Genomic DNA, 120686 nt, shown 5'->3' on the forward strand with positions numbered 1-120686 from the left:
GTTTTCCTGCCAAAGGTAGCACCGGTAAAACGGCAGCATGACCTCAGACACCTGTCCCCCCTGTTTGTTTTTGTCTCTGTGTTCTTGGGTGGGTGTTCTGGAACATAATTTCATTGTATGTCTTGACGTATAATGACAATAAAATCTTCTTGAAATCAATGCATGTAAAATCCAAATATTAAAGACTAAACTGTAGTTCAGAAGGTAGAGCAGGTCACTTACTAATTGCAAGGTTGGTGGTTCAATCCCCAGCTGCGCTGGTCTGCATGCCACAGTATCCTTGGGCAAGATACTGAACCCCAAGTTGCTCTCCGATGTGTTCATTGGAGTGTGAATGTTAGGAAGCACTTGGGCATAGAAAAAAAAAAGTGCTTGTGTGAATGAGGTGAGCAATATATGAGAACCAGTTCATTTACCATTAAAATATAAAGGAAATAGTGGAATGAAAATTACATTTACTTAAAAAAAAAAAAAAATAGCTTCTGCATACTGACACATGAAAGCTAAAAAAAGCCCATAACATGGGAACTTGTTTCCACCACTGAAAAAATGTCCTTCCGTGAGTCAACCACAAGCGAAAGTTTCAGGTTATCACCTCAAATTCTTGACTTAATAACTCAAACCTCTGAGAGAATAACTCAGAGCTGAGAAAATAAATTGAAATTTTGACATTTCAATTTTAATTTATGGATGGCCAAAAGAAAAAGGAAAAAAAAGCTTCCTCATCATGTAGATTTATTTAAATGTGGCTCTCAAATGGAGAATGGTTGGCAGTGTAATTAGTAACACCTGCGCTGCCATGAAACTACTCCACTGATTTCTAACAGGCTACACATGGTGGTGTAGCAGCTGCCTGCTCGGTGTGGCAATAAAAGCTGGTTTGGGAGGCAGCACTGCAGTGTGCCAGTGTGGCCAGGATAGACAAAGTAACGGCTGAGCTTGTGTTGGTTAGTAGGTGTAGTTTGCTAGCAGCCAGGCTAGCTTTAGACACTGCCATCACATCAGTGGCTATGGCGTTGTGTTTTTCTTTTAGGTAAGTTGCTTTCCACAGCAGTTTGTGTTGCTGCTGGAGCAACTTTCTTGCATGAGACCTAAATCTCTTTGTCTTACAGAGTGGCTTTACTCCTGTCTCTGTGGACAACTTCAACCTGTGATATTCCTCGTGGTAAGCTTTAAATGTCTGCTCCCTATAAGAGCAGCTCTTACAAAAGCCATCTCAAAACACTTTGTTTAATCATACAGGAGTTCTTTATACGGAGTGTCGTGAGCGTTACTTCATGATAGCTGCTGGTCTCTCCTTTGCTGGGAATGAACCTCGTTTTGAGGCTGTTGGTGAGTCTTGAACTGCCTGGCTGGAACTCCTTGCTGGGTATGTAATGCAGGTGCATGTTAACTCTCAACTACTGTGATTGTCACCCCAGATAGTACAGGTGTGCACGCCATCACTGAGCAGTATGCAGCAGAGTGTGGCTACGCCATCAGTTTTTTCCCCCTCCTTGGCCGCCTGGAGCTCAGAGCCTCTTACTTCAGCTGTCACACTGATAACACAGTATGTCCCTATGCCATTTAACCATGCAGACTGAATTGCTATGCATAAAGTATGGTCTCTTTATGTGTGGAAACCTGGTGTTCCTGTACACTTACACAGGATGATAATGTGTTCACGTTCAACTTCAACCTGATTGTGACACATGAAGGAAAGCAGACTGCCTATGCACTGAACAAGACCTGCACTCTGTCACTCCCCTGGTCTCCCAGAGAGGTGACCTGTGAGGTCAACTACATGGAAGTAAGCTTGGATGCATGCTGTTGGGGTTATCCAAGGAACTGTTTGAGATCCTGACTGCTCCTGATTTTTCTGCAGGTGTCTGTGAGGAGTGAAGCGGCATGTCCGTCTGAGAATGACACAGATTCTGCTTTTAAACCCGTATGTTCCAACTTGAATGCTACTAAACTCAATTTCTTGTATAAGCTGAAATGAGACTCTGGTAGATCTCCCATTTACATTATTGCTACTTTCAGTCCCTTTACTCAGACTGGCAAGTGATGTTTCAAAGAGCGGACGAGCAGTTTCAGCCCATGAACCTCTCTGAAGCTCGGAAGCTGGGCTATGTGTTCGCACTCACAGATGGAAGGCTTGTGTTTCGTACACCATATGAGAAACTCCATTCTCTTAGCACTGAGGTAAAGGAAAGAAACTGCAAGAACAGTAAAGGTTAATCTGGTCCTGGTCTTCCTAAAACTGCCTTTTTTTTTTTTTTTTTTTTTTTTTTTTTTTTTATTTAAACTTTCCAGGTGAACGATGTTCCAGTAGAGGTGGTCCATGCAGTCCTGTTCTCCAGACAAAGCTGGGTTGTTGTAGTGGTTGACCTGTTGGCTGCTTGCTCCATGCGTTAGTATCAATCTCTTCCTTTTTTATCTGAATATTCACAAGAAAATGACAATGGTCTGTCCACAGATGATGGGTTATATTATGGTGGCTATATGACGTGGGAGACTCCTGAGCCGCTCCACTGCCTGGTGTCTCCCTTAAGTGAAACGGCGGTCAGTATTGGAGTCGACGGCGAACTTGTGGAGCAGGCAGTTGCAGAGAAAAGGGGCTACACTGTGGAGAAGTATAACACCACGGTGCACATTGGCATCCCTTACAATGCTGAAGGAGGCCACAGGAAGGTGAGAAGGCATCAGCATGCCACTAAGATGAATACTTGGAATGAGCAAGTCTCCAAATCACAGGAGTAATATCAGGTGGTCATCTGCTGCAGCAGGTTGGGGGGGGGGCAAAATCTGTTGTATACTAGATGAATCAGTGATGTAGCTGCGCAGTCCACAGCACAAAACCCTCAATCTCTTGCAGAGCTTCGTGTCTCAAGACCTCTATGAATACTACATCTTTAATCTCTACTTGGAGCAAATTTCAGTCGATGAGGCTAAGATTGCAGCCAGGCTTCGTTTTCACAGGACTCTAGTCACACCCTTGCAGCCCCATCCTGTTTTCACTTTAAACGGTAAGTGTATTGATCCTGATGCATTATATCAAATTGATAACATGGTCTAATGAGCTGCTGTTTCAGAAACTGTTCCTGAGGAGCGTGTGTTCACCATCTATCTCGGAGATGTCCCTGAAGATGTTCAGTTAGTTTCTGTCCAGCTGAATGGACAAGATGTTGCGCTGCCACTTACAAATGCAAGCACCCACAACATCACTGAAGTTCTTCACCCCAACACCACCCATGGCTACACTCTGAAGGTGCTCTTCTCTGACCCTGCTGTTAAACAGAAGGTAGTCTCTTTGGGGTTTTTGTCCAGTGGCATCTCCATCTCATGCTAGTTCATTAAAATCAGAAATGTTCCCTCTTAGTTCTCCAGAAAAGATGTGGCAATACAGCACATGCTGGACATCAACTACACACTGGCTGTTATGCCTGGAAATGAGCCTTATCACTATCAAACATCAGTCATGGCACTAACTCCTGTCTGTAAGTCTTGACCCTCTGTTTAGTTAATCCTGCTCAAGCATGAAGTGGCCTTTAACAATCCTGTATCCAACAGCCCCTCCAGCCTTTGATGCTGTCTGCTCAGAGTCTGGGATACGCTTCAAGCTGGCCTACCGTCCTTTTGACTACGTGTGGCAGATCACCATTGGCTCTGATGTGCTAACATCAGAACTGGCAGAGCGGCGTGGCTACATCATGAGTAACAACAGCAACACTTTGATACTTGATGTGCCGCTCTACACTCAAGGGTATCAGTACCAGGTAGATGAGGGGAAATTACTTTGGCATCATTGGTTTGTCCTTAACAAGCTTGTGTTAAACGCAGAGTTTTGTTTGGCAGGACGTCACTTTGACGGGATTCTCTGGAACTTTTGAGATCCTTGTGAGGGATCATGACACGTCGCAGGTCCAGGCCTCCACTGTGAAGACCTGTCTGTTCTATCCTCCTGAATTCATCAGTAAGCACATCCAGTCTTTATCATAATGGGCTGACAGTCTTTTTAGTGGACACACATGCTTGAAGCAATTTGTCTCTGCAGTGTGTTCGACTGATGGGAGGGTGACTGTGGTGGCTAACTTGTCTCTGGTGGTTCCAAGTGGTGGGAGCCCAGCAGAAGCCAGCCTGATAGACAAATCCTGCGGGCCCAAAGATGCAGATGGCACCAGGGCCCTATTTTCTTTTCCTGTCAATGGCTGTGGGGCTATAATCACGGTAGTGCAAACAATACTATCCTTTTGCTACATTTGTACCCTCTATCTAAATGCTTGTGGCCTTCCTCTTCTCTCCCCCCTCTAGCTGGGCAAGGAGTACGTGACCTATAACAATGAGATTGTCTTCAACCCTGTGAGAAATCCAGGAGATATGAGGAGCAGGTACACATCCTCAGCCCCAACTGTTTGTAGTAGACAAAGAGTAAAAACCCAAAGACTGTAGACATGTACATGTTTTTTCCAGGGTCACACTGCAGTGTACATATGCAGTTGCTGGATTACGCGCTCTCTTCTCGGTGTACAAGTTTGAGTCTGACACAGTTGGTGTTGGTCGTGTCTTCCGTTCTGATCGCATCACTGAAGGTGAGTGGTTCAACAGCTCAACTGCATCAGTGGAAATATTGACTCAGTGACACTCTGGTCTTGCTCTAGGTCGTGCAGGGGAGTCCACTAGAGTGTCCACCAGGCATCCCACGAGACTGCCCCCAGCGCGGCCTCGTTACCAGCCTTATGCTCAGTACATCAAAGTATCCAGTTTCCTAAAGAATCTCTCCAACAAAGGTCTGTACTTGTTTAAACCAGGTAGCATCTGCCAGCAATGAAAGTGTCTAAACTGTAATTGTTCTCTTCACAGGACTGAAGGACTCATCACAAGTTAATGTCAATGCTGTCATTTAAAGGATTGTGACTTCAATGATTTTTAAAATAAAGATCACTAAATTCTCACACTTGTCAATGGCCACTTGAAATTAAGCATGTGATCCATCCTTGCTGACAAAAATGGTATGCCACAGAAGCTGGAGCTCAGTTTTTTTTTTTTTTTTTTTTTTTTTTTTTTTTTTTTTTTCTCTCCCCTCTTCAACATGAAGAGCTTTATTTGAAAGTCAAGTCATGCAAGTGCTTTTACCAAACAGTTCAATAGGGTTTGTTTTGAATCTTGTACAAGATTCAGAACAAGTTCTACTGTAATTCCAGTATCATGGGGATTTTATGGAGTTTTAGTATGATTGTAGGAAAATGGCCTCATTCTCAAAGCTCTGCTACTACACTAACACACATCCTTACCACACTTCATTCTATGTACTCTTAAAATAAAGATTATTCAAATCAGGAGCCGGTCACCACATTCCTGGCTCTAAGTGCTACCTCAATAATCTGACACTGCCAGTTATGGCAAAGATGCTCAAAATGGAGACTATTATCTTAAGGTCACATCAGCACCTCAGCTTTTCCAAAAACTTCAGTGGAAAGGGGCTCTGAAGCCAGTTAGGATGCCAACAAACCAGTGTTGGAAATGCAAATTCTGGATTTTATGATCCACTCAAGTGACACAAATTAAGTTCTGTTAGTTTCAGCCTCAGTAAATGGGCATTTGTCAGGGCCAGATTTGCAAAATGTTTATAAATACAGCTGCCACTTAACAGTATCTGCAAAATTTTTTTTTTTTTTTTTTTTTTTTCTGCCACTGGGAAGGGGGTTAAAAAAAATCTGGTTTTCTTGAGTTATTTCCTCAGAAGTTTAAGTGGGGTTTCTTAACACTAACTCTTGATTTATGGATGGTAAATGGACTAGTTTTTACATAGTGCTTTTTCTACTCTGAGCACTCAAAGTGCTTATACAATATATTCATTTGCCCATTGATGCAAACACATTCTGTAGCTAAGTGCTTACTATCATTCGCACACATTCATACTGACAGTTACAGGATCAGTATCTTTCCCAAGGCATGCAGCAAGGAATCAAACAGCTGTGATTTGTAGGTGACCTGCTCTTTCTCCTGAGCCAGAGCCACCCCATGGCAAGAAGAAAAAATTCACTGGTGAAAACAAGCTTCCACACGCATCAGTGCTCCTTCCTCTGCTGGCAAACAAGTTTTTTGGCTGTCATGTATACTACAGGTCCTGCTATTTTTTTTTTTTTTTTTTTTGGCTTTATGGATTCATGAAGAAATCCACACTTTGCATGTATACCATTCATTTTGTTTCTGTTGCACTTATTGTGCAGATAAGAGTGATCTGTGTCTTTTGTCCTGTCTCCCTCCCCTCACCCCCAACCAGCTGTGGCAGATGGCTGCCCCTCCCTGAGCCTGGTTCTCCTGGAGGTTTCTTCCTGTTTAAAGGGAGTTTTTTTTTTCCTTCCTACTGTCGTTTGCTCACAGAGAGCTGTCTGATTGTTGGTTTTCTCTCTATCCTGGTAGAGTCTTTACCTTATAATACAAAGCTCCTTGAGGTGATTGTTGTGATTTGGAGCGATATGAAAAAATCTGAATTGAATTGATCAGGGAGGGGATGGAAGCAAAGAACCATACAGTCTACTAGTAAAGAGTTGCATTTTCATTATATTAGTGTGAAAAATGCTGTGCTGGTCCTCCACCGTCCACCCTTACTGCAGTCTTGTGGTTGAACTTCAACTTGTGATGATCCATTGAGGATTTATATAAAATCCAAAAAGAGAAATATAAGATCCAAATATATGCACAAATAATTGAAGGTGTATATTTCAGTGAACTTTAAAGTGGGACTATCCCATTTTGAAGTTGCACGCACACACACACACATGAGGGCCACACATTAAGATTAAGCCATTTATTAACTTAAAGAAAATTTGCAACTTTATCAGTAGCACCTAAAGCAGACATCACCAATAGGCGGACCTCGAGCCAGACCGAAATGATGTCTCAAGCGGACCCGAACCTAATACCAAAACAGAAATGACCACTTAATTAAAATCTTGTCGAGCGCTTTCTTTTACAGTCCTTACGGTAGTAGTGAAGGGTCCAAGGAAACCCACTGACCAATTGCATGCGAGTTTAACTATACCACGTGATACCACCAAGCTGGTTCCTGCCGGCTGGTAAACTTTGTAACAAACAGGGTTATTATAGTTAACGAAAACGAACTAAATAATGAAAACTGAAACTGGAAAAAGATAAAGATAAAATAACCTTTGTTTTCGTAATTTTCTTTAAAAACCCTTGTGGATTAATATGAAATTATTTTTTTTCGCTCTAATAGTTTAAGCTGGGAGCGCCATCGGGTAACTGTGTGCGTGCGTGTGCGTGCTCACCGCATCGGTCCGCAAAGTAACAGCAGCGGTCTGATCCTTAAACGTAACCTGACGTGCGCCTCCGGAGAAATCGATCTACATGTCGGGTCCACACAGCCAACAAGGTTGTGATTAACCTGTTCAGTCCTTGTGCGTTTCTGGCTACTTTTTGCTGCAGTGTTTGAATTTATCAGTGAGAGAATAACAATCAGGAATAATAATCAAAGCATCAGTATAAGGACTCACAAATGTCAGCAAATTCCTGGAGGGAGACTGATGAAACTATCGGAATGGATGTGAGGAAATGAAGAAAGTGGAAAAACAGGAACAAATATGTTTGCAGCCAAAAAACTGAGCACAAAGAGCGAAGACCAAAAAAGTCCCAGCTGGCACAGCACATATAAAACACCAGCACGCGACCGCAAAGTAATTAACGCACATAATCCACCTACACAAGCAGAAATGGTCGGCCACTTAAGTAGGTTGTGTACAGAGGCCGCAAAGGTAGCTCTCCGAGCAGCTCCAAAACAGAAGCAGCTTCATGTGGTGAGAACATCAGGATGCAGCTGGATTTGAGCTTTGATTCCTTCAAAGAGTTCAGTTTGTTTTTGTCCAACATTCGCTGTGTTCTGATGTTTTACACCATGTGTTCTGCACTGACGCTGAAGTTTGTTGGAGAGTTTATTCAGTTTTGCAGTTCATGCTTTTCTTTATGTTTCTCCTTGTTGATGTTCATGTGTTTCCTTAATGTTACACACATTAAACACGTAGTGCTGCTATTTTGTGAACAGTTGGTTGTCGAATGCAATTTTTTCAATGGCGTCTTTTGTCGAGTTATTATTACACAATAGTCACTCTTGCACCTGACAAAGTATGAAAAAATAAAACTGACGAAAACTAAACTAAAACTAAGCATGAAACCAAAAAATGCTCTGAACACTAACAAAAAGTTTATATATATATATATATATATATATATATATATATATATATTGTAACGTTGTAAACACACTTCCACAGTCGGCGATGTTCACAACAAAGGTCGTCTTTATTTGCAGAAAAACGGCTGCTGTAGGCCACAGCCACGCCAACCACAACTACAACAACGGAACAGCAACACACACACACACAGGCAAGCTCTCGTCTTTTCTCTCTCTCCATGCTGCCTTCACGAACCTCCCGAACAGTCCGAAATCCCACAACATCAACACGCTCTCTAACTAAGAGAATCGCTACAATATATATTAGGGGTGGGACTTTAACGCGTTAATTTCGATTAATTAATTATGGGGAAATTAACGCGTTAAAAATTTTAACGCATTTTAATCGCACTTTGCACCCTGGAACGTTTCTCAGTGCGCGAGTTCCCGGCATACAGATTATATCGACGCACAATGTCCAAATTAGGGGCCGCATCCTGCGAAGGACCCGGCCCACGTCTTTCGTAGCCCACGAACACCACAAAGGCCGGAAGTGAGCGGCTAGCCTTCATATCACCTACCGTCACCTCTGCGTAGCTCATGTCGCCTAGCAACCGTGAGTGCGAAGCACAGCTGTGTAAAAGCAGCTGTTAAATGGAGAACGAACTTTTTCTCCTTTTTGTGGTTTAATTTTAAGTCTTTAATTCAAAATAAGCTGTTAAAACAAGCATAACACATTTCAACATCAAGGAATGCAGCTGAGAGAATGATTAATTTCCAACTATAACAAGTGAGACATTAATGTTGAATAAAACTATCCAGTTATGATGCTTAACTTTAATTTCAGGAGTTTGCTTATCACAGGAGCACTTCCACCCTTCATTGGTCTGTGTAGTAGACTGGTGGGAAAATAAACAACATTTTGAAGTTTAAGCTTATGTATATTGATTCATTCATCAACTAAACTTAAATTAATATTTCTCATGTCAAATATTGAAATGCGATTAAAATGCAATTAATTTCGATTAATTAATTACAAAGCTTGTAATTAATTCGATTAATTTTTTTAATCGAGTCCCACCCCTAATATATATATATATATATATATATATATATATATATATATATATATATATATATATATATATATATATATATATAGTTGGACTTCCGGACCTTGGCCTTATGAAATTTTGTCTGACTGGACCTCTTTAAATTTTATTTGAATACCCCTGACCTAAAGTGTACTGAAAACCTCATGTTACCTAGTTCCAGAAGCCATAAATACTTGTGTGTTGGCAGTGTCATGTCTTCACTGACCAACCAGAGGCTCTCAGGAGTTACACTCACAGGTGCAACCTATTAGTAATTAAGTAATCTTTAAATCAGTTGCAGCTGATGTAAACAATAAAAAGCTGCTGAGCACACACAGCACTGCTGATGTGGTCTGGTTATTTCAACTAAGTGATTTGCTTGAGCTTGTGTTGGTTAGTAGGTGTAGTTTGCTAGCAGTCAGGCTAGCTTTAGACACTGCCAACATCTCAGTGGCTATGGTGTTCAAGTTTAGCCTTAGGTAAGCTGCCTCAGTGGTGCCTTTAAAAAAGTATGATGTTAATCTCCAGTTAAATGTTCTTACATGTGCTGTTGTGTTGCAGTGTAGCCTTCCTCCTGTTCCTGTGCTCAGCTGCAAGATGTGATCTCATTACGGATGGTAAAATAGATGTCCCTTTTTTTTTAATGACTAAAAGCTACTGATGAACCATGTTTAAAACTTGTTTTTGTTCATGCAGGAGTTCATATGGAGTGTCGTGAGCGTTACTTCATGATAGCTGTTGATCTCTCCTTGACTGGAAAGGAACCTGGTTTTGAGGCTGTGGGTGAGTCCTCATGTAAAGCATCACTTCTACCTTGTGGAGCATTTTCTTGAGCCTGTTTCATGTGATAACTGCCCAGTACCAAGCACTGTAGTGTTCTTTTTGTAAAGATGCAACAGGAGTGTATGCCATCACTGAGCAGTATGCTGCAAAGTGTGGCTATGCTGTCAGTGTTCTCCCTTTCCTGGGCCACACGGAGCTCAGAGCTTCTTATTTCAGCTGCCACACTGACAACAAAGTAGGTGCAAACAGCCAAATCAGCGTTTCCATCTGTCGTCTAAAGAGAGAAGCCTCTGACACCTTTCCTCTCCTGGCTATTTCAGGATGATGTGTTCTTCTTCAATTTCAACTTGATTGCTACATATAAAGGAAAGAAGGCCATCTATGGATTGAACAAGACCTGCACTTCATCTCTGCAGTGGTCTCACAGAGAGGTTACCTGTGAGACCAACTACATGGAAGTAAGCTTGGATTTTTATATCTTTAATCCTGAAATAGATCTGGGTTTTTAATTGACTTTTCTCTTCAGGTGTCTGTGAGGAGTGACATTACCTGTCCTTTTGGGACAAATGGAGACAACGGGAATGCAGTCTCAACTGTACGTTTTACACTCAAAGGAATTTTTCACTTGAAGTAAATTGTCCTAAGAGTCTGAGTTTCCTTCCAGGCACAGAACTCCAGCACCTCAGACTGGCAGGTGACGTTTCAAAGACCAGAGGAGCAGGTGCCGTCCATGAACCTCTCTCAAGCACAGAAGCAGGGCTATGCATTTGACTTGCGACATGGACGACTCTTATTTCGAACGCCATATGGACAGCCTGACTCGCTGAGTGCTGAGGTAAACTGCTTCAGAATATCTGTATGAGACACATTAATGCAAAGCAGGGTTTAAGCTGCATCTCTCTGCAGGTGGAGAATGTTCCAGTAGAGGCAGTCCATGCAACTGTGTTCTCCAGACAAAACTGGATTGTCCTCATGGTTGACTTGTTGGCTGCTTGCTCCATGTGTCAGTATCAGTCTTTGTTCCTTTTATAGACTTGTTCACTTACGAACAGGAGGCCTTATAATCTTGGTCCTCTATTTAACAGATGAAGGATATTTTGATGATGGTGGCTATATGATGTGGAAGACTCCAGAGGTGCTGTACCCCAGTATTGGTGGCACGCAGATCAGGATTGGGCTCAACGGGGATCTTCTGGAGCAGCTAATTGCGCAGAAGAAGGGCTACATTGTGGAGAAGCACAAAGGCACGGTCCACATCGGCATCCCTTATAAGGCTGACGGAGGATACAGGAAGGTCAGAAGATTCATACTTATATCATTGTATATTCACACCAGCCTCAGGAGTCTAAACTCAGCTGCAGATGAACAGAGCACATGAACTCAAACTTGTTTGCAGAGTGTTAGAACTAGCTTTTGGATTGCTCCTGTAGCTAGTTATATTAGGTTGGATGAAACACAAGGATGGGTTGCCCAGAACTTAATATCTTAATTATGGTTGGAGAGCACAACACAGATAAATTTGTTGCAATCATGTGCAATGAACTTGTGTTCTTGCTCCCTTTTTGAAATGGTTGCTTTGTAGATGGGACCTGGTCTGTGACAACTCAGTTGCTGCCTTCAAAGCAGCTTGGCATCAAGATGCCACAACAATAAGTAACAGTTTGACTGAAAGGGGTTAGGCAATTTCATGCCATCTTTTTGTTCAGTTCAATTTTATTTATATAGTGCCAAGGTGCTTTATATTGTAACGACTCTACAATACAATGAAAATTACTTAACTGGGATTGCCAAATCAAATCTGTTGCCATCTACATACACAACTCAGATTCTGAAATTACTCAACACATGGTGACATAGTTGCTGCAGGACACAAAGTTAACTGCAAAATGACTCAGGCACTTGGCAACTTTTATTAGGAATACAACCCCCTACTGCAGAGCTGAGTTGTGCTCATTGGTTCAGACTGCCTCAGATTGTTTTTGCAGTCATAGTTGGACCATGACTGTTTGGAGAGGGGTTGCCTCCCTCCAGGTGGCATCCTCAACCTCTGCATGATCACTTTGAGTGGCTTTGATTGTTGCAACGACTGGCAATCAATTTGTGGCCATGTGATGAGTTGAATCTAGTATTACATCCTTAATGAAACCCTCACATTAATCAGACTAGCAACATGTCTGCTAATAAAGACTGAATTCATACAAACTGTGTTTCAGAGCTTTGTTAACGGCAGCCTCTACGAGTTTTACATCTTCAACCTCTACGTGGAGCAGATCTTGCTGGATCACGATTATGTGGAGACCATGCTCCAGTTTCGCAGGACTCTGGTTACTCCCCTGCTGCCCTGCACAATTTTCACCAATAACCAGACAGTCATTGAAGAACAAATGTTCACCATCTATCTCGGAGATGTCCCTGAAGATGTTCAGTTAGTTTCTGTCCAGCTGAATGGACAAGATGTTGCACTTGCATTTATAAGTGCAAGCACCCACAACATCACAGAAGTTCTTCACCCCAACACCACCCATGGCTACACTCTGAAGGTGCTCTTCTCTGACCCTGCTGTTAAACAGAAGGTAGGTGTTTTAAATGTATTAAAAATCAACATGTTTGCTTCAATCCTGCTGGTCTTAGATCTTGTAATTCTTTTTCTTTCCCCCAGTTCTTTGTAGAAGATGCAGTTCTTCAATTTAAGCTGGATCTTAACTACACACTGACTGTACTGCCTGAAAATGAGCCTTATTACCACCTGGCATCCATTGTAGCAGTGTTTACAGATGTCTGTAAGTTATGTGACATGTACTCAGTATTGATGACAACTTTGAGAAGACTCATTAACTATCCTGTATCCAACAGCCCCTCCAGCCTTTGATGCCGTCTGCTCAAAGTCTGGGATACGCTTCAAGCTGGCCTACCGTCCTTTTGATTACGTGTGGCAGATCACCATTGGCTCTGATGTGCTAACATCAGAACTGGCAGAGCGGCGTGGCTACATCATGAGTAACAACAGCAACACTTTGATACTTGATGTGCCGCTCTACACTCAAGGGTATCAGTACCAGGTAGATGAGGGGAAATTACTTTGGCATCATTGGTTTGTCCTCAACAAGCTTGTGTTAAACGCAGAGTTTTGTGTTTGGCAGGACGTCACTTTGACGGGATTCTCTGGAACTTTTGAGATCCTTGTGAGGGATCGTGACACATCAGAAGTGCAGGCCTCCACTGTGAAGACCTGTCTGTTCTATCCTCCTGAATTCATCAGTAAGCGCATCTCATCTTTCATGATGGGCAGACAGTCTTTAGTTGACACACACGCTTAAAACCATCTCTCTGCAGTGTGTTCGACCGATGGGAGGGTGACTGTGGTGGCTAACTTGCCTCTGGTGGTCCCAAGTGGTGGGGGGCCATTAAGAACCAGCCTGATAGACAAATCCTGCGGGCCCAAAGATGCAGATGGCACCAGGGCCCTGTTTTCTTTTCCTGTCAATGGCTGTGGCTTCATGTTTGAGGTAATGGTTCAGTTCATACATTAGTACGATCTTCCCTGTGCTATGTTACCTCACTTTTTTTTTTGTTTTTTTTTGTTTTTTTTTCCTCCCCCTCCTCCAGCTTGGGAATGACAGTGTAACCTATAAAAATGAGATTCTCTACAAGAATTACCAGAACACGATAGACTTGGTGTCATATGATCTTACTGAGAGGTATGCATCTCCAAACATTACTATATAGTGTGTGGATTCCCCCCCCAATATTGAACTTGTCCTTGTCTCCCAGGGTCATTGTGCAGTGCACATATCCTCTATCTGGTCTCCATCAGCTCTTCACAATGTACAAATTTGTGTCTGACACAGTTGGTGTTGGTAAAATCATCCGCACAGTGCAGCCCACAGCAGGTATAGTAAATTATCTGCCTATTGGATGTTATGGCTTTTTAAATTTATATTAAGTCATAACTTCTTTGTCTAGGTCTGCAACCTGTCACCAGCAAGCCCGCTGCAGCACTTCAAAGCAGACCTACTATGGCAAGACAAATAAGAAAACCTATTGCATTTGTGCCCGGTGTCCGTCCATCAGCTCGCTACTTCAGGGTGTCTAAGGTTCATAATCTTGCACGTGGCAAAGTATGACCATGCCTTTCTTTTTGTGGTGGCATCTCTGCAGGAGCTGAAAGATCTGCAATAAAATATTTTAAATGGGACAAACTGTATTTGTGTTGTGTGGCCTTAAGAAAATTACTGTGTACAGGAAAATAAATTATGCACAGATTATTGCACTATAATTGAACATTTAATCACATGCCAGCAACTGAGTTAATTTAGGCATGGCAGAGATGTCCTGCTGAGGTTCAAACTGAGCATTTGGTGATTTAAGTGACTTTTAAAGGTGGTGTGGTTGAGCTGATCTATAATTTTCACACACAACCATCTCTAGGGTTTAGAGCAGGGAGCCTCAAATCCAGGCCTTGAGGTCTGGTGTCCTGTAGGTTTAAGTTGTCCCTGATCCAACATGAGTCAAATATAGAAGTCTTTAGCAGGACTCTGAAGAATTTGACTGCATACTGAGGTAATTCAGCCATTTGATTCAGGTGTGTTGGATCAGGGACACATCTCAAACCTGAACACCAGACCTCAAGGCCTGGATTTGAGGATCCCTGGTTTAGAGACGGATCCAAAAGGGGACATGCCACCTTTATCAGACTGCTTCAAGCTGATGGGAAGGCAACAGTAACTCAACCACTTGTTGCAACTGAGGTATGCAGATGAGCATCTCTACCTTGAAGCAATGGGCTAAAGCAGAAAACCACACTGGGTGCCACTCCAGTCACCTAACAGGATACAACACACACAAGCTCGCCATATTGGATGACAGAAGATTGGGAGGGAAAAACATTGTCTGGCCTGAGTCTCAATTTCTGCTGTAACATTCAGATGGTAGGGTCCGAATTTAGCACAAACATGAAAGCATGGATCCATGCTGCATTGCTTCAGTAGTTCAGGTGGCAGCTGGTGGTGTAATGGTGAAGAGGAAAAATTTCTTGGTGCATTTTCAGTACCAATGTATTTTTAAACCCCACAGCCTGCCTGAGTATTGTTGCTGACCATGTCATCCCATTATGACCAGTGTACCCATCTTGTGATGGCTGCTTCCAGCAGGATAATGCATCATGTCTCTCAGCTCAAATCTCAAACTGGTTTCTTGAACATGACAATGAGTTCACTGCACCGTGTTGAACCTGTGCCACAAAGATTTAAAGAAGCTCTGATCTTGGTACTAGCAAGTTGTACCTAATTAAATGGCACGTGAGTGTATATTGAAAGGATTTGAGACCATTTTTTTGGAGCTTTTAGACCTAAGTGGACATTAGCCTGAATAACTGAGGTAAGGTATGCACTGTGGGGTGTCTTACACCATTTGAATGGAAAAGATGTGAATTTAAAGATTTCGACATTTTTTTTCTTCTGCGACTTAAAAAAAAAAAGTAAAAATAAGAACATTGCTGGAAGTAAACATGATGAGCGACATATTATGCAAACACTGCGTTTCACGAGTCAGCCAGCAGGTGTCGCTATTATCTCACCTCAGCAGCAGCTGGACCGTGATGGGTCAGATTTTTTTTCTTCTTCAAACACGTCCACGCGTTTAGATGTTACTTTAAACTCTGGAGCTACAAAGCTGAGCGACCATGAACAGCGAACAACATTTATTGGTGAGTTTTCTGTGGCGTTAGCTCGGTATTAGACCACACCTGCAGGGCTGTGGAGGTGATTTAATCATCTGTCCACGTCTCTCCTCCATCAGGGGCTCAGGAAGACGGTCCTGCCCCCGCTGTCCAACAGGACCCTGCACCACCCCTCCTTCCTGCCCCTGTACAAGGCCGCAGCTCTTCCACAGCGCAATCAAGAAAACGTTCAAACAGGTGAGTCACTTCTACCTAAACCTGGGTCACAGGAGAGCTTCATCCAGCTGTGCAACCTCTGTGAGGACTCGCTTTCTCCACAGCTCACCCCATCACCCCAGCAGACATCTTCTACACTGACCCCACCGTGGGCTGTGGGAGGAGGATCCCTAATATGCTCGGTGGGTTAAAGGTGAGTGAGAGACAACTCCATAAACAAAACTCGCTGCTCTCTCTTTCATGCTTATTCATTTTCTGAGGATTAGGGTCCTGGATGGTAAAATAAATGGGTTATATGGGTTTCTAGGAAACATTTACAAGAAACTGAGCCCCACACAAAACCACAGCTTCAGTATAACTACATGTTTGCCAGAGTTGATCATCTGGCCTTCTCTATAAGATAGTTTTAAATAATACTCTTAGTTAATGCTGTTGGGCTTTTGTGAACTACATTCTGGTGTTACCACACAGTGAATGTGTTAATCTAAAGTGCTGCTTCAGTCTGTGGGTGTACTGAGCAGAGAAGGGTGGAGGTGTAGAGTACAAGTTATCAAAGTTTTAATAACTGAGAGCAAATTTACACCACACAGGAAAATGCACTTATCAAACACTCGTGTGTCTCTGTTCAGATGATGACTGTATTTAATAATTTCTTCATTTCTCTCGGTCACTTTTTGTGCTGGTTTATGGTGACCTGACCGTCACAGTCGTTGACAGTCCGAGAAAGCTTGTAATGTTGTGCAAAAGTCTTGAGCCACCCGTCATTCTGTTATATTTTGCTGGGAAAATTGGGAAATAGGTTCAATTCAATTATATTTTATTTAAACCTCTGGCGCAACCTTTATTCTTCAGCACAGTCTGAACTCTCTGAGGCAGCTTCTCATTTCTTTAAACAGTCTTCATGAATAGTTCTCCAGGCTTCTTGAAGGACATTCAAAGCTCTTCTTTGGATGTTGGCTGCCTTTTGTTCTGTTCTCTGTCAGGATGATCCCACACTGCTTCAATAATGTTGAGGTCCAGGCTCTGGGGAGGCCGATCCATGACTGATGGTGTTCCACTGTGTGTTTTTCTCTCTAGTATGTTTTTACTGCACTGGCAGTGTGTTTGGGATCATTGTTATGAAGTATAAAATGAAGATGCTTTCCAGATGGTATTGCATGGTGGCTCAAAATCTTATGGTGCTTTTCTATGTTCATAATTCCATCAATTTTGACAAGCTGTCCAACAGCACTGGCTGAAATGCAGCCCCAAACCATGACAGAGGCTCCACCGTGTTTTGCAGATGGCTGCAGACTCTCACTGCTGTACCTCTCTCGCCTGACCACCTCCTCCCTACCGACTGATGACCATTTGAGTTTCAAATTTAGATTCATCACTCCATCAGACATGTTGCCACTGATTTTCAGTACAGGTCTTGTGTAATGTGGCATACCTCAGCTTTTCCTTCCTGTTTCCCTTCCTTAAGAATGGCTTCTTGACAGCCACCCTTTCACTGAGACCCTTTCTGATGAGGCTTCACTGAACAGTAGATGGATCAGCTGAAGGGCCAGATGCATCTCTCAGGTCCTGTGTCAGGTCCTGTGACAAGATTAGTTTTTTTGTTTTTTGCCTTGAGGACATGACTTCAGCTACTGTGTGTCTGCTATAGACAGTTTTTTAGGCCTGACACTTCTTTTATCCTCAACTTATCCAGTTTCCTCATGTCTTTTAAGGTCATCTCTGCACCCCATGCATTTTGATCTTTGCCATTTTTCATAGATTCAACTAAAGAAATGGGGACAAATGATTTGTTTTAGCAACAGGCTGCTAATAACAAATTGTCTAAAATGAGTTCTTTGCTAAGTTGTCTGTTAAGTGTAGACACAACACTGGTTCATCTGTTGAGTTAGATGTTTTTTTTTTTTTTTTTTATGTCTGAGTGATTCATAGGTCAGTGTTAAGTGGCTTAACAAACAAAAACGTTCCTCTGAAATGGTCAGGTACAAGGACTGAAAATGAACGAAAATGCAGCCAAAGGAAAAACTTTGAAAGATCCTCAGAAAGCCTGGAGAACTACTGCTCAGGAACACTGACAAATGACGAGAAAGTGTGGCTCCTTGGAAGCAAAATATGATGAAATGAGGGCTGGCTCAAGACTTTTGCATAGTACTATACCTTCCTGTGATGCTATATATGCACAAAATGTAGCAGCTGTGTATTGTTCTCCTGTGAGACTCTTTGAGAACCTTGGGTGTAGACGGTAGAGCTTATGGAGGGCCTCAGACAGCTGAAGACTTTAATAAGATTGTCTCAGTCCTGTTAGACAGAGCTAAAGCCCTGAACCAAGGAGATAGGAGGAAACTGAGTCAAGGGCCAAGGAGGAGACAGTGTGCTTTCAGTTATGGCATGGGACCAGCAGCACTATATGGACAAAAGTACTGGGCCTCCTACAAATTACACCAAAAGCACCTGCTTCATGCCATGAAGCTCCCAGCACAGTTTTTATGCTGATGTTAATGCCAGAAGAGGTCTGGAGCTCTGCAGTTATTGAGTCAGCAGAGCACTGGCGACTTTTAAATGCCATGCACCTCAGCACTTCGCGATCCCGCTGTGTAACTTTACATGGTCTACAACCTGGTGGCTGACTTACTGTGGCTCCAAAATGCTTCCACTTTGCATAATACCACTCACAGGTGACTGTGGAATACCTAGGAGGGAAGAAATTTCATAAACTGACTTGTTACAACGGTGGCATCCTGTTACACTACCACACTCAAATTCAGTGAGCTCTGTAGAATGACCCATTCTTTCCCAGGTTTGTAAAGACAGACTGTGTGGCTAGATTGCTTGACTTTATACACCTGAATTCAAAGATTAAGAGGTCTTGCCCAATACCTTTGTCCATGTAGTGTATATGTTTGTAGAAGGAAAAAAAAAACCATCCTGCAGATTCAGACAGTGCAGAAGAGCAGTTTACTCTGGATTACTGAATCAATAAAGGTTTAATGTTGTTAAAGCTGCACACAGCAGTGCTTTCTTTCATCATCTGTAATTATTTCTGTCAGGTATTTCATTGCCTCCAGCTCAACACTCCACCACCCATCATGTCCGCCTGCCTGGCCCCACCAAACCGTCCGGACCCATTCAGATCAGGACCGTACCCCACCAGAGACCTGGGTGGCCCCACGTGGAGAATGCAAACCATTCACCCTCAGGTGCAGCCAAGGTGGGTTGTCCTCCAGCTTACCCAGGAGGAGGACCAGGCCATCACTAACCTGCTGAAACTGCACCACCAAATGGATGATTGCCCCAAAACCAGCCCATTCCTCAGTCATCCCAGCGCTCAGGAGGGGTACAAGCCTGCTCGTGGTGCGCCGAGGGAGGGAAGGGCTTGGTCAGAGGCAGAGCTTGAAGCAGCTGACACTCTCCTGAGTCAATTTAAAATGAAGGACGCTGACTTATTGAAGGCCCCAAATCAAAATAAACCAGCAAAAACTCCTCCTGGTCCTCTGCTGTGCCACAGCACACAAGCACACCAGGAACCTGAACCTCTGCCAGAATTAGGAACTAGTGACCAAAACAGCACCAGCTTAAACTGCACAGGAAAGAATGGAGATGCTTGGTCTGTGGAGGACAGGAGTGCAGTCCTTGAGAAGGACTTTCCATTGAAGATGTCCCCAGAGATCCAGGAAAAAGCGAGTGTCTTTGGAGAATTTTGGAAAGGGAAGGAACAGACGCTCTCAGATTTGGAGGGAGACGCCGTTCACGTGCTCCTGAGTCTCATAGATGTGGATATCATACAGTGATTGTGCTTAACGTTCCTGTTCTCGGTTGTTATGGTTAAGCATTTTGTTTTAGCACAGGTTTCTCTAAAAAAAAGGGAAAAAACACTTTTTTATTGTAGTTTGTAATGTTCAATAACAATGTTCAGCCTGTTACTGAGAAACAAACAGCCAGCTAAAAAGACAAAGGTTTTATTAAAAGATGTCCCAAAGGAGAATCCCATTCTCATAATTTACAACATATTGTACATTTGCAGTGTTTCCACGAGTAAGAGCCCATCTTCTGATGCCCTGCAGGGGGAGCTACAGCACTACTCCATGGTGGCTGCTGACAAGCTAAACAAGCCAGTCAAAAGCATAAAGATCATAAAGTTCGAGCACAATTTTCATGTGTTAAAAGCATAAAAGCCGAACTTCTGTTTTGTGTACTTCTGTTTTTAATTTAAAGGCACTTCCTGATTTTATCTGCACAGGTTTGTTTTCGTGATATCTCAAAGCGTCAACACTGCTGAGTCTTTCAGTTGCGTTTGGGTTTTTCTTTTTTGACTCCTTGTATTCGGACTTCCAGCCACCTGAGTGAGACGCATAGCACGAAAAAACAAGGTATAATTTGTGTAGTGACAGCTAAAAGATACTTCCAGCCAACTCCCGGTTCCTGTCTGAGCAGACTGACATTTATACAACTGTTCGAGTGATGGCGTGAATGATTGGCATGCGAGTTTGGCACAGCAGCCTGTGAGGAGGCGTTGATGTGGAGCTGCACGCTTACATGAAGAGGTGGAGCCTTCTAGTAAAGGAAAAATAATCTGTTGTCAAGCAGGCATGTATACTTCATGCAGAGAGCTGCTGGAATGGGCGCAGACACACACACGCACTCTGCAGGCACGTTCGCTGTTTCGTGGTCACCCTTCTGCTTTTACCTTTCATTTCCTGTTTTCTAGAAACTGGCAGCTCAGGCAAGAGTCCTTGAATATCTTTTGCAAATCTTTGCGTTCTCGTCTCAAAAGTGTCCTTTTAAAAGTTATTTACTGTAAACATCTTCGGCCCTACTGAAGGGTGCGGGTCTTGCTGTTTGCAACAAAGGCCGCTGCCTGCATGACCCTGTAGCGCTCCCGGAGGTTTCGCCGCCTCACGTGTTCGTTGGTGATCTCTATGACGTTCATTACGGGGAACCAGCCCTTCTGACCATCTGACAGGCGGGTTCCTTCATACCAGCCTAGAAGGGGAAGACAAAAAAAAAAGGAGAAATGGGGGGAGGGGGGAGGGGGCAAACAAGGGAAGGGGGAGATTGGAGGTTTTGCTTCGTTCATGCAAAAAAAGTCAAAGCAAATAAACTGCTAAAGTGGAGGGTCAGAGGATGGAGGCAGTTATGAGGGTTGAGGCATATAAACAAGCAGAGTCGAGGGAGGTGGCACAAAGTCATGTCAGTACATGGAAACCTGTGTGCAACACACTGCTAATGCCCAGTTTCAGATTCAGTGGTTTGTTTTCTAAGACAGAATAAACTTGCCCAGCAGGATGTTCTTACCCTCATTGGTTTTCCGGATGATGTTGATGATCTCAGTGGGCTCCAGGTTAAGTTCGTCTGCTTGCTGGGCGATGTACTGCTCCACACACTGCACCTGAGGACAGTCTGACATCCACGCACAATATAACTGTAAGAATGTCTTGATGTTAAGCACGCATTATCGCTGTATGTTCATTTTGTATATGTGCGTGTCCTCACCCCAGTCCTCATAAATCACTTCTGTATCATCTCTGTCTGGGTTGGCGGGGTTGGGGAAAGCTGCCATCCACCTGTGCATGTCTGACCTATTGATGGAAACAGCCACGGCTTAGTGTCATATTAGTGATTCCTGTCATTCCTGATCTAATTTTCACCTGCTTTCAAGGTGTCAGAGGAGAGGAGGTCAAAATTCCAGCAACACTGGAAGTAAACAGAACAACTAGACCAACCTGTTTGAGGATCAACATGATCTGCAGTTTTCTAAATCTACGTTGCATGTTGGCAGTCATGACACAGCCAGAAAAAGGAGAACGTTCTCTGAAAACTTTCTAAAAAATGTTATTTAAGTTAGTTTAAGTTAAATAAATCATTTTTAAGATGACCCAGCGCAGGATAGCAGGGCAGATGGAGTCTGTCTCAGCTAACTTTGGTCAAGAGCTCAGTCAGCTCACCAGTTACCCAAACCAGCGTGTTTTTGGACTGTGGGAGGAAGCTGGAGTACCCAGAGAGAACTCAAACAGTTACAAGGAGAACGAACGCAAACGCCACACAGAAAGGTCCCGGCTGACCCGCAGATTCAAACCAGGCTAACAGAGGAGACAGTGCTAACCACTGCACCGGCTCTGCATAGAGTGATAATCACCAAATTGACATTTTGGCCTGATGGCATTAGAGGAAAACTCACAAGGTAACCAAAACGCACCAACAACATATCCTCAAACTGCTGCAGCTTTAACAGGCTACCTTTTTTTTTTTTTTTTAAATCACTTAAGAGAAATGTTTTGCATCTCTGGCCTCAATAACCACCTGGAAACTATTCTGATTGCTCTCATATAACGCTGTGGGGATATTTTATAACCTGCAAAAATATCTCAAAACATCCTCAGAATGTTTCAGTCACAGCATCGTGTTGCATTAAACATTTTACCAGGAAAAAAACCTGAAATGAGAAACGTCTTCCTTCTTTTTTTAAACATTTAATTAGAGATTTTTTGAAAACATCATGGCAATCTTGTGGGAAGGTTTTTGTTTTTCTTTGTACTTGCAAAGCCTTTATTTTGAGAGCCAGAACAGCTGCCTCCCAGATAACTTTTTCCAGAAGTGGTGAGGCAGGCCGGCAGGAACTGGTGCTTTTTGGATCTAGTAGTTGCTAAAATAATGATTTTTCATTTCCTTCTCAAGTTGGCTTTAAATAGCTCTGATCAACATGCAGTCTAACTACAATTTTTCCTTTTGGGCCAAATTAAATGTTTCTTTTTTGCAAGAGTCACATACACAGAATAAATGACTCGAATTGGACTCTGAGTTGATGATTAGCTTTCCCCTTGCTTTCATTTAACACACGCACATCATCCAGCACTACTCACTGAGAAGGAGCTTTAATGAGCCGCTCCAACATGCGTCCCTGGTGGTTCTCCAGCAGCGTGAGGCTGAAGCAGTGCTCGTAGGGGCCTCCGCTGCTCCCGCTTTCTTCTGCCGGCTGCACTTGCACCAGAGAGCGATGAGCGTGGTCCAGCACCACAAAACGCTCCGCGCTGTTTGAGACAGCATAGACAAAAGCTAATTACAAGAAAAGTATGAGACCTGAAGCAGGTTTAGCAGGAAGCAGGTATATCACATGCAGTGTATCTCACAGTATGTGTGTACTGAAGTGGATTTCTTTTAAAGTCTGTTACCCCTGGAACCACGCCCCCTTACATTTGAGTTTGGAGTTATTTAATGAGTGATGACACACATTTAAAGGGTCAATCATTCTTTTGTGGTCAGTGATTCTTTTTCCTGTACTATGACAGCTTGTCTATAAGAGACTAAGTGCAGTGTAGTTGTTGGCACAGTGGCAGAATGACATCTTAATTAAGCAGCAAAAGGACCATAAGTGGCTCATTTTGCTGATGTGTACAGTGTTTGCAGCTGGGTACATTCTGCAGAAATGTGACGATAATCAAGATCTCAGAATTTAACAGAATGAATCAACAACTCATCAGTGAAAAGTCAACAAATTAGTGTCAGTTTTTTGCTAGCTTGTCTTTTGTTTGTTTCTGGCCTAACCCCTTCTTGGCAGTGATGACGAGCAGGTCGTTGAAAAGGAAGAAGTAGACGGGATTGAACTTTGCCCTCATGTTGAAGAGAGTTCCTCCTCTGGACATTTCCTGGAGCTCTCCCTTCTTCTCCAGAAATCGAGTCTGGGAGATGATCGGGATGGCCTGAAGAGGACATGAAATTTACCTCTCGTGAAAATACAAGAAATCACGTAACAGGAATATAAAATAAACACTGAGTTTGTTTTGTTTTTTTACCTTGAGTTTATCAAACTCCAGTGTTTTAGAGATATGAATCAGCTCCTCCATCTGTTTCATCTTCCCCACCTCTGTGTTACACTCGTCAATGATCTGAAACCAAATTATGAAATCAGTCAGGAGACCCCTTTTCTTTTCACACTTAGAAAAAAATATATCCAAAATACCTCCAAACAGTCCTTGTATAAAACTGGGTGTGTCTCACTGGGAGTATCAGGTTCATTCCTCTGCGTCTTTGAATAAACCTAATCTGCCTTCAGTGGCACCTGTGACTCACTGAGCTGATTCATTAGGAAATCCTTCATTCAGACAATAGCTGACATCAAATTTCCAGAAGCATACGGAGCACTTTGGACTCTCATAATCTGCATTTGAGGGCAGAAAGGCATCTGAAAAATGAGGCATGTTTACCTTGGAAACAGAGGTCAAAGCCTTTGAGGCTGTCTGCTCCTCTTTCGTCCCCTCTTTTGTCCTCTTCAGGATGTTCTGAAACAACAAACAACTTTCTGTTTCTGCAGCACACAAGCAGCAGCAGCAGCAGGATAGATTTTTCCATCAAAATGCAAACACGGTTGTGAAAGGTGAGGCGAGGTGTGTCTGCGTGTTTGCTTATAGGTCAAAGGGCAGTGAAGACTTGAGCGAGGAAGATTAAGCTGGAATGAGGGAATTCCACACCCGAACACCGTGATGAACTCAGACTCTTGCCTTTCAATGACTATCACGAGATCAGCTGTGCACGATGTACTGTGGCATTTTGTTTGGCATGCAAAGGCTGCCAATCATCTATAACCACCAACTACTTACTGAGCTTTTTCCTCTCAGAAGAGCAGAAGCAGAGAAGCGAATAATTAATGGTTCACTCAGTGACCTACACATACACTCACCGGCCACTTGACTGGTTTGGGATTTACTAGTATAGGGTTGGACCCCCTTTTGCCTTCAGAGCTGCCTTAATTCCTCATGGCACATATTCAACAAGGTGCTGGAAACATATCCATCGTGAGACTCTCCCGTTCCACCACATTTCAAAATAGCTCTGTTTAATTGAGATCTGGTGACTGTGGAGCCTGAACTATTGTCTGCTATCATGTTATTTTGAATGTGAGCCCATGCAGACGGCAGCCTCAGTATTCTGCTTCTGTAAGCACATCTGCCTTAAGGTCCAGTGTGTTGTGTCTTCAGAGATGCTCTACTGCATACAGTACCTTAGTTGATACGAGTGGTTATTTGAGTTACTGTTGCCAACAAGGCAACAACAAGGCATTTTCACCCAGAGAGCTGCTCCTCACTGGACGTTCTCTCTTTTTCAGGCCATCCTCTGTTAACCTTAGAGGTGGTTGTGTGGGAAAATCCCAGCAGATCAGCAGTTTCTGAAATGCTCAGCCCAGGCTGTGCAGCACCAGCAACCACGCCACATTCAAAGTCACTTAAATCGCCTTTCTTCCCTATTCTGATGCTCAGTTTGAATTTCAGCAGGTTGTCTTGACTGTGTCTACATGCCTAAATGCATTGAGTTGCTTCCCTGTGATTGGTTGAATAGATATTTGCATTAAAAAGCAATTGAACAAGTGTACCTAATAAAGTGCATGCTGATACACAGAGAGTGCAAACTGCAGCTCACCTCAATGAGCATTTTGATGCGTGTTATTCGCTGGAAGGGCAGCAATAAGAAGGAAACAAAGGGCAGTCGCTGGCAATGATGCGACTCTTGGAGGCGAGTGATGACTGCATTGAACTGAGTGTTGTTCTTCCTGTAAATAAACCAGAAATCTAATGAAAAGGTAACACGTTTGTGCAAGCTGACTTACTGGGACCCGGCCAGCCTGCATTCCTTACAGTCTTTTCTCATCTTTGGTAAGTAAATCCACAGAGTGTGAATATGATTCAAGAGGAATGACTTTGGTGTCTTACATAAGCTCAGAGAAGATTTTCTCCTGGTAGATCTGGTTGCGGACGTAGTCGATGTAGGCAGGGAAGTTGTGCTGGGCGTGATAGTGGATAATGTCACAAATGTCAGCGAAGACCAGGTCCTTAAATATGCGGTCCTCCAAATCTTTCAAGAACCTGTGGAGTCAGATAACAAATTTTCAGAACTTGCAGAAAACTGTGTGCAAGCCCGTTGAACCATAAAGAATGAGTAAGCTTTCCATTCCTGTTTCACTTTCATCTTCAACAAGTAACCTTGTGGCACTTCATAAATCACCTTTCAATTTCCCTTTTTCCTTTATCTCCCTTCATCCTTCGTTTTGCAGCTTCTCACCTCTCGCTGACCTCGCGGATCCTCAGGATGTTGGAGAAGAGGGTCTTCCTGTCTCTGATGATCATTGTCTCTTCCAGCTCCCGACTCTCCATGAAGTGTTCGGTGAGCACACGAAGGGATCGAAGATAAGAGGCCTCTGATGTCAGGACCTCAAACATACTCTGCCAGGAGGAAGGTAAACAATGCTGCACATTAAAGGGACTCGAGGTGATACAAAAAGCAGGATAGCTGCAGTTTTCCTGCTTGTAACACATGCATGATTTTTCACCCTTTCAGGCAGGTTTTTTTTCCCCCTCTGGGAAGAAATATTATTGGTTCATAAAAAAAGAAATCCAATGCAACAGACTGAATTGTGTTTTTTAAGACTTGGAATGTTTTGACCAACAAGTGCTTAAAATCTGCTCCATAAGCTCACCATAACATGAATACAAGCTGTTGTCAGACATTTACATCCACTCATCGTGGGTAATAATGTCATGGTAATTTGGGGTTTTTAATGATTTACTTGAGCTGTTCTTTTTCCAGGGTGGAATGATTGTACAGCATAAATCCTTAATGACTTCAAAAGAAAAAAAAAAAGCAAGAATCAGGTGCATAAGTTTGAATTTATTCTGGATTTTCTCTAATCCACACAGGGTCAACAGCATACATATAGGCTCAAATATTTGAAAACACTCAGTTAAATCTTTCTATCAGTGGTGCTCAAGGTTGTACAGTGTCTTTTGACTTGCAAGGCCAAAGCCTATTAACTTCCTGTCAGTGACTGCAACAGAAAGGATTTATGTGACAGAACTCTGACCGACCAATACTCAGAACAATGGGAAAGTCCAAGGAAGTTAGTGAAGCTCTACAAAGGAGAACTGTAGATTTACACAAGTTGGGAAAGTCTCTTAAAGCTAACTGCAGATTCCAAGATCATCAGTTCAAACAATTATACAAATGTGCAAATTGGAAGAAGACCCAAACAGTCACCCTCAGATGAGAGGAAACTGGTTCAGGAACAACCCGGGAACCACCAAGGCTCAGACCTGCCATGAACTGGAAACTGCTGGAACACCATCACTATGGACTGAGAGCTGACCACATGGACAAGCCAAATGCCTTCTGGGGAAAAGTTTTACAGTCAGATGAGACAAAGACTGAGCTATCTGGCCACATTGACAAGAGGTATGTTTGGAGGAGTAAAGGTGAACACTGTACCAACTGTCAAACATGGTGGTGGTAACATCATGCTGTGAGGCTGTTCTGCTGCCGTTGGCACTGGTGCATTGCACAAAGTGGATGGAATAATGAAGTAGGAGGCCTACCTCTAAATTCTTCAACTTCCCCTCAAACATCAAGTTTCAACAGGTAGATGATTGAAACTTTCTAACAGCACAATGATCCCAAACATGCCTCAAAACTGGTTCTGGAATGGATAAAGAAGGCTAACATTAAGCTTTGGCCTTCTCAAAGCCCTAATCTCGACCCTATTGAAAATTTGTGGATTATGCTTAAAAGTCGGGTCTGTGCCAGGAAACCGACCAGTTTAAACAAACCGTATAAAGGACACAACGTGCCACAGAAGCTTGTCGATGGCTACCTTAACCTTCTGGTCAAGATGCAACTTTCTCAGGGATATTTAATCAAACATTAGTCGGGCCGTATGTATATATTTGAGCCTGTATGTATACTGTTGACCCTGTATGGATTAAAGGAAAAAATTCTAACTTGTGCACCCAGTTCTTGTTTTTTAAAATCATTAAGGATATATGCTGTACAATCATTCCACTCCGGAAAAAGAACAGTTCAAAGAAAGAAGTTCATTAAAAGCTCCAATTTACCACATTGATGTGATATTGATGAAGGTATCGATTTAAATGATTTTTTGTTTTGTAAAGTAATGTCTATTTGAATAAAATTGTGCATGTAAATATAACACATTTTATCTCAAATGTAGCTCAATAAAATCCAACAATGACTGAGTTTATTTATAAAGTCTCAATTCCTTTGATGCACTTTCTCTCTGAGACGGGGTGTGATTCAGGTTCCCGGTAACAATCAAACAGGAACATCGGGCTACATGACAAAAAATAAAAAATGCTTTTGCTGCTGCTAAGAACAAACAAGCACTTCCTGTACTTTAAAGGTTATTTACCTTTAAAACCTCTGTCTGGTACTAAAAGTTTATAACTGTAACTGTAAAAGCTTTTTTGAACTCTGTACAGGGTGAATCAATATAAGACAACAGCAGTGAGTTACACAGTGTGGCTGAATGGACTCTAATTTATGTAAAAGCATTGCATTATTACTTTAAGATGCATTTTAAAACTTGATCCTGCATCTCCAATTTCTCCTTTAGCCTTTATTGATTTCTCTTTATGGAACCTCTCTGCCATACATTAGCCTCTCCTCTCTTTATCTTTCTTACCTCCTGGTACTTGCACTCCGCGGGGCTCAGTTTTTCCAGCACTCCACTGTCCCGCACATTTGGAAGTTCCTGCCACAGAGTGTTCTGACTCGGTGAGGGCACAGGGCTGCCCCTCGGGCCTCCGCTGCCAGTTCCGTTTCCGGTCCCAGCTCCAGAGCGGCGGCCGGGGTGGTCCATGGCATAGTCCGCACTAGTTTTGCTGATGTTACGGCAAACTGTCTGGCGGCGGATCTCCTTTGTGATGACAGAAGCTCGGTACGTCTGGTAGAGAGGTTCTGAGACAGAGAAACAAGTCAAACATGTTCCCAACAGCTCCAGCACGTAACCAGTCACAAACATGAATCACGCTGCTTCCAAGTGGAGAAATTACCTCTATAATCAGTTTGTGGCATTCTCCACGATTTACTGATTTGACTTTTTGGTGATGTTTTAAGGCTTTCCTTTTCTTGTAGCTTGAATCTTACTGGTACTTTAAAGTCATGTTTTAGTTTGAACATAAGGGTTGTTGAGGTCACCCTTTACTGAAGAGTTTCCCAGCAGCGTGACTGCTTTTTGAATAAAATGCACCACAAAGTAAAGCCTCAAAGTTTTTTGGAATTGCATCTGTTTTACTGAAATACATTGGAGTGATAAATGTGAAAAATGACTTTGTTTAATCAGTAATTTGTTTAGAAAATAAGACTGGTAACAGTGGCTATACATACTCTACCAGATTAGGTAGTATGAAATTAGGATACAACATGCCATACCATCTGTATGGAGCAGATGAAAACAGTGATACCATCAGATTCTATCACTGCTACTACGACACAAATCTGTATCCAAAGAAATTGGAGCCTGTACAAAATCTAAATAAAACCAATAAATGAATCAAACACTGAAGCTTGAATTTGATGCCAGCAATATAGTTCAGTAAAAGCTGGGAGACCAGTGGCAACGTTTCCAATTTGTTTGGTTTTTTTGCCTCAGACAGGATTTCAGATGCTCAGCTGTTCATCTGGACTCTTTTTTTCAGTGGATGAAAAACTGCAGGCACTTCAGTTTAGCGCCTGGACTCATTTTCAGCCACCCTTCAGTATGTGGAGAATGTGGTTTGGCATCGTCTCGATGAATTAAGCAAGACTTTACCTGGAACAGGTGTCGTGTGGGTGGCGGCATATGTTGCTCCAAAACCTGCATTTATTGTTCAGTATTGATGGTGCCTTCACAAACGTGACGCACACCGTGAATTCCGGCTGTGCACGAAAACAGTCAAGCAGTGACACAATCAAGAACAACCGGACTTTCCAATATTTCCAGTGTTTCTGATTTTAACTTTACTGTCTGCAACTATCACACAAAACTATGTCAAAAAAACTTAGTTTTTTTTTTTTTTTAAACGTTTTTTTGATGCATAAATAAACACCACGCTATTTTGCTTCCAGTCCAGCAACTCATCCAGCAAACCTCATGGCTATGATGGGGGAAAAACCCCATTTAGAGCAGCCACACACACCCGGAGGTGCAACCTGACCAATCAAGCAAGGGAAGTGATGGTGGTGACGTTTCTGACTTTAGCCTGTGGCGATAACACTGTGTGGATTGTGATCAGTTGGCAGTGTCTTGTACATCTAGTGTAGTTTTAATCAGAAGTTTAATCACTTAAGATTGTGATGAAAGTCTCTGTGCATCATGTATCTATTTGCATTGTTACTAAACCACAATAATACAAAGAACCTAGTTTAACCTCTTCAATTAAAAATTAATAGAAAATAAAGATAAAAGAAATATGTTAGGGGGTATTGTATGTTAATCTAGAAGTTTTGAAATTTTAAAAAACAAAGTAAAAAATGAAAATTTTGGACTTTGGCCTGATTTTCACACAGATTGTCATAAATGTGCAAGTGGCCTGTATCAGGTGCACTACATTCAATATCCCCAAATTCTTTGCAGTTTTTACCTTGAGACACTTTACTGTAAACTTGTTCGAGTTTTAGTCTTGAATATGTTGCATTTGTATGTTGAAAAGATTTGCAAAGTATTCTTTTTATGTACACTATACACAGCATCTCAGCCTTTTTGGAACCAAGGTTATAGTTGATAGATGTGGGTCTGTTATGGTTCGTTTGTTACTAGTGTCAGCCTTACCATCCAGCAGACGGGACTCCCAACTGAGCCCAAACCCCCTCCTGAGAGAATTGCTCCTGACAGGGGACATCAAACAGGAGAAAAGGGTCAAAAAATTCAGAATGGCCGTTAACGATCTGTCAATACTCTCAAAAATATATAGGCTTGCTCAGAGAATAATGCAGGCGAAATTCTTTATTTTTCTTATTGTCAACAAATACCATATAAAGACCAATGTTGTTAGTCCATCAATAAATGCTGTCTGCCTCACTTTTTCATTTTTGATTTGTGTTTTTAAGCAAGTTTTACTCAAACAGGAGGGAGAAGTGCCTCTTTTAGGAAACATTTTCCCGAAGATGCTTCATATATTTGTGTGTCACTTTGCTGACAATTAAAAAGAAAATATTGCCATGCATATCTATTTAAAAATGGAAGGGTAAAAACGGTGACTCACTTTTCTTCTCCTATGTCTTCTTTCTCATCCTCATTCTCTCCATTCTCCTCTCCTATTAAATGAAGACACGGCTGCTTTCAGTTAAACAGACAATACACATGCGGATCATTCACAGCTCATCTCAGGCAGAGACAATACCTTTTTTCAGTGTGAGGAATTGCACCGACGCACTGCTGTGCCTCCTGTGTTTGGCCTTTGGTGGTGGTGGTGCGGGTCTGTGAGGTGGGGTGAGTTGTGGGGGTGGAGTGTTAGCCCGTTGGGGACTCAGCCTGGTGCCAGTGGAGCCGCTGGGGGACGAGGGCTGCAAGAAACGACCCTCATCCATTGCGGGCAGGACCAGGGGAACGCCGCCCCAGGCCAGTGGCGTGAGGCTGCGACTGTCCTTGCTAAAAGGTTTCCTCTCCGGGATAGGAGGCGGACCGTCTTCTGGGCTCGATATAGGTTCTGCGCCATTCAGAAATTCGGATGTGGGATCTGACAGGCTGCTGGTCTGTCTGGTCCGACAGGCCGGTTTGCGCACTCTGATCACAGGAATATCCTGCTCCTTACACTCGACTCTTTTTTCAGGAGTGAGGCAAATTATTGGAAGCGTGGCCTCATAAATATTCTCGTCCTCATTTTGGACAGTTCCTTGGTGGATTTGTGGTGATTGAGTACGTTTTGGGGGAATGGGGGGAGACTCAGAGAGAGTGACAGCAAGCGAGGTGAGAACAGCATGAGGACCCGGGTCCGAACGCCTCCTTTGGCCGTCCGCAATCACAGCATTCAACGTCTCGTGGAACTTTGCTTTTTCTTGTTTCGGTACCTCAACTTCCTCAATCGCAAAAGTCTCCTCTGTGTCCCCTGCGTCGCCGTCCACTTCATCTCCACACTCTGCTTCACCAACTTCCCACTCCACCTCATCCTCCGCCCTCTGCTCCACCCCATCAGAGTCATCGTCCTCTCCACCTCCATCCTCCTGCCCAACATCTTCCACGTTCACAGCAACCCATATTAGTTTCATGCCAGGCCGCTGGAGGTGGCAGATGCAGCTGCAGCTCGGGGCGCAGCAGGGACTGGCAGGGCTGTCTTGACTGTGCTCCACCTCCACTTCATCTCGTCCAGTGAGCTCAGCTTCCACCTCCTTTCCATCAGGCTCTGGATAAAAGAAAAAAAAAAGAAACACACATGAGCTGTTTGTTGTTGAAATGTTTAAAAAAGGGGAAGAAAGTAAAATCACTATGAACTTCTCTAATATTTTGAGTTTCTTCCCTATTTTGCTATAAAAAAAACCACTGAATTAATGGGTGTGAGTGGCTGTTTGCTGTCCACTTCATGTATCTTCAGAAAGAAAGACACACTTTCATTAAGAGCTTTGTGTCCCCATCTGCGTTTCTCATAAATGCTCCACATGGCATGTGGAGACTGTCGAGTCAGCAGTTCATCACCGTGCAAATACAGCAGGCATCTTCAAATATTCCAGGAAACTTTGGAGGCTGGCAGGGGAAAAAGCAATACTGACAAAAGGAAATGGAGGAGATGGAGGAAAGAGAGCGGTGAACTGGAGAGATGGTTAGCAAGTAAGCATCTAAAAAAAATGCTAGGAAATAAAGGAGAGGAAAACCTTTTGTAAACAGCATCTTCCAGTTAAGCCATTAAGGACACTGATAAACTTGCTGGTGATGTTAGTGGTGGCACTGTGGGACTCCTTTCAGTCACTGAGAGTGAGGGGAGTTGATATTTGTCAGTTTTGAGTGGACTTTCCCAACAACTGTCACATGTACTGACACAGATACCGATTCAGCTTAATGCACTGCGCCATGAAGTTGAGAAAAGTTTCACTTGGGACCCAGCAGTCATCGCTCTAATTCGCCGAATGTCATTGACTTCCTGTGATTTCCGATCACCACGTCGCTTCTAGTCACTTCCGGAGTGGTGCCCTTTTACTGTTATTACAGCAAACATGGATCTTTAAGGTAGTAATGTTTTACTGAAAGGCAATTCTTGTTATATTCTAATGACCAATCAATAGTTACATTAAATTACATTTTCAGAAAGAATTTGCCTTTTTTTTTTCTTCATTTCTGCAATAACAAATCTAATCTCCCTGAAAAAAAAGATAAACCATTTAAATAGAGCTTGTAGCCCTCTTGGGGGAAAAAAAAAGATGTTCTTTTAAAAATTTCTGATATTTTCTGTTTAAATGACTGATTTATTTATACTTTACACTTGCAGGCGCAGTGGTTTTCAAACTGTGGGGGAGCTGTGGTGGTGCACGGACAACGAGCGGAAAAAAATAAGAAATAAATGTGGAATGCAACTAAGCTGAATAAACAAAGATGCATTTGTTGATGTTATCGCACCACTCTCACCCGCTCCACTCCACAGGATCGCTGAGGCTCACTCCCCTTAGCCTCAGGCTCATTCAACCACGTTACCATAAAGAATACGTCAGGATATCAGTCCAACTTTTTACTCTTCTTTAACTTAACCTCATTTTTATTTTTTATGATCTTTGTTTGTTTTTAATCACAGTTGCATATGTGAATGTTTTGCACTCTCACAGTATAAGGCCCTCACTATGAGTCTGAGACACTTTTAATTATGTTGTTTGTTTATTGTAGACTGTTCTATTTTTATTCGTGATCCTGCTGCTGTAACATGATAATTTATCTTGTGGGATCAATAAAGTATCTATCTATCTACCTTTATTTAACTAAAATCAAATGAAGTCCCTGTGTTTTATTATTAATATTGATAATAAAAAATAAAATTTGTGGTATTTGGGGCATGAACTTTTTCTTTCTTTCTTCAAAAGTGGGGGCATGCCAGAAAACGTTTGACACCCCCTTTTCTAACAGGAATATTTCCTTTTACAGCTGACAGCATGCACTGGCTGTATTCACTCTGAAACTGAAGTCATGCTAAAATCCTCTCTGTTTGGACAAGGAAGCAAAACAAGGGAAGTGATAGTATGTGCACGTGGGAATGGAAAATTCAAACCTCACATCAGTACCAGCGCAACTTCATTTCTTTGGGTTTCTCTTCAGTTGATTCTCACCTGATGCAGCAGAGAAAGCGTGAGCCGCAGATTCAAACTGAAAGCAATACTTTAACCATTTTAAAGAGACGCCACTAGGTGTGTATTCTACTTTCCAAACTGCAAATGAACACAGCACACCTAACTTGTTCTCAGGAGTGTGCTCGCGCCGCGCGCGTGCGCACACACACACACACGCACGCACGCACGCACAAAATCAGCTGACTGATCTCTTTTACGGTTACTGGAACAGACCATCCAAGCACAACCACACCTAAGTGTCTGAGAGCTCGCTGAATACGCTGCACATTTAACTTTCACACCAAACAACACAGACACGTGCTAATATGCCACACACACTTTTTGCATCAAATATCAAAAGTCTAATGATTTATGAGCTACACTCCTGTTAAACTGGCCCTAATTACGCTTACTCTGCAGGCTGTGTGTGAGGCTACGAGTGAACACAAAGACTAAAACTCACCTGCATGACAATTTATGGCGTCATTTGATCTTTGCCCGACTGCATAAAAGTTGCAACAGAATATTGCAATTGGAGGTAGAAGTTTAAACATGTTCCATTTTCAAGAAATTGTGTGACACGTGTGGTGGGTGGGTGGGTGGGGGGGGGGGGGGGGGGGGCAGGAGCCTATGCCAGCTGTCAAGCTGTTGAGAGGCGGGGTACACACTGGACAAGTCACATTAATCTTTTAACTACACATTAACCAGTTAACCTAACCCCACTAACTGCATGTCTTTGGGCTGTGGGACGTAAGCTGGAGTACCTGGAGAGAACCCACTCAGACACGGGGAGAACATGCAACTAAATTCAATGCAATTAAAATAAAAGAATAAAATCAAGACCAAGGCATTTGTACCATTCTGTATAAAGGCATAGGTTTTAGACCCACTGTACCTGATCGGCCTCCTTCCACACTGCTGCCGTCTCCCTCCTCTCCTCCCACAAGGGGCTTCTGTTTCCTCAGGAGGCGGCTCTTCTTTACTGGTAGTGGCGGCGCCTGCCCTGCCTCTTTCTGAAGATGAAGATTCACTCGGGGTTTGGGCTTTGTCGTAGGCGCCCTCTTTGGCCGTTTACCTGGCTTGATTTCTGCAGTACCATTGGCGGCTGGTTCCGCCTTTTCATTGGACTCCTGTTTGCTGAACTTGTTCACAATCCTCTTGACCTTCCCTCCAGAGCGTCTAATGTTGCTGCCCCTCTCTCCCAGAGGAGGGGAGCCGGGTTGTGGTTTTGGAGGGATCTCCGGTTTTGGCTTGGCCTCAGGTTTGATGGGTAAAGTGGACATCGGCGGTTCTTGGACGGACATGGTGGCAGGACGGGGGGGGGGGCTCTCTTATGGTATGCTTCCAATCAGGCTTTGGTGAATGTTAACATGACCTTGTCAGTGTCGCCTGATGAGTAAAAAGAAAGGAAAATGTCAAGCAGCTGTAGCTAAAATAAATGTTTACAACAAGGATATCAGTATTATGATTACGACTGATTACGACTTTGAGCTCTTAGGTAGAAAACCCCCTCTGAACTCTGCACTGTAAGGAGCACACTCGTTTCTAGTTTCTAGTAGTTAGCTGCACCTAAAGAAATAGCCTGTATTTTACAAAGTTCATTCACTGTTTTAATGCCCTCAGAACAGCAAGAGCTACTATTACTATTCTTGCTATAAATACTAGAAATTCCATGTAGGCAATGCTCCTGATTCCTAAATGCGTTTCTTCTTTTGTGTACTGTACATGTGTCACACGCTGGCATCTACAATATCATCATGTGATCATGTTACACCAGTTCAGTCTGATTAATAATTAGCCAGTGATTCAATAATATTTATAAATAACCACTTCACCCTCTTCACTGTAATAACTTTACACACAGCTGTGTGCAGAGAATGACTGGCACATCCCTCGACAGTTCAGTGCCCACCCAAGGAGAGTGTGAAATAAAACTCTTTATTTTTTCACCACAAATTTCATCATCACTTGTGTATTACTCAACTTAAAACACACAAAAAAATGTTAATTAGGGATTCAATGACTACGTTACAGTTCTGTAAGCACTGCTCTCGCACACACTGACGTCACACCTGCAGTAAATCTGCACTGATCTGATCCTTTACAAGAGAAACTCTCAGACGTTTCCAGACTCAGAGCACTCCAGTCATTCAAATGAACCGATCAAACCAAAGCTTTAAAAAAAAAAAAAGTGTCTATAAAAAGAAATATGATGACAGCAAAGTGATAGTCTTTCCATTCTGGCTGACCAAATGTCCACGCTGCAGATTTCTCTCACCATATGTTTTTTTTTTTTGTTTTTTTTTTTAAATGTGTGTGTGTGTGTGTGTGTGTGTGTGTGTGTGTGTGTGTGTGTGTGTGTGTGTGTGTGTGAGTGCGACAGCTGATGCAATAGCAAACCAAACCAGGCTTAGTCATGTACTGAGTCATGCAGAAAAGAGAGCAGAGATTAAGAAAACTGTTATTTCTGCACTGCTTTGTGCGTCGCTTTGCTGAATAAATTGAGCACGGAACTGCAAGCATTCAGATTTGCTGGGCAGCTGTAACCTTATCATCACTACACTTTTGATTAACTGATTAATGTTTCGAGCATTCAAAAATAATGTCAAGTCCATGTCAGCTGGTGGTGCTGTCAGCTGGTCCAGACTGAAATATCTAATTAAAGAGACTGAATCTTGTCTTATCTTTTTTTTTTTTTTTAAATCTCTCTCTCACAAGTACTCAAATTTTATGGAAGAGCAGCCCTAATCTTCAGAGTGCTCCTTTTTGAGGTATTCCTGTGATAATCTGCAGCTTTGTGACAGCTTAGAGGCTGATTATTTTAAGTATGACTCATGGTTATTATAATTTTGTACACTCATCAGCCACTTTGTTAGCTACACCTGTTCAATTGCTCGTTAATGCAAATAGCCAATCACATGGCAGCAGCTCAGTGCATTTAGGCATGTAGACATGGTCACAATGACCTGCTGAAGTCCAAACTGAGCATCAGAATGGGGAAGAAAGGTGATGTGCGTGGTTGTTGGTCTGGGTATTTCAGAAACTGCTGATCTACTTTTTCCACACAACCATCTCTGGGGTTTACAGAGGCTGGTCTGAAAAAGAGAAAATATCCAGTGAGCTGCAGTTCTCTGGGTGAAAATACCTTGGTGATGTCAGAGGTCAGAGGAGAATGGCCAAACTGCTTTGAGCTGATAGGAAGGCAGCAGGGACTCAAATAACAATTACAACCAAGGTATGCAGAAGTGCATCTCTGAGTGCAACCTTGAAGCAGGCTCACCAAAATTGGACAACAGAAGATTGGAAAATGTTCCCTGGTCTGATGAGTCTCAATTTCTGCTGTGACATTCAGATGGTAGGGTCAGAATTTGATGTAAACAACACGAGGGCATGGCTACATCCTGCCTTTCATGAACAGTTCAGGCTGGTGGTGGTGGTGTGAGGGAGTGGGGGATATGTCTTTGGCACACTTTGGGCCCTTTAGTACCAACTGGGCATCATTAAAAACCTCACAGCCTGCCTGCTGACCATGTCCATCTCTTAATGACCACAGTGTACGCATCTTCTGATGGCTGCTTCCAGCAGGATAAAGCACCATGTCACAAAGCTCAGATCAGTCTTGAACAGGACAGTGAGTTCTCTGCACTCAAATGGCCTCCACAGTCAGCAGATCTCAGTCCAATAGAGCACCTCTGGGATGTGATGAAACAAGAAATTCTCATCCTGGATGTGCAGCTGGCAAATCTGCAGAAACTGTCTGATGCCATCATGTCAATATGCATGAAAATCTCAGAGCAATGTTTCCAGCACCTTGTTGACTCTGTGCCATGAAGAATTAAGACAGCTTTGAATGCAAAATGGGGGTCCAATTTGGTACTACCAAGGTGTACCTAATAAAGTGGCCGGTGAATGAATTTTCAAATCAGTTTTTCGTTTCAGTTTGGTTCAGTCTCAGTTAGTTTCTAGAGAGGATTTGCTTGTCTCAGTTTAGTTTTTATGGTTTAAAATGTTCAGTTTTCATGAGTTTCACTGTTAGCTTTAATATTTTTATTATTATAATATGCATGGTATTTGTCGAGCGCAAGATTTTTATTGTAATACCTGTTTTAAGAACAGATTATAACCTTGGTGTCACTAAATTTAAAAGCTGTTGTGCCAGAGCCAAACCACATTTTAAAGATATTCAGCATCCTAGTGGTGCCTCATGCTTGACAGCTAAGCAGACAAAAGTCAATGAATTGTTACTTAAAGGGTGCATCAGCTAGTCAGACAGGTTTGTGAGGCACGTAAACCATGCACAGCTTTAAAGAGACAGACAGGTGGAGAGTTTCACATTTCAATCGCAGAGCACCCAGCGCTCCTTTCCTTATTTGTCCTCTTTCACCTTATTCAGTTGAGTTTTTTAGTAGTTTGCAGCTCTTGGATATATTTTGAGGCGTGATTCAGGATAAGAAACTCTGAGCCATCAGGGAACAGCAGCACAGCTGCAGCAGCGTGCACGCGCGCGTGTGGGTGTAAAAGCAGGTCTTTCTGCATCTCGGCCTGGGCCCTCTGGTTATTATCACTCCACACAAGAGTCACGTATAACATTGGAACAGGAGGGTGTGTTTGCTCACAAAGGACTTGTGTAGGCATGAAAATAAATGTATCCGATTAAATGACACTTTAAGATCAGATTCCAGACATCGCTTTCTTTCAAGCAGCCACCAGCAGATTTCACCTCTTTGTGTCCCTTTGCTCTGTTGACCTGTTTAGTTCAATAGCTGCATGGTCCGGTCTGCTGGACCCGACACATGCTCAGGCTGGGTCAGTGGGTCAGTCATTCATTTCACTGAGTGTATTTATCCTGAAACTCCAATACATATCAGATATGTGTCATCCACTAAATCAATCCAGCTTGAGAACAATCCTTAAGTGCTTAGAGATGATGTCCATTAACACTATGTTCTGTGTGTGTGTGTGTGTGTGTGTGCGTGTGACTATATTATGCCATCTGCTCCAGAGCCTAATGGGTTGAGTGTGTCTATAAATTGGGTATGGGGGCTTTAAGAGAGCTTCTCTGGCTGAGCAGCATCAACCAGTGTAATACATGTGGTGTGGATGGAAGCTCCACGCTGGCCAGGAAGAGGAGACAGGAAAAGGTGTGCCAGAAGGGAAAACATACACACACAAACAGGGTGGGGGTCCATGGATAAGGAAAGATACAGAGTTGGTGATATGAGGAGTGCACACATCCGTCGTATTAATAGGATGTATAAAAATACCCACAATAAGAGCTGCCAGATGTGGTTGATTCAACAAAAAAGCGTGATTTTACTGTGAAAAACAACGCAATTATCTTCTTTAGTAAATACAAAATAATCACTACTTGCAGACTTATCAGTCTCTAATATTTTCTAAAATCAGTTAACTGAGTATAAAAATCTGAAAAAAAAAAAACACTGAACACTGAGTGGTTATTTTCAACCGGGTTTAAATTTTTAAACTGGGTTTAAAATAACCACTGTTGAGTTTAACAGTGTCACTTTATCCCAGTTTCACAAGCTATTCCCACAGTAGGAACAGGTGCTCGCGGAATCCACCAAAGTGCGCCTGTTAAAGTGCCAAATATAAACTAAATCTCCATTAAGAACTATAATTACACAGACAGAAACTCACCAGAGTTAATGAATCCATGTCCGTATGTTTTTCCTCAGTCATTCGGCTCTAGTGCCCGCAATCCAACATACTCTGCTCGGGTTTGGTGGGTAAACAGAAAGCTTTGGAGTAAAACTGCTCCGCAGCTCAGCTACATCAGTGTACTTTAAACTGAGCTCGCGTCCAGGAAGAAGTAAATAGGCAGTCAGGCAGGCTGCGGAGAACAAATATCCAGTAAAAACAAAACCGGTTCAGTTCATTGTTGACAGGCTTTCTGAGAGAGCACCCATCACCCCTCTGTTGTTGTCTCGCCTTTGTTACCAGCGGCATATGAGAAGTGAGGACGGGAGGAAGGAGAGCAGCTGCCCCCCTGAGACTGTCGCCGCACAGCCACCCGCAAAATACGGCTGCAGCTTCCGGTACTGGATTCAAAAATAAAACCAGGGTTTAAAATGTACGGGGAAAATGGCCAGAAAATCAGCGTCTCCTGCTCAGCTGTGTGACACATGATGTGGCCAGTAGTGACTTCACCTAGGATATATATATATATATATATATATTCGTGACATTGCCAGCACAAGGGTTGCGTTTATCCTTTAATAATAACAATTTCACACAAAATACCATTACCATAAGTTATAAATCAATATGTTTTACTCTTGTACTAGTTGTTGTCTGACAAACTCTTATTGTGAAAATATATTCTGGGTGTTTATTGGAAGCTTTGCGCAGCTTTGGTATTCCAAATCAATTATTAAGGCACTAAAGGCACTCTGATAAACTCTCCACAAAATCTTTTATTGTTCATTTACTTATTTATGTTGGCGGCACTGAAGGAGGTGCACCTGTACTTGTGTTTTCTTTCTTTTTTGTCTCCTACCTCCACCTAGCGCCTCATTTTGGAACCGATTTTGTCCGTTAGGTCCAGGTAAATCCAGGTAACTCTAGCTGCTGCTGTTTTGAAAAGCTGAACATTTTTCATTAAGCACTTAACAAAACTTTTTTACTTTTTTTTAACTAATAATTTGAATTTGGCATTAAAATTTGTTGACTCAATATCCTATATCATAATTTTGACATGGTATCTCTAAAAATATACTTTTTGCCCAGCAGCAGAGTTGACTTAAATATAATGTTTTACTTGTACATAATTTTAACTACAGTCAGACATCAACTCATCATGAACATGAATGTCGATGTAATTTGGGGTTTTTAATGATTTATTTGAACTGTTCTTTTTCCAGGGTGGAATGATTGTACAGCATACATCTTTAATGACTTGAAAAAACAACAAGTTGGAATTTATTTAGGATTTTCTCTAATCCAAACAGAGTCAAAAGTATACATATAGGCTCAAATATATGCATATACTGACTTAAGTCTTTCAGTAAATGTTGCTGATGGTTCTTCTCTTTGCCAGCATAAAAAGGATTTGTGGGACAGCACTCATTGGACTGACCAATACTCAGAACTATGGGAAAGTCCAAGGAACTCAGTGAAGATCTGAGAAGGAGAATTGCAGATGACACAAGTTGTGAAGGTCTCTTGGAGCTATTTCTAAACAATTGCAGATTCCAAGACCATCAGTTCAAACAATTGTACATAAGTTCACGTTATTTGGATGTGTCAGCACTTTGCCATGGTCTGGAAGAAGACCCAAACAGTCACCATCAGATGAGAGGATAGTGGTTAGGATGTTCAGGAACAACCTGGGAACCACCAAGGCTCAATCCTGCCATGAAATGGAAACTGCTGGAACACCAGTGCCACTGTCCACAGTGAAGCTAGTTTTATCTTGCTGTGGACTGAGAGGGTGCTGACCCAGAAAGAAGCCCCTGCTCCAAAATCGACACCTTCAAGCTCAACTGAAATCTGCAGCTGCCCACATGGACAAACCAAATGAGACAGATGAGACAGAGACTGAGCTATTTGGCCGCAATGACAAAAGATATATTTAGAGAAGTAAAGGTGAAACTTTCAAACCTAAGAACACTGTACCAGCTTTCAATCATGGTGGTGGTAGCATCATGCTGTGTTTTGCTGCCAGTGGTACTGGTACGTTGCACAAAGTGGATTGAATAATAAAGAAGAAGGACTACCTCCAAATTCTTCATCTTCACCTTAAATTAACAGTTAGAGGATTGAAACTTGGACACAATTGGGTGTTCCAACAGCCAAACACACATCAAAACTGGTTTTGGAATGGGCAAAGCAGACTAACATTAAGCCTCTGGAATGGCCTTCTCAAAGACTCGACCTCAACCCTACTGAAAATGAGTGGACTATTCTTAAAATCCAGGTGTGTGCCAGGAAACTGACCAACTTAAATGAACTCTACCAATTCTGCCAAGATGAATGATCAAATATCCAGCCAGAAATATGCCAGAAACTTGTTGATGGATACTAAAAGCGTCTGGTGGAGGTGCAACTTATTTAGGGACATTTAACAAAATATCAGTGAGGAAGCCTGTATGTATTATTAGTATTATATATGATTAGAAAAAAACCCCAAATACATTCACACTTGTTTTAAAGTCATTAAAGATGCATGCTGTACTATTATTCTACCCTGGGAAAAGAACAGTTAAAAAAAAATAATTAAAAGCACCAAATTACCATGACATTCACGCCCATTATGAGTGTATGTGAACTTTTGACTACAACTGGATCTAGCAATCATGTTTTGAACTCAAACTCTGACCTTCTAGTTCATAATGTTAAATTATCTCATAAACAAGTAACTTACTAGTCTTTAATTCTGACTTCCAGCCATAAAAAGTGAATTTTATTTTATTTAGACATTAAATAAGCATCTTCTATCATTTTACACTCCAGGTCATACATTTTTAGGCTGCGTACGACTTCAGGAGAAGTATGATGCACTGACTCCTGAAAAGCATGCGAGCCATTATGAATGAGAAGTAGTGCCGGTCAGTTTGATGGACGTGAGACCCTGCAATGGCTAATAACATTAAAACAATTATTTGAATGATTGATAACAATCAGAAAATCATATATAAATATTGTGCAGCTGAATGTCACAGACGTGTGAGAAGGGCGACACTAATATCACACAGATCTATTTCACTCGGATGCTCCTGCCGCGCAAAGATACTGCGGCATTTCCTTTATACTGGTTGAGTCGCATTGCTCGGTTGGTATCGCTCCGCCGGCAGAGGAAATGCTCCTAGACCAATCACATCTGTGTTTACACCATCACCTGTCAAACACACACCCTCTGCTACATTTTCTCTTTAAAAGGTAGGATTACATTAATTATTTTACCTTCATTTTATCCACATGTGAACGCAGCGGGGAGAGTTTGAGTATAGTCACGGTAGCGAAAGAGTCGGTTCACCTACAAGCAAGAGAAGCAGCCGTGGATAGCAAGGTTAGCGCCCCGACAGCTAGCGAGCTGGAGCTGGTTATCCGTCCGCCTGGCTTGTTTTTTTAGCCGATTATCAGAAAGTCCTTGCGCCTAATCATGTCTGGCCGAGGTCGGCGCTCAGCGAACCTGGCTTGCTAATATTTGAGACCTTTAGCTTGCATTCGCCGACGTTAGTTAGCTAGGACCAGCCGTGCAGCACGTCCTCAAGCTAGCAAGAAACGCATCAGTCGTCTGGAGAGAGAGGTTCGTTAGCTAGCACCGTGCACGGCTGGCTTTCTTATGTCGCTGCTGGGACTGATAGAGATAATGAACAAGGTGCTCCTATTTCCCCCCTTTCAAGTTTTCTCGCCTAATGTTAAACTAACATCGTGTGACCCACAGTGGGAACCTGTTTAACCCCCACAGCACTCTGCGGGCTGAGCAGCACCGACACCGCCACATCCCGCTTTTAAAGTGCTCACTGTGGTTAAACCACCTGTGTAATAGCACAAAATGTGCTTGAAATTAAATGATCTCAGACGGTTGCATTACTGTGTAACTGCATTAATTATTGCTGCTTTATTAATGTGTAAAGAGGTATTTAGTGTGAAGCTAATGTCAGCTGCTCCCTTGATTGTCTCTCGGGTAGTTTGAACTGTAACAGTGCTGCATATCATAATTTATAAGCTCTGCATGGAATTTTTTTTTGTGTGTATAGTCTGAAATGCAGTGAAGTGGGATTCTGAAGTATTTTAAGACACTTCCCCGTAAGACTCCCTCTTATTTCCCCTTAAGTAGCTCTAATATTAAATCGTATTCATTTAATAGTAACACAGTGTATATGCTCTTTCAGCTTGTTCCTGAAACACTGCACATATCTCATCCTGCCATATATGCTATGTTGATTTCTACTGAAATTTAAAACAAAGTAAAGCAACCTTCGACAGCACTGAATGAGTTCCTCTGTCTGACTGGCTGCTTGCTGATGGACTAAACTGTTAAACCCACTTTCAAGAGACACTCCAGCTTTGCTTACAGGGCAAAAAAGTAATGGGGCATCATTTTTTTTTTTTTTTTTTTTGTTTGTCACGTGCAGTGTTTTGAAGCATGTGCTGTCAAGTTCCCTCAGATGTTGAATGTGTAAAATCTCAGAGGGAGGATTGTTAAGAGAGATGGGGAGAAGAGAGGGAGGGGAAATGATGAGAGCGAATCAGTTCGAGACAGTATAAGGTGCAGTGCAGTGTGGGTGTTTACTATGTTTACCCAGCCTCCGTGCTGTAGAGCTGTTTGATTTACGTTGTTCACTTTTACACTTTATTTTTTTCCTCTTTGTGTGCACCCAGGAGCTGAAACACACACTCACACTGAAGCGTCTACGGTAGCTGCTAACTGGACGGACTCTCTGGCAATTGACCTTTTGCAGGTAAGCCTGGGCTCTCTTTCTACAGTGCAGGCATACAAACAACTGCTTCTGCTTTGTCTTTAGAGGCTTCAGCTGCTGTGTCAGTTGCAGTGCAGGTATACTTAAGAGTGTGGTTCAATAGAGAGCCTTTCAGCAGAGAAGGCTGTGCTGCAGGATTTCATAGATGTTAGATAATAATACAATGTCGCTGTTGTGCTCACCAAGAATCTTCACATGGCAAGGGGCTAAATTTACATGACTGTTTATGAATGGGGGGGGACAACTAAGCTTTTGAAGCAAAAATATTATGAAGAAAGTCCCCTAATCACAGACAGCTCAAACATTATTTGGAACATGGTTAAAAAAATTTTAAAAATGGGGGGAAAAAACTCCACAAAAGTTGTAAAAATGTACTTCCTCAGCTGCTAATTAGACTCATAAATGTGTGCTTTTAGCATTCAGTGATTTATTTTATTTTATTGCTCTGTAGCCATAAATAAAAACTGTTACCCCCTTAATCACAAGACTTTATCAGTGTTCCCAAAATACACAGTTAGAGGGCTTGATGCCTGCTCCCACCCCCCCACCCCCCACCCCCCACACCAAAGACCACATAAAGAACTTTATGGTAGCAATGAAAATTTATTAAATGATGTGTTTCTCCTCAATAAAACTTTACTTTATATTACAAGAGAAATGATTAAAGTATGCTGGGGGTTTTTTTTTCAGTTATTACTGATTCAAACCACATTCCTTTTATATGTAAGTATTTATACTTTAAACTGTATAAAGTGTCTAAATATCTCCTTTCCTTGAGTTTCTGGACATCGCAGCAGCAAGGCGGTTCTGTCAACTTCTCATACAGTCAGAGTGTAACTTTAGCCTGCCCTGGGTATAAATACTGTGTAATATATTCTACCTTTGGTGTATCAATACCCCTTTTTGTTTGTTTATTGTTAATTTATTCTTTTTCCATTACAAAAGTGTCAGTTTTCTTTATTTTACTGTCTTGTATGTACTGTGACAGCAGAGGATGCTGAAATCAAGCATGAGTATTGGCTCTGCCACCCAATGCTTAAAACCTTTGTTTACGAGGGGCAGCCAATCAGAAGAAATATGGCTTATGGGTAGGGTAGCCTTAAAGTGAGAGGAGCTAAAATGACTTGCATACAGTCATTGCAACCATATTTTAAACTACAAATTGTGGAAAGCTACTCCAGTAGAGTCCAAGAATGGAGACAAAATTTTTCTTTTTCATAGAAAAAAATAAATTTTAGAGCATGATTAGATTTACATGGAACAAAATTTAGTTTCAGGAACAGGCAAAGTAATCATTTAGAGACGGCTTTTGATTGGCTCATAACAAAATTTGTGCGGCACAGGCTGCGATTGTGTAACAAAATCTGACAGTGGAAAACATGAAAAGGTAAGAAGATCACAGTTTTACATGTTTAACCTCACTGAACGTGTGTGTGTGTACTTGTATCACTTGAATTTGTCATCTGCATCGGCACCTCTTTGCTGTGCACTCTGTGTGTGTCACACGGAGAGGGAGAGGCTGCAGCTCGACCATAAAGACCGACCATAACAGCGTTGTTATTGTTGTTATCAGCCTTTTTATTTATGCGCTACTAAATAAATCTATTTTTAGCCACAAAAGTGCATGAAACTCTCAAACCACGAGCGTAGATGCTCGAGGTTCTGTGGGTTATGTTTTTGGATTCACGATCCCTAAGGGGATCGTGGATCTTTTTTGATGTAACCTGAGCAGATCTGAGCTGTGATAGTCCATCACGAGGAATGTCAGCAGCAGTTGTCTTGGACAGCTCTGAGCGTTTGACTTGTGATAAACCCTGTCCCCGAGGCTTTGTGGCACTGTGTGTTTGTCTGATGCTTGTTAAGTGTTAATTGGAGCGTCTCAGGTGCAGCGTGCAGCATCGGTGCAGTGTGGCAATGCCACAGAGGCAATGTGGTTCTTCAGGGCCTTTTCTAAGCAGTCCTAGAGAGCACAGGGAGGGAAACAATGTAAAGGCAATTGGATCATACAGTTATAATGCCACATCAGTCTGCAATTTCATGAACATGCAGCAGCACATGATTTATTGTTATTAAAAAAAGAACTCAATTATTTCCACATTTCTGTTTTAGTGGAATAGTGGAATAAGTCTTGAACCATGAGCTCAGTGGCAGTGTTGACCCCGGAAAGCTTTGCAGAGCATCGCAGTGGCCTCAAGGACCAGGAGATTACAGGTAACAACCTGCTTCTTTCTGCTTATTTTTACATTTGTTCGTAAGGTTTTCTCCTCACTCATCCCTGCTAGTCAGCAAATTAGTAGTTTAATGTATTTAGATTATGTGATTCATGCATTATGTGTTTTTGACACAGATTTAATTTTGTGTTGCAGTTTTGTGTCTTTGTTGTTAACAGTCCTCCCCTACACATGCTGTTTTCTTACTCTGTCCTTACCATTTTTATCTTTGTCTCTCCGGGCCAGGCTGCGTCCCAGAGGATGAGGCCTACATCCCTACCTATCTTGAGGCCTTCCCTCCGCTGCCGGAGAAGGGGACACCAGGGGAGAAGGCTGGGGAGCCGCCTTCGGCGTGGGGGAGCAAGATCAGGCCCATCAAAGCCTCTGTCATCACCCAGGTCAGGAGGCCACTCGTATTGATTAAACCAGCTCTTTTAGTGATTATGACTGTAACTGAATTCAGCCTCAGGCCTTTTACCTGCAGTAGAACAGGTCAATAAAAAAAATACATGTTCTGGGAAAACAAGGGGGAAAAAAACACTTTCAACTCCTCTGTGCCCAGGTGTTCCACGTGCCCCTGGAGGAGCGTCGTTACAAGGACAACAGCCAGTTTGGGGAGGGTGAAGAGGCCAAAGTGTGCTTGGACATCATGCAGCGAACGGGAGCGCACATTGAGCTGTCTCTGGCCAAAGACCAGGGTCTGTCCATCATGGTCACCGGCAAAGTGGACTCTGTGATGAAGGCTCGCAAAGAAATCGTAGCTCGATTACAGACACAGGTAAATGCACTCTTACTTTTTTTATTTATTACATTTTGAGAATTTTGAGAATAATGGGATTATATCTTGACTAGGTCTTCTTGAGTAATCTTAAATATTGTTTTAGAAAAATAAGGTTAAAGGGGACCTATTATGCATTTTAAGTTTTGTTTTATATATACAGTATTGTCATAAGTTTCAAATGATGATGTCAGAGTATATAGAAGTAATCCACGTAAGCAACAACTCTAAATGCTCTAGCTGATCTTTGTACTACTGGATCTCTGTGATGTCAAGGAGAGAGGATATGCTTAATATGGTCATCTCAGGCACACAGCTTTGGCTGTGAGCACAGAGGCTCCACCCACCTGCTGTTGAAGCCTCCTGTTTGCGAGGGGCAACCAATCAGAAGAATGTCGGTGTCTCAGTAACATCTTGTTTCAGGCAGAGGATGAACCAAGGGCCTGCACTGAGCCCCAGCATGAGATAAATAAGGGTTATTTTTAACTGTAACTCATGAAGCTGGAGCATAAAAATGCCTCTTTAAACAGGATGATAGCAATAGTGCAGCAGTTTGGCAATGAGCAAATTTGTTTCTAAATGCGCTAAATTGTAGAATAAAATGACAATAGATTAATGCAGGATGTTGCACGATGTCTCCTATTTCACTGGCAGTCTGTTAGTGTTTAACCAGGTTTCTGAACAGAAATCACTGTGAGGCAGAAACATCAGAACAATGTAACCGGTGGCTGAAAAATGTTTTTGTTTCACAGTGCTTATTCTTGAAATGCGCTCCAAAAATACAAATGGAAGGCAGACATACCAGCCGAGGCTCGAATAATCCTATCAGGCTTGTCTAGGACAAAAAGTTGAGCTGGAAAATGACCATCAGCTCCCAGGGGTGGCCTTTGTGGGCCTCAGCAGCAAACATGCTGATTTCCACTTCAGTTGGTGCACTGAGGTTCACCGCTTTAGCTGAGCTGCAGTTTTATTGGTTGGGAAAAGTGCAGGAAAAAAAAAACCCTACTTTGTCCTCTTTGCAAGGTCACATGCTTTTTTTTTTTTAACCTATTTTAATCATATTAAATTATTTTATTTCATTCTCTTGCTTTCCTTGGCAAACTATAAATATGAAAAATTATGTCTTGCTGTTTATGTTTCTACATGTGCAGAAAGCGCCAACATCATCCAAATGAAAATTTCTTTGGATGTGGCTGCACTCATGTATAAGAGAGCATTTCAAGCAACATAATGTGTCCTCATTAACTTATTTCCATTGTGAAATCGTACAAATTTAACTCACTTTCTGCCACAACTTTCTCCTGCTTCCCCAGGCGTCGGCGACAGTCACCATCCCCAAGGAGCACCATCGTTTTGTCATTGGAAAGAACGGCGAGAAGCTGCAGGAGCTGGAGCTGAAGACTGCCACCAAGATTGCTATTCCACGCCCGGACGACCTCAGCGCCAACATTCGCATCACTGGCACCAAGGAGGGTATTGAGAAGGCTCGCCATGAGATCCTTCTGATCTCTGCTGAGCAGGTCAGCAGGGGTGGGGTGGGGGTCACTTATTTTTATCAGACCTTTGGGAGACTTCTATTTTGTTGCTGCTATACGTGGTACTATAAAGTAGTATCAAGACCTAAAGTATGTCTTTCAATCGTGTTGAACCATCATCATGGCGTCACTGTTTTATTGACTCTCCTGTATGCTATGGCTGTCATCCTCTTACTCACCAGGACAAGCGTGCAGTGGAGCGTCTGTCTCTGGAGAAAGCCTTCCACCCCTTCATCGCCGGAGCCCACAACAGGCTGGTGCAGGAGCTGAGCCAGGACACAGGAGCCCGGATCAGCATCCCACCGTCCAGCCTGCCCAAGGACGAGATCGTCATCACTGGCGAGAAGGAGGCGGTTGCACTGGCTGTCAGCCGCATCCGAGCCATCTACGAAGACAAGGCGAGTTTGTTTCCAGAGTTTATGCGTCGCTCACTCTGCAAAAACTTGTTAAACAACTTTGCAAGACATCTAAAGAACTTTGGCATTTGATTTAAAAAGTGAAGGGTGAAAAGTCGTGTCATAGAAAAAGATGCAGGTTTTTATATTTGAATTGCTATTTTTATAGTTTATTGTCTCCTGGGAATACCAATCTGTGTACATGGAGTGGACATTGTGAGTCTGTGTGATCACAACCATTTGACTACCAATAAGGTGTCAATCAAAGATGTGTTTGCATTTTTCAGGTAACAGCCTAGGTGCTGTCTCTGCTGAACTTAAGCCTGATTTTAGCCGTAAGGGTTAACAAAACATCAACAATTTCCTCTTTTTCACTTACCTCCATAATTTTCCTCATAGCTGCTTTGATCCTTTGCTCATACCGAGGCTGCTGGCTTGTGACTGGCTCTGAGCTCTGGATAGCTTTGGCCAGTTTGGCTTTGTTAGCTTGTTTAAAATGTGCACGTTCAGCTGGGTGAGGGTGGTTTAAGTGTCTGATTTAGGTTTGTTGTTCCTAATGTGATCTAAGTTTCGTCATTCCACGTTCCCTCTAACAGGAATGACTACTCAGCCGTGGTGACACTAACTGTCTGCGCGCACAAGCCAAGTGTGTCAAGCGTACACAAGAAAAGCTGAGATCCAAACAAAGAACAGAAAATATTATAAAAATTGGATCGAGGACTTAATAAAAGCAGGTCTCGTGTTTGTTGTTTTCGTGTATGATTAAATTTTTTTAATTTGGTGTATTCAGTTGTTTTGTTTGTGCCAGTTTTTAGTCTGGGCTTAGATTTGTGTTGGCATATTAGACGTACTGGTACAACTGTTTCCCAGAATGACTTGCCGTGGGAAACCAGTGTGGGGTTCAGGTTAGGGTTTTCTGGGAGGACACACGTCACTGCGTGCAGTTCAGTGCGTTTGTTTTGTTTCACCACAGTCTCGTTTTACTTGTTCACTCTATCACATGGACGTTAAACCTAATTAAGTGTGTTTCCATATTTAAGGAAGTTATTCTCTTGACTTTAAAGAAGCTCTGTGAGAGGGACGGGTGAAGCAGAGGATCTGTGTGTTTGTACCAGATGAGCTCCGATGACAGGCAAGCCGGAGATAATGCTGACAGAAAATTGGATTTCACCAGAGAACAACAGGATGAGAATGCTAATGTCATTTAGTTCATATGTATGATTGGCAAAAACAAATGTACTTTCTCTGCTGCCTTCCCACTTTCATCTGTCAGTCACCCTCCTGCCTCCCGGATTTTGTCTGGTCTTTCTGTTACTTGATTTTTCCCTCTTTTCTTGCCTATCTCCTTCCTGCTTCCCTTATTTCATTCCTCTTTCCATCTCCTCTTGTGTTCCCATCCATCCCTCACTGAGCTTCTCAATTTACGCACATCCTCCTGCCGCCCCTCGTCTCGCTGCCATTGCCTTTCCTACACCGCTCATCACTTATAATAATGTCCGTGTCCTCACAGAAGCGGAAGACCACGACTATCTCTGTGGAGGTGAAGAAGTCCCAGCATAAGTACATCATAGGTCCAAAGGGCAACACCCTGCAGGAGATCCTGGAGGCCACGGGGGTGTCAGTGGAGATGCCGCCTCTAGACTCCAGCTCAGAAACCATCATCCTTAGAGGGGAGCCCGACAAACTGGGACCAGCACTCACGCAGGTCTACGCCAAGGTGAGAAGGAGAAGGAGAAAGGAGAGAGAAAAGTGTAATAAAGGATTGGGGTGGGGAATTTGCGTAATGTAATTTGCTTTTGTTGGCAAAGTTATGGCAGAAATGTAGCGAATAAAAAATATTTAAGGTCCCTCATGAAGTTGCATTTCCAGCGTACATTGCAGAGGTACCAAGACAGCCCACATTTCCTTTTTTTGAGACTTTATTTTTAGATCTGTTAGATTTTTAATATTTCAGAGCAGCAACATTAATAATCCTCTGCAAGCACATCACATCTGCATCGTTTTCAGTGAAAGGCATGGGGAAAGCTGGACAATGATTGATCTATATGTAATTTATCAGTATTAGTAGCAAACATGGTCGTGATTGATTTGTTGGCCAATCCAGAAGCCGTATAGCAACACCAATGTTCATTTTGAGTTGTGTATCAGGTAAACGGGTGATTATAAATCCAGTCTTTAGTCTTCCTTTAAGCTTTGGTTTTAGGCTCCGCCATCTCAGGCTAAATGCTCCTTTAGGTTCACCCGTTAATCACTGACTTTATCTGCTGTTTGGTGCTGTGCAGGCAGTTTATCAATACCTTTATCAGAACTGTTTGTCCCTTAGAAACAGCTGCAGCAAAGTGAGGGCTCAAAAACTAAAATTCTGAGCCAAAGAGTGAAAGAGCTCTGTAGCGCTGAGGAGTGTCTCTACACGCAGCCATCTTTAAAAGAGCACTGTTTCTTTAATTTCAGCTCTATATTTTTATTCTGGTACTCCATTAGCGTAGCTTTGCTCTGCACGATTCTGCCCTCTGTGCAGCCCCTCAGCTCATCCTCAGTCTGAAACAAGCCACTTTCACTCCTGTGACCATATAAAGAAATCTGTGCTGAACTGAAGTCAGCTCGGCAGGAGCACTGCAAAAGAGTAGCTGGAGACTGAGCGGGTAGAGTAGACTGAAGCCTGAGCTTTGGCTCATGGGGGTTACATGCATGTACACTGACCTCATTTAAAACACTCAGCAGGCAGGAAAAAAGGAAAAGCATAATGTTCCCTTTATGATAAACTGCTAATAAGGTATTGTTGAGATGAGATTTCTGTGACTTGTTAATGCAAACCTGGTTTTAATGTTTTGTGCCTGTTCAGGCTAAGAGTGTCATGGTGGTGGAGGTGACTGCTCCTGCCTGGCTACACCGCTTCATCATTGGCAAGAAAGGACAGAACATCGGGCGGATCACACAGCAGCTACCACGGGTAAGGAAAGGGGAACAAAGATGGCGTGGAGTGATCTGAGGTAAAAGCCCAACATAACACACCAGTCTCACATCCTGCTGCTGTAATGTGACAAAATGCTTTGTGGGGGAAAAGGCTGTCTAACAGCAGCAGCTGTTGGGAGGCTGCATCTTGTAAAATAGGACCAATAAAGCAAAATATATTGTGGAAAACACAGACAGCAAAAAGTGACTTCGGGGGAACACTTTAAGTTGATAGATTGAGATGAATCGTGGCATCGAAGACTCAACACAGAACGAAGCTCCTTAACTGGGTTGCCTTTATTCCTGTGTGTAGGTTCACATAGAGTTTACAGACGGCGAGGAGCGCATCAGTCTCGAAGGGCCGACAGAGGAGGTGGAGCAGGCTCAGGCCCAGATACAAGAGATCATCAAGGACCTGGTCAGTGCAGACACACACACACACACGCTGACACAAGAAACCTGCAACAGACAGGGTGTAAATAAAAAGCCATGGGCCGCAGAAGAAGGTTATTGTACTCTGTCATTGAAAAAGATGTTGCTGTGTTTGTCCGGCCCTGAGGGGCTGATTCTTTGTGAATTACAAAATCACATGACGCTTTGGAAGAGCTGCTGTCTGCTGTTAGGTTGCACTAATAGACCTGAAGAGATGAAAGAGATTCAGATTTGATTGGTTCGGTATTGTTCCACATTTCCAAACTGAAATCTCCTTTTCTTTTCCTGTGTCCAGCTGGTGAGGATGGACTACACTGAAATCAACATAGATCAGCGTTTCCACAGACACCTCATCGGAAAGAACGGAGCCAACAGTGAGTAGATCTTTGTCCCTGACCTCGAAAGAAAACTGTAATAAATCTGTCAAACTCCAAGGTGGAGCCTTTGTGGCACCTCATCTGTTTCTCTCCCTTTGTTTCCAATCCGTTCTGCCAAACTAACAAAGAACGTGCCGTAATAATGTCTTCTGAAGTTTGTCATTTTTGCTGCTTTTTGTTTAGACAGTTAAAATGTTCCCTGGGTTTCAATACTTAATGGCAAGCATCAAATTCAGAGCTCCAAGAAAAACTTGCCACGTTTTAAACAGTTGAACCTGATAAGTTGGTGACTTCAGTTATCACGTGGCCGTCGCTGATCTCAGTCACGTACCGTGGACTTCCCGTAGTGATCGTGTTTCGTGTCGTAAAGCAGGGAACTGCGTGGTGAGTCACGAGGCGAGTTAGTGAACATTCCATCAGTGAAACTAGTCTGAGGACAGATGTCAGCCACTTATCTAGATCGGTGTTCTCTAACAGTTTTAGGAGCAAAAACTGATGCATATATGAAAGATGGAGGTTATACAGTACTATGGAAAAAATCTTGAGCCACCCTTCATTTTTTCATATTTTGCTCAGAAAATGGGAAATAGGTGTAGTTTGTACAATTCTAACCAGCTTGAAAGTCAATATTTGATATGACCACCTTTATTCTTCAGTACAGCCTGACCTCTTAGGCAGCTTTTTTTCATTTCTTTAAATAGTTCTCCAGGCTTCTTGAGGGACATTCAAAGCTCTTCTTTGGATGTTGGCTGCCTTTTGTTCTGTTCTCTGTTAAGATGATCCCACAATGCTTTAATAATGTTGAGGTCCGGGCTCTGAGGAGGCCAATTTTTGAGAGGATTTGCCTAAATCTGTTTGGGAATCACCTTTTTGGTGTAAAAAAAAATACTGTTTTATTCCTGTCAAACTGTTGTATTTGGTATTTTTCATAGATTAGACTAAAGAAATGGGAACAAAAGATGTGTTTTTGTGACAGGTTGCTAGTAACAAAGCGCCTAAAAATACAATTTAAAATTGGTTCTTTGCTAAGTTGTCTTGTATGTGGTTCATCCTTTGTGTTAGGTGACTTTTTATGCTTGAATGATTCATAGGTCAGAGTTAAACAAACATTCCTCTGAAAATGGTCAGGTACACAGACTGGACTGAAAATGAGTGAAAAAGCAGCCAATGTCCAAAGAAAATCCCTTCAGAAAGCCTGAAGAACTATTGCTCAAGAGCACATTAATAAATTACAAGAAAGTCTGGCTCCTTGGAAGCAAAATAAAAATAAATGAGGCTGCTAAAAGAAGTCAGATTATATTGAAATCTGTGAGAAAACAACCCTGCTTTTCACTTGATTTCTGGCCTTGGTAAACACTTACTTGATGAGTTTATGGTCCATCTTATTCTTTGGGCTCTGGAGCCTATCCTTTCTATCACAGAGTGAGAGGCAGGGTTCACGTCATGGTGCAGCCTAATACATAGGGACAGTCAATCATTCACACCTACAGCCAACTTAGAATCACCAGTTAATCTCAGGGATGTCTTTGGATTGCGGGAAGAAGCCAGAGAACCCACACAGACGTGGGGAGAACATGCAAACATCACACAGAAAGGCCCCCGACTAGATCTGAACCCAGCACCTTCTTACAGTCCTGCTAACCTCTGCACCACCGTGCTGGCATTATCATGATTGTTTTGTAAATCATGATCCCTATTAGAGTATAATGGGCTGTAAAGCAGGGTATACTTTAGGGTGTGCTACCACGTGAGTGTGCACTGTCCTTCTCAGCCAGCTCCACCGCTCACATCCAGTGTCAGAACACCCAGATGGTGACAGCAAAATGCTAAACTGAGCTCAGTACGTGATGTTGTTTTTCTCTACAGTCTATAGTAGGACTTCAACAATTCATCGAACAACTCGATTATAAAAAATCTTCAACACAAATTTTTTTTTTGCTTTGATGCTTCATTTAATCCACGACTCTGTGGCACTCAGGTGTCACCATGTAACTGTGCGCGCTTCACCCACATTTGCGACTAAAAATAGGCCTGCAGTGCAAACGTATTTAGGAGCATGCATATGAACAAAAACATTAAGCCTGTGTGGCCCCCAGTTTTTCTACAAAAAGACAGAGCCACTGACCTGCAGCTGTTAGGTTGGATACTGAATTATTATTAACATTAATTATGAACATGTGCACCATCAGAACGTCCGCTTTCTGCAGCAGGAAATGCTGCATCGAAGCACAGGAAAAACCCCACTTCTAAAGGCTTTCAGACACACATTCATTCACTAGCACGCTTAAATACGCAGACAGAGACAAACACACACACACAGAAGCACGCACACTAAATCTACCTCATCCAGGAGTTACAGCACTGTCAGAACTCATTTCTTATTTCCTCTTAATGTAAGAAAGCCTTCTGAGAGGACAGAGTAAAGAATGTTTTTATGTCTCAGTTTAAGTTGTATGTATACTTTGTCATATTTGACTTGCAATTACTTAATTATTTTTGCATTTAAGAATTTTTTTTTTTAAATATTTTAATCTGGCACATAGATAAGATGAAAGGGTTTAGGTTTTTTTGACAGTTAAACTATTAAAAACGGCGATTAATCGACAGAATACTCGATTGCTAAAATAATCGATAGCTGCAGCTCTAGTCTAGAGTAAACCTTCCTCAGATTTTCACTGTTCTTTCATTCTTGCGCTTTTCCCTGTATTCCTACAGTAAATCGGATCAAGGAGCAGTACAAGGTGTCGGTTCGAATTGCTCAGGACTCTGAGCGAAGTGGCCTGGTCCGGATCGAGGGTGATCCTAAAGGAGTGCAGCTGGCACGCAGAGAGCTGATGGAGATGGTCCAGAGGATGGTGAGAAGAGGCTCAAAGCTTAGGCTTATTTGTTTGATAGTGCTGGGTGCTATAAAGGGCTTTCTTTCTTTCTTTATGACATTTTTGTCATCTTCAGGAAAACGAGCGCACCAAAGATCTGATCGTGGAGCAGAAGTTTCATCGGACAATCATCGGACAAAAAGGAGAAAAAATCAAAGAAGTTCGAGACAAGTTTCCCGAGGTGGATGTCCTCTGTGATCCGGCGCTTTATCTCACCCTGTCATCATTGTTAAGTAATTTGTTTTGACTCAGCTGTAATTTAATTTGATGATTATCATCTCGCTGGCTTCTAGGTCATTATCAATTTCCCCGACCCGTCGCAGAAGAGCGACATTGTCCAGCTGAGAGGTCCGAAAAATGAGGTGGAGAAATGTGCCAAGTTTCTCCAGAAAATCATTGCCGACCTGGTATGACCCTCCACTTCCTGTCTCTGCCTCTCTTCCTGTCCCTGTCTCGCTACACTCCACTTCACAGAAGCTCTCTTTCTCTCGCAGATTGAAAATAGCTTCTCGCTCTCCGTTCCCATCTTCAAGCAGTTTCACAAGAACATAATTGGCAAGGGAGGCGCCAACATCAAGAAGGTGAGATTTTTATTTAATTTTTTTACGGGTTCTTTCCAAATCTGACTCTTAAAACTGTTAGATCAGAGTGTAACATTATATTTGAGACAAAAAATTAACAGATGCTCGTACCACCAGATCCGTGAAGAGACCAACACCAAGATTGACCTGCCAACGGAGAACAGCAACTCAGAGATGATCGTCATCACAGGCAAGAAGAACAACTGCGAGGCCGCCAGAGATCGTATCCTCGCCATCCAGAGAGAGCTGGTGAGACACTGAACTCATCAGAGGCTTTTCCTTTTTGTTGGTGTTTGCAGAGTTGTGGAGAAGAAACAGTTTTTTTTTTTTTTTATTTATTTTCTTTTGTTTCCTAGATGAATTACTTATTAAATCCATGAATTAGATTCATATTCATAGAGGGATAATTGGATTCTGAAATCTGAAAATACACTCTGTATTAGGAAGCCTTCAATCGGTCTTTCAAAAGTATTGACAAAGACACATTTGGCTATTTAACAAAGATTTTTGCAGCTTGGCTGAAACTGCTAGCACACAGTGTATGAGGAATGGTGCACTTTGTGAAGGAAGATTTATAAACTCTGCAAAAACTCTAAAATTGCTCACAAGTTTTCAAGTTTCTTAAAAAACTTTAAAAGCAAAAAAAGTTGAAGATCTCCAGTAAGCAGGTCTTATCCAGGAATACATCCTGACAGAAACTTTAGCTTTTTACCAATATTTTATTTGTTTCTTGCAGAGTTCCTCAACAGGAGGTGACTGTTAGTCGACAGTTTCAGGAACCACATATGCAGAGATGAATGATTACAGATGGTTCTGAGAAAAAATCCTATTTCATATTTGGTTGGAGATTTTTCTTGTATCACTTTCTCTCTTGTTTTCTGTCATCTCCCCACTGCCACATAAAGGTAGAAAATGCTCAAAAGTAATAACAAAAAGAAGGTAAAGTGACATGAGTTGACCTCAGATTCAGATTTCTTTGTTAAAAAAATGCTTTAAGGCTCCACTGAGCTTTAAAGCTCATAATAATAAATCTGATTCCAGTATAACTGAAGTACAGCCCGTCTTTGAATTCTGAGGTGGATTTAAGAAGAATTTATCCCTTATTTAGGATGTAAATATGTATTGCACTCTAAAATATTTGTCTTCATCCTCAGTTTTTAACCTGCATCAAAATCTCAGCCGGTCCCTTTACATTCCTCCAGGCCAACATTAAAGAGGCAGAGGTCACCATCCCAGCCAAGCTGCACAACTCTCTGATCGGCTCAAAGGGCTGCCTCGTGCGCTCCATCATGGAAGACTGTGGCGGCGTCCACATCCACTTCCCCTCTGCGGGCTCCGGCTCCGACAAGGTCACGATCAGAGGGCCCGCCGGTGAGGTGGAGAAGGCCAAGAGACAGCTGCTGCAGCTGGCCGAAGAGAAGGTGAGCGGGGAAAGCAAAGTTTGAAGAAAGACCGAAGGAACTGAAGAAGTGAGCTGTTAAAAGGTTAAACACTTACATCCTCTTCCCCATTTGCAGCAAGTAAACAACTTCACCGCCGAGCTGCAGGCCAAACCAGAGTACCACAAGTTTTTAATCGGACGGGGTGGAGCCAATATTCGCCGTGTACGGGACAAGACAGGCGCACGCATCATCTTCCCGTCACCCGACGACACAGAGCAGGAGCTGATCACCATCGTAGGGAAAGAGGAAGCCGTGCGTCAGGCCCAGAAGGAGCTGGAAAGTCTGGTCAAAAATCTGGTAACTACGGGATTTGTATTATAAAACATTACCATTTAATTTATTTCTTGTTGATTGATTTTTCAAATCAACACTCCTGCTGTCTACCTTTCCAGGACGATGTGGTGGAGGACAGCATGGTGGTGGATGTTCGCCACCACCGCCACTTTGTGTGTAGGAGAGGCCAGGTGCTGCGGGAGCTGGCTGAGGAGTACGGCGGCGTGGCTGTGAGCTTCCCTCGGACTGGAGCGAATAGCCAGCGGGTTATTCTGAAGGGAGCAAAGGACTGTGTGGAGGCCGCAAAGAAACGCATCCAGGAGATCATCGAGGACTTGGTGAGAGATGGAAAACTATGTTTGCCTTTGTAGAAAAGTGACCTCTGGCAAGAGAACAAAGGTCTCCATCTGCACTCAGGTCAAAGCTAATTTAAAGTATAAGAATCTAATTATGTGAAAGTCACAGAAATGCTGCAAATTTCCTACTTTAGACAAGAACTTGAGTCAGAAAAGGGCATTGATGTTATTTCAAGGACACTGTAATAAGCTCATTATTTATAATGGGAAACAAACCAGCTTGTGCAGTGCTCACCTTTTGTGTTTTCTTCTTTCTTCCTTGTCTCTCTTGAGCAGGAGTCCCAGGTGACTGTGGAGGTGGCCATCCCCCAGCGCTACCATCGCGCCATCATGGGCCCCAAAGGCTGCCGCATCCAGCACATCACCAGGGAGCACGAGGTGCTAATCAAGTTCCCTGAGAGAGAGGACAGCACTGCAGGTTAGAAACACCACACGATGTGCTCCTGCAGCTGCTGTTGTTCAGATGTTGCCACTGGAGAGGGTTTTGTATTGCAAGTCAGCCAAGCAGCAAATCCTTCTCAAGTTTCTTCACTATAAACCACTCGAGCAGATTAATATTTGATATTTGATTTATTGACTGGTTGATATATTGGCCGATATTAGCTATTTGATTCGAGAAGAGTCGGGCAAAGTAATCCACGACTTCTTGTGACAGTAAAACAAGATTATTTTTAAACTGCATTGTTTTATCTTAGTAGAGGCTCATAAATGACTGCACATAACATAATGTTAGGGAAATCTGTGTTTTGTGTCTGAAAGAATCAAATTGGGCATTATTGGTTTTTTAAACCGCCAAATATCGATATTGGTATCAGTATTGTTTGTAGAAATCCTAAATCGGTCGGGCTCTGCTACAAAAATGATTGTATTCATGTCAGATTAAACTTCAATCCCTGTTTTTTCCTGTGGTAAACTTGCAGCTCAGGAGGCTTCACCACAGGAGAATGGTGAGGTCAGTCCAGAGGCGGAGTTTGTCCCCCGCAAGTGCGACATCATCACCATCTCTGGGCGGACAGAGAAGTGTGAACTGGCTAAAGCGGCCCTGCTGGTAGGCGCCATCTTAATTCAGTTGAGACATGATGCTGTCTAATATTTATTAATACTTCTGAACACATGCTCTCTGCACTCTTCATCACTGTTCTCATTTCTTACTGTGACTGCCTCCTCCTCCTCCTTCAGGCGTTGGTGCCCATAACAGAGGATGTCGAGGTGTCTTATGAGCTGCATCGCTACATCATTGGTCAGAAGGGCAGTGGAATCAGGAAGATGATGGAGGAGTACGAGGTTAGCTGGCACCGTGTTGTTCTCTGGTGCCATCTGTTGGCCAAGGGACTTTTTTTTTTTTTCTATGCCTGTGTTCCAAAAAGTCTTCAGCCTGAGGGCAAAAAAAAAAAAAAGGGAAATAATCTGAAGTTTAGGGTTTTATATGCATAGGTGAACATCTGGGTGCCGCAGCCTGAGAAGCAGTTGGATGTGATCAAGGTGACGGGGTTGGCAGCCAACGTGGAGCGAGCCAAACAGGGTCTGCTGGAGAGGGTGAAAGAACTCCAAGCTGAGCAGGAGGACAGGGTACAAACACACACACTGTGTCTTGTGTATCATCCTGTTATTGTTACAATTCAGCTTTTTACACAAACTTTGTGTCTTTTAATTTGCTTGTCGTGATGGAAGTGACAGAATTTCAGTGTATCATCCTCGACCATTTTATTGTCCATGCGGAAAAGGAAAAACTCTAATTCTCTTTAACAGGGAAATATGGAAACACCAGCAAAGTTTGATTCTTAAAGTACACCTGATCATGTTTCTGCTGATTTCCTGATGGTAGTGAAACAGTAGCATGTATAATATTTCTTAGTCCTTTACATATTAAAAAACTTGTTCTTATGAATGAACAGCTCAGGTGGAAAGTGGTTTTTGTGGGCTCTAAAGATGGGATCTGTGTGGCTCTGTCTCATGTCAGGCCCTGCGTAGTTTCAAGGTCACCATGTCTGTGGATCCAAAGTTTCATCCCAAGATTATTGGCCGCAAAGGAGCCGTCATCTCTCAGATCAGAAAAGACCATGACGTCAGCATCCAGTTCCCCGACAAAGGAGACGAGCAGCAGGTAAAAAGTATTGAAGTACATATTATTTCTAATGGGGCTGTTGATATGAAACTTTCACCAGATGTTGGTACACATGCAAAGAACTCAAAACAAATGAGTCCATAAATTAAAGTGGAATGACACAGGGACTAAATATTGAACGCTCTTACTGAAATTAATTTAATATTTAGCAGAAAAGACTTTGTTAGTAATTAAACAGTTTCAAGAGGCCTCCTGTTCGGAGAAACTATTCGTACGCATTGCTCAGGTGTGATTTTTGGGCTTCCAGGGGCCTCCTATATGAACCGGGATCTTCAGTTCTTTCCATAAATTTTCAATTGGATTCATGTCGGGTGATTGACTGGGCCAGTCTAGCTGCTTTATTTTCTTCAAACCCAGTTTTCTTGGCTGTGTGTGTTTGGGATCATCGTCTCACTGAAATGTCCACCCTTGTTTCATCTTCAGCATCCGAGTCGATGCCAGCTGATTTTTTTTTTTTTTTTTTTTTTCAAGAATGTCTCGGTGCATTCATCCTTCCTTCAGTTATATGAAGTCTGCCAGGACCATATGCTGAAAAAAACAGCCCCACACCATGATGGTCCCACCTCCAAACTTCACTGTTGGTACGGTGTATTTGGGGTGACGTGTGCACTGACATCCAAAGAGTTCAATTTTGGTCTCATCTGACCAGACTATATTCAGCTCATCCATTGGCTTGTCCAAATGTTGTGCAGCAAACTTTAAGTGAGCTACAACGTGCTTGTTCTTCAGCAGTGGAGTCTTGCGCAGTGAGCGTGCATAGAGGTCATGGTGGTTAAGTTCATTACTTACTGTGCTTGCTAATTCCAGATCTTTCTGAAGTTCTCCATGAATGGTCTGTTGCTCTTGGACACCTCTTCTGATTTCTGTCAGAAATTGAGCGCCTGGTGGCCCATTTATGGTGGCATGATGTTCTCTGAAGCCCACTTATGGCTCCAACAGTGCTCACTGGAACATTCAGAAGTTTAGAAATACGTTTGTAACCAATAACATCAACATCAGTATGTTTTGCAACTATAAGGTTGCAACAGATTCAAGTCAGGTGATTGACCAGGACAGCTTGGTAATGGGAGGCATTATAGGCCATCAATTAGGACTGAACCAGCTGATATTAAATTGCACTAATGAGGGCAGGATTGCTTTCTAAATATGGACAGATTTGAGCTGGTTTCTTCTATCCTGTCCTTATTTCTTACCCTTCTTGTTCTCCATCCCAGGATCTGATCGTGATCTCGGGGTACGAACGTAACGTGGAGGAGGCGCGTCAGGCCATCCAGCAGCTTGTGGCAGAGCTGCAGGAGATGGTGAGCCAAGATGTTCACCTGGACCCGAGGACCCATGCCCGCATTATTGGGGCCCGCGGCAAAGCCATCCGCAAGCTGATGGAGGAGTTCAAGGTGTGGTGCCAATTCCTAGATTAAATATTCATTTGGAAATGTTGGTTTGATCTTCACACTATCTCTGGTTTCTCAGGTGGATATCCGATTCCCTCAGCCAGGCTCTGATGAGCCCGACAAAGTGACAGTGACGGGTCTTCCTGAGACAGTTGACAGCGCCATCGACCACCTGCTCAACCTGGAGGAGGAATATGTGAGTTTTCTCTTTAAGAAATTATCTAAAAAATGCAGTTACAGCAGAGCTATAGGGTTAAAAAAAAAAATCTAAATTTGGCTGATCTCCTTTTATTGGAAGTCTCCTTGGGCTTCCAGCACATGTGTAATTTAAAAAAAAAAGTTTCTCCTTGGAAGACGTGTTCTGACTCCTTGCATTTGTGTGTCTGCAATACAGCACGCTGGATCTCACAGCAGCCCTTCATTTAAATTAGCTTTCAGGGCAGAGGATGAAGTAACACCTCTGCCCGTCACAGCAGAACACTATGTTGACAGTCTTACCCTTGCGGGCGAAGGCAGACCGCATATTTGAAAATGAGGAGCGTGCTTCTGGCAGGCAGTCAGAACGGTGCTTCCAGGAAGTGATCTAAGAATAGCAGCCACGCTCAAAAGGACTCAGAGGTACAAAAAGAGACGACCCTGAAGCGGAGGTCAGCCAAATTTAAATCTGGCTGTCTTTGTTTTACATTTCTGTATTTTAACAAAAATGTAAACACGATGATCAGCTTCAGGTTTATTTTACCCAATATGATGTGGCTGATAAAACATAGGAGTACATCGACTGTATCCCAGCCAGGAAATAAAGATAGAATTTAGACACCAAAGCAAAGGCTGTTTTTAGGAGCAGTTTTTCTACTTCTTCATCTCTCTCAGTTGCTCAGCGTGACCGAGACAGAGACCCTAGCAGCGTACATGAAGCCTCCATCTCGCTATGGAGGGGGAGGGGGAGCAGGCGGAGGGGATGATAGCAGCGGGGGTCCAGCGAAGGGCTTTGTGGTGCGGGACGCCCCCTGGAACGCATCTGGGAACAAGGTGGGACTTTGTTTAATGAAATGATCCTTTTGCTGCTTCAGAGAAGGAGGGATATTTGTGCAGTAAGAGCACATCAGACTGTTTTTTTTTGTTCCAGGCTCCTGACATGAGCAGCGCAGAGGACTTCCCCACGTTTGGGACAGGCGTAGCCCCGAAGCAGGCGTCGGCCTGGGGCCCCAAGAAGTTCTGAAGCTGTTCTTCTGGAGAAAAACCAACAATAAAAAAACACAACTTCTGTGGACAATGAGAGACACAACAAAACTCAAATCAAATTGCTGCTCGCCTTCCTCCTCCGCTCTTTCGTGACCTTCCTTTCGTCTCTCTCTCTCTCTCTGTAACCCACCCTTTGCTGCTCTCCCGACAACCAGCCACAATGAATTCTGGGAGAACTATTCCTACTATCTTCCTCTGTCTCCCCAAGTACCTCCACCACCTCCTACCGAGAGAGAAAAAAACCCCCAATGTGAACGTTGAGTGCTCTGTTCATAGTTTTGCTGTCCCGCTCTGCCTCTCGGTTGCACCAACTTTTTCTTTTCCTGCTTTCAGACCCCCCCCCCGATCACCTCACTGCGGTACATAAGAAATGTTTCAGTTTGTCAGCGGGAGAAGCTGTCAGAGGAAGCATCCCCACGCACCCGAAGCAAGCCTAAAAAAAAAAGAAAGGAGAGGAGAGCCTGAGGAGTTTGTAAGCACTGACATCGTCTGAAGTTTGTTTCCTGTGGTTTTTACGGGGAGGTTTCTTATCGGCTCACCGTTCCAGTTGCTAATGTGGTGCAGCGATGGGCTCAGGAGAGGTTTTTCCACCCATGAACGCATCTAGACACCCCCCACCGCCCTCATCCCCTCACCCTCTTTTTTTCTTTTTAATGATTTCCAAGCTGGGAGCAAATACAGCTGCTGTAGTTCTTTTTAAATAATACCGATCCAGAAGACGTGGAAGTCCTGCACTGGTTGTTTGTAAAGAAGGTTGTTTTTGTCACAACTGTTTTATTTATTCAGGAAAAAAAAAAAAAAAAAAAAAGGAGCCATTTTATTTGAACTACTGTGATCATGCTGTTTTTATAAAAGCACTCGCTGTAGCTTGCAACCTTACGTCTGGGAGTGAATGTTGTGCGTCAGGGTTTGGGAACATGTTAACATGTTGTTCTAAATGTACAAAGAACTTTTCGCTATTTTTTTAATCTGTGTGGGATTTTATTTTTTGCTGTTGTCGTTGTTCGTGTTGGTTTCTGGTATATCTGAAAGACTCCGTGTGTGCGCGCGTGCAAGATGAGATGCATATTTGAATGAAGCTGAACCAAACTTTTACATGGTCTTTGTCCGTTTGTCTGCTCAGAGCTCATCCTGGAGGTTTTTAATCTTCTCTGCTCGACTTTAATTCAAACTCTGCTCCAGGAAAAGAAACACAACCATCAACAGCTGCACTTTGGTTTGCCCTCTTTCAGGTGCTTCGTTTAAGGATATTTCATAGCAAAAAAAAAAAAAGTGATGCCCCTTATCCCTTTTTCTGAGACTTAAAATCTGTCCTCTCACTCAATTATACAAACGACCCAGACTTTAAGCAGTTTAACTAAACCTTCCTCGTGCCTGGATCTGTAAAGGAGTAGCTGAACATGATGGAAAAATATGATAATTAGAGATTTCTCTGAGAATCTGATGAGAAGATCGAAGCAGGTAATGGCTGCATGTATTCCACCCTGTCTTATATCAGCAGTGTCCTCTTATGTGGCTTCAGTCGCTCAGCTCGAAGGTCAGATTAGTTCACTGATGTCGCCTTGTGTAATTTGCTAAAAGGAAATGTTGGGCTGTAAAAATCTGGGTTTTTTGGGGGGGGGGGGGGGGGGGGGGGGGGTGCTGACACGAGCCAGGCTCACCATTCCTATGCTCTTCTAGCCCTAATGCTACCATAACAGTCACCTGACTTCAGCTCCATAGCTGATCTTCTCATCTAATTATTCCCTGTTAATGAAGCTAAAGGGGTAAAGTGAACAGCTGTTTGTAGACAACAAAAGTACATAAAAACTAAAAACTCAGGGTCTGACTTAAAAATTAAGCTGGTGCAGAAATGACTCTTTACTGCGGAGCATAGATTAATGAAAGAAGCTGCCTATGCAACCCAGCAGGACCTTAGAGTAGATCAGGCCCCGTCAGCAGTATGTTTCCACACTTAGCCGTACAGTCACGATATCTTTGACTAGTCACTATTACATTTACTTTCAGCTTTGCTGGGTTTGCATTTTTAAGTCATTTTGTGTGTGTGCTTGTTAAATAGCAGGATGGAGCTGCTCTTGAGGCAGCCGCTATTTCTGTAAAAAAGAAGAAACAAAAAAAAAGCTATAAAAAAAAAAAAAAATCCCACTATCGGCCTTAAAGAGTTATAAGTCAACAGGATTTTGGAAAAGGTGTGACTGAGTAAGTGTGCAACACTGCAATAACATGTCAGTGCCCAGACTTTTTTTTTCCTACTCAAAATAAAATGTGAAAAAAGGAACCCGAAGCACCAGCTGGTTTGGTCTTTTCTTCACAGCGTCTGGTTTTTCCTCCAGCCCCTCTCAAAGAAATAAGACTTCAACCATCCATCTGTGCATACTGTCTGTCACTTTTATTTTTTATAAATCAGAAGATATGATTTGTTATGTAACAGCCTGTACAACGCAACATACAGAAAACAAACAAACAAAAAAAAAAAAATACAAATTAAATTATACAAAGCAGCACTGGGCCATAAATAACCCATATAACAACTTTTTTTTTTTCACATTTTTGATTGGAAGTGTTTTTCTTTTCCTCTGCCAAACCTCCTGGATTTCCCATCACAGCTGCTTTTAGAAGGTAGCCGAGCTTCTTTAATAATGTGATTTTGGCTCTTCAAAAAAAAAAAAAATAAATAAAATGTTGTTGATCTGCAGCAAACTGGCAACAGAGCTGAAAAGGGTGGAAAGCTGTTCACATGCAATTAAAGTGGACATTTAGTATAAACATTTGATGCGTGTAAATAATGTGTAGAGCTGCGCGGAGCCCTCATTAATAACATTCACATGTAAACACCGGCGAAGGTCACGGGACGCGGGCTCAGCTCCCCGCGCTCGACTGTGGAGGTCCAAGTAAACTGTGTGAGACACAGGGGGGGTGGGGGGTGGATCGAGTGTAAACGATGAAGGGAAGCGAGACCGGGGGGGGACCACTCAGGCCTTTTTGGCTTTAGTCCATTTCGTCCAGCTTTTAAAAGAAGAGCTGAATATCTGGGGAAAATGTGCATTTTCCCTTTAAGAGTTGGTATAACATGAAGCTACAGTCAGCCTTTAGGACTCTTCAAAGCTAATAAAACCCGCCTGCCGCTTCCTCTAAAGCTCACTAATGCTAGCATAATCTCTACTAGTTTATTTAAACCGTACATGAACTAAAGCATAAAGAGCACCGGTATTAATTTAGGATCATTCTCTGAAGGTAGTTTTGTGAACCTTTCAGAGGACTTCAGGAACAAATGTGACCCCTCTCGCCTGAAGTTACCCTTTATTTTCTCTGAGTAATTACTAACCAGCAGAGACTCCGATAATTACAATAACCTGGTCAGCACATACCTGTTGAACAATTTTTGTCTAGAGTACGGATTAAACAAACAAGAAACAATGTGTGAATTTGTGCGTCGTAGCGGTGCTGAAATTTCTCCCATCTCCAGTCTGCATGCTCGGGTAAGTCTCATTCAGGACTGTAACTGACACAGAGACACACACACTTCCCCAGAGGACTCCTGTAAAAACATCAATGTGCTTTTTTGGGGGGGGGAAGGGGGGGGGGGGGGGTTAAACCTGTGACTTCATGACTGCTTTAATCCCTCTCACTTGTAAACGTTTAAAAACAAAAATACTGTCTGAAAAGCCTTAAAATAAGCAGCGGTGTTGCCTCCTGTGTTTTTTACACGGGGAACCATGTGGGAGAGGTTTAAATGGGGCTAGCTGTAGCTTCATATTGATTATACAGGCGGGGAAGGTAAAATCTCATCATCTCTAAGTAAAAATAAGCTTAGAATTCATTTAAAGTTTATTATAACCCTCCTGCCATCTCTAATTCTACAATATTTTAAAATATTTAGCGATGTGTCCTCTAAATTATAAGGCTGGAGCATTATTTATCATTCATCCTATGCTCTTTGGAATTCCCATAAGGTGCAGCCAGATGTTTCAGAGGTCCAAACTTGCTTCCCATTTGACAAGAAGTGATGCCGGGCCAGGACTGGTTTAAAAAAAAAAAAAAAAAAAAAAAAAAGCCAAACTGCTAATGTGGAGACACGAAGAGCACAGCAACATACAGTGGTACATGTGCAAACCCCCCTCCCTACTCCAGTTTTAAAATCCCTCCAGATTCAAGAGTCTCTTTTTTTTGTTTTTGTTTTAGCATTTTTTTTTTGAAAACATTGTCACCCTCTTTTTTTTTGACCCACATTTCATTCTTTTTAGGCGACAGTTTGTTAACGTGCAGACTGGCAGGAGAGAAGCTCCTCCCAAAATAAAACACTGAGCGGTACAGTGTTAGAATAAGTGCCAAAAAGGAAAAAGAAGCTGTTTATGAGGCCCTAAGAGAAAAAAGGGGGAGTGTAAAAATGAAAACAAGAGGCCCAAAAAAAAAAAAAAAAAAGAAAAAAACTCTTCAGCGAATGAACAAATACGTAGTGTCGATGAAAAGTTAGTTTTAAAAAAAGTCACCTACGAGTGTCCAAAACATAAAGTGCAGGCAGTGTCTGTCCTTCATAACCGCCGCAGCCCCTCGGCCGTTAAGAGTCCAAGAGCGAATGACCGAAACAAACAAAACAAATCAAAAATGCTGAAGTGTCAACAATCCACAGTAGGAACAGCTGGATTCCAGAGGAGTCTCTCGCTCAAGGCAGGGCTGGATTTGGTTGTCAAGTTTTTTTTTTTTTTTAAAAAGTACTAGGAGTGCCATGTGGAGCTACCCCATCTCCACCAAAATTCCTCCTTCATTTCTCCATTCACTCGACCCGAATAAGCAGTCCATAGAGGAGCGTGCCGCCCTGCTCCTTGGTGATCCACTCGATCTCTGAGTTGCTGAAGCGAGGATCCAGGGGCTCGCTGTGGCCGAGCGTCGGAGCTCCCACCTTGTAGGAGCCTGGACGCACGCACACCTGGAATCCCACCTGAGCCTGGTGGCAGCGGTGAGAACGGGGGTCCCGAAATCTGCGTGAGGAGAAGACCTGTTAGTAACAGCCCACCTCATTTCCTGTTAACTCCGTTGGGTAGTCAAGAAGACTTGTGAACCAGGCAGACTTACTGCACTTTGGGAGCAAAGATCTCCAAGCCAGAGTAGCGCATGGTGGGGGAGAGTCGCACCCTGGGAACCTCCCTGCCGGGGGCGCTGTTCTCCGCTGGCTCGCTGTAGCCATTCGGCCCCTCCACCTTCACCGGAGACACTGAGAAGATGGATGACGTCCCTGTGACAGCAAAGCGTCAGTTAGCTGATGTTTCCTTACAGGTGAGTACAGCAGCTGAACGAGCTTCAGCACACGTTTCAGACTGAAGAACTGCTCGCATGTTTCTGGAATCATCATGTGAATGCAGAAGATGTGACAGTGATTTTATTTTTTTTTTTACCAGGCAGCAGCTGGTTGTGATCCAGCGCGCGTCGGAGAGCTCCTACGCTGGTGCCGTGGTACGCAATGTGCCACTTCTTCAGTGCATTAGAAACCTCACAGTGGGATTTGATCCTGCACAAATAGGATACAGTCCATTACTGATACACGTGAAACACAAAGGAAGCTGAACAGATTAACAGATGAACAGGGTTTGGTTTTTTTTGTCACCTTGATGTATAGCTTGTCGGGGCCTTTTGTTTGTTTAGTTTTACGACAGTACACAGCTAACAGCTGCTAGAATACTGTGCTATATCTCTGGACTGCACACTGTCCAGATTTGAACCTGTATACAGTATAAAAGATCTGAAAAGTGGCACCAACACTTAAGTGCCGATGTGGAAGTGGAAAACACTGCAGTTCTTCTAGGTGACACTTGAGGCTGGCTGCAAAAGATAGTCAAGCCCCACAGAGCATGAAAAAGCATGTTTACACCCTGGAACAAATGGAGCGTTTCTTCCTTCATAAAAATCAAGCAGGAGGGGTGAATTTATAACTCATCCATCTGGATAACTGAACTGGGGGAGTGGCTGTGTTGACTGACAAGTGTCCTGATCAGTGCCTGCTACACCTCATCCACTACTTTGTGTCAGTGTACTGGACCTCTTCACTGTGTGTGTGCTGTCGCTGACTTCTGGAGCATTTGAATGGATTATGACTAATTTATGACTTGCTGTCATATATTAGTCTTGCAGACCATCCCAGAAGTTTGAAATTTGAAATTCTAAGATATTATCAGTCTGTTACTTAGCACTAATTCGCCAATGTGTGTGTCTGTGTGTTGCACCCATAGAGTTTATAAATGCAGCTTGCTAAACAAGCTAACTACTGTTAGCTGATAGCTTTGTAATCAACAAATGTTCATTCACAAAATATCTTCTGGGTGCAAAAACCAGCAGGGCGTCTCCCATAACACGAACATTGAAGCTCCAAAATGTGGAGTCCAAAACCAGTGACCGACATCAAAGACGTCTACATAAATATTTTATTCTATATATCTTAAGTGCCTAAAACTTGTATTCTTTACAATGACCAGCAGGGGGCCATTGACTAGTTACAAAACACGTGGTTGTACTGAGGTTTCTCATGTGGCATAAAGCACACATTGTCTATATATATATATATATATATATATATATATGCAACTGGCTGAGAGGCTGTCCTCTTACCTGAGGGCAAAGCGGCACCACCCAAAGGGCAGGGCATAGTCACGGGGTGGCTCTCCTCTCTTGTAATAGGCGTCATCACCCCGAAGTTTGTGGCAGGACTCACAGTAGCACAGGTTGTACTTTGCATCTTCACTGAAGTAGCCATCTTAATAAACAGTTTTGGACAAGACACTTTGTTTTAGATCCAGATGAAGTTTCAGGAAGAAAAGCTGAAAGAGTACAAAAAAAAAAAGAAGAAAAAAAGCACCCACCTGGTAATGTGAGCAGGTCCTTAAAGCGCGAGCACAGCGCCTGGTATTCACAGGTCTTGTTGGGGTTGACCTCTGGAGGGGGCGTCCAGCACACACTCTCTTTGATTCCTGTTTTTAAAGACAAGCAGACAAAAATCACCACTTTGAAGACTTCAGCAGGTTGAATTAAAAAAAAAAAATAAATAAAATAGAGTTAGCTTCTTACCGTCAACCATGTCTGCCTTCTCCATGTCACCCTGACAGCGGGTCTCACCACTTTCTCCACCCACAGCTGGCACATTGTTTGTGACTATTGTAACCTGCCATCAGGACATGACATTTATAAGTGCCGTGTATAACAAACAAACAAATTCCCTCAAATTCCACTGACTAGCTTTACTCAAAGTTTTCAGCTACACTAAGGTCTAAAGGTAGCAGGTGAAAAAAGTGCATGACATCATCAGAAGCACAAATGCCATTATGCCAGCCCCTATAGGCAGGCTCAGCAACACCCATTTCAGGAGGGGCTAGGGCCCCCTCTGTAATCGGTTGACATAGCATCAGATGCCATTCAAAACAAGCTCACCTCTCCCTCGCTTCCATAACAAGGAGGGTGGTCTGATGAGATGCTCACTAATGCTACTCAGAGAACCAGTGTTATATACATAACCTTAAGTTCTCTTTCATAGGATTAGTTCTGTGCTTCACTCTGGGAGATGTACTGACTCCCGGATTGCCAGCCACGCCTGTTAAGAAGACAGCTGTCCTCTATAGCACTTCACAGGGGCAGAGCCCCCACCTGGGAGGAAGCTGAACTAAGCACTGAATGCACCAGGTTAGGCCCTGTAACATCTAGCTATCTAGCTTTTTTAGCTAAGGTACTGCTTGCAGCTGCACACACATCCTGTATGGAAACTTCCTTAAAGAAAGCCCATGAGGGTGCCAGACCTCATCAGCCTCTGAAGGCCCCTGCTAGTACAGGCCAGGGCAATTGCTCCTTCTATCCACTGGGAAAGGTGCTGTTTAGACACAGACTTTCCCATACGCGGTTTAACCCAGGACACAAAAAACTGGTCACTCTCTCTAAAACCCTGAGTTCTGTTCATGTAAATCCACTGAGCACCAACCAGATACAAAATATGCAGCCCCTGCTGCTCCTCAGAGGTGAAAGGTGGCGAATAAAAGACAATTCTATAAGGGAACACATGCCCATAACCTTCAAGATAAAGGTGGCATTAAGCTGCACACTGACCTTAGTATTATCTGGGGAAAAATTTATGCATGATGCATTCAATTCCGAGAGCACGCATCTCCCCAACACGCTTAGCTGAGGCTAAAACAATCAACAGGCCTGTCTTCAAAGACAGCAATTTGAACTCAACCTGTTCCAGGGGTACAAATGGGGAACAGGAGAATGCCGCCAACACTGTGGGAAGATCCCAAGATGGAGCCAGTGGCGTAGATATAGGTAATTTACGGTGTGGACCCTTCATGAACAGGGGATGCTGACCTAGAGTCTTCCCCCAAAACCAACATGGCAGGCTGAAATTGCCACCACATACACTTTGATGGTGGAGAAGGCTTTAGCCTTGTCAATCAGGGCCTGAAGAAATGACAGAATCACTGCCACAGAGCACTTAAATGGGATGGCCTGTGAGCACCAGTTTTCAAACATACGCCACTTACGCTCACTTATGCATAGTAGATGACTCTCTAGCTCAATGAATAGTGTCAATAACACTACGAAGGAGCCCAGCTGTGTTCAGGTTAAACCACTCACGGGCCAAGCTCAGAGAGCTAGCCTGTCTGGGTGGGGGTATTTCCCCCCTGTGCCCAAGACAGCCAGTGCTTTCCTGGCCAGCGTGGTGCTATCAGGATCATAGAGTGACCTCTCTCCCTCACTCTGGCCAGAGTTAGGAAAATGAGGGCCACTGAGGGAAAGCATAAAGGAGGATTCTTGGCCAGTGCCTCGCTGCATGATCAGAGCAGGGAGGCACTGTATGTGTCAGGCATTCTCCCCTGACGTATAAATGTCCATGGTCACCTGACCAAACTGCAGCCAGATCTGCTTCACCACCTCAGGGTGAAGTCTCCAGCCTGCATACAATGGGTTACCCCTGGATAAAAGATCTCAGTGACAGCAGGCGAACGCTGCTACAGCCCATCAGTCTGTGTGCCCGTGTGTGTGTAACCTGGGGGACCTCACACCCTCTTGTCTGTTGTAGGCCACAACCGTGGAGTTGTGTGACCTCACAAAAACATGGTGATCTCTCAGTGTGGAGAGGAATACTGTTATTCTTTAGCTAGCATGGGGTGAGAAATAGTGCTACTTCTCTAGATGTATAGCTACCTAATGTGATAAACTGCTAACGCTAATGGGTATGGTACCTAATGGCGAAGATAGTGGTACCTTATTAGCAAAGTGTTACTACAAATATGGTGAAGATAGTGAAAGTACTGCTACTAGACACCAGCACTAGCTAAAGGTCAGTATTAGTAGTACTGAACAACTGAAATGTTGAAAATTATGTGCATGAATGTAACCCATTTGTGTGTGCAAACCTGTTCACACTGGCCATAGAGGTCTATGAAGGGGTAGCAGGGAGAAGGGATGTCCTGCGCTGCCACTCCCTGGTCCATGCCATTGACGTACAGGTGGAGACAACTGTTGGCGTCCACCAGCAGACCCAACACCGTCCCCTCCGGACACGTATCGAGGTTAGGGCCATAGTTCTCACATATCTGAAGAGGAGAGGGGGAGAAAAGTGAAGCAGTGCGAGTGAAAGAAGTAAAAATTAAGGAATAGAAGATGATCAATCAGCCAATGAGGCTTTTATCAGTGAAAACAGACTCTCTCATGCAAGACATGAGACATGTCTGTTATCCTACATGATAACAGACAGATCCGTGTCTGCTTCAGTGCATACCTTCAGAGAGTTGTGGAAGACAGAGTCTCGCTGCAGGAGCCATGCGGAGCGTTTCAGACAGCACGCTGTGGAGGGGAAGTTGAGCCGGTCGGGCGAGTGGCCAATCACCCCTAAAGACAGTGACGACGTCCATGACGGGTTCAGACGGTCGATCTGAAACTGGTGGGAGCAAAAAAAAAAAAAAAAAAGAAAGACTGCTAACAAACTGTGACGGCCCCTCACTCCAACACCATATCACGTTTGGAAAACCAGCGATAGTTTTGAGCCGGTGATCCACTTTTAAACTATCGCTCAGCAACATTTTTATGCTTTATTATGATAAAACTATTATTATAACTGGCCATGCATCAGCTGTGTAATCATATTCGGTATGATAATCTTAAAAATACACTCAACATCAAGTCCAGGCTTTGAGTATCTGAATGAAGGTAGAGTACCTGCATACAGACATCTGTAGCAGAGTTACCTGGAAGAGCTGCTGACGAGCCAGCGGCTGGGCGGTGACCAGCAGGCCCTGGTTGTAGCTCGACACTCTGGCTGCTGTCAGATTCTGGTTGGACAGCTGGATGTTTTTGCCGTGGTTCTCCAGGAACGCCATGACTGTGGGCAACAGCGCACATGGCTCGCTCTCAACCTGAGGATGACAAGAAGAGTCTGACTTTCTCTCCAGAATCTAAAGGTGGAGGGGGTTCTGATTCTCAATTGTACATCAGTAACTTTTAAATATCCTCCTGTGCTTTTCCCTCACTGGGCTCATACCTCTCTGACGGGGGTGCTGTCCTCCTCTCCTTCGCTGCAGCTGTCTGAGGAGAGCGAGGGCGCTTTAACGCTCTCCACGTCCTCCATCAGCGAGGAGCTGACAATGGACACCGCTGTTATCCGCCCATAGAGATCCAAAACTGCATAAACGTTCTGCAAGAAGTGGGAAAGAGGTGCTGAGTGGCAGCGCGGGGCTATGCGGCATTACATCGTGACATCGTCAGCGAGCTCGCACAATGCATACCTTGGCTACGGCAGTCGCAGCAGGCCCCATGTCTTCTCCGTCAATGAAAATGTGCATGGTGTCATCGTTGCACCTTTTCACACCCACACGGTTCCCAACCTGGAAACACAAATCCAGGTTTAATGTTTTCTGTGTCACAGGACAATAAACAAATCCAAGAGCTGCGCAGTGACGACACAAAGTGGAGCAGTCGGCTAATATAAGCAGCTGGTAGCTGACATCTTCAACACGTTTCTACTTGCAAATAAACTGGAGATGTGAGACATTTAGAAAAATGAACCAGTGCCCATCTCAAAATATTAAATTAACTTTTTAAAGTTAATTCAAAGCTTTTTTTTTTTTCCTCAGCCATAGTTGCTAAACAAGAAGGAATCTTAGCATCTGTTTTATATGTGCAGTTGCAGGAAAAAAAAAAATCTATATTTAAATCATAAAGCCTGAAGACTGATGGATAAAGGTAAATAGAATCCAGCTCCTAAATATTTAGGATTTGCATTTTAACGATGAAGAGCACGGGCACTGGTGTTTATGTCTGTGGCTTTTTAAACCTTGGGGTCAATATCAGAAAATGGAGCGATAATGTTAAACTTTAATGCATCATTTGTGTTGAATAGTGAGAAATCCTCAATCCTGCTTTGGGTCCCTATTTGCCCAGCACCTTTAAAATGATCATTTTACTGAGTGGTTTTTCAATTAAACACAACAAAACAAAACATAAATGACTCACAAAAGATTAAAAATGTGAGTGAAGGAGACAGAGGCAGATACTGCTTTTTTCTAAGCTTCTCTAAGAGGCTGTGAGAATCTCTTAAGTCAAGAGGTTTAAGGCTCTTTAATTTGATCTTCAACTAAATCCTCAAAATGTAATGAGTTACTTAAAGCACCGCTAACAGGTAACTGAAGAGCTTCAGTGCACAGTTCAGAGAGCGGGAGGAGGTAGGAGAGAGGCAGGAGGACGAGGCAGGGGGGAAGGGGGGGGCAGCTTACCATCAGCCGGTCCAGTGAGCAGCCGTAGTTCTGCCGCTGCAGCACACCGTTGCGACGGACCTCAGAGCCGCAGAGCAGCCAGGTGACCTTGGTGCGGAGCTGTGGGAGGGAGGGGGAGAGACCTGACAGCGGGCAGGATGGCAGTTCCGGAGGTGCAAGCGTGGTCAGACCGATGTGCAGCGAACCGCACCACTGCTCATCCACTTCATCTATCCTCACCTGTAGGGAGAGAGAGCAAGAACGTGGAAAGGAGTGAAGGAAGAAATCAAACCTTTTTTTTTTTTTTTTTCCCTTTTTAAAATCAGGGAAATTTTATTTCTATTTTTAATTATTTCAAACATTACAAAACAGGCCCGTGATCTCGTAAATATCTGCTCGTTGTGACCCTCTTCCTCACCTCAAACAGCTCATCCGTTTTGAGCTCCTTCGCGCTGAACACAATACCGTGAGCATAACCCCCGACTCTGACGGCCTGGCAGCCCTCACCGAGCAGCACCACATTCTTACCGTGTTTGCTGTGCAGCCGATGGGCAACACCTGCTACTACAAACACAGAAGAAAAAACAAAAAAAACACAGAAAACATTAGCCTCTGGGAACAAGGGATAGTTTTGTCTTTTCTCCTTTATTTTGAAATATACAGTACTGTGCACAAGTCTTGAGCCACCCCTCATTTCTTTATATTTTGCGTCCAAGGAGCCAGTTTCTTGTGATTTTTTTTTTTTTTTTAAAGTGCTCTTCAGCAATAGTTCTCCAGACTTTCTGAAGATCTTTCAAAGCTTTTCTTTGGTCATTGGCTGCTTTTTCCCTCATTTTCAGTCCAGTCCGTGTACCTGACCATTTACAGAGGACCTATGAATCATTCAAGCATAAAAAGGCACCTAACCCAAGGGATGAAGCAGTGCTGTAGCTACAAATAACAAACAACTTAGCAAAGAACCAATTTTAAGCTGTATCCTTTGACACTTGCACAGTACTATTTACATTCAAACACCTGCATGGAAGATTTCTATAGTTTTAAAACTCTAAAACCTGATCTTGGAAACTATATTTCCCATGCTGCACTAGGCTTTCCAGACCTGAGTAAGGATCCTGACGTGTACCTGGCGAGTGGATGGGGAAGCTCTTCTCAGTGACATTGCTGGTGCAGAGGCTGTTGTCCAGTGGGCCTGACGAGCTGGTGATGGACACCTGAACACACTGACCGTACAGATCGATCACAGCATACACCTCTGAAAGAAAGAAACACACACGCACACATGTTATTCTGCCAAATTTACAATACACTTCATCCCAACCTTGTGGTAGAATGAAAGTCAGCAGAAAGAAGACAATAATTGTGTATTAATGAGAGGGAGGCAAGGCAAGGCTGAGATGGTATGGACATGTGCAAAGGAGGGACAGTGGCTATACTGGACAAAGGGATGCTGAATATGGAGCTGCCAGGCAGGAGGAAAAGAGGAAGACCTCAGAAGAGGCTCATGGATGTAGTGAAGGAGGACATGCAGAGGGCTGGAGTGACAGAGGGATGGCTATGGCTGATGTGGGGAGCAGCCCAAAGAACAAGAAGATGATGGTGTAGTCGTATGTGTAGCTGCAGTCCTCCGACAATTACAGACTATCTTCTACCTGGTGGGAGGCCAGAGCAGGCGACACCTTGGTCTACACCGTTGATATAATAGTGGAGGTCACCGCTGGCTGAGCGCATCATGCCAATCCGTGAGCCGGTGGTCAGGGAGTCCAGATCACAGCCGTAGTTGTTGCGCATTGTGTTGCCATCCTGCATGATGGCCGTTCCACTGCGAACAAAGAAGAAGGAAAAAAAATATATAGATTCTCAATTTGAACCAAATGTAAATTAAATTTCAGGAAACATTTTGATTTTTCAACACTTCCTTTCTCTTTGCTTTAAGCCGCCTGTACACATTTCAAAATGTGAACCCCCCCCCCACCAAAAAACATCTGTAGCGAGTCGTGTTGAGCACACATACACCAAGTTCTTATTAATAACACAGAGAAATTTGTTTTAAGAATGAATATGCATGCTAAAACATTGTTTGCACCATCATATTGACAGAGAATCAATACCTTAGCATCCACGTGTCATAGTCAATATCTGTCATTGTGTTTGGGAACTCCAGCTCCTCTGGTCTGATGGCTGTCACTCCTAAACACAGGAAGAGGAGGGGAGGGACACATTTTTCTTGTATTTCATACCAAAAGGCTGCTCTAGCACTAAATGTGAAGTTACAAGCAGCATTAGGTCTGAATAGCCAAAACCTCATCACATTCCTGGATACAAACAGAGAAAAAAACGCAAGCAGCCGGACACGTGACAAACATCTTACCGGCTTCGATTGAACCAGACCAGCGGTCCACCATCTTCTGGATAATGATTTCAAACAGCTCCCCGTCCCGAAGGCACCTACAGCACGCAGGTTAAGAGTTCAAAGAGGAATATTAGTAAATCAAATATGCGGGGTTCTCTGCTGTGGTGACTCCTACTGAATAAGGTAGCAGCCAAAAGTAGCTTAGGGGAATACTTGACTCTTAGTATTTAAGCAATTATTGACAACCTCCAAAAAAAGATGACGTGCTCTCTTAATTTGTTGATTTACTCACTGCAAACGCAGTGCTTGACCAAGCATTTTAACCAAAATTCCTAGAAACAAAGATGTTGTCATGCTTATACAATCTTTTTGTTTTTAACCCCTTAACTGGCAGCAAAAAAATCACCTGACAAAAACTACATAACACCCTCTGGTTATTATTGGCTCTGAACAACCCATTTCATAGCCTATTAACTGGCTGCGTCTGGTCCGCCGGCCGAATGAAGTGCATTTATATGGCAGGCTAGACCCGCCCATTTTGACTGACACCTCATTCGGCCAATCATGTTAAGAAATGGGTTTCCCAGAGCCAATAATACTCAGAGGGCGTCACGTAGCTTTGTCAGGTGATTTGGTGCAGCCAGTTACATGATTGGCCGAATGACGTGTCAATAAAAATGGGAGGGTCTAGCCTGCCATATAAAAGGGACTACAAACGGCCCGTCACCGGGCCCTTGCCAGTTAAGGGGCTACACCAGAGTCAATGTGCCAGATATTGTGCTTTGTCCTCTATGGATGGGTAAGAATCCCTATAAATAACTTTGTTTCACCTGTTGGAGATGACAATAGCATCGTTGAACTCGCTGCGGCAGTTCTGACGCAGAGCAGTGCGCCCCCCGTTGGTGATGACTGCGTTGGTGCCGTGTAGGTGGTGGAAACGCAAGTCGGAGGTTGTGGTGGCTCCCCCTAATGAGCAGGGGCTCCCGGGGGACATGGCTGTGGGTCCCTCAGAGCTGTCCTCTGGAAGAGGAGGGAGGTCCACTGAGAGAGAAAGAAGCAGAGAAAAATAACTTGGATGTTCATATTGTCGTCTTCTTCTTCGGTGCAGCTCTTAGTTCTCGTTGCTTCTCTCTTACCCATGTCGTCCATGATGGTGGCCTGAGCAGCCTGGCCGTAGAGGTCCACCACGGCATAGACACTGGGGGGGACATTCCAGGCTGCCGGGCCCTGCGCCACGCCATTCACAAAGAAATGAAGGCTGCCATCTTCTTTCCGCACCACACCCACCGTGTCACCTGCCTGTGGGGTGGAAATAGGAAAAAAAAAAATACATGAAAAAAAAAAAAAAAAGAGTAAAAATCTGAGTAATGAAAGAAAAACAAAAAGCAAGCATTTAGCACTGACCTTGAGCCGGTCCAGGTTGTGTCCATACTCATCCAGTATAGTTGTTCCGTTGTGCATCACCCCATTCCCCGTCATCATCCACGTCCCTGGAAAACGTCACCTAGCGGATTAATAATCCCGGCAGAGCAGGTTACCCAACCAACAAAAGCTGCTTTATCTTACCTGAGCGCAGGTTTGTCATGGTGGAGGGCAGCTGCAGGTAGGCGGGGTTGTGCGTTGTGACGCCTATTTCAATGGAGCCCGCCCACTTATCCACCATTTTGTCGATGCGAACTTGGAACACCTCATTGGAGCGTAGCGGCCGGCTGCTAAGGACCACGCCGTGGTTGAAGTCATCGGTCGCGCTGTAAAAGCAGCACCGAGTCTATCACTGTTCTGTGTTTAAATTACTGCAGTACTGCATAAACTTTACTTCACAACTACTTATGAAAAATACAGCATATAACAGGCAGATAATCTTGGTAAAAAAATATTGAAATGTAACAACATGTGTGTTAACAGGAACAAGTATTTAAGTGTTTCCGGTCAAAGAACACAAACCAACAGAAAGGATGTGGACTCACTGAGGCCGCAGCGCCGTCCTGCCGTCGCTGATGATGGCGGCCTTCTGGCCACAGTTCGGGTGAAAGAGCAGACGGTCGGGCACCTCTGCGTCCGGGGTGAGGGAGAGAGCCGGCCGGGGTCGGCCAACGTCGGGAGACAGCGCTCTCATGATGGCGTTGTTGCGTCTGAGGCGGTCGCTGTGATTGTGGTTGTGGACTATTGTGACCTTGACGGCCATGCCGTAGAGGTCCACCACGCCGTAGACCACGTTGGGGGTCTGAGCTGCTGCGACGCCTGGGAGGAGCACAAAGAGTAGAAGTACTTTAATCGCATGCTTTACACTCATTACTATGATCTCCAGGTGTGAAATATATTAGTATGACTGATTAGCAGTTAATAACGCAAAGCACTGTCGGCCTGCAGGAACACAAAAATACAAAAAAATTATTAAAAGACTAAAAAAAAACAAAATCTCCACCACCAGATCGTTCACTGGCTGCATCTATTACACATTCATAACCACCATATTGCCACTGCAGCTTCAAAGCCCTGAATTGGACTTCTTTCCCCTCATGAAAGCTCGTGATGCGTCTCACCTTGATCGATGCCATTGATGTAGAAATGGAGCGCTCCGCTGGCTTTGCGCATCAACCCTATGTGATCTCCCTCCTAAAAGTGGATAATGGAGAAAGCAAAGACAGATTTACCAGAAAAAGACTAGACCAAATGAGATGTTTACGCTTGTCTTCATGTGCTGCCACCAACCTGAAGTTCATCAAGGCTAAATTCACAGTATTCTCTGCGGGTTCCCTTTCCGTTGGTTAATATCCCACAGCCACTCATCATGATTGTACCTTAAAGAAACCAGAAAAAAAAAAAAAAATCTTATTACACAATCAGCACCTTATGTTTAGCCACAGACAGATTTCCCTGTGTCATTATTCGTCTGTTACCTGAGCGCAGATTGGTCATAGTTGCAGGATAGTCCAGGTTGTTGGGGTTGTGTGTAGTCACACCGATCTCTATTGAGCCTGACCACTTATCCACCAGCTTATCAATACGGATCTGACAACACAGAAAAAACACATTTGATCAACTCTGGTATTCACAAGTACACATCTTGACTTTGATTCTAACATTTTCTCCATGCAGCTATAAATGGGACCTGCTGTGCTCATTTCCAGCTGTTTTTCTTTCCACCTGTCACTCTACTATCATAGATGTGCATGATTCAATACTCCTCTTTTCTTCTGTCTCTTTCCTCTGACCTCAAAGTAGAAAGCTGAGCCTGGTTATGGTGGAGGTCTCTTCCTGTTAAAAGGGAGTTCTTCCTCCTCTCTAATATTATAGGGTCTTTGCTAGTGTTGCACGATTATGGCTAAAATCACGATTATTCATCACAATGTTAAATTTATTAGTTTTAATTGCACTTTCATCTAAGCGCAACACTGCTTTCACATCCTTGTTGTGCTACATTCCTGTAAATGCACAAATCTTTGCATCAAAATGAAATCTGTCCTCCTTTTTCACCTGAACTCAGTGCAGTTCTCAGAGGCAAAACGCAAAATACATGCACCAAAACACAAAATGAAATCAACACTGCACTGCTTTCACCTTTACTTTGTGCTGCATTCCTTTTAATTGAAACATCTTTGCAGACCATAAAGTGTTTATTCACCTGCCCTAAGTGTTTCTCCTGGAAGCAAAATATAAAGTTTTTCACTTTCATTCATTGTATCTGCAGCAATAAAACTTAAAGCAAAGTCCTCGACAGCTGTGAGATCCCTCGACATTTCCCCTGAGACGTTTTGCACACGGCGCCAAGTTAGCCACTTTGGAAAAATAATTGCACAAGCCGATAACGTCTTTTGTCCAGTATGTTGACCATTTACGTGAAGCCTGCATTCTCACCTTGTTATTAGACTTATTATCTTTGGCCAAATAGAATTCAATTGGTCGGTAATTTCCGTGCGTCTTTGTGAGCTGGATGGACACGCTGACGCGCCGTATTGGAGTCGATGTTTGATGATTTACGTTAACAACCACTGCACTGTTTTTCTTGGCCTTCATGTATTCATCACACTGCAGTTTGTAATGTGTTTTCAGATGGTTGAATAAGTTAGTTGTGTTGTTTTGCAGTGCAGACACAACCTTGCCCAAAATCCAAAGTATTACAAACAGCGTATGATATTCCACTTTGCGGTACAAGCTCTTCACCTTCTGTAGTGCCAAACATTTGATTTTTGTTGTTGTGTTGTGTTTGTTGTGTCTTTTAATGCAGCGTTAAGGCCGGCACCTGCAGGGACGTCAGTGGGCAGTGATTTAGGGACTCATTTGCTTTTGCTTTGTGCTCTGTTGGTGGAGCACGCGTTTTCAATACCGCTCGATCGTGTTCATTTAATTGTGGGAAGCCAAAATCGTGATCAGCCCGAGTCTTTACCTTACCGTATAAAGATCCTTGAGACAACTGTTATTATTTTATCTCCTGTCTCTTTAAGGCCTGCTCTCACTACAGGTCCACACTTTATTCTGATGATTTGCTCCTTGATTGTTTTCCTCAAACAGACCCCAGTAAGCCCCGCCTCCTCATTTCAGACAGAGCCAGAGCCTCAGATGTGGCTCTGTCTGAAATGTTAACCTTAACTATACACCTAGAGGTCAATATTCAATCAAACAATTGAGCAAACAGCTGATCTGAATGACTGCACTCACCTCAAACATCTCATTGTGTCGGAGCGGTCGGTTGGTCATCACCACACCGTTGTTGAACTCGTCCAGCGGTCTCCTCCGCTCCGCCGTCTTGTTGTTGTTGCTCAGTTTGATCAGCGTGCCGCACTTCTCGTGGAACAGCAGCGCATCGTTGGTGGTCATCGCGCCCGTCAAAGCTCCTGGCATCACCCCTCCATTACCAGCAGGGCTGCTGTTAGAATTTCCACTGTCACCGCCACTCCCAGCACCTCCTGCTCCTCCTCCTGTCGTCCCTGTTCCGCTGTCACTGTTCATTCCTCCGCTGCTGCTCCCTCTGTCACTTCTGGAAGAAGAGTCACTTCCTGTATTTCCTCCTCCTGGTCCTCCCCCTCCAGCGACACCGCCCCCTCCAGTTCCTCCTCCTCCGCCATCTTCCCCTCCACCCTCATCTTCAGAGCGATAGAAGGACACTATTGCGTTGTTGAACACGTCAAAGAGCTGGTGCTCTGTCAGAACTGAAAGACACAGGAAGAGAACAGCTGTCAGCAGTGGTCCTGCTGCAAAGTGTCCAACGATGCCTCTGATGAGGATTTTCTTACCAGTCTCAGGCTCCAGGTTGTTGAGGAACTTGTCTGGTCTGCTGTGACTGCATCTCAGCTCAGGCACTGGCAGAGGTAAGACACAGCAGGTAAAAACAGTGCAATAGATAGAGAAGGCAGAAAAACCACATCAATAAAGACAAAAAGGCTCCTTACCTTCATCTCCATTCATCATTCCATTCATTGCTGCCACATTCATCAGTGCCGCGATCCCCGCGTCCTCCCGACCCCCACACACTAGCACCTCTTCCTCCTCTTCATCCTCCTCCTCCTCCTCCTCCTCCCGCTCTATTGTCTCTCTCTCTTTTTCCACAGAGGGCGGTGGTGGCTCACAGCTCACCACTGTCACTTGAGTGCACTTCCCGTACAGGTCCACCACTGCCCACAGTTTGGGTGGGAGGCCGCTGGCGGCCGCACCGCAGTCCTGCCCGTTAACCCAGAGGTGGAGCTCTCCACGGGAGCTGCGCTGAATGCCCACGCGATCGCCCTCGGCTAGCTGGTCCAGGTCGCGGCCATACTCCTCCAGGACCGAGCGGCCGTCACGTAACACCGAGCAGCCCGACACAATCCAGGAGCCGCCCTTAAGGCCTGTGGCGCTGCTGGGGAAGTCCAGTGTGGCGGGGTCCAGTGCCGTCACGCCGATCTCAATGGAACCACTCCACGAGTTCACCTGAAAGGAGACAAACGTATCCATTAACCTTTCCCCTAATAAATAAACAATTTCTGATTTTAAACAAAAGAAAAAATAACATGACATCACATTATAGATTTTACGCGTTACCAAACCCCGAGTCTTTGTCCCACATTTAGCAAAACATTTAAAGATGCTCAAAAATAACGTCAAAGCCATTTAGTTTTAGGAAGTTGATGTAAAATATTGAGAAAAAGTGGTAAGAAAATAGTCAGCAGCTGTTTCTCTGACTCAGAGTGGAAGGAGCTGTGTTGTGCTGTGGGAGTTACTCTTAAAAAAGTGAAGCACTGTGCTAAAAGCTGCCACTAGATATCTATGGAAAACGAAGGGCGTGTCGCGTATGATCCGCCGTTATTTTTAGTCGTTTTTGTCAGTGACGAGCGGAGCTCAGCGAGCGCGCCTTTGAAAATAAAGCAGGACAGAGCGAGCACAGAAAAATATGAAAATTTGTAGGCGATTAGTTGACAGTAACTCTGCTGCTGGCACCGTGAATGTGAACTTAGAAGAAATTCACTCCTCAGTCCCTCCACCACTGAGACACCAGTGCTGCAGTCATACCAGTGTCTCGCTGCTAAGATGGCAAGTTAAATACGATAGAGAAGGGCAGTGTTTCACACATCCTGCTCTATATTTAGATCAAACAGAAGGTAAGAAAAAAAAAAAACAACAACAAAAAAAAAAACACTTGCAATATGATCCTGGAGGTTATACAGCAAGTTTCAGCTGACTGTTACAAATGATGGTGAAAGGTGCAGTTGAAATGATGCATGTTGCAGTGTATATGCAGAGTAGGGGTGCTGTGATGTACCAGCATTGATGACAATCATGACATTTAATAAAATATTGATATCACGTTAATAATAACTACTATAAAGAGCCAATAACTATCTGGTTTTTGCTGTATTGATTCAGCATCAACTTGTTCATATATTCATCTTGTTTATGATCCATTTAGTTTATATTTGTGCAGTTATGGCTGCAGACTCTCTCCACCTGTCTACACATTTTTTTAAGCAGGAATGTGACTCGCTGCATTTTCATCCATCCATTCATCCACCTTCTTCTGCTTACCCAATTCAGGGTCGCGTGTGTGTGTGTTAATCAGTTACCATCTTCAGTGCATCAAGACAGTTATAAAATGGCAATAAGGCAGAGTCCAGTAGCAGTTTATAATGAGATAAAATTCATATTAAGCAGAAGTGAGTTCAGCTTATTGGTGCGGTCTTCCACAAAAGTCCCGATTTCTCATGTGGCCCCTTGGGAAAATTAACTGCCCACCCCTGGGCTAGATGATGGTCACAGCCAACTCTTTCCACTGTGTTATGACTGCTGTGATAAAAAGAAGGTGAGTGGTAGAAAACACAGCGAGCTCTGTGCTCCAGGTGTAATGATTAAACCCGTTCACAGAAAACAAACACTTGAGCTTCAGCTCAGTGATCTCACCTTCCCCCTCAACTCTTGGTGCAGTTTGTCACCGTTTCACAGCAAAATTCCTCGTGTCTTTGCACCACACTGGCCTCATATTGCCCGATGGGCAGCCTGAGGCATCATTTCCCTCCCAGTAACACGAAGCTCACGACAATGTGATACTTTATTGATCTCCGGGGGTGAATTCTGTTATTCAGTTTTGTTTAACCTCCACAATGTGGATGAGAGACTGCAGTGGCAGCTATAGAGCAGAGAAAAAGCAGCTGGTGTTGATGTTCACAGCCTTGATTAAAGATAGTTCAGCAAAGCAGACGCTTGCCGACACAGAGCCACGAACCCCTGTCATCTCAATGAGGAGCGATATCCTGTCTCGCTGCATTCCACCTGCGGCCCAAGGAGAAAGGCAGCTGACAAAAACCTAAGCAGTGGATAAAACCCTCAGCTTTATGCTCAATCTTAACAACTCCCCCACCCTGGTTTTTTTTTTTTTTTGTTTTGTTTTGTTTTGTTTCCCTGGCATACCACAGCACTCCGGTATAAGAGATGACCTTGATCACATCACCGAAACCGTTCCAGCTCCTGGCATATCTCTCTGCAGCTGATTTCTGTGCCAAAGACAAACTTTCCTCCAAGACCAATATCATTTTTACAACACAGTCAGCCTCCTCCTACACACCTCTTCCTCTGTGGTCCTCCTCAGCTCAGCAGCAGGTGCTATGTAAGGCAGTGTGCTACCACAGCCCCTGTATCTGGGTTAACAGATTTAGTAGTAGCTCAGCCTGACCGGGTCTCTGCGTGGAGGAGGCAGACATCTCCTTCCCTCACTCTCTCACTTACGTAACAGCAGCCTGTGGGCGTCTGCCTCTCAGTCTTTCGTTCGACTGGACTTTAAAAGACTAATAACTGCAGGATGTGACTATACATGCCGAGAGGGACTGCTGGGCAGCTTTCATAAAGAAATTAAAAATGTATTACATGTTGGATTCAAAAGCAACACCTATGAGGTGCACTGCTAGAGAGAGCGAAAAAAAATGCAGCAGCTCAGCTCCCGAGGCACGACTTCTCGCAACAACAAACTCCATCTGGGGATGAAGGAACGTTTTACAAGCAGGTCTTACTCGTATTTACAATACCCGCATGATTGTGAGGAACAAAGTGGCACAATTAACTCAGTTTTTAATTCTTTTAAAATAGGTTTGGCACAATTTTGCTACAAATAGCCAACCAAGTTTAAAACCTGTTATCATTCAAGATTTTAAAAAAATAAAACAAACAAAAAAACCACACCAGCTAATTGTTTTAGCTTTAAGCAGCTTTGAATACGAGCATCTTCTAATATGAAAATGCACGATATAATATACTGTCTTACAAGTTGGACCTTTCCTCCAAATCCTCTCATATATACCAGTCCTCTCTTCCTTAAATACAAACCCTAAAACGCTCACAAATAAGTCCTGCTCCAACAAATTACCTCATTTCTCCTCTCGCATCTGTGATCCTCCTCTCTAGACGTCAGGACTCAGTCATACCAGTCTGTGATGACAAAGTATTGATTTTCAGACTGCCAATGCATGCAACAACAGGGCAGGAGCCTGTTTATGAGAGCCCTTATCAGGCTGAGAGCTCCACCAGGGATGCATAATCATCTATTAAGCCAGATGCTTTACGTGCACACACATGCTATGTAACCTTTTAGATGGCTGGACACACTGTCATTTTAAGGGTGTGTGTGTGTGTGTATCACTTGGCTTTGGCACTGACTCCAGAGCTGCCATGTTGTTGGCAAGCACCGCTGGGTGGCCGATTGCAGTGGCAGAAGCCATTACAACGGAGCTTTTCCACAACTAAAATGTAAACACTGTACACACAGGCCCGGGTGATGTATGGAGACATCTGCATCACCACAGCACATATACACATAACCACACGAGTGCAGCCGACACGAAAGCTGCAAACTCCACTTCAATCACAGTTTTTACTGGTCTCCTGTAAAAGGTAACAACTAAAAACTGGTTTAAGACTGATCAATGGATGTGATCTGTAGCTCTAACCTGAAAGGAGAAGGAGGCTTTCCTGGAAAATTAAGGAGAGGAATCACCTTCACTTAACTAGATGAGGAAAACGAACAGTAGCATTGACAGTAAAGTACGGCACTGATACTTCACTTGATTTCCGCGATTTAACGTTTAAACGGTTATGAAGTCAAATGAAAGACTGCCTTGTTTGCAGCCAGCTGTAATTAATGAGTAACAGCTCTGCTCCGGTACATCTGTCTGAGCGGTGCCAGCGGTCTGTAAACGCTTTGCACACGCACACAGGTGAGCGGAGGATCACAGGCTCTGGTTAATATTAATGACTACAGTGGTGTAGTCACTGTGTACCGTTCACACATGGCCTCTGAGGCACTACGATAGCCCGGTGTGGTGTGAACACTGCAGCATTATTAGCCATCAGACAGGGAGGCTGACAGAGGACCGACTCCTTCAAAACAACCCCGACAAAGAACCGTACTTACCAGCTTAACTGGGATCCTTTTACGCAATAAAACGATACCGGCTCCCTGTCAACTCAAGACAAAGCCCTCGTAGCACCTTCCAGAAAGGCTAGCCCCGGCCAGCCTGCTGCTAACGGCTCATTAGCACGACTATCTGACGGCACCGAGGCAGCACAGGCGGGTTATCGTTACATCAACCCACAGTGGACTGTTACCAGCTCCCTGCGGCCCTGCCGAGTGTCTGCCAGTGTGTCTAATTAAAGCCTGAGGAGCGGTGAAAACTGCGCCTGCTGTCACGCCGTGTGTGCCGCCCTAGCGCCAGCGGCAGCAGCCTGAGCCCGCAGACAGCCACAGACCCCCGGCTCGTCCCACCAGCTTCGCTACCGTCCTGCTGCTCTCACACACGCTCGGCAGAGCCAGCAGGGCCCGCTGTTTGTTTACCTTCTTGTCGATGCGGACGGTGAAGACATCCCGGTCCCTCAGCGGCTCCTTGCTAAGCACCAGGCCGTGATTGAACTCCTGCACTGGCTGGTTGCGCCGGGCAGTCCGGTTTGAGTTGGACAGGCCGATCAGCTTTCCGCTCCGCGGATGCAGCTCCGCCGCCATCTTCAGTGGGCGGCCAGTATTCACGACAGCCAGGCTTTACGACAGTAACATGATGGCAACCGGCAGATATGTGAAGTCGTTAGCAACCGCACCCCAGCTTTAATGAGCGAAAATGTAGCGTTATTTTAAAGCTTGTTGAAATGCTTTGGAGCAGAAACGGAAGCCTCATTTAGGAATTGTTTCGGTTTATATTTATTCAAACTTGTCGCACCAAACACTGAAACTTTCAGTTTGAGCTAGAACCGTATGCTCCTCCACCCTGCCTCATCGGGTTGTTTTCAAGCCGTTTTCAGTTGTTTGATTTTTCTTTCATAATTTAAAGTTGATAAGTGATATTTTTATTTTTGTGTGTATCTACTGTTATTGGAAAGTTGACATCATACACTAGGCTCTTATGAATTTAATATTATATTTAACAATCCACTAGAGGGAGCAATTTTCATATCTGATAGCAGATATGAGTGAGTGGGTCCTTCAGAGGTGTGCACGAAAAGACTGGCTGAACCTGACTTAGAAGAAATCTGAAATTAAAATTTGACTTGAAAATATCTGCGCTGCACAGAGACCCAAACATGATGAAGGGGAGCTCATCTGACAGGCCAGTGTGGGTAAAAACCCAAAACTGGAAATCACTGACAACACGCACTCTTTCTCCTGTCTTATAGAACGATTTAATTTCAAGGGATTCATTATATTTTGATTCCAGGGAACCACTGTCTTTTTTAAACTGCTCTTGAGCAATAGTTCTCCAGACTTTCTGAAGATCTTTCACAGTTTTTATTTTAGCATTGGCTGCGTTTTCACTCATTTTCAGCCCAGTCCCTGTACCTGACCATAACTTAGCAAAGAACCAATTTTAAATTGTACCTTTAGGCACTTTGTTACTAACAGCCTGTCACAAAAACACAATTGTTCTGATTTATTTAGTTGAATCAATGAAAAATAACAAAGAAAACACAGTTTGACAGGAATAACAGTATTGTTGCACCGATAAGGTGATTTCCAAAGAGCTATTATCCAAGAGCTTGGCATGGTGTGCAGCATGTTCTTAAAAAATTTGAAGAAACCAAACAAGTGGAGGACAAAAAAGAAGTGTCAGGCCTAAAAATCTGTCTGCAGTAGCAAAGACCTGACACAGGACCTGAGAGATGCATCTGGCCCTTCAGCTGATCCATCTACTGTTCACTGAAACCTCATCAGAAATGGGAAGGGTGGCTGTCAAGAAGCCGTTCTTAATGAAGGGAAACAGGGAGATAAGATTGAGGTATGCCACATTACACAAGAACTGGACAGAAAATCAGTGACAACAGGTCTGATGAATCCAAATATGAACATTTTTAGGTTTAAATAATCATAAAGATGTACAGAGGTCGTCAGGACAGAGGTACAGCAGTGAGTGTTTGCAGTCATCTGTAAAACATGGTGGAGGCTCTGTCATGGTTTGGGGCTGCACTTGAGCCAGTGGTGTTCTTGTCAAAATTGATGGAGTAATGAAGCAGTGTGGGATCATCCTGACAGAGAAGAGAACAAAAGGAAGAAACATCCAAAGAAGAGCTCTGAATGTCCTTCAAGAAGCCTGGAGAACTATTCCTGAACACTAATTATAGAAATCAGAAGAAAGCTGCCTCAGAGAGTTCAGACTGTGTGTTGTGTGTTTTTGATCCTGTTTGTGGACTTCAGCTCTGCCTTCAACACCATCATCCCTGATCTCCTCCAAGACAAGCTGTCCCAGATGAACGTGCCAGATCCCATCTGCAGGTGGATCATTGACTTCCTGATGAACAGGAAGCAGCACGTGAGGCTGGGGAAGAATGTCTCGGACTCCCGGACCATCAGCACTGGCACTCCTCAGGGCTGTGTCCTCTCTCCTCTGCTCTTCTCCCTGTATACCAACTGCTGCACCTCTGACCACCAGTCTGTCAAGCTTATTAAGTTTGCAGACGACATGACTCTCATCGGACTCATCTCAGACGGGGACGAGTCGGCCTACAGGATGGAGGTCAAACGTCTGGTGTCCTGGTGCAGCCACTATAACCTGGTACTGAACGCCCAGAAGACAGTGGAGATTATAGTGGACTTTAGGAAGCACACAGCCCCTCTACCCTCCATCATCCTGACTGACACCCCCATCACCACAGTGGACTCTTTTCGCTTCCTGGGAACTACCATCACCCAGGACCTCAAGTGGGAGCCCACCATCACCTCTGTCGTCAAAAAGGCCCAGCAGAGGATGTACTTCCTGCGGCAGTTGAAGAAATTCAACTTGCCAGCAAGGACCATGGTGCAGTTCTATACTGCCATCACTGAGTCCATCCTTACCTCCTCCATCACTGTGTGGTACGCTGGAGCCACCACTAGGGACAAACAGAGACTACAGCGCGTTGTGCACTCTGCTGAGAAGGTGATTGGCTGTAAACTCCCATCTCTCCAGGACCTGTACACCTCCAGGACACTGGGGCGTGCAGGTCGGATCACAGCCGACCACTCTCACCCTGGGCACAGACTTTTTGACCCTCTCCCCTCAGGCAGGAGGCTACGGTCCATACGGACCAGAACCTCCCGCCATAAGAACAGTTTCTTCCCCTCTGCTGTTGGACTCATGAACAATTACCCTAAGACTGTTACCACCACCCTCCACAAACGCTGATGACCCTATGTCTATGCACCTCTCTGATTGCACTGATGTACATATTAGTGGAATATAGTCTACATTCTTCTATCTTTTAATTAGTCTCTGCACTGTATATTTTGTAATTTTGTAATATTGTGTTATAGTTATAGCTCTAGTATCTCTGTATATTTGCAATTTGTATACTTGTATATTGTCTTATAGTTTTTATACTTATTTGTTTTTTTCTGTAAGCACGAAGTACCGCAGCAATTTCCTAATGCTGTGAACCTGTTCACCCATATGGCAATAAAAACCTTCTGATTCTGATTCTGATTCTGATTCTGATTGCCTTATAGTCTCTATTTCCATGTGTGTTTGCAGAAGTTTTAATAAATTGCTTAATATTTTCCTAGCAAAATATTAACAAATGAGAGGCAGCTCAAGACTTTTGCACAGAACTGTATAAGTGTCCTCAAAGCACCTTAAGCTCTTATTTTGCCTTAACTGTACCAGAAATTGAAAATTCATCAGAAACCACTTTAAGGAAAATCATATTTTATTCAGCAGCGTGCTGTTGCACATACTGGGGTCGCATAACCGTTCACATTTATCAGATTGATCTGATCTGTATGTTGTGTTAAAACTGGGAAAGTGGAAGAGACATCTCTTTTAAAATATTCATATTCAGTAGTAAATTATTTACACTTTAGAGATTCAGAGGTACAAGTACAAAATTCAGACTAAAAACACTTTAGTGCTGATCACCATGTCTACTCCACATACACTAAAAGTGTAAGCATCCTTTTGTGGTTTATGCAGGGCAGCTGTGAGAGGAAACTGAGATGTGTTTGACATGTGCTGAATCCAGATCCAAATCCTTCCCTTGGACCTGGATCTTCTTCAGACAGCCTGTCAGGAACTGGGAGCCAGCACTGTCCTCATTCTCACCTGAATAGCGAAAAAGAGATGAAGAAAACGTCGTCTCCATGGGCTGCATTACATGAAGTGACTGCACAGGTATACGGGATTAGACTGGAATACTTTAAAGCTGCAGTCTCACCCAAAAGACCTCCAAAGGCAAGAAGACCCTCTCTCCAAGCTGTTAGATAACTGGTCTTGCTCCCTGCACTGATGGATGTCATTTGGGATTCATCTTCATGTTGAACAATTCCCAGTGAATGCCTCTGAAACTTCAGCAGCAGTCTATTGAAAGAGCTTTGCATGCTAATCGTTTCGTCTCCAAAGGTGAGCGTGACCTCCTGGGAATTCCAGATTGAGACAGAACAAGACTGTGATTCGTGAGTGTGTGTGTGTGTCTGCATTCTTGTTTTCAGATTATTTGTATGACTCAAACATTATTGTTTTGAAAATGCAGGGAATAATGTGCAAATTCACTCAGATTCATGTGTGATTCATGTGGATACCTTTGTGTTACTATCAGCAACTATAGTGAACATTAGCTCTTCCTGGGAATCCTTGATGTTCAAAACAGTCCCATTCATCTGGCTGAAATTCCCCCACAGATCAATCTGGAGCCCATGATCTTCCTCAATCTGGAAATCTGCAAAAAAGATGAAAAAGTAAAGTCTGATATTGAATATATTGATAGAGTCAGTAAAAGCACTTCCATTAAACACAAATTAATGTGCTAAATCTGATTAGAAGAAGTGCTACTTAGAAGTAGGAGAAATATTGCTACCCAAGATGCCGTGTCATGCATGAATGCAATATCCAGGCCAGCAGGAAAGCTTGTTATTGAATAAAGGAGTGTAAACACTTGCTCATATCTTGTATAATTTAGCAGAGTGTTCCCACCTGAGGTGTTGAAAATGGCAAATCCTGGGCCAGGGAAGTAGCTGCCAGGTTGCATGTTTGCATAGCAAGGCCGGAGCTCGTCTACCTCTGTCTCCCATGGGATGCTGAGGTTCAACCAGTTGCCGTTCCGCACACAACCATCCATTTGGGGATTGAACTAAAGAGAGAGGGGGCAGAGGAGATGGCAGCTGTGACTGGTTCAGAAATGTTCAAGAAGCTATTTTTTGGTGCTCCTGTGTAAAGAGAGCAAAATATTATTTTGTCTATTTTCTACTGACTTCAGGCAACATGGTAATGGGAAAAACAACCCCCAAAAGTCCAGTTTAAAAGGTGCAAAATGACACACTCTACCTGAACAATCATCTTTTCTTTATCAATCAGGATCCCACCCAGGGACAGTCGAAGTTTACCGTAAATGACCATCTCTGTCTGTTTGGACTGCATGCCAACCACCAGCCCGTTGGAGCCATCCACCTCCAGTATTACAAACTTCCCTTGGTTGCTCACTTCCAGCTTGGTGTCACCAAGAAAACAACAACAATATGTCAAGTATAATGTGTGGCAGAGAAAGAAAAAAACCCAATAGTTTAAAGATGAGCTGTTGCTCTCATTTCTCAAGCAGTTTTGCATGATTCACAGTTTAATATAATCCTCAGTTGTCTTATACTGAGCCTTGGTGCAGCTCATGAGTTCATCCACTGCCTGAAACCAGCCATTTCAGCCACTCCCCCTTTAAGGCCACCCTCCATTTAAGCCAGTTTTCTTCTGATTGGCTGTCCCTTGCAAACAAAAGGTATGAGCAGCAGGTGCATCCCTGATATGACCATGACAATATTACTTGCACATAAACTGACCTCAATATTTAAAACTTTGGCCATGTTTAATGGGAACATCTGCCATTGTAAAACTATATATTTATTTTAAAAAAACAGTATTCAGCCAATTATAGTTTAGCAAATGGATTTACAGTTGATGTAAAAGGCAATGAACAGGACTCGACACTTACCGTGTGCCATTTTCCATCATTGAGCTTTGGGGTACCGGCCACACTGACGAGCACGTCTTCTTTGCTGATCTGCATCAGAGGGACGCCTTCTTTCAGCGACAAAACAAACCAGTCCGCCCCATTTTTTGTGTCTCCATAGAAAATGAGACCTTCTGGATCAAATGTCCGAAACTCAAAGGAGGATTTGATGCTGCACAGCGGAATAAATATACAGTTAATTCAAGTGAAGGCTGCTTGGTGATGAATTAAGAAGACTGTCTGTCTTATCTATGTTTGATTGGGCTTATAGATCTTAATACCGGCCTTGTGATTAATACAAAGACTGTGAGGAGAAAAAAATACCAGTAGTATGTTAGTATTTATTTACACATATTACAAAGAGGAACTGTGAGCTTCCACATATAAATTTTCTGTAAAATTTAGCTTTTAGGTCTCTTAAATTCCAGAGGAATCCTGTGCACCTTTTTGCCCTCAAAGCAGCTCCTGTGGAGCCTTCACGGTGCATTGATTTGCTCCCCACTCACATACCTGGCAATCTCACTCAGGTTGAATGTCACGTTGATCAGTGGCCTCCAGTTGTGTCTGTTCTGGCCCAGGTAGACAGTAGAACTGCCTGATACCTTGTTCTGGAAGACACGAGCTTCATCACGCACTGATTTGACACAAAATCATTACTCACAGGTCTTTGTTATGCGCAGCTCTCATTTATTGAACTCCGCCGCAGTGTTTTTTGCTCAGAGATCTTCATCGGCTGGTCCTTAAAACCACATTAAACTGAGAGATGAAATTTATTCAGTTATTGATTCAACTGAAAAACTGAGCGAGAGATGCGTGTGCAAATCAGTAAGTGGTAATGAAGTGCCAATCACTGCTTTTCATTGACAAGATCACCTGTAGATATACAGTGTAAGTTTAACAGTTGTTGTGTTAGTAAGTTTCCAAATGTGGGGCAAAAGTAAAGTATTTCTTATCTTGTCTTATCTTTATTATGGTGATGCGTGAACAAACTGAGCAAAGTCTAAGCAAATTATGAAAGCCCCCCCCCCCCCCCCCCCCCCCCCCCCCCCCCCCCCCCCCACACACACACACACACACACACACAAACACACACACAATTGGCATATGAGCTGCATACAGTATGAGTCAGCTCAGGATTTTTAGAGTTTCCATCCTTTAAAAGAGTACCCATGAACCAGCAAAGGCTTTGCTTTGGTTAAACAAACAAACACCTTTTTAAGTAATCTAAGAGGGTCTGAGACAGATACTTTCCAATGATCAAGAACTGCATGATTTAATTTTGCAGTGAGCAGAAATAATATATGTAACTAGAGGTCATCCATGCTTCCACAGAGCTTCAGGGACTTGATTAAAGCCCCAAATGGTTATACAGTTGATACATACTCCAGTATTTGCAGTAATGGATGCACACACACCACAGACCATCAAAGTGAGCAGTGCACTTTCATTCCAAGCATTATGCGTAACATACCTTACCATGTCCGTTGCCCTGGCCCTCAGCTCCCCACCCCAGCAAAATAAGGCTCAAAGTGAGCAGTAGTGCACCTGCCATTGCTTTCCAAGAAATCCTTCAGTGCATTCACTGACCCAAGCCTTGTTCAGTCTCCACAGCCCTCGATTGGTCAAGCTACCCTGAGGTGCAGATGGTGGTGGAGTTGAGATGAGGAGCAGAGAGATTCTGCAACAGAGTGTGGAGCGTTGGTCGTGCGCTGTCACGAGTCCAGGGGTCCTGAGGGCAAATATGGCATGGTCAGGGAAGGTATCGATCTCGTAGCCCGAAGGGCCTGGTGGTTGTGACTAATGTTTGCAAAAATGTAGGTGGGTGAAACGTGCAGGGGAGTGCAGCAGGGCAAACACAGACAAGAAACTGTGACAGAAAGAAAAAAAAAAGGGTCTGTTACAGTTTTAGAAACAATTAAAAACGGTATTCTTATCAGTCAGTCAGTCTTCCGCCCTCATTGTGATTCATGGAAGGACACGACTGCAGGCCAGGTGAGTGACCTTAGCCAGCCCACAGATGTGTTTACCCATTACGCAGGAACCTTGATTCACCGCTGCCAGCCATGACTCAGTGTGTGCAGTGCTGCAGTGAAGGGGGAGAGAGTTGAGAGCTGTGCTTCAAGTCACAGAGCTCTTTTATTTTCTCTTCAACTGCACACAATAAGACTGCAATAGGTGGGAAATACTCGGGAAAACTGCAACACAAACAGCAAACAGTCCATGATTCTTCCCTCTTGCATGAAACACATGAACTATTATAGTGGGTGTCAGCACTCATCTAAATGAAAAGATTACTGATGGCCGCCTTCCATTCAGCTTCTTTTGGGGTTATGGCATTGTGTGTCCCGGCTTACTGGGACACTTTGCCATTATTATTATTATAGTACCATCTATGTGTCCCTAATATAAAAAAGTGCTGTAAAAAAACAAAATCTGTTGTTAGTCAAATTCAGCATTTTGTTATGCTTTAACTGAAATAACTATTTGCAGGAGACCACAGCCGGTCCCCAGACATGACTCACTCATGCTTTTCATGAAGAGATTAAAGAGACAGTTTAAGTCAGACTGAAATATTTGTCCTCCGAGCTGTAATATTATTTATCCATCAAGCATCAAGATTGTTCTGATTTGAGTGCCCATTTTTGGTGACATCTGCTTTCACTTTAATATGGAATCTATAAGGAAAAAAAAAGGCAAATTCATGAATTAACTGGCAATATTACAAAAAAAATGAACACATATTAGAAAAAAACTGTAAATCTAATGAAAAAATGGGAAAATTACAAGAAAAAAGTAAAATGGCAAATATATAAGAAAAAAATAGGAACATTTTTTATGAGAAATAAACTCAAATTTACAAAAACCAAACATGTTTTTAAATCAAGGAGCCATATGCTTCACTTTTCAAGATTAAATTCAAAAGAATAGTTTTTTCCAGAAGAAATTCAGTTTAAATTAAATATTAAAGTAAAAAAAATTACAAGAAAAATAAAATTAAACTTACAAGAGAAAAATATAAAACATTCTGAGAAAAAAAACTCATGGGCAGTTTTTATTTAAAATTTATTTACATTAAAAGAAAATAAAAATTATTTCATAGAAAATAACTGGCACATTAATACAAAAAAGGTACACAAAAAATTTCAAATGTAGGAGGAAAAAATAAAACAGAAAAATATCTGGAGGGAAAAAAGTCTAATTTAAAAGAAACAAAAATATGAAAAAAGAAAATAAAAATCTTTGAAATTTTTTTATTTTAAGTTGAGAAGCCACACCATTCAAGATTAAGGTGGAAATAAATTCACATATTTGAACTCCTGGGATCAGAACTGCTTTCCAGTCATTTTACAAAGGCAGAGAACAAACAGGATTGATATGACACTAAACACTAACAGTCCAGTAAAAGTGATGGGTTGCCTTATTTGATGGAAATTTTTGTATTTTTGTTGTTTATGACAATTTGATGATCAAAAATATCTGTTATGCTTGAATACCCCAATTAATAAAAGTCCTCAGCAAAATTATTTTACAGCAATATGAATTTCCTTGGACCCAGTTAGAACTTCTTGTTGTGTGCTGCTTCTAGACAGGAATTAGGAGAGGCTGTGAATTAATCAGTTTCTGCTCTCCTTCTGTGTTGTCTTATTATGATAATCAAAAAATAATTAAAGAATGTTCTGTCCTTTTTTTGAGTCAGTCTGTCAATTCTAGCTATTTTTATCTGATTGTGACACACACATATACTTGTGTTACTTGATTTTCCTTGTGGTAGTTTCTATCATATTCAACAAAATCTGCAAAGCTTGTGACTTTTTAACTTTCCCTGATGAGTATGGCATTACACAGGCTAATGAAAAGCTTTTCCTTCCTATACACTGGGTAGGAAGGTTTGGGCCCAACATGTGAGACTGTATTCTCTGTTAGGATCATCAAACACCAGCACATGGGGAAATAGGTTTACAGCGCCTTGTGGAATCTGTACCAAAAATAATTAACGCAGTTCTGAAAGAAAAGCAACCCAGTACTAGCAAAGCATACTTAATAAAGTGGTCGTGAGTGTATTGTTGCACTTAGAACTGATAAATGGATACTAAATCTCACTTACTTTAACATTTGCCACTTTGTTGAATAAAGTGCACAAACACAGCAGTACAAGGAAGACCAGAGCATGGTAAAGAATTACATTTCAATCCATCCATTTTCTTCCGCTTAGCCAATTCAGGGTGGCGGGGGGGCCTATCCCAGCTGTCATAGGGCGAGAAGTGGGGTACACCCTGGACAAGTCACCAGCCTTTTGCAGGGCTAACACAGAGAGACAGACAGCCATTCACACCTATGAGTAATTTAGAACCACCAATTAACCTAACCCCACTAAGTGCATGTCTTTGGACTGTGGGAGGGAAACCGGAGTACCCGACGCAAACACAGGAAGAACATGCGGACTCCACACAGAAAGGCCTGGGGCAGATGGTGGATTTGAACCTAGGACCTTCTTGCTGTGACGCAACAGCACTAACCACTGCTGCACGGTTCTGCTCTATATGTCATCAAAAATAAAAACAATTTAAAAGCTGAGATTAGATGAAAATAATTTAGACATATCACTCCCTTAGATAAATGAAAAAAAACTACTGTTGACACAACAGGAGAATTGGAGGTATGCTCTGAAGAGAAGCATGGCAGAATGCATGTGTGTGAACGGGAGGGTGACAGGTGGAAAGGTGAACATGCAAGGAACAGAGTTAGTGAAGGTAGATAAGTTAAATACCTGGGGTCAGTGCACAAGACAGGTGAATAGAGTGCAGGCAGGGTGGAGATGAGTGTCAGAATTGACAATGAGGATAGCAGCAAGAGTGAAAGGGAAGGTTTTCAAGATGGCAGTGAGACCTGCAATGATGTGTGGTTTGGAAATGCTGGCACTGACAAATTTTACGAAGAAACGCTAAACTAACAGCAATGGACCGCGTCCACAGAGAAAACATCGCGCAGAGCTTTCAAGATTTTTTCCCTTAAAAATGAAATCCAAAATTACAGAAATATTGCGGGTGACCAGCTGCTCTCCTTTAAACTTCCCGCTACGTTGTTGTTGTTGTTTTGCAGACGTAACTTCCGCATCGACAGCGATTGGTCATCTGCAGCAGACTCTGGACCAATGAGAAGGCGTGACTGTGCACCGTGACTGTAGACCAGCAGCAGCAGGACGTCTGCGTCTTCTCTATCCTCCTGCCTCCTCTGCTCTCCAGATGATGTCAGACAGGAGGACGGCCAAGACCCTGCAGTGTCGGTCCAGGTCGGAGGAGGCTCGTCCACAGACAGAAGTGTTGCTGGTGTTCCAGTTTAACTGGTTTTCATATAAACTAATGACATGTGTTTAAATATTCCACTCCCGGTGTTCCAGATGCTCCATCCGCAGGCAGATTCCTCATTTTTAGCCAGTAGTCTCCACTGCCTGCCAGTGAAGCACCCGGTTTATCTCCAGTTCATGCAAATACATACGTGTCAATATTATCTTCATATAACAATGCGGTTCATGCTCATTTAAGCAGTTTTAATACATTTAAAATAAAAACAGCCCTCTGGACCCCAGTTTACCTGCACACACCTTGTTCACTCTATCAGCTGTTTGACACCTGCTGGTGACGTCACAGTTCAACACATACAGCTTCCTGCTCAATATAACGTACATACACTGTGGCATTATTTTGTACAAAATAAGCAAACGTACCTTATCTTTCATCCGCCCAGACAGCTGGAGGCTTGTGTTTACCCTCAGAGTGACTCATTTTATTTAAAAACAGAGCTTTATGGACACCGAGCAGCATATCAGTCAGGATGGGAACAGGTCAAAGGTTTATTAAGGGACCATGTTGGTGTGATTTGCTCTCAGTGGGCCGGTAAGTATAAGTGCTGTTTATTCCAGCATGTAACATGTATGTCAGAGTAAGTTTGGAGCAGTTGGGGTTGATCAGTGTGTTAAAATGGAGCTACAGTTGCAGGGTTATTATAGTTAACGAAAACGAACAAAATAACGAAAACTGAAATTAAAAAACGTTTTCGTTAACTGAAATAAATAAAAACTATAATTAAAAGGAAAAAAGATAACTAACTAAAACTGAATTGTGAGTTTACAAAGCCAACTAAAACTAACTGAAATTAGAAATAAAATGACCTTCCTTTTCTTGTTTGTCACTTTTTTTAAAAGCCTTGTGGATTGATATGAAATCATCTTTTCCGCTCTTCGGGTTTAAGCTGGATGCGCCATCAGGCAACTGTGTGCGTGCGTGTGCGCGCTCACAGCGCTGGTCCGCAAAGTAATGGCAGCGGTCTGCCCGAGAAAGCGGCAGAGTCCCATATGGAGTTTCTTTGAGTACGATAGCACAGCTAGAAGCCAGAGTCTTGTTGTGGATGATGAAAACACGTGTGGAAGACTTCTCAGTGGAAGTCCACCTGAGAAGCGCACACAAGACAGCTACAGAAACCGCTGTGATCCTACGACGTCACCTGACGTGCGCCTCTGGAGAAACGTGACAACAGGTCAGGTCCACTCAGCCCACAACGTTTTGATTAACCTGTTCTGTCCTTGCGCTACTTTATCAGTCAGAGAATAACAATCAGGATAATTATCAAAGCATCAATATAAGGACTCACAAATGTCAGCAAATTGCTGGAGGGAGACTGCTGAAACTATCGGAATGGACGTGACGGCGTGAAGAAAGTGAAAAATCAGGAACAAATATGTTTGCAGCCAAAAAAAACTGAAGAAACCAAAGAGCGAGGACCAAAAGAAGTCCCATCCGGCACCGCATATAAAACACCAGCAGGCCACCACAAGGTAATTAACACACACAATCCAGCTACACAAGCAGAAATGCGGACATGAGGTCGGCCACTTCCGCAGGTTGTGTACAGAGGCTCAAAGACCCTGCAAGTCTAATTAGCGAGCATCTAACCAAGCTAGCTCCAAAACAGAAGCAGCTTCAACATCAACATCAGGATGCAGCTGGATTTAAGCTTGACTCCTTCAAAGAGTTTGTTTTTGTCAAACACTACATGTAGGTGTTATTAATCTGCTGCACTGACGCTGAATTATTGTAGAATTTATTGAGTTTTTGAGTTCATATTTTTCTGTTTCTTCCTGTTGATGTTCATGTGTGTCCTTAATATTACACACATTTACATGTAGTGCCGCTGTCTTGTGAACAGTTGGTTGTTCAGTATATTCTTTAAATGGTATCTTTTGTTGACTTTTTATTACACAATAGTCACTCTTATGCCTTGAATCTTGCTCTGATGAAGTATGAAAATACTAAAACTAATACTGAAACTAACAAAACTAAACTAAGCATGAAACCAAAAAAAAAACTAATAAAACAAGCAAAACCACTCTGAAAACTAACTGAATTAGAGGAAAAAAGTAAAAACGAACTAAAACTAATTATTATGTAAAATTCAAAACTATTATAACCCTGCTACAGTGCTGATCCTAAAATAAAACAAAAACCTGTCATAATCAGCAGCTAACTCCATGTCCATGTCAATACAAACTACAGGAAGCATTCCAAAACATGTTCAGAAATAGATTTAATGAAGGCTGCTGATTGGACTATTTTATTTATTTTTTTTGTTTTTAGCCTGTCGTGTCTGGCAGTTTTCACCACAACAACGCCCCTGGGATGTAGAGGTAAACAGGCAAAGTCCAGGGGAACGCGAGCCATCCACAGCCCACCAGGTGCTGATTGGACTCGTACCTCCTACCTCAGTAATATAGAAAACTATCTGAAGTGTAACTGCTGTACATATACATTAAAAATTTATGGATCACAGTTGATATGGAATGAAACAACAAAGAGTATTTTACTTTATAAGCCAAACAATTTTAAAATCTAGAAACACTATCAATTATTTGACCACCCCCACCCACCCACTTTTTAAAGCCATTCAGTGGGCCAGATGGACCCTTTGAGGGGCTTGGATTTGGCCCCTGGGCTGCATGTTTGATACCCCCTGATCTGGAAGGATAATCGGCACTACAGATCAGAGGTCAAAACATGTAAACTGGATGTTGATCTGTCCCTTTAATGTGTTCAAAAGAAATGTATTTGTTGCCTCCTGTTTTGTGACTGGAGGGAACCGGCTGTTCCTGTATGACCCACTGAGTGTCACTCGTGTTCATTCAGTGATGGTAATCTGTAACCAGCCTCAGGTTTCTGTCTCAGCAACCAACTAAGCTCACACAAATTATCAAGGGGGTCGTTACAGGTGGATAGTCAGTTCTTACTACACTTGGTAACTTACATTATTGATTACTTTTTGCTATTTGTTTTCCAGAATGTTAGATTCCAGTATGCAAATTAGATGTTATCTATTTAAATATGGACTCATTTGCATGCTGGAAACAGAAATCTGAGCATTGGATAAAATCAGGTTCAGATTTTTTTTTCTTTTATTTTGTTGGCACATTAGGATCAAATGTTTTTACAGAGGGGATTTTGGAACTGGAGAAACTGAAGAAAATACAGTCAAGAGCCGTGTTTTTAGGAGTGAAACGTTCTGTGGTTCAGACCCCAAATGGCATATGAAGATCTTATTAACACACTCAGAATACAGAGAATGCACCGGTCTCTGTCTCCCAGTAAGGGGAAAACAGCATATTTAGCAATAAGTTGCCGTAAAACATCAAAGTCTAAACTTGTTTTTTTTTTTTAAGTGGAAAAATAAACCTTAAAGCACTGGGACACAATCTGATGGCTGTTACACATTCTGATCACAGGCCCATGATGGTACCAAATCTTTACCTCTGAATCTCATACATTTTGATGGGAAACCACTAAATACAGGTAAAAAAAAAACTGTAACTAACAGATGTTTGAAACTTCCTGCAGTTGATTACTTTCACTAAGACAAAGTTTTTCTATTGAAACTTAGAAAGTGTATGTTTAAATATGCAAATAAGGGTATTTATTTCTCTAGATCAGGAGCAGGTCACATGTTTTCCTCAGCGAGTGCCACGAAGATAAAATAAGCAAAGGGCGGCTCTTTGAACAGCTGAGTTATAATATGCTGAATTTTGCTAGACATAATCTTGGATCCTTGTTTCAAAAAACAAGATATTCTTGTTAGAAATGTTGACCTTTTTTTTTTAATGTGACATTAATCACTTCTATTTATTTGTTATATTTACAATTAGAGTAAAATTGTTTCCTTGTGCACAAAGTGGCGTGCCTTAAGTTGAAATCTAGCAGTACAGACTTGTGACAGTCATTCACCTCAATATCTATTAACGTAGTGCTACTTTTTATTGATATTTATACTGGGGGGGGGGGGGGGGGGGGGGTTACTTTTCCTCTTAGGGTGTCAGGGGCCAGCTTGAGATGATCCAGGGCCTGGTTCTACTTTGGCCACATGTGATCTAGATTGTCCTGGTGTGAGCCGTTCAGTTGTTGGAGATATTTTCTTTCTGTGGGAACGACCGCATCGGCCAACCGTATCCGGAGACTCGCGCTTGTGACAGCGTGACAGGATGTAAATATTAACGATGAATCAGCCGAGCTGTCATGTTAACTGGCTGCATGCTTCTTTAGCTGGCGCACGCAGATGCAGTTCCAGATGAAACCGCTCATAACAAGATGACAAGATTTTTTTTTTTTTTTGAGTATCCACTTCATGATTTGTGCCCACATGTTTCTCCGGCTTTTTTCAGATATAACTCAGCACCCTGAATGAATTTCTACTTTCTCTTCTTTGCTTTTCAGATGCATCTTTTTTTTTTTTTTGGCACTCTCAACGCCTCAAAGCGAGGGCCATCTGGTTCCATTATATTCAAGAGAAGGCAGACATCTCAGCTTCAGCTGATATCACCAAAACTGGGCAACTCACACCAAAACAATCCTGGAGGATAAATATCAGCACAGGCCAGAAGAAAAATCCATACATTTGACTTTGCAGGCGAACTGTCTGTTTAAAAGAAAGAAGCCCCCCCCCCCCCCCCCCCCCCCCCCCCCCCCCCCCCCCCCCCCCCCCCCCCCCCCCCCCCCCCAATCTGATAAATAGTTCATGCACATTTTAAAAACAATGGAAAAGCAGGCATCTGATCTGCTGACTTTAAGCATACATTTGATCAACTTGTACAGATTAGACATCAACAATAAATTAAAAAAAAAAAAACCCACACAGTCCCAAACTAGAGCTGATTTCGCTGGGTCATCAGGTTAATACTTTATTTTGTTTGATTGCAGCAAAGAGAAAGACAGGGAGACGGAAAGGGGGGGGGGTCGGAGAGAGGAAACTACAGACTTGGGAGCTGTGGCTACAAGCCTTGTATCAAATCTAAAGACAAAGTCATCAGGCAACATTAAAACATCTTTTAAAAATAACAATAACATATTCTGTGGGTTCTATATGGCACAGTATTACCCTAGACATGTACACGATACCAAAACAGTTTAGCCACACTCCTACATCTATGAACAGCTTCATAGCAAACAAAGCCATGAACTCTATCTCCAAATCATAATTTCTCAAGAAAAATGCTCTATTCAAATTTCTTATGCCATAACAAGGCACCTTAACAGTTGAAATCTGGCAGATCCACATCTTACTATAGATAATTATTTAAATATCAAAGCAGAGGCACATTCATTTAAAGTCTAAAACATACAGTAAATAGTTGCTTTTTTTTTTTTTAAACCACCAGATTCCAGTCCAGTCACTACAATACGTCGATTTGCATGCTTTTGGTCTGTATGATAACCGTGAGAGCAAACTATGGCATAAGAAATGGTCCAAAAACACAAACATGTCCGTCTACAGGAATGGCTTGAGATAGTGTATTGGAGACAGAAAGGCTTTTTTTACACTGAAACTAACCCACAGAAAAGAAAAACAACAAAAAAAAAACAAACAAAAAAAAAAAAACAGGTGGCCCATATACTGCCAAGGGATATGCTGCTTAGGCAGATTTATTTTGGTTTTCTTATTCAGCAGTCACTCGCTCTCATACTCAACACGTATCCCAAACATGCACAAAAACAAAACAAAACAAAACAAAAAGGCTTGTAACCACACCCAAGGGGACGCCTGTGCACCCCTGCAGTCAGTCACACAGTGTTTTCAACACTCCCACCTGGACCAAAAGGTGCCCGAGTACCATCATCACATACTGAAACGTATTCCCTCAGAGAAAAAAGAAAAAAAAAAAAAAGGTGCGGCGAGCAAGTGTGTGCTCAAGGGGGAAAAGAGGGATTTAAACAGTGCCTACATGGTGACTGTGAGATGTAAATGTGGCGGCTAATTTTGTGGAATTATTCCAAAAAAATAAATTTAAGAAAAACAAACAAACAAAAAAAAACCCCATAACAGATATGGATGTTTTAGAGACCAGAAAATATAAAGGAAACAAAACCAAAGCTGTGCGCACAATGCCAGATTTGCCGAGGATATAAACGGTTAGGAAGCAAGTGTTGCTCATGCTTTGTGGATACAGAACCAAAGTTTACTGACATGTTCCTAGGACTACTGTATATATGCATACCAGACGTTATACGGTTCTTTAACAGGTTATTTGTGTCAAAACAGAAATAAAATAGGAACTGAAAACAACTCTACCATTAATGCAGCTGTACTTCATTAACCTCATGACTAAATTTACATTCATATTTTTAAGTTTTCCCCCCTCCCTCTTTTCCACTGAAGCCACTTTCCACCTGGTAGGGCTAAACAACATAAACAACAACATCGTTTAACAGAACAAACATATAGAGAGATAACATTACACGTAACAAAAAGGCCCCACCGCGAGGGCGTCTGGAGAGTGTCGGCCACCGCTTTTTGGCTGCTAAGCTCAGCCTTTTCCTACCTCTTGTTAATAACACAGGGCAGGAAGGGAAATAGTTCAGACTTTTTTTTTTTCTTTCCAAATCGCCTCACAGTTGTGGAGCAGGACAACATTTTTTGTCCGCAGCGTCATTTCTGTGGAGCCTTCTGATTCAGAGTCCAACAGTTTTGTGCCCATATATTTCTCTTCCTGTTCAGAAACGACTCAATACCCTGAATTCATTTCTCTTTTTCCTTCTTTGCTTTCTTCTTCCTGGCTTAGAAAATGGAGCCTTTTCCTCTTCCAATCAAAGAGGGGAAAAAGCTATGCAACATGAAGGCTGACTTTTTTTTTTTTTTTTTTTTTTAGGTTTTACTTTTTTTTTTTAGTAATTTTTTTAAGTGAAGGAAATGAGATGAAAAACGGAAGTGCAATGGTCTACCAGCCTTTAATTCTTACCCAGTGGCCAGCTACATTTCCAAAGCAGCTACAAGTGTCCCTTTTAAGTGACCACTACTTTTCTAGTTTGTGCACATAAGGTATAAACTATGGTGAATGCTATACAGATCCTACAGTGTCATCTGGCAGCAAAGTCGTCAGGTTCGCTGAGAGACCTCAGAAGCTCAGGTGATCTGTCATTGTCATAGACTCACGTCCAGCCATAGCTTTGACTTCTTAATGAACTGGATATGAAGAATCACTTCTAAATGCACTTCTACACATTGACCTACGGTAGCTTTTCCAACTAGAGTAGGAATGCTGTGTGCGTCTCACATGGAATGATCTTATTCCAACACACGCGCATTAACACACACACACACACACACTTTCACACATATGCAGTTAATACCTCCCCAACTCTGCATGCACACATCCCTACATGCTGTACATGTTCATGTAAAAGCTCACATATATACCTTTCATGGACACTTTAACAGCAGGATAAGCCTGCTTTCTCACTCGCTCATACAAGCACACGCAAACGTTTGAGTTGCTTAATGCTTCACCACCTCCAGCCGTGTTGAATAAGGACTCCTCTGCCTCATCCTTGCCCACACAAGCCTTCCCTGAAGAGCCTTTATCCTCGTTATGCGGTGACTATAAAGGGAAGTAGACTGAACTAATTTTTTTTTTTTTTCACAAAACACACACCCTGTTAGCAGTTCTTATTCTTATATTATAGATAATATAATGAGTCAAAGAGGAAGATTAATCGAGCTCTAGATCTATAACACGCTACAGCCGGACAGGAGAGATGCGGAGAGAGGCGAGCAGGAGTCAAGATAGGAGAGTTTGTTTGCTCCTTCTCCTCCCTTCACACCTTTACGTCCTAGCTCCGTTCTCTGCTGAATAAAAGAGAGGCAGGGGTGCTGTGCCAGTGTACTCAGTGACTCAGTGAGCACGCACTCCTCCCACTCCCAGCCTGAACAGATGAGGCTGTCCCCTTTGAATTATATTCCTTATGGTGCTTCTGTGTCCTAGGGTTTGCTGCTGCTGTCTCGCTGCTTTTTGCTGCTGCCGCCACTGCTGCTGAAGAGGCTGGGGTTTGCCACGAGGGGGTGAGGCGCTGCACCCATGTAGGGCCCAGCAGTTGCTGCGTAGTTGAAGATGGCAGGGAGGAACGGTAGAGGCTCCACTTTGTCTCCTCCAGGTGCCATCATATTCAGAGCCACAGGAAGTGCTGCCAAGTTGTAGGGGTAGGCCAGGAACTGGGGCCCGTACAGCAGCTGGTAGGGGTCCGGATAGAATGGCAGCTTGGCCAGGTCCCCACCATTAGGAACCATCACTTTTCCCAGGGGGCCGAAGGGAAGCGCTCCAGGCGGGTAGGAGGACATGAGTAGGTTTTCCTCCTGCTTCTTACCAGAGCGGTAGCTGTCCGGCACAATGAGGGGTAGTGGATAATCCTGGGCGGGGTAGCCCACTGGGGTGGTGTTCCCTTGCTGGGAATCTCTAGAAGAAACAGTGTCCTGGTGCTCTGGCTCAGGTGGCTGGGGGGCTCGGGGGAGAAGCAGAGCGTGGGCAGAGGGGCGGTCACCGGCACCAGCTGCTCCAGTGGGCAGCGTGAGCCTGTCAAGTCCTTGTGAACCGGAGTGAACCTGGTGGTTGGCTTGAGCTATAAGTCCAATAGTTGAAGGGGACCGGCAGGGAGATTTGGGAGTGTGCCTGTGTGAAGAAGGTCCATTCATAGTGGTTTGAGTGGGGATATGTTGGGGAGATGGGACAGGGCTCAAGGGCTCCTCTTTGGGGACCAATAGTGTGATCTGGTCCTCTGGGACATGAGCAGCTCTACTGATTTGCTGGACCCTCTCTAGTTCTTTTTCTCTCTCTCTCACAATTTCTTTCTTTCTCTCCCGCTCTCTCTGTCTCTCCAGCTCCCTCTCTTTCTCCCTTTGCCTCTCTATCTCCCTCTCTCGAGCTAGTATGGAGGACATGGTCAGGTCTTGTGCTTCATTGGGAGAGGGACTGCGGGACAGGGACTGGACTCTGAGATCTTGCACCAGAGGTAGTTCCTCATAGCTGGAGTGTAGAAATAAACTGCTCCCACTCTGCCTCTCTCTGTCCATAATGACCCCATCCCGTTTCATGAATCCCCCCTCAGAGCTGGAACATGTTGTCATGGAAACAGGAGGCGCAGCAGTGGTTATTCTGGTCTGTGATGTCATGGGCACATTTTGGGAGGTGCTGGCAGATGCCACAGTGTGCACAGGGCTGGGTATTCTGTGGATCTGACTGTCTAGGTGCTTTTTGCCAGGAGTGCGGTAGTCCAGACATTCAGATCCATTCATGACAAGCACAGTCTGTAGAGTGGAGGGTGTGGCAGGTGTTAATTTGTGGTTAGTGGGTGTAAGGTTTACTGGGCTGTCTAACGGAGGGTCTGCAGTTTGTGGTCCTTGCTCTCTCTCTGGAGCTGGAGGTGCATGCTCTGTTAGTTCAGGTTTGTCACTGGATTCTGACATCTGATGATCTTCTGTGAGCTCACTGAGATGCTCCTCACGCTGCCGCAATGCCAAACACTCGCCACTACAGGGCGGCTCTGGCGTTGAATAGCTAATAACTGAAACAGAGAGAGCACTGGGAAGCTGTGCTTTTTCAGTCTCTAGGTCTCCGCTAAGGGTGTTAGCAACTGTCTCTGATGTTTTTGCTCTGGGTCTTTATCTTCCTTTTCTCTCTCCGGAGAACTGCTGAGCTCATGGCGGCGGATATGTCGATTCAATGCTGAAGATGTTTTGCACACCTTGTGACACTGTGGACAGGTGTGTCGTGATAAGGCCCTTCTGCTTAGGCGACTTGGACTGGAGTGACTCCCTCCCAAGCCACCTTGTCCCCCTCTGTCTTCATCATGCTTTGAACACTCTGACACAGATTTGACCCCTTCGACTTGTTCAAGAGCAGCTTTAGGCATTGTGCAGGGAGCTTCAGTAGGTTTGGGATGCTGGGCTCTCTGGTGGTCTTCCAACTTATCCCTCGAGGGGAAAGTGGCTCGACAGAAGAGGCAAACAAACTCCAGCAGGTGGCTCAGCTCGTGTTTGTCTCGTTTTCTGGGGCTTGAGAACCAGCGACCACACGTACCGCACTCAGCTGCATTCCCATTAGTCCACGGCCGCCTCTTTATTCCTGTAGGAGCCACTGAGGTAGACTGAGGAGGTTTTGGAGAGTGCACAGGAGAGGTGGAAACCTCATGGCAGGCCTCCTTAACCTCTTCGTCAGCCTCTTTATTTTTACCTTTCTTTTCCCCCTCTCCCTTATCTCTGTTAGCTTTTGGCAGTTTTTCAGGCTCCTCAGTTGTTGCATCCTCTTCTTCATCTTGTGATTTCTCTGTTTCTTTATTTGAAATGTTCTTAAGCCTCTCTGCCCTCCTCTTCAGCCGGATGGAGCGCTTGTACTTCAGTTTCCTCTGCCAGCCTCTTTACTCTTGTAGATGTGCTATGGGCCTTTCTCTTAGGCTTGTAGGAATAGTAAGGGTCGCCACAATTGTCCTCTGTGTCATGGTCACTCTCATGCTCGCGCCACCTCCTGACGGAAGTAAGTACTCCCTGACTTCACTAGGGGATTTGGGGCTCTTTTTCCTGACCACCTCCTCCTCTTCCTCCTCACAGTCTCCACCTTCCTTATCGCCCTCTGCTTCCATGCTGACTTTGCTCTGGAGGGCGGTGTTTGTGTTGGTGGTGGGAGTGAGAGTGGCGTGTTCCTTGGTGTCCCGCACAGATGTTTTCACTGCGTTTGGTTTTGGGGGGAGAAAGCTCTTGTCTCTCCTAAGGTCTGTCTCAGATATGCTGCGCTTTACTATGGCCTCCTCACCAATCCGTAAAGTAATCTGACACAGTGGGCCCTGCCTCTTTGGACCTGTGACCCTACAGATGCGACAGCTGCTTGGAGTTAGAAATGTCACTCTTGCTGTGGGGACTTGCGTGATTTGTGAAATAATCTGCCTGCCTCTCCGTCCTGTCTGCCTCTCGAGCCCTCCTCTGTGGTATCTGAACTGTCTCTTGACCTCTTTCTGTGATTATCTATGCTAATCCCTTTGCTTTTGATGGCCCGAGGACGGGGCCCTTGACTACAGTCGGACTGTCACTGGTTTCGGGGGATGGCTGTTCACTGGGCTTTTTTCCCTTCCAGACGTAACCTGATTGCTATGCACAATGACAGAGGATGACACTGCTGTCCCGTGAACTATGACGGAGGGCTTTGTATGGCCATATGTTATCACAGAAGGCATGCTTGTTTCTGTGCCTCTACCACTCTTGAGACTTTTGGTTTTGCTGCTGTTGGACATTTTGAAGCTGCCACTGCCTCTCCCCTGCCTGTCTCTAGGGCCTCACTCTCATGTTTTCTAACCTGAGGAACATCTATCTGGGGGAGGGGTGTTAGTGCAGAGAGGTCCCTGTGCTCAGAAGTCACAGAAACAGGGAAGCCATCAGGGAAGGCATCTGGGTCAGGCTTTACACTCTGAGGGTGGGCTCCACCAATTAGGCTTTGTAGGTCCCCAGGGGCCAGAGCACAGCCCAGGCCAGGCAGGGAGAGGGGAGGTGTTTCAGTTGGTGGCAGGAGCAGGCCATTATGCAAATTGTCACTATAGGTCTTGTAGGGTCTCTTCTGGGAGCGCATGGGAAGAAGGCGGTAGAGTTTGAGGGCATTAGCTTTTTGCTTATAACCCCCATTAGCTGTCTTCTCACTGGAGATGAGGCTGGGATTGATCCCATGGATGGTCTTCTGATGTGTTTTGAGATTGTAGTACGTGGCAAAGGCATCCCAACAGAAGATGCACTGGTATCGGCGCTCTCCGTGTGCCACACCTCATGCTTTGTGCGGTACTCAGCCAGGGCGAAGACCTTGTCGCAATAATGGCACGGATATTTGCGGCGCCAGGAGTGCACATTAGAGTGACGCTTCAGGCTGGAGAGGGTCATGTAGGAGCGCTCGCACACAGAGCAGAAGTAAATGACATTGCCGTCTACCACCTTCACAAAATGGTTCTCATCACCCGCCAGCACCTCTGTGCCTGCTGCATCATCACCTTGGATACGTGCCAGGAGGCTCCGTGCTTTCTTCCCTGGCCGTGCCTTACTGATGTCTGTCTCTCCTACAATCACTCCCCCCTGCACTCTCACCTCGCCCTCCTCCAATGGCTCCTCCTTTGGCTGTATAGTGACAGAAGGAGGGCGAAGGCTATTAGAGGGCAGGCCTGGCACCCTGCAGGAGGCCTCGTGGGATTGCAGTCTCTTGCTGTGAATGAAGACCTTGCCACAGTAACGGCAACAGAGGGCGCGGCTGCCACGATGCAGCCGCATGTGGACCGTGAGGGAGGAGGCTGAGCTGAAGAGCCGGTGACACACGCCACAAATCAGCTCGGGCTTCAGGCTGTCAGTAGGAGAGTAGGAGGATGAGTGAGGAGGTGCGGTAAGACCCTCAGAAGGAGGAGGAGGTGGTGGTGGTAATGGGGGAGGGAGATGGAGGGTGGGTGGGTGAAGACTCGGTCCGTGAGGGCTTCCCGCTTTCCCAGATGGCCTTCCTGTTATTTTTTCTCTCCTCTGCATCCCCACCTCTCTGATAGGCTGATGTGCCCAGACTGAAGAGGATCTGAGCAGTCTGAGAGGGCGAGGCTGTACCGTTGGCTGCCCTGTGCCTCTCTTCCCATCCATCTCTACCATAACATCCCCCCAAAGACCCAGTGGATGATCTTGGGGGCGACCTGTGAAACTGAGTCTCTGAATTGAGTTTTGAGCACTTTAGAGGAGGCGGGGATTTGATGTCCTTCCTGATGAGTGCATGAACAGTCATAGGAGATGAGGAGGAGGAGGGTGAAGAGGACGGAGAGCTGTCATGTCTCGGGGGTTTAAAAGGTCTGTGCTTTACGTCCATAGTGGCATCCAGTTTCCACAGGGACCCCTTGTCTGAGTTCTTGGAGGATGGTCGCCGTCTGTGGGGGGAAGGGGAACGAGGAGGAGGAGTTGTGACAGTGGTTTGGTGATGTCAAAGAGGTTGGAAGGGGGGCTGCACTGAGTGGGAAGCTTAAGGTGATTTTTGCATTTTTAGGTCCATCACCCATATCCTCTAGCCTGTCCTCCATTGTGGCCTCTCCCCGTCCTCCAAGCCTTTTACCCTTCATCTCCAAGTGCTCAGCTTCCCCTTCCTCCTCCTCTTCTCCTTCAGACTGGGAGGGCACACCACGACAGTGCACTGGTTTGTGTAGTCCTTTAACCTTGTTTGAGCCGTACAAACTGACAGGTGGATGTAAGGAGGAAGCTCGAACTGGGTGAAGGGTGCTTCGAACCACCGGTGGCGGGGAAGACAAAGGTGGCAACTGCTGACTTTGTTGTGATGTGGTGTCCTTAGCTGTAGTCTGTGCCGGTTTGCAGAGGGGAGCCGGGCGTTGTTCACTCAGACGTGACGGAATATGGCCCACATGTAGGGGGTCCCACACCTCACCGGACACCATGACCAGCCCCCGAAATCTGAAAGAAAAGAAAAAAAGATCAGAAAGAAGGTATTAGTATTATATGCACACCAACATATATGTACAAAATATACATATAGTAGAGAATGCACATTACACCCAATCTTTTTGCAGATGCAATCATGACAAACGGAGGAGAAAACTTAATGCCCCAGCAATGCTGAACTCCGACTGCTCAGCCAGGATGGTGAGTGAAGGGAGGTAGAGGGCAGAGGGGAAGGAATGAATCTGCGGCAGTGCTGTTTAGATTTCAGCGTGCCACAGCCAGCTTTCAGAAACACATTCCAGAGAACCATCTCTCTCTCGCTGTGACACAACATTCCCTATGCCTATTGGATAGGCGTTCAGATTTAATCAAGATTCCCTCAGAATAGATTGCTGACTTATGATCCGCGGCTCCCAGCGCACATAAAAATAGTCCGCAGGCTCTCTTGCTATGTGAGCAAGAGCCTTGTTAGCCATTCCTGGCAGTGTCTAGTATTTGACAGGCATGACTCTAACCTTTATTTGTGAAGGCGGGGGGGGGAGAGGAAGAAGGCAAGGGAGATTGCATGCATGTGCACAGAGAAGGGGTTGTTTTTCCGCCCTCTGCATCCGGTACAATCTCGAGCTAAGCTGGAGAAGATGAGTGCAGGCTATCCTCATTTCCATCCTAATTCGACTGCTACGGTGGCGGTTGCAGTTCTGCTGCAATGTCCCATAAATGAGAAAGCAGCAGATTCACATACGACGGTCGGCTTGCTGTTATCACTTATTTATTACGGGTTAATTTGTTTAGGTCTGCAGATTTGAGGGGGAAGAACGGAGACGGGATCAGGCCATAATGATGTGACGAGAAGAAAAATCCTCAGTCATGCTTTTCTGCCTTCGTTTCAAGCAGCAAAGCAGCCAGGAAGGCAGGCCGCTGTAAAATTCCACAGGCAGCCCTGAACAGGCAGAAACTAGGTCAGCACTGTTATTGCAGAGGAAAGAGGAGGGAGAGACAGAGAGGGAGAAAAGAGGGTGAGGATGAGAGAGTGAAAGGGTGACAGAAAAAAGGGAGACAGAAAGAGTGTGTGGGTTAGCGAGTGAGAAAGAGAAAGAAGAAGGGGGGGGGGGGGTGAGTGGAGACAGGAACAGTCAGACGCACGGCACTGTCAGACAGACAGGAGCCCAGGCAAACGCTGACACACACTGCACATACATGCACCGTGCATACACTCTCACCCACAGGCAAGACAGACCGGCATAAACAAAGTAGTTCAACATGGAAGGGCCCACTTGTAAATGATATTCAAAACCAAAGGGTGAATCTGAGTGCACCGCGGCCTGACACTGAGCCTGCAGCTGGAGTGACGTGTGGAAGGAAATGGAAGGAAAACAGAAGTGCCTTTTAATCACATACTGGGTGCAAGCAGCGGCACATACTCTTTGTCGTGCAAGGACAATAAACCAGTTCATGCCTACTCCAGATCTGAATCAGAACAAGGATGCACGAATCTGTCTAACTGGGCTTGCAGTATTTTGTTGCCTGGTATCAAAACGGGCCTTCATTTGCTGAGCGATAGATGTTATGCAGGAAATCCCTTATGGCAAGCGCCAGCCTGCTACAAGTGGGCGGACGCACTGAGAGACAGCGCTAAGGCTAAAAATTTCACCACCTCATCTGATTCTTGCGCCGCGGACAGGAAAATGCGTATGACGCCCCCTCGCTCTTTCTCTTTATCTCCCTGTGACGCACAGAGCCGCTGTGCAAGCGGTGCCTGCACAACACGCAGCCTGACTGTGACAGGCAGCCTTTAAACATCCCAGGTTTACATCTACACGCACTGATGAGTGGACACACACCTTGAGCGCACAGACGAATGTGACCATGAGAACCCCAAGGCAAAATCAAAATAAACAGCAATGCTGTTCCCACACCTCTCTGCAACAGGATGTTCTGCACAAATAAACATGCTGCCTGGCCTGCGAAGTGTTCATCTATTTATGCTTGTTGGCACTATACAAAAACCGCGATCGAGAACAGGTGCTCAGCTGGTGCGGGACGAATTACGAAGCGGGCTCGCGTAAACACGAAGCGCATTATAGTAAACGCATCGGCTTTCATGTAAAGACAGAGACGTCCCACTGACAAGCAGAGGGATCAAAGGCAGCTTTCAGCACGATTCAGTTTGTTCCTACATCAGATGACAAATGTGAAGAGAATGTAAACATCAGCAGTTTTGATTAGGAAAATTTCATTTTTTTTTTAAAACCCTCAAAAATAGCACAAAGTTGAAGATCAGTGCATTTGAAGTGGCAATAATGTTGGTCTTTCTTTTGCTTATTATTACAAAGTAAACATCGATGGCACATTGTAATGGTATAACCAATATGTATGACTAACGCATGACACCATCAGCATTTAGACTGAGGCCCGATCAGTCTCGCTTTAACTATATCTATCAATAGCTTTGGGCCCAGGTAGCTGAAATGGGGAAAACAGTGGAAGAAGTAGAACTGAAATTGTAGTAGGCAAAGAAGAGGGAGGTGTCAAAGAAGGCAAAGAGGAAGAGTGACAAAGTGTGCGTAAAATGGGGAGTAACCTCAGAGAGAAGAATTCACTTGATGGAGATCAGGGACATGAGAGGGTTCAGTGAGAAACTCAGATCAGTAACTAACGAAGCCTGCCGACCTGTACTCGCTACTTTAACTTTTAAAACTCCTCAACTCTGGGAAATTCAAAGTGCTGTCCGACTCTTCGATCTGCTTGGATTTTGGGGGCCAATTCAAGTTTTACTTTTTGACTTCGGGATACTTTTAGCATGTAGAAAAATGTGGATAACTTTTTTTTGCAATCGAATGATTTGTAGCGAACAATCAGTCATCGGGAACATCGCTGCTAAACTGGCCTTGCATAACAGAAGGCAGGACGGCAGAGGAGTTTGGCTGGTACGTCGGCTCGAGGCCTTGAACCAGACGTTGAGCAATCTGTTTATTCCGCATTGAAACTGGTAGTCGTGCTGATAGACAAATAACTGTTGGGATTCAGTAACCATGCATCTTTTTTTTTCCTTCACTTTTTTCCATCTTACAGAAAATCTCTCTCTCAAAAAAATCAAAGCACAAGTGTTGAGATTTTGTATCTTCAAAGAGAAAGCCAAAATAAAAGAAAACTGTTTTCAGCTCTTTCGCCCAACACTTCTCATAATTGTAAATTAAAGGTCTGATTAAAGCAAATTAAATTTAATGCTGTTTTAGTGCCCCTTAATGTGGCATAGTCAATTTAATAAAAACAGCTGACACTTAATCCTATGGCTCCTTTAAATGTTTTAAACTGAGTAATGCTAAAATCAATAACTTTACCTTTGCGTGTTCACTGTACTCTCACCACTGTGCACCACAAATTAGGGATGAATGCAGCTTATTTTTATTTCCACAGATTTGGCCATCATTTTTCACTCAACTGAGCGGCTGCTGAGATCAAGACCGGAACAACAAAAACCTGCGCTCCGGGAAAATTTTTTTGGACGAATAGAAGCAGCCGGACGATCAAACAGACTGTGACTGAGCCAACAGTTTAATTTTAGTTTATTCTGCGTTGAGGCTGACCGTGAACACAGCAGGTGAGTGTTTCTTATTGAACGGGAAATCTGTGTGTGCACAAAGACGAATAGTGCAGGTCAAAGTTGAACCAGGAAGTCTGTGTGTGACTTTGTGTTTTTCTCCTGTGCAATTCTTTTCAGGATATCCCTTTATTTGTGGCGTGATAATAACATTGCACTCAGCAATTAGGCTGCTGAGTGCAATGTTATTATTACTGAAAGTAATCATGGTATCACTGCTTGTGTGCGTGTGTGTATATATTGGTGTGTGTGCATGTGTGTGTGATAGGTTAAGAGGAGCGGCTGCAAGGGTGAATGCGGGGGGCCCGTGTGCTCCAGCCGGCGAGCCAGCGGCGAGGAGCATGTGGGAAGACGAAGGTGTAGCTGGGCGCTCTCCCCAGTGGAGGGGCAGCCAGAGGGGCCCAACCATCGAAGCAGCAGTTGGTCTGCAAAGATGATTGTTTGTGTGTGTGCATAATGGTGTGTGTGTGTGTGTGTGTGTGTGTGTGTGTGGGTGAGTGGGGGAACAGCGTTAGCAAGAACAGCTACTAAACTCTCTACAACCCCCCGGCCAAGAGGGCGTGGTGGAGCCAGCCAGATGGGATAGAGGAAAAGAGAGCAGGAGGGAGGAGGTAAGGGGAAGTTGGTATGGTTCGGAGCGTGGTTATGGTGGTGTGAGTGGGGTAGGTGGGTTGGGGAGGAAGGGGGTGACTTCAAACACATCCATCCCGTGTTCACATTTTACGGTTTCCTCGTCTTTCAGATCCCCCCTCAGCGTGACTGACTGCGTGCCCCCACCCTGCGTGTAGACTGTCGTATCATGGTGTTTTCGAATGCCACTGCACGCACCGGCAAACCTGCCCGTGTCTAAAACGCCACACTCTCCACGCTCTGTTAGCTCCCAGCTCAGCACGTAATTCCCATAATTCTGCTCGCTGCAACAGAATCATGAGAGGCATTAGGAAACAGTGAGACCCCCCAAAAAACAACAAGAAACAAACAAACAAACAAACAAAAAAAGCGCACCCCTGGAGAGTGGTGGCAATGAATCTGTGACCTTTTTTGAGGTAATTTCCCCCAAATCATTTTCAATTTCACGCACAGTCCCTGTTGAAGGGGGTGTGAAAACTAATTTAAGTTCTTAGTCTAAACCGAGGAACATGTGAGTATCAGCAAAGCGGTTTGTCACCATAAACTGCAAGTACAACCATGGCAGGGTGAGAAGCAAAGTGCTGCACCAGCTTCCTGAGTGCGTCCACATCCTTTTAAGTTTGCGGCATCTGAAAAAAGCATTTATGTAAACACAGCTAACCAAGTCAAAGATGGTAACGCTTTTCATCTTAGCACTTTTAAGTCCAGGGCAGAAAACAGCTCAAATGTACTTCAATTAATCTAATGTGTGACTCAGGCACATTAAAGATAGGATACCACTGTGTGCTGTGACCATCTTTCTTTTTTTTTTTTTTGACACAACAGCGCTGCAGATAGCCTACACTTCCTATTGTCTGACCTATGACCCTCTCACCCCGTGGCAGCATGGCTCATATTTTCCATACGTTGAGCTTGGGGACCTGTCTTGGCATCCAGGAGGGGAACGAGGAATTTGGAATAGCTGGCAGCAGATGCTCTGTTGTTTTGAAGAAGAAAAAAAAAAAAAGTAAGGCTTATGCTGGGCTGGGGACATCAATATGCCCTCTACCCTCTACGACGACAACCTCCAGCACAACACCAGGCTGGTAAAATGGAGGACGAACTGGGCGGCCCAAAACCGAAATAAGAGACAGAACCTGTTGATGGGACCGGAGATGTTTATCATCGCCTACATCCGAGGTTTAACTCGCTAAACACTTCCTCTAATGTTGTTAGTAAGTTCACATGCAGGGGTTGGGAGACGGGCCCACCACGCTAAGAGACCCCCTCAAAACAAATCTCACATCGTGTTTGATGCCTTTTCCGATGAGTACAGGCTGACCGCCTCACCCCCCCCCACCCCCGACCCCCGAGTCCGTGATCCACGGTGAATCACAGAGACGCGAGATAAATTAAAAGTTTCATCACAATTTCAGAACGAGTCATCGCTCTTGAAAAAGAAGTGCGTGGTGCGCCAGCGACAGAGAGGAGGATGAGGGAGACAAGGCCTGTTACTGGCACACGCGCACATGCGCGTGCGCACACACATACACACACACACGCGCGCGTGCGCACACACACATAAATACCCTTCCATAAACACACACTGCATAAATACACACACCCACCAACACTCACGCCCCAACGCACGCACAGTAAAATAAAAACCTTTTCCTCCTCTTCACGCGCGGAGCAATCACCGCCACAGCAGCGGAGTGAAGCAGAAAAACAAGCAGGAAAACAACAGATTTCAGCCTCTCTTCCTCTTATTCTCTCTGTCTGTCTCTCAGGAAGGCAAGCATACAAGAGAACGTACCTCGGAAAACCTCCTGCTGCATCTCTGCTGCGATGTGTTCTTTCCCCTCACACTCCCTCTCTCTCTCTCTCTCTCTCCCCCTTGGTCTGTGTATGCGCACGTCTGAGTGTGTGTGTGTGAGCGAGAGAGAGAGAGAGAGAGCGAGAGAGAGCACGCAGGGAGAGGCGGCGCACACACACACACACATATATGCACACACATACAGGCAGCAGTGTGTGAAGACAGAGGGCAGGAGCGATTCTCACACTCGAACTTGCTTGCTCTCCCTTGCTCACTCCCCCCTCTCTCTCTCTCTCTCTCTCCTGTCTCACTCCAGTTTTTTTTTTTTTGCCTCTGACACACGATTCTTAGTGTTTTTGCTCTTTTTTTTCTCCAGCAAGTGAATCCCTCTGCACCCCCCCCCCCCCCCCCAACTGACCCCCCCCCCCCACCCCTGAATCCAATCTTCTTTTTATTTGGAAGTGTTGTTCCCCTCTCTCTCCCTCTCTAACACACACTCATACACATGCACAGACACACACACTACTTTATATACACAAAGCCCAGTGATAGGGAGAGGGAGGGAGAGGCAGAGGGAGACAGAGTGGGAGAGCAAGCAAGCAAGAGGACGCCATTTAAGCAGTTTGTTACGAGCACTGCAAGTCCCCAAAATGGCTGAAAACAAACAGGAACCACGCCAACTCAAAAAACCTGGGCACAAGGACAGACAGACAGACGGACAGTGAGAGGAGAAGCGAGGGAGAGATGGCGAGAAAGTGAGACAGAGAGAGAGAGGGAGAGAGAGTGAGAGCACAGGGCTGGCGGTAGTCAAATGGCGGATGAGAGCACTCTGTGAAACAAGTGAAGTTCAGGGGAAAAATTGAGGCATTAAAAAAAGGGGGGGGGCTCTCCGGCAATTTCAGCACGCCACTTTGATGAAGTTTGGGGATTCACGAGAGACACTCTGAAAAAAGAACGGTCAAAATCGATCCAGCAGTTGCTGAAATGTCCCCCACTTTGAGTCCCCACTTAATGGTCAAGCTCCAAAAAACAAGAAAGAGAAAAATGCTGAACCCTACATTTCCCATGATGCAACTTAAACTTAGGCAGTCCCTGCCTGGCAAGTGCCCACGTCTTTCATGCTTCATGACCTCACTTGCTAACCATGAAGGGGGTTCAGATTTAAAATAGCATGCGTGAAAACAATGCAACAGGCTGCGTAGGTGGAGGCGTGTTCCTTCAAGTACCAAATTAAGTCACTATGAACCAGGAAGGCCAGTCTGACTAATGAATGCAAGGGTTCAGAGCGTAAACACCGCACTGTGGTTTACAGTAGCGCAATAAAGAATTTTACTTTGGAAAGACAGCACAGTGACAACAATTCAATCCCGTGTCTTGACATTTGCAAAGTAAACAGCTGTCCACCATATTTGCACGTTTGGTTGCTTCATGACGTTGCCTTTGGCTGTGGGAAAAGTTCAACCAGGGGTCGTAACAATGTGGCAGCATCAGGGCAGCTGATGCTCTGAGCGATTCAGCCCCCCCCCCCCCCGCTCCTGTAGTCCACACCTCAACCCAGGTGCATCCATCGGTGAGTGAGCGTAGGTGCGTGATGGCATGAAGAGCTGCATGAATGGATGCAAAGCTCAGCGACAAGGACAAGGTGAGAGAGGACAATCAATCAAAGTCCTTGTAGCAGCAATCAGCCTCTTTGTAATGCCACTGAGGACTTACTCGGGCAATTATTTGAAGCTCCAGTCTAATTTCAATGTATGTATAAAATCTGATTTAAAAAAAAAGAGCTAAAGTTACTCTTTTCCCAGCAAATTATATGCTACTACACATGCACAGTGTTACACAAAATATGACTTCACTGACAGCTTCATCAAAATCTTTGGCTCATCCTGCCAGAGCTCTTGAGCAAATGCCTTGATGGTGCATGTTACAGATACAGTAAATGATAAGTAGCCTTTGCTGTCATAATGAGTAGATATGCCTGCCACCATGCAGTTGAAACTGCGTCAGTGCAACAACACGTTCTTCATTTCGCTGTTCATTTACTGTTTTGGGGGTTTGCATAGATTTCCCTTCCACAATATTTGAGTGCCCTCCTCTCTCTTACCATCACTAATTCTTCTTTGCTATCACAGACTAATGCACTTGAGTAGTTTATAGTGTTTAAGATTTACGGGATGGGAAAACTGAAAATTCTGTGAACCAGGATCTACTCTTTTCTGCTGTGTGGGCCACCACACTGGCATTAGAGTGCACGGCGTCATTCAGATTCACTCCGGCACAGACCCCGGGGCAGAGACACTCTTCGATTGTCCATGCCCTCAGCTAAAATGGTTCAAGCGCTACCATCGATGGTGCTGCTCCTGTCAATTAACGGCTTTTAGGTCAGTGGGTGTATCTGGGGATACTCCAAAATCTACTGGGCACAACTCTCAGTTTTGCTTGGCAACACAACTTTAACGCTGCAGCACCATCAGGGCCTGCAGCTGGACATAAACACTGACACATGCATAGCCATGCAAAATGC

General features: G+C 43.8%; 7 protein-coding genes across 10 annotated transcripts; 3 read left to right on the top strand and 4 right to left on the bottom strand.

Moving 5' to 3' along the window:
• Nucleotides 1-896: 896 nt before the first annotated feature.
• On the top strand, nucleotides 897-4938 carry LOC115797441 (uncharacterized). Of its 2 annotated transcripts, none has more exons than XM_030754022.1 (19): nucleotides 897-1033; nucleotides 1113-1165; nucleotides 1243-1332; nucleotides 1422-1549; nucleotides 1649-1789; nucleotides 1865-1927; nucleotides 2023-2184; nucleotides 2296-2392; nucleotides 2459-2673; nucleotides 2858-3008; nucleotides 3075-3283; nucleotides 3362-3479; nucleotides 3553-3758; nucleotides 3838-3955; nucleotides 4037-4209; nucleotides 4294-4370; nucleotides 4453-4571; nucleotides 4641-4769; nucleotides 4843-4938. In XM_030754022.1, the coding sequence occupies exons 1-19, from the start codon at nucleotides 1011-1013 to the stop codon at nucleotides 4884-4886; spliced, it is 2316 nt and encodes a 771-aa protein (XP_030609882.1). In that variant the 5' UTR covers nucleotides 897-1010; the 3' UTR covers nucleotides 4887-4938. The 2 variants fall into 2 exon arrangements, with proteins under 2 accessions (XP_030609882.1, XP_030609883.1); XM_030754023.1 differs by having other exon boundaries at nucleotides 3075-3250.
• Nucleotides 4939-9615: 4677 nt separating this feature from the next.
• On the top strand, nucleotides 9616-14209 carry LOC115797461 (uncharacterized). 2 transcript variants are annotated; one of them, XM_030754042.1, is made up of 17 exons: nucleotides 9616-9746; nucleotides 9829-9884; nucleotides 9964-10050; nucleotides 10158-10285; nucleotides 10371-10508; nucleotides 10577-10645; nucleotides 10715-10885; nucleotides 10957-11053; nucleotides 11136-11344; nucleotides 12264-12623; nucleotides 12710-12830; nucleotides 12904-13109; nucleotides 13191-13308; nucleotides 13384-13556; nucleotides 13657-13748; nucleotides 13822-13940; nucleotides 14014-14209. In XM_030754042.1, exons 1-17 carry the CDS (start codon nucleotides 9724-9726, stop codon nucleotides 14172-14174), a joined length of 2328 nt encoding a protein of 775 aa, XP_030609902.1. In that variant the 5' UTR covers nucleotides 9616-9723; the 3' UTR covers nucleotides 14175-14209. The 2 variants fall into 2 exon arrangements, with proteins under 2 accessions (XP_030609902.1, XP_030609903.1); XM_030754043.1 differs by having other exon boundaries at nucleotides 13899-13940; nucleotides 14014-14150.
• Nucleotides 14210-19856: 5647 nt separating this feature from the next.
• On the bottom strand, nucleotides 19857-39989 carry arhgef15b (Rho guanine nucleotide exchange factor 15b). The gene is made up of 16 exons (XM_030753776.1): nucleotides 39656-39989; nucleotides 34893-35386; nucleotides 31096-32094; nucleotides 30958-31009; nucleotides 30525-30580; nucleotides 28398-28672; nucleotides 25988-26148; nucleotides 25639-25791; nucleotides 25349-25478; nucleotides 24139-24213; nucleotides 23728-23820; nucleotides 23480-23634; nucleotides 22798-22965; nucleotides 21431-21516; nucleotides 21233-21337; nucleotides 19857-20920 (listed from the first exon to the last, which is right to left on the bottom strand). The coding sequence occupies exons 2-16, from the start codon at nucleotides 35299-35301 to the stop codon at nucleotides 20751-20753; spliced, it is 3087 nt and encodes a 1028-aa protein (XP_030609636.1). The 5' UTR covers nucleotides 35302-35386; nucleotides 39656-39989; the 3' UTR covers nucleotides 19857-20750.
• Nucleotides 39990-42803: 2814 nt separating this feature from the next.
• On the top strand, nucleotides 42804-64502 carry hdlbpb (high density lipoprotein binding protein b). Of its 2 annotated transcripts, none has more exons than XM_030753807.1 (28): nucleotides 42804-42895; nucleotides 44345-44424; nucleotides 46552-46653; nucleotides 46899-47050; nucleotides 47215-47430; nucleotides 48744-48950; nucleotides 49148-49363; nucleotides 50871-51077; nucleotides 52203-52310; nucleotides 52626-52730; nucleotides 53040-53118; nucleotides 55837-55976; nucleotides 56074-56178; nucleotides 56291-56404; nucleotides 56492-56578; nucleotides 56696-56827; nucleotides 57781-57999; nucleotides 58096-58317; nucleotides 58413-58631; nucleotides 58926-59067; nucleotides 59570-59697; nucleotides 59829-59933; nucleotides 60084-60218; nucleotides 60610-60753; nucleotides 61989-62168; nucleotides 62245-62361; nucleotides 63036-63194; nucleotides 63292-64502. In XM_030753807.1, the coding sequence occupies exons 3-28, from the start codon at nucleotides 46578-46580 to the stop codon at nucleotides 63382-63384; spliced, it is 3807 nt and encodes a 1268-aa protein (XP_030609667.1). In that variant the 5' UTR covers nucleotides 42804-42895; nucleotides 44345-44424; nucleotides 46552-46577; the 3' UTR covers nucleotides 63385-64502. The 2 variants fall into 2 exon arrangements, with proteins under 2 accessions (XP_030609667.1, XP_030609668.1); XM_030753808.1 differs by lacking the exon at nucleotides 42804-42895 and adding an exon at nucleotides 42950-43025.
• Nucleotides 64503-68432: 3930 nt separating this feature from the next.
• Nucleotides 68433-87936, bottom strand: neurl4 (neuralized E3 ubiquitin protein ligase 4). The gene is made up of 28 exons (XM_030754049.1): nucleotides 87772-87936; nucleotides 82874-83387; nucleotides 82718-82783; nucleotides 82143-82633; nucleotides 80384-80495; nucleotides 80196-80284; nucleotides 80027-80099; nucleotides 79451-79724; nucleotides 79050-79231; nucleotides 78888-78973; nucleotides 78620-78782; nucleotides 78314-78524; nucleotides 77502-77578; nucleotides 77242-77320; nucleotides 76783-76952; nucleotides 76257-76385; nucleotides 75552-75697; nucleotides 75155-75373; nucleotides 74168-74266; nucleotides 73924-74076; nucleotides 73631-73798; nucleotides 73165-73323; nucleotides 72800-72979; nucleotides 70464-70557; nucleotides 70259-70366; nucleotides 70008-70152; nucleotides 68801-68913; nucleotides 68433-68640 (listed from the first exon to the last, which is right to left on the bottom strand). Exons 1-28 carry the CDS (start codon nucleotides 87934-87936, stop codon nucleotides 68477-68479), a joined length of 4629 nt encoding a protein of 1542 aa, XP_030609909.1. The 3' UTR covers nucleotides 68433-68476.
• A 3149-nt stretch (nucleotides 87937-91085) lies between these two features.
• On the bottom strand, nucleotides 91086-95236 carry shbg (sex hormone-binding globulin). Its single transcript, XM_030753891.1, has 8 exons — nucleotides 94858-95236; nucleotides 93897-93994; nucleotides 93369-93558; nucleotides 92714-92875; nucleotides 92363-92519; nucleotides 91972-92108; nucleotides 91608-91806; nucleotides 91086-91495 (listed from the first exon to the last, which is right to left on the bottom strand). Exons 1-8 carry the CDS (start codon nucleotides 94936-94938, stop codon nucleotides 91359-91361), a joined length of 1161 nt encoding a protein of 386 aa, XP_030609751.1. The 5' UTR covers nucleotides 94939-95236; the 3' UTR covers nucleotides 91086-91358.
• An 8331-nt stretch (nucleotides 95237-103567) lies between these two features.
• Nucleotides 103568-118260, bottom strand: LOC115797084 (zinc finger and BTB domain-containing protein 38). Its single transcript, XM_075074444.1, is given in 6 exon segments — nucleotides 103568-108299; nucleotides 108302-109702; nucleotides 109772-109927; nucleotides 109930-110483; nucleotides 110486-112151; nucleotides 118166-118260. Coding segments are annotated over 5 exon segments (4587 nt in total). The 5' UTR covers nucleotides 111339-112151; nucleotides 118166-118260; the 3' UTR covers nucleotides 103568-106676.
• Between the last annotated feature and the right edge of the window lie 2426 nt (nucleotides 118261-120686).

Source organism: Archocentrus centrarchus, chromosome 18, assembly GCF_007364275.1.
Source record: "Archocentrus centrarchus isolate MPI-CPG fArcCen1 chromosome 18, fArcCen1, whole genome shotgun sequence".
NCBI lineage: Eukaryota > Metazoa > Chordata > Actinopteri > Cichliformes > Cichlidae > Archocentrus > Archocentrus centrarchus.

Excerpts from the sequence above, each read along its gene's own strand:
- LOC115797441 (XM_030754022.1), top strand. The coding sequence starts at position 1,011 with ATGGCGTTGTGTTTTTCTTTTAG. Across the intron at positions 1,333-1,421 it reads ACCTCGTTTTGAGGCTGTTG|ATAGTACAGGTGTGCACGCC; the intron begins GTGAGTCTTGAA and ends TTGTCACCCCAG. Across the intron at positions 3,759-3,837 it reads CTCAAGGGTATCAGTACCAG|GACGTCACTTTGACGGGATT; the intron begins GTAGATGAGGGG and ends TTTGTTTGGCAG.
- LOC115797461 (XM_030754042.1), top strand. The coding sequence starts at position 9,724 with ATGGTGTTCAAGTTTAGCCTTAG. Across the intron at positions 12,831-12,903 it reads AGCAGTGTTTACAGATGTCT|CCCCTCCAGCCTTTGATGCC; the intron begins GTAAGTTATGTG and ends TGTATCCAACAG. Across the intron at positions 13,309-13,383 it reads CTATCCTCCTGAATTCATCA|TGTGTTCGACCGATGGGAGG; the intron begins GTAAGCGCATCT and ends ATCTCTCTGCAG.
- arhgef15b (XM_030753776.1), bottom strand. The coding sequence starts at position 35,301 with ATGTCCGTCCAAGAACCGCCGATGTCCACTTTACCCATCAAACCTGAG. Across the intron at positions 30,581-30,957 it reads GAAGACATAGGAGAAGAAAA|GAGCAATTCTCTCAGGAGGG; the intron begins GTGAGTCACCGT and ends GTCCCCTGTCAG. Across the intron at positions 23,635-23,727 it reads TGGAGTTTGATAAACTCAAG|GCCATCCCGATCATCTCCCA; the intron begins GTAAAAAAACAA and ends TGTCCTCTTCAG.
- hdlbpb (XM_030753807.1), top strand. The coding sequence starts at position 46,578 with ATGAGCTCAGTGGCAGTGTTGACCCCGGAAAGCTTTGCAGAGCATCGC. Across the intron at positions 52,731-53,039 it reads AAGAGATCATCAAGGACCTG|CTGGTGAGGATGGACTACAC; the intron begins GTCAGTGCAGAC and ends TCCTGTGTCCAG. Across the intron at positions 62,362-63,035 it reads TCAACCTGGAGGAGGAATAT|TTGCTCAGCGTGACCGAGAC; the intron begins GTGAGTTTTCTC and ends CATCTCTCTCAG.
- neurl4 (XM_030754049.1), bottom strand. The coding sequence starts at position 87,936 with ATGGCGGCGGAGCTGCATCCGCGGAGCGGAAAGCTGATCGGCCTGTCC. Across the intron at positions 80,285-80,383 it reads TATGACCAATCTGCGCTCAG|GTACAATCATGATGAGTGGC; the intron begins GTAACAGACGAA and ends GGTTTCTTTAAG. Across the intron at positions 72,980-73,164 it reads TCTTCCACAACTCTCTGAAG|ATATGTGAGAACTATGGCCC; the intron begins GTATGCACTGAA and ends TCTCCTCTTCAG.
- shbg (XM_030753891.1), bottom strand. The coding sequence starts at position 94,938 with ATGGCAGGTGCACTACTGCTCACTTTGAGCCTTATTTTGCTGGGGTGG. Across the intron at positions 93,995-94,857 it reads AGGGCAACGGACATGGTAAG|AACAAGGTATCAGGCAGTTC; the intron begins GTATGTTACGCA and ends CGTGTCTTCCAG. Across the intron at positions 91,496-91,607 it reads TGCCTTTGGAGGTCTTTTGG|GTGAGAATGAGGACAGTGCT; the intron begins GTGAGACTGCAG and ends TTCGCTATTCAG.